Below are 117805 nucleotides of genomic sequence, written 5' to 3' on the forward strand. Positions count from 1 at the left end.
GAGTGTCAGAGGCCTTTTTTTTGGGTCCCAAACTCAGCTCGAACTCCCCCCTAAAATTTTTACAATTGGCCATCGGGGGGGGGGGGGGGGTCTGATAAGTGGGCCTTATATTTTTGTCTTGAAATACTCCTTAACCACTTCAATACCGGGCACTTAAACACCTTCCTGCCCAGACCAATTTGGAGCTTTCAGCGCTGTCGCACTTTGAATGACAATTGCGCGGTCGTGCTACACTGTACCCAAATTAAATTTGTATCATTGTTTTCCCACAAATAGAGCTTTCTTTTGGTGGTATTTGATCACGTCTACGGTTTTTATTTTTTGCTAAACAAATAAAAAAATACTGAAAATTTTGAAAAAAATAATGTTTTTTTTTTGTTTCAGTTTCAAAACTTTGCAAATAAGTAAGTTTTCTCCGTCACTGATGGGCACTGATGGGGTTACACTGATGGGCAATGATAAGGCGGCACTGATGAGCACCGATGAGGTGGCACCAATGAAGTGGCACTGATGAGGTGGCATTGATGGACACCGATATGTGGCACTGATAGGCGGCACTGATGGGTGGCACTGATGGGCGACATGGATGGGCACTGATAGGTGGCACAAATTGGCACGGATTGGCATGGATGGGCATGGATAAGTGGCACAGGTGGGCATGGGTTAGGCGGCACAGGTGGGCATGGGTAGGCGGCACAGGTGGGCATGGGTAGGCGGCACAGGTGGGCATGGGTAGGCAGCACAGGTGGGCATGGGTAGGTGGCACAGGTGGGCATGGGTAGGTGGCACAGGTGGGCATGGGTAGGCGGCACAGGTGGGCATGGGTAGGCACTGATAGGCGGCACAGATGGGAACTGATAGGCGGCATTGTATTATAATATATTGCACTAATGGATGCCAATCAGTGCCAATCAATAATGCATGCCAATCAGTGATGCCCATTGTGGGCACTGATTGGCATCCATTATGGGCACTGATTGGCATCCATTGTGGCACTGACTAGAATCCCTGGTGGTCTAGGGTGGCATACCTTGTCCTTGGCATCCCTGGTGGTCTGGTGGCGTCCCTGGTGGTCCAGTGTGGGCATCCTCGGGGGGGCTGTGCTGATAATCGATCAGCACAGACGCGAGTGAGGAAAAGCCGATCACCGGCTTTTCCTATTTACACTGTGATCAGCCGTGATTGGACACGGCTGATCATGTGGTAAAGAGTCTCCGTCGGAGACTCTTTACCGAGATCGTAGTTGCCGGGTGTCAGACTGACACCCCGCAACAACGATCGCCGTGATGCGCGCCCCCGGGGGCGCGCAGCGGCTCATAATCCTGATCACGTCATATGACGTCCGGTCAGGATTATGAAACCACTTTGCCGCCATCCATTTGCTATAGGGCGGGTGGCAAGTGGTTAAAATAAATGTTATACTGATGTTGGGCAAAAATGTTTTTGTGTAATCTGCTTGCAATTTTATGTGCAAAAGTAAAATTTTTTTTTCTGGTTTGACTCCACAGTTTCCTTCAACGCCATAGGAATGGCAGACTGTGGCATCCCATTTTGCCGACCATTGGAACTTTCCCAACTGTGGAGGGGCTATAGATAGGAAGCACGTCCACATCGTGCCACCACCCCATAGTATAGTTTTAATGGTGGTGGTATCGGCACAATAGTTCCTCTATGTGGACGTGGGGAAGAATGGCCGGATGTCAGATGGAGGAGTTTTCGCCCAGAAGGAGTTTTCCCGATGTCTGCCATTGCCACCTGATGCGGACAACGTGGAAGGACTCCCGTTCATCTTTATTACTAATGAAGTGTTCGGTCTGGGCGAGCGCCTGATGAGGTTATTCCCCCCAGTGGACCCTCACCTTGGAGAAGAGGGTTTTAACTACCGGCTGGCCAGAGGCCGAAGAGTCGTTGAGAATACCTTTGGGATAATGGCCAGCCAGTTCCGCCTACTTCTGACAGCAATACATATGGCGGACTACAAAATTAACCACATCATATTATCCTGATGCATATTGCACAATTTTTTATGGAAAAATGCCCAAAATGACCTTGCCTCAGTTGGGCCCTACGGCCAGAATTCCTGCTAATCCCCTGACGGGCCTGGATACTGGCCGTCCTGGCTTGGCACCCCAAAGTGCCCATGAAGTTCGCCAGAAATATGTCAATTATTTTATGGGTAGGGGGGCCATTGCTATGCCAGATAATGTCTAAATAATTTTTTAATAAAAAAAATATATATCTGATAAAATCTTGAATTTTCTTTATTGCTTGTTTTTTTTTTAGCTGTCTCCTAAGTGCACTTGTAGTGCCAAGTGGATTTTCCTTTAGTAAATAAGCCCCATTGTCACTGTAAATCCAAAATTAATTCAAAAACTGGTATTGAGCATTGAAAGAAGAAGCCACACATACTTTTTACTCGGTGCACATTCACATGGGCGTTCTAAAATTTTTGTGTAAAATAAAACACGTTTTTTACAATATATATATATATATATATTGGTATTGGTATAAACACACACAACTCTGGAATTTACAAAGTTCAACGTAGAAACACTGACAGCATTATCAGACATTATAGTATGCCCAAGATGTGTTGATATTGCCTTCAGAAAATGGGCTGATGTCACCCATGTAAAAGCCAAATTTTGAAGATGCACACAATTCGGGGACTCAAAAAGGTTATTTCCCTCCTGATCTGTTTTGGGGGTGCAACCCCTTCCTCTCACCTACTTCAGTTGCGAGGAAGGGGTTTCACCCACAAAACGCGTACATTGATATCCCGTGATGGCAGATAGCACATGTTGACACACCTTAAAAATTTTTCGTTTTGTCCAAAAAAGGTTAAAATGGTGGCATTTTGAAGATATCTAGATTTTCCCCAACACATCAATCATGTTCTTAATTTGTTGTTCAAAAACACTGAGTTTATTTTTTTAGTTGTGCACTTGCACTTGTGAAATGTTGAGATTGCTCTTCCACTACCAGCACATCACCTAAAAATGTTAGTAAAAACATGTATTATAAATATGCAAGCATACATATATTATCTGAATCTGGGGTGTCAGACACTGACCTATTGTGGTGACAATTTTGCCCACTTCCTCCACCTCTCCTTCCTCCAGATCCTCAGGGTGTGGTGTTGTGCTGAGTTCCCCTTCTTTCTGAGGTGGGGGGTTCCTGATGTCCTCTGAGTGGTGTCCTCCGAGTCTTTGCTCCCCTATGAGAATGAAACAAAAGGTATACTTAGCACACAGATATTTGAGGCCAGAAATAGGAATATGAAACATTGTTCCAAGCTGAAGAAATTATTTTTTACCTTACCAAAGCTGGAATACTTACCTTTTTGTGACAATTTTCACACATGGAGACACCCCAAGTATCCACTGGAGCACCTGTGTGGGACACCCTAAAAAGTTTCTTCTGGTGTCCCACACTAGTGCTCCTGAGTCCAGATGTGTAAACAGCTGCTGAGTGTCCTCTCCTTATATTACACTGAATCAAGCTTGCATTTCATTCTAGTTACAAACACATCTACACAACAATGTACAAAACTTATTTTTAAACAAATAGGCATGACCAAATGTATTAAACCTGTATCTGCCCAAAACATCGTATTTAATGAGCGAACAATGTTTACTACGACCGATTACTGTGCCCACTAACCTGAAACTTGCCATTTTAAAATGTCCTACAGTAAATAAAAGCACATGGAGCAACATGCAAGTAATAATAATAATAAGAAGAACACAGGAGAAATAATTACTTTTTTAAAGCACTACCTTGAGCCTTCTGTATTGATTCTGCTCCCTCAGTTTCAGGTCTGGCCAGCGTTTCCTCAATTACTCCTTGGATCGTCGTACCCCAATATTTCTGTGCAGACTCTTCACAACTTTAGTCATGATCTTGGCCTTTCTCACATTAGGGTTGGTGTACGGTCCATTCTTGCCATCACAGTCGGCCCTCCTTAACCACTTCCCACCCGGCCAATGCATATATACGGCCGGGTGGGAGCTGTCTACTCCTGATAGGACGTTCAGGAACGTCATTCAGGAGTAGCGGGATCGCACGCGCGATCCCGATGTGCTCGTGTCACCCGGACACGGCACATCTTAGATCGGCAGGAGGGCTCTGTGATTGGCCCTCCTGATCACATGACAGCCGTGTCCAATCACGGCCGTCATGTGATGTAAACAAACAGCCGGTTGCTAGGCAATCGGCTCTCCTCTCCTCACACGGAAGTCACCGCTGAGGAGAGGAGAGCAGAACGCTGCAGCCGGCTGATGATCAGTGAGTATGGGCTGCTTTTTACAGCTTTTTACTCACTGATCATCAGTGTAGTGTAAACACACAACACACCACACAGTACAAACACAGTCCCCACATATGTCCCCAAAACACACATGTCCCCAAAACATACATGTCCCCAAATAATAAAAACACATGTCCCTAATAATAAAAACATGTCCCCCACATATGTCCCACTAAAATCACATGTCCCAATGATTATCTGCACACATATGTACGTGATCACCTGCACACATATGTACATGATCATTTGCGTACATATGTCCGTGATCACACAAACCAATTATTATACACTTAACGGAATTTTTTTTACCAAAAACATGTAGCAGAATACATTTTGGCTTAAATTTATGACAAAATTTGATTTTATTGGATTTCTTTTCAAATAGAAAAAAGAAAATATTGTTTTTTTTCCAAATTTCCGCTTTTTTTGCGCTTATATCGCAAAAAAAAAAAACGGAGTCGTGAATAAATAACACCAAAATAAAGCTCTATTTGTGCGAACAAAATGATAACAATTTCATTTGGGTACAGTGTAGCATGACCGCGCAATTGTCACTGAAAGCGCGAGAGCGATGAAAGCTGAAAATTGGGCTGGGAAGGAAGGGGGTGAAAGTGCCCTGTATTGTAGTGGTTAAGATGTCCACCGTCTTCACCATCTCTACAAAGGACATATTTGAGGCCTTAAATCTTCTCCTCTGGGATCGTGATGTTTCTGGGTCTGGGCTTTCCTCCTCGTTGCTGGAATTAACGCGCACCTGAGAAGGGACGGGGAATAGAATAGAAAGAACGTCATGGGCGGGTGGCAGAGTTTCACGCATGTGCAGTGTATATCAAACTAACACACATGTGTCATACGTACGATCTGTGTGCGGAGGAAGGAGGAACGGAAGTGGCGAGCGTCCTAAACTAAGGTAAAATTTTAACTTGGGCCATGAGTGACCTATACTGCTTTAAGATTGAGGCCTAAATTGGGATAAAATTGTGAGAGTTTAGGCTGACATTAGTGTTTTTTGTCTTGTGTATTGTCTTACAGCAAATATAAATCACTTTAAGGACCCAGAATTCATGGCCAGTTTCATATACAGGCACAGAGAGATGAGGAATTTGTGGGAGGTGAAACAGAGCTTATATTATAATAAACAAGCTAGGATGTCAACACTGGAGAAACTTCTGGAATTTGTGAAGACTTCGGTCCCCGATGCAACCATCATGCCCTTGGAAAAGAAAATTGGGATATTGAGAAACATGTATAAGAACGAGCATAATGAGATCCAGAAATCACTTTCTACCCTTCCCAACAGCCTTCCCTCAACCCTTCCCTCAACCCCAGCAGAGGCTGACGAGGAACAACCTGAGCCTTCCATCCTGCAAGAAGTGGATGCGCCCAGCTGGAGCCAGGTATATTATTTTTAGACGTATTTATTGTCCTAATATTAATGATGTTAACTAGGTGTTATAATTGATAACAAATTAATGATTTAAAAAAAAGTGATTTACATATCAATAGACAGTAGAGGCCAAAAATGTTTGGGACAAGATTGAAAAATGCTGGGGCACAGAATGATAGTCCTTTCTATTTATTAACATTCAATTTACAAGTCATGAGCTGAAAATTGTGTGTTGATGAACTTAAAACTAAAACTGTGTCCCTTTTTTATACACAGGATGAGCTCAGCCAGGAGGAGGGTCTGGAAAGTGGCAGGCAGGAGGAGGCCGTGCCCACTGTCAGCCAGAAGGTGGCCATGCCCAGTGTCAGCCAGGAGGTGGCCGTGCCCAGTGTCAGCCAGGAGGTGGGTGGGCCCAGTGTCAGCCAGGAGGTGAGTGGGCCCAGTGTCAGCCAGGAAGTGGGCGGGCCCAGTGTCAGCCAGGAGGTGGGCGGGCCCAGTGTCAGCCAGGAGGTGAGTGGGCCCAGTGTCAGCCAGGAGGTGGGCGGGCCCAGTGTCAGCCAGGAGGTGGGTGGGCCCAGTGTCAGCCAGGAGGTGGGTGGGCCCAGTCGCCTCACCCAATCACAGATGCCTCCCCTCTGCCTTACAACCAAAAGGCCCAGAAAGGGGACAATGATGGAGGAGGCAGCACTGGGCCTCATTAGGGAAGCAATGTGATGTCCTCAGAAGCCCCCTGACGCTGAAGAGGCCTATGGCTGCTATCTAGCCACTAGATTGCAGAAATTGGAGGAGGGCCAATGCCTCCTCTGTGAGGGAATTTTTGCTCAGGCCCTTCAGAAAGGGTTGAGGGGCAAGCTGACTGAGAACAGCCATGTATGTGAGCTCGCCCATCCTCCTCCTCATGCCACAAATCCACCACCAGAGGCACAGCCTCCAAGTAAGGCTGCAGGGAAGGGTGCAGGGAAGCGTGAAGGGAAGGCTGCAGTGAAAAGAAGATAGTGATGGCCTGGGTTCAGTCTAGTCTGACAGAAGATGCAGGCTGGTGTAGTACCACAGCCAGGGGACATATATGTCATCTGCTGCTGGTCCTGATCTCTCGGAGTCCTGGACCAGATTGGGCTCCAAATTATATGGACTCCTCAAGCTAACAATTTTCTTTTCCACAGACTTGACGTCTGCCCTGGGGGCCAAAAGGCTTCGCAAAATCCAAAAGTTTCTCCAGCGTTGCCTTCCTCTTTATTTTGTTACCCAGAATAAATGGAGATTTTATTTTCTGAAAATACTTGCCTATGTGTTTTTCTACAAAAAAGGACAGTTTGTTTGTGAGTAGGCAGGTACATTTCTAAAAGACAATGTCAAATTAACAAGGGACACCAACCTCCTTGAGGTTAAAAAATACAAGATAATAATGCTATTGTGATAACTTGACACACAAAAAAAAATTATATATGGAGATCACTAGAAAATAATTTTTCAATATCAAAAAAAAGAGATCTTGATGAAATAATAAAAAAAAAACAAACAGAAAAAAAAGATGACTACAAAAAAAAATTATAAACATTATTATGGAGATCTGGCTTTCAAAAAATAAAAGATTATTCATGAGATGAGGAGAAAAAAATCAAGAAATAAGTTTGTAGGTAGGAGTCTGGCAGTAGGGGGTCTTTCCCCTTTTTGGATATTAATTTGATATATGCCTGTGTCCCGGTAGGCAGATAGGGCCCTCCGTTCCACATGCCTGCATACACATGTTTAAGTCGGGAGTCGGGAATAAAGTCAATGGTCAATTTGTAAAATTCGGCCGTGTATCCGTCTGGCCCTGGGGCTTTAGCGGAGGGCATAGTTGTGATTGTTCGCCGAATATCTTCCACCGTAATAGGGGCGTTTAGTTTTCTGAAGTTTGGGTAAATGTATTCTGGAAAGCAAAGCCTCAGCCGCAGTTTGGTCTGTGGGGTCTGCTGTGTATAGGTCTGTATAGTATTTGGTGAGCAGACTGCTGATTTTGTCAGTTGATGTGGTCAAGGATCCATCCGTATCTCTCATGGTAGAGATATGAGTGGGTCCTCTCGGGGCTCCACACCTTTTCTTTTTTTAATTGGGGTGCGGGGTTCTCCTTAATATCCATACAAGATCGAAAGGGTCTGGTAATGGGCTGGGGGGCACCCATTCTGTTTGTCTCACTGATTTTCATCCATATTGCTGGGACCAGACTAGGGATGAGCCGAACACCCCCCGGTTCGGTTCGCACCAGAACTTGCGAACGACCCCCGCGTTCGTTACGAACGTTCGAACCCCATTGAAGTCTATGGGACTCGAACGTTCGAAATGGAAAGTGCTAATTTTAACGGCTAATATGCAAGATAGTGTCCTAAAAAGGGTTTGGGGACCTGGCTCCTGCCTCAGGGGACATGGATCACTGCAAAAAAAAGTTTTAAAAACTGCCGTTTTGGCGGGAGCACTGATTTTAATGACGATTAAAGTGAAAAAAAAAGTGAAATATTCCTTTAAATATGGTGCCTGGGGGGTGTCTGTAGTATGCCTGTGAAGTGCCACGTGTTTCCCGTGTTTAGAACAGTCCCTGCACAAAATGACATTAAACGGAAATAACACCATTTAAAACTGCTTGCGGTTTTAATGTTATATCTGGTTCCTGCAATATGGTTGAAAATCATTGAGAAAAATGGCATGGGTAGCCCTCCCTGCCCATTACCAGCCTATTTGGGTCTTGTACGCATATTAAGGGGAACCCCGTACCCATATTAAAAAAAGGAAATACGTGTGGCCCCCAGGCCCTATATACTCAGAACAGCAGTATACAGGAGGTGCAAACAAGACAGGGACTGTGTAGGTTTGTTGTGTTAAGTTGAATCTGTTTGTCATTTTCAACCGGTACATTTTTAAAGTGTAGCTCCAGTCAAAAAAAACTATTTTTAAGCTTTTTGGAAAACATAGGGAAGGGTTATCACCCCTGTATAATTTGTTTTGCCGTCCATCTTTTTTCATCTCACTTGCTGTTGTCTCCTTCCGTTTGCAATTAGGAGATGTTTGTAAATTGGATGTTTGAAAGTAGGGGCCTGCCCTATATTATAGCGGTATGTACTGGGTACAGAGCACGCAGACGCACGCACTATCTCCTAACACTACTGACTGCAAGCTCTATTATTAACCACTTGACCACTGGGCACTTAAACACCCTTAATAACCAGATCAATTTTCAGCTTTCGGTGCCCTCACATTTTGAATGACAATTACTCAGTCATGCAACACTGAACCTATAGGAAATGTTTGTCCTTTTTTTCACACAAATAGAGCTTTCTTTTGGTGGTATTTAATCACTGCTGGGTTTTTTATTTTTTGTGCTATAAAAGAAAAAAGACCGAAAATTCTGTGAAAAAATGAATTTTTCTTCGTTTCTGTTATAAAATTTAGCAGATTAGTAATTTTTTCTTCATAAATTTTGGCCAAAATTCATACTACTACATATCTTTGGTAAAAATAAGTACAAATTGGTGGATATTATTTGGTCTTTGTGAAAGTTATAGAGTCCACAAGCTATGGCGCCAATATCTAAAAATTGATCACACCTGAAGTACTGACGGCCTATTTCCTTTTTTTTTTTTTCCACAAAATTGTCATATTATCAGGTTATTTCACACACACAGCATATGCAGACCACAAATTACACCCCAAAACACATTCTGCTATTACTCCCGAGTACGGCGATACCACATGTGTGAGACTTTTACACAGCGTGGCCACATACAGAGGCCCAACATGCAGGGAGCGCCATCAGGCGTTCTGGAGCACCCAGGACAATTCTGACATTTCTCTCCTACATGTAAAAATCATCATTTATTTGCTAGAAAATTACAGAGAACCCCAAAACATTATATATATTTTATTGCTCTCACTCTAACGTTCTCGGCGATACCTCACATGTGTGGTTTGAACACCGTTTTCATATGTGGGCGGGGCTTACGCATGCGTTCGCTTCTGCATGCGAGCACATGGGGACATGGGCGCTTTAAATTATTTTATTTTTTTTTATTGTTCATTTTACTTTATTTATTTTAGTTTGACATTTTTTTCCCCAAAAATATATTTTTGATCACTTTTATTCCTATTACAAGGAATGTAAACATCCCTTGTAATAGGAATATGGGGTGACAGGTCCTCTTTACAGTGAAATCTGGGGGTCAATATGACCCCACATCTCACCTCTAGGCTGGGAAGCCTGAAATAAAAAAAAAAAAAAGATTCTGGCTTTGATCGTACTGGTGAGTTGGTAGAAGCATCGGAGGGCGGTGAGGGGTGGGGGGCGTCTATGGCTGGGTATTTCAGGGTATCACCGAGTATGGCTGGGTATCTCCGAGTATGGCTGGGTATGGCAATTTATGGCAGGGTATTGCAGAGTATTGGCGGGGTATTGGCGGGGTACTACAGAGTAATAGCAGGGTACTGCAGAGTATTTGGGAGTACTACAGAGTAATGGCAGGGTACTGCAGAGTAAAGGCAGGGTACTGCAGAGTAATGGGGGGTACTGCAGAGTAATGGCGGGTACTGCAGAGTAATGGGGGTACTGCAGAGTAATGGGGGTACTGCAGAGTAATGGCAGGGTACTGCAGAGTAATGGCAGGGTACTGCACTGCAGAGTAATGGCAGGGTACTGCACTGCAGAGTAATGGCAGGGTACTGCACTGCAGAGTAATGGCGGGGTACTGCAGAGTAATGGCGGGGTACTGCAGAGTAATGGCAGGGTACTGCAGAGTATGCACTGGTATTGCAGAGTATTGGCAGGGAATTGAGGGGTTAAATTCGGTGAGCAGCGATGTGGGCACTGCAGATGCAGCCCACATCGCTGCTGACACCGATCTCTTTCCCCTCCGCTGTACCGATCGGTACAGAGAGGGGAGGGAGGAACCGGCGTCATAACATGACGCCGGTTTGTTTACAAGTGATCACTCCGTCATTTGACGGAGCGATCACGTGGTAAACGGCCGCGACGAGATGGTCCTGTGGACCCGGCGGTCACGGATGCTCTCGAGTGCGCGCCCCAGGGGGCGCGCGAGAGCAGAATTCTGGGAGGCCGTTAATTAACGGCCTCTCAGAGTTAAACAACCGCCCTGAAGCCGTTAATCGGCAATGGGCAGTTGTTAAGTGGTTAAAGCTAGATCACTAGCTATATAGGTGAGGTGAATATAGTGTTTTATACTGCGGTCAGGGCACGCAGACAATAACCACTACACAGCAGCAAGATAGAAAATCAGCCAAAAACGATCGGTGTGTACTGTGTTGAAGGTACACAGAACACCCACTGCTTCAGATGCCAACACACTACACGAGGTCGCCTCAAAGGCGGCCTTATATAGTGTGGGGCGTGCACTACACAGCCTGAGCTATGATTGGCCACAGGCAGGATGCCTGTGGCCAATCATGGCTCTCCTCGCTGCTGGCGCTGCGATTGGCCAAGCATGCGGGGTCACAGTGCATGCTTGGCCAATCATGAGCCAGCAATGCACTGCGCCACCGCAGTGCATTGTGGTCCGCGCGCGCCACTCGAATTTTGACGCGAACGGCCCAAACGTTCGGAATTCGCCAAACGGCCGAACAGCCAACACGAAGCTCATCCCTAGACCAGACATTACATTAAAGCCGCACTTTTAAATGACTTTTATTCCTTTAGAAATGTCATTTTGTGCAGGGACTGTTCTAAATGCGGGAAACACGTGCCACTTCACAGGCATACTATAGACACCCCCCAGGCACGGTATTTAAATGAATATATGCTCCCGAAAAAACTTTAGTTTTAAAACTTTTTTTTTGCATTGATACATTGACCCGGGTCCCCAAACACTTTTTATGACAACAATGACTTGTATATTAGCCTTTAAAATTCACACTTTTGATTTCTCACGTTCGAGTCCCATAGACTTTAACGGGGTTCGAGAGTTTTCACAAACTTTCGGTCCGTTCCCATGTCCTGGATGTGAACCAAACTGGGGGGTGTTCAGCTCATCCCTAGTACTGACCAACTATCTCTAGTATGGTCAAACAAGCGTGTGGGGAGACCCCTGGAGATGTCCGTTTGCTGGCGGTTCCTGAAGTGGTTATGCCTCATACAGGTGGATATATAAGAGAAAAACTCTTTGTGTAATACCGTTTGAGAAGGATTTATTTAAAACAATAATATTACACTCACATGTATGCAGGGCCAGCTCTACCATGGGACCTGGTGGGACCATTGGTCCTGGGCAGCAGGTCCTGAGGGGCAGTACATTGACGCCCAAGAAGACAGTGGTCCCGCCTGCCCCGCTCCTCGCCGCCCTGCTCCTCTCTGCTCCACCCACCCCACGCCTCTCCACTCCGCTCCGACCACCCCGCCCCGCTCCTCTCTGCCCCGCTCCTCTACTCCGCTCCGACCACCCGGCTCCTCTCCGCTGCCCCACTTCTCTCTACCCCGCTCCTCTACTCTCCACTCCGCTCCACCACGCTCTTCTCCGCCCTGCTCCACCCTGCCCTGCTCCACCTGCGCTGATCCTCTCCACCCCACTCCTCTCTGCCCGCCCCGCCCCTCTCCACTCTGGCCCATCCCACTCCTCTCCGCCCCTGGCCTGCTACTCTACTCTCCACCCACCCCGCTCCTCTCCGCCCCGCTCCTATCCTCTCCACTCTGCTCGGCCTGCCCTGCTCCTCTCTGCTCCGCTTCTCTCTGCTCTATCCACCTGCTCCTCTCCACTCTCCTCCGCCTGCCCCGATCCTCTACCTCTGCTCCACCCACTCCTCTCCTCTCCGCTCCTCTCTGCCCTGCTCCTCTCTGCCCCGCTCCTCTCCGCTCCACCTGCCCTGCTCCTATCCTCTCCATTCTGCTCAGCCTGCACTGCTCCTCTCAGCCCCGCACCTCTGCACTCCACCCGCTCGCTCCTCTCCTCTCCACTCTGCTCCCCAAGCCCCGCTCCTCTCTGCCTCACTCCTCTACCTCCACGCCACCTGCTCCCCTCCTCTCCGCTCCACTCGCCCTGCTCCTCTGTGCCCTGCTCCTCTACTCTTTGCTTCGCCCACCCCGTGACTCTCTGCTCCTCTCTGTCCCGCTTCTCTCCTCACAAATCCACACCTCTCTGTCCCGCTCCTCTCCTCTCCATTCCACCTGCTCCGCTCCTCTCCGCCCCACTCCTCTACTCTACGCTCTGCCTGCCCCGCACTGCTCTTCTCCGCCCACTCCACTCCGCTCGTCTCCGCCCCGCTTCTCTCCACTCCCCTCCACCCACCCCGCTTCTCTCCTCTCTGCCCGGCTCTTCTACTCTCTGCTCCGCCTGCCCTGCTCCTCGCCGCTCCACTCTGTCCCGCTCCGCTCCTCTCCACTCCTCTCTGCCCGCACCTCTCCTCTCCACTCCTCTCTGCCCCGCTCCACTCTTCCCTACTCCACTCTGCTCCACTCCTCTCCTTATCTGCACAGCTAGCCGCCTGTTCATCCTCCCTGCAGCCCCCTCATTGCTGCTGCTGACAAGGGAAAGTCAGTTGACAGGCTGATGGCCAAAAGCGTGAAGGGGAGGCGCTTTCTGCTGAGCAGAGACTCCATGATAAAAGAGGGATCGCTATAGGCGCAGCTGACACTGAGAGAAAGAAAGTGGCAACACCACTAATCCCATCTCCACCACCCCTGCCTGTGTCCAACCCCTCTACCACCCTTGCCTGTGTCTAACCCCCTCCCTACCTCCGCTGCCTGTGTCTAACCCCTCTACCTCCCCTGCCTGTGTCTAACCCCCCCTACCTCCCCTGCCTGTGTCTAACCTCCCTACCACCCCTGCCTGTGTCTAATGCCCCTACTGCCCCTGCCTGTGTCCAATACCCCTACTGCCCCTGCCTGTGTCCAACCCCCCTACCACCCCTGCCTGTGTTTAACCCCCCTACCACCCCTGCCTGGGTCTAACCTCCCTACCACCCCTGCCTATGTCTAAGCCCCCTACCACCCCTGCCTGTGTCTAACCTCCCTACCGCCCCTGCCTGTGTCCAACCTCCCTACCACCCCTGCCTGTGTCCAACCTCCCTACCACCCCTGCCTTTGTCTAACCCCCTCCCTACACAGTCCTGGTGTATGCTGAAAGGACAATCAGCAGCAGCCCCCAAGAACTCTGATGCCAGGTCCATATCTCCGCTGGGGTGACCGAAGTCTGCTACCTTGGATCCAGGTGGAGGTTTGGTTGTCCCAGACTGCAGAAAGCGTCCCACTGCTTGTCACCAATGTGACGGAGCCTATCCCCCACACTCCGCTTGAGTGCTTCCATCAGTATACCGCTTCCTAAGTCCTGGAACACGAGTCCAATGGATTTAGCTATGGGGACCCCAAGAACCAGACAACACCAGTCTTGGAGTACATCAGAAATAGCCTTTTATTTGAAATCTCACACAAATATATACAGCAGGATGACTAAAAGCTAACCTAATTAGCATGAGCTAATTATCTAATCAATGACCCAGACTAGTTGACTGAGAGACTTTTCAGGGTAAGACTTTACGTCTCCTAGCTCACTGACTGACTATTCAATACACATTACCATATTACCATAAACATCAACACAGGGTTAATTAGCACAAACAATGTGTGGAATACTCTTACAAGCCAGACTAGACTCATTTACACAACAGACAGGTGGCTGGAGTTGATGACATTAGCATCTAACAGTTTGTGTCCTAACAGTGTGATTCAGTCACTATTACTAATATGGCAAATGCATATCCAGAGTCTGTGTGTCTTGGGGGGGGGCATGGACCTGAATCCAAGTAACACCTCAGGGGTCCCCAGGCATACAGCTCACAAAGAGCACCGTTCCCCCAAATGCCAGGGCCCATAATCGGTGGGCAAGTGGCTGGCATTCAGTCCCCTCCAAAAGCCTGTGTCCCGGGTGAGTCTGTCACAGTCTAGTATGGATTATGGGGGTGACGCTTTATTTTTATTCTTGCTGTAAAATGTGTGACAGGAAAAAGTGACTTTTGATGCAGATTATAATTTCTTTAACCACTTCAGCCCCGGAAGATTTGGCTGCTCAATGACCGGGCCATTTTTTTTCTGATTCGGCACTGCGTCGCTTTAACTGACAATTGCGCGGTCGTGCGACATGGCTCATAAACGAAACTGACGTCCTTTTTTCCCCACAAATAGAGCATTCTCTTGGTGTTATTTGATCACCTCTGTGGTTTTTTTTTGCACTAAAAACAAAAAATAGAGCGACAATTTTGAAATAAACACAATATTTTGTACTTTTTTTTTTAAAAAAAGCTATTTTTTCCCTCAGTTTAGGCTGATACATATTTTTCTACATATTTTTGGTAATAAAAATCGCAATAAGTGTATATTAATTGGTTTGCGTAGTTGAAATATTTAGTTATAGTTGAAAGATTTATGGCATTTTTATTATCATTTTTTTTTTTTACCAGTAATGGCGGCGATCAGTGACTGTTACATCGAGACTGCGACATTGCAGCGGAACAGATCGGATACTTTTGGCACATTTTTGGGACCACTGACATTTATACAGTGATCAGTGCTATAAAAAGGCACTGATTATTGTGTAAATGTCACTGGCAGTGAAGGGTTTAAACACTAGGGGGCGATCAAGGGGTTTAAACGATTTACCTAGGGAGGTGATTCTAACTGTAGGGGGGAGGTGACTGCCCGAGTGAGGAGAGCGATCTGTTGTTCATACTTAGTACGAACAACAGATCCCTCTCCTCACCCCTGACAGCACGGAGATCTGTCTGTTTACAATGACGGATCTCCGTTCTGTCTCTGGGTGGAGCGAACATCGCGAACGACTGGGCACGCGCTTCGGTTTTGGCATCACGCCCCCTAGTGGTCAAAAGGAGAAGCGACGTAAGGTAATGTTTTTTCGCCCAGGGGAGCCTGCGGCGGCTGGTCGGGAAGGGGTTAAAAAAAGAAAGGAGCACACAGAACCCCTCCAAAGGCCCTCAAAATATTTCTTTGCTGTTGGAGTTGGCATCTCGATAGGCAGGCCGCCTGAAATGACCCCTTCTATGATAGACGTCACACTGGTCCAATGCCAGGGCGTGTGATGTCTGATAGGATGCTTCTGGATCCTATCAACTTTATTCCTATCTATCACCTTATTATTATTATTATTATTGCTGGCAGTTCTCCGTTCGCTATACACCCAGGTTCTGCGCAGGTATCAGTGTATACCAAAGGTGACAAAACACTGATTGATTACACACGTAATCGATTTATTGGTCCTGGTCCAGCATATTTATAATATACATTCAAGATGTAGCCCACCAATGGGATATTACCATGGGAGATCCCCGCTCGGTGTAATCTGGTGGCTTTCTTCTCTCTTAAACCCCCTGCACTGGTAAGGCTCCACTGATGGGCACTGGTAAGGTTTCATTGATGGGCACTGGTGAGGCTGCATTATTGGGGACTGATCAGGCTGCATTATTTGGCACTGGTGAGGCTGCACTGATAGGCACGGGTAAGGTAGCATTTATGGGCACTGCTGAGGCTGCATTAATGGGCACTTGTAAGGCTGCTTTGATAGGTACTGGTGAGGCTGCATTGACTGGGATTGATCAGACTGCACTAATGTGCATTGGTGAGGCTGCATTGCTGGGCACTGGTGAGGCTGTAGTGATGGGCACTGATTAGGCTGCATTGATAGGCACTGGTGAGGCTGAATTGATGGGCATTGGCGAGTTTGCATTGATGGACACTGGAGAGGCTGCATTGATAAGCACTGTTGAGGCTGAGCTGATGGGCACTGCTGAGGCTGCATTGGTGGGCACTGATGAGGCTGCATTGATGGGTACTGATGAGGATGTATTGATGGACACTGATGAGGCTGCATTGATAGGCACTGATAGGGCTGTGCTGATGAGCACTGGTGAGATTGGATAAATGGGCACTGGTGAGACCGCATTAATGGGCACTGGTGATGCTGCATTGATGGGCACTGGTGAGGCTGCATTGATGGGCACTGGTAAGGCTGCATTGATAGGCACTGGTGAGGCTGAATTGATGGGCACTGATCAGACTGCACTATTGTTCATTGGTGAGGCTGCATTGATGGGCACTGGTGAGGCTGTTCTGGTGGGCACTGATTAGGCTGCATTTATAGGCACTGTTGAGGCTGAGCTGATGGGCACTGGTGAGGCTGCATTGGTGGGCACTGATGATGCTGCACTGATGGGCACTGATGGGGCTGTGCTGATGGGCACTAGTGAGGCTACATTCATGGACACTGGTGAGGCTGCATAGATGGGCACTGGTGAGGCTGTCCTGATGGACACCGGTGAGGCTGCATTGATAGACATTGGTGAGGCTGTGCTGATGGGCACTGGTGAAGCTGCACTGATGGGCACTGGTAAGGCTGCATTGGTGGGCACTGATGTGGCTGCATTGATGGACTGAGGTGAGGCTGCATTGATGGGCACTGATCAGACTGCACTAATGTTCATTGGTGAGGCTGCATTGATGGGCACTGGTGAGGCTGTTCTGGTGGGCACTGACTAGGCTGCATTTATAGGCACTGGGGAGGTTGAATTGATGGGTGCTGGTGAGTCTGCATTAATGGGTACTGGTGAGGCTGCATTGATGAGCACTATTGAGGCTGAGCTGATGGGCACTGGTGAGGCTGCATTGATGGGTGCTGGTGAGTTTGCATTGATGGTTGCTGGTTAGTCTGCATTGATGGGCACTGGTGATTCTGCATTGATAAGCACTGTTGAGGCTGAGCTGATGGGCACTGGTGAGGCTGCATTGGTGGGCACTGATGAGGCTGCCTGATGGGCACTGATGAGGCTGTATAGATGAACACTGGTGAGGTTGCATTGATAGGTACTGATGGGGCTGTGCTGATGGGCACTGGTGAGGCTGCATTGATGGACACTGATGAGGCTGCATTGATGGGCACTGGTAAGGCTGCATTGATGGGCACTGGTGAGGCTGTGCTGATGGGCACTGGTGAGGCTGCATTGATAGACACTGGTGAGGCTGTGCTGATGGGCAATGGTGAGGCTGCACTGATGGGCACTTGTAAGGTTGCATTGATAGGTACTGGTGAGGCTGCATTGATGGGTACTGATCAGACTGCACTAATGTGCATTGGTGAGGCTGCATTGGTGGGCACTGATGAGGCTGCATTGATGGACACTGGTGAGGCTGCATTGATGGGCACTGGTAAGGCTGCATTGATGGGCACTGGTAAGGCTGCATTGTTAGGCACTGGCGAGGCTGCATTGATGGGCACTGATCAGATTGCACTAATGTTCATTGGTGAGGCTGCATTGATGGGCACTGGTGAGGCTGTTCTGGTGGGCACTGATTAGGCTGCATTTATAAGCACTGGGGAGGCTGCACTAATGGGTGCTGGTGAGTCTGAATTGATGGGTACTGGTGAGGCTACATTGATGAGCACTGTTGAGGCTGAGCTGGTGGGCACTGTTGAGGCTTCATTGATGGGTGCTGGTGAGTCTGCATTGATGGGCACTTTTGAGGCTGCATTGATAAGCACTGGTGAGGCTGAGCTGATGGGCACTGGTGAGGCTGCTTTGGAGGGCACTGATGAGGCTGCACTGATGGGCACTGATGAGGCTGTATTGATGGACACTGGTGAGTTTGCATTGATAGGCACTGATGGGGCTGTGCTGATGGACACTGATGAGGCTGCTTTGATGGACACTGATGAGGCTGCATTGATGGGCACTGGTGAGGCTGCATTGATGGGCACTGGTGAGGCTGTCCTGATGGGTACTGGTGAGGCTGCATTGATAGACACTGGTGAGGCTGTGCTGATGGGCACTGGTGAGGCTACACTGATGGGCACTGGTGAGGCTGCATTGGTGGGCACTGATGAGGCTGCATTGATGGGTACTGATGAGGCTGCTTTGATGGGCACTGGTAAGGCTGCATTGATGGGCACTGATGAGGCTGAATTGATAGGCACTGATCAGACTGCACTAATGTTCATTGGTGAGGCTGCATTGATGCACACTGGTGAGGCTGTTCTGGTGGGCACTGATTAGGCTGCATTTATAGGCACTGGGGAGGCTGCACTGATGGGTGCTGGTGAGTCTGCATTGATGGGTACTGGTGAGGCTGAATTGATGAGCACTGTTGAGGCTGAGCTGATGGGCACTGGTGAGGTTGCATTGATAGACACTGGTGAGGCTGCATTGATGGGCACTTGTAAGGTTGCATTGATAGGTACTGGTAAAGGTGCATTGATGGGTACTGATCAGACTGCACTAATGTGCATTGGTGAGGCTGCATTGGTGGGCACTGATGAGGCTGCATTGATGGGTACTGATGAGGCTGCATTAATGGACACTGGTGAGGTGCATTGATGGGTACTGATCAGACTGCACTAATGTGCATTGGTAAGGCTGCATTGATGGGCACTGGTAAGGCTGCATTGATAAGCATTGGTAAGGCTGCATTGTTAGGCACTGGCGAGGCTGCATTGATGGGCGCTGATCAGACTGCACTAATGTTCATTGGTGAGGCTGCATTGATGGTCACTGGTGAGGCTGTTCTGGTGGGCACTGATTAGGCTGCATTTATAAGCACTGGGGAGGCTGCACTGATGGGTGCTGGTGAGTCTGCATTGATGGGTACTGGTGAGGCTACATTGATGAGCACTGTTGAGGCTGAGCTGGTGGGCACTGGTGAGGCTGCATTGATGGGTGCTGGTGAGTCTGCATTGATGGGCACTGGTGAGGCTGCATTGATGGATACTGGTGAGGCTGAATTGATGAGCACTGTTGAGGCTGAGCTGATGGGCACTGGTAAGGCTGCATTGATGGGTGCTGGTGAGTCTGCATTGATGGGCACTGGTGAGGCTGCATTGATAAGCACTGTTGAGGCTGAGCTGATGGACACTGGTGAGGCTGATTTGATGGGCACTGATGAGGCTGCATTGATGGACACTGGTGAGGTTGCATTGATAGGCACTGATGGGGCTGTGCTGATGGGCACTGGTGAGGCTGCATTGATGGACACTGATGAAGTTGCATTGATGGGCATTGGTAAGGATGCATTGATGGGCACTGGTGAGGCTGTCCTGATGGGCACTGGTGAGGCTGCATTGATAGATACTGGTGAGGCTGCGCTGATGGGCACTGGTGAGGCTGCACTGATGGGCACTGGTGAGGCTGCATTGATGGGCACTTGTAAGGTTGCACTGATAGGTACTTTTGAAGCTGCATTGCTGGGCACTGGTGAGGCTGTGCTGATGGGCACTGATTAGGCTGCATTGATAGGCACTGGTGAGGCTGCATTGATGGGCGCTGGCAAGTCTGCATTGATGGACACCGGTGAGGCTGCGTTGATGAGCATTGGTGAGGCTGAGCTGTTGGGCATTGGTGAGGCTGCATCGGTGGGCACTGATGAGGCTGCATTGATGGGCATTGGTGAAGCTGCATTGATGGGCACTTGTAAGGTTGCATTGATAGGTACTGGTGAGGCTGCATTGATGGGTACTGATCAGACTGCACTAACGTGCATTGCTGGGTACTGGTGAGGCTGAGCTGTTGGGCACTGGTGAGGCTGCATCGGTGGGCACTGATGAGGCTGCATTGATGGGCATTAGTGAGGCTGCATTGATGGGCACTTGTAAGGTTGCATTGATAGGTACTGGTGAGGCTGCATTGATGGGTACTGATCAGACTGCACTAACGTGCATTGCTGGGTACTGGTGAGGCTGAGCTGATGGGCACTGGTGAGGGTGCATTGGTGGGCACTGATGAGGCTGCACTGATGAGGCTGTATTGATGGACACTGGTGAGGTTGCATTGATAGGCACTGATGAGGCTGCATTAATGGGCACTGGTGAGGCTGCATTGATGGGCACTGGTGAGGCTGCATTGATGGGCACTGGTGAGGTTGTGTTGATGGGCACTGGTGAGGCTGTGCTGATGTGCACTAGTGAGGCTGAATTGATGGACACTGATGAGGCTGTGCTGATGGGTGCCGGTGAGACTGCATTGATGGGTACTGGTGAGGTTGCATTGATAGGTACTGATGGGGCTGTGCTGATGGGCACTGGTGAGTATAATACACTCTTCAGATGTGCTTTAAAATGAACAAGAAAATAATAATGTAATACTGTTGGGCTGGTATGAAATTGTTTCCAGGGCTGTTTTTTATTCCCAGTCCGGCCCTGCTGGAGGCATTGATTCTCCGCTAAATATGAGCTTTACAGGGAGTGTCCTGATGTTCTTAGTGCTGCAGTGCCTCTAACTGCAAGGATCAGGGCGGCTGACAAGGCAGTACAGTCAACCCTCCTGTATTGGGCCCGGCCGCATCAGTTCAAAAGAGGGACCCAGTCACCTGCTAATCAGGAGGGCCGGTTGCACTGTTTTAGTGTAGTCCGATCCTCTTCTGTCTCCTCTTGCAGTGCTGGCAGCTTCTTCTCCTCTTTCTCCCTCTGGCTACACTGCAGGGGCAGTGATTCTATGACATGAGCCCCTTCCATCTGTTTTATGCCCCCCCCCTGTGTGCCCCTTTCCCTTGCAGCACTGCCAGCTTCCCTTCTCTCCTCTTCTGCCGGGAACTGCTGCAGGGACCCAGTTTGTTTCGGGATTGAAGCGGTGGTAAGGGTGTCAGTAAATATGTAAATTTACTGGCCTCTTCCTTTCCTGACTGAACACAGAGAGCGATCGGTAGCAATCGCGCATGTGTCCATTCCTCGCTGAAGCACAGTAAACTGTGTTTACTATGCTTCAGTTTGTGAATGAGCAGGAAGCCTCAGCGCTTCTGCAGGCTGCAGCGAAAGGGACTGATAAATCGATGTCCTCAGTCACTTTTGGCTGGAGAGACCCGGTCAGGTAGGCTGTGTGGGGCCCCATGATTTCTAACAGCAGCCCTGACAAGGAAACAAGAAGGACACGCCAACTTAGTCCTCAGGATAGTCCTAAGGATCGCACTTACTTGCCCTGTATTTTTTTGCAATAGATCAATTCCCTATATTGTCATCTCCATCTAGTGGCCAAAATGCAGTATAGCATTCTGAAAGTACCATAATGGAAAAATATACCGCATTTTGGCAACTAGATGGAGATGATGATGTAAGAATTGATCTAGCTAGGACATACTGTATGATGTAGTACAGAAAGGGACATTATCTAATATTCTAAGGCAAAGTGCTAAGAACCTATTAGAATTCCTACTGAACAGTACAACGTAACCTTTATTCATCATAAAACCCACCAGAAGAGACAAAGTTCCATGAACTCCATGGAACTGGGTCTACTGCTAATGCCAGGAGAGTGTTTTGGAGGTCTATAGAATGACCAGTGCCAGGAGAGTGCCCTGCAAGTCTATAAAATGGCCAGTGCCAGGAGAGTGACCTGGAGGTCTATAGAATGGCCAGTGCCAGGAGAGTGATCAGGAAGTCTATAAAATGGCCAGTGCCAGGAAAGTGACCTGGAGGTCTATACAATGCTAGGAGACTTACCTGGGGGTCTTTAGAATGCCCAATGCCAGGAGAGTGACCTGAAGGTCTATAGAATGAGCAGTGCCAGTAGCGTGACCTGGAGGTTTATAGAATGGGCAATGCCAGGAGAGTGAACTGGAGGTCTATAAAATTACCAATGCCAGGAGAGTGACCTGGAGGTCCATAGAATGGCCAGTGCCAGGAGAGTGCCCTGCAAGTCTATAAAATGGCCAGTGCCAGGAGAGTGACCTGCAAGTCTATAAAATGGCCAGTGCCAGGAGAGTGACCTGGAGGTCTATACGATGCTAGGAGACTTACCTGGAGGTCTTTAGAATGCCCAATGCCAGTAGAGTGACCTGAAGGTCTATAGAATGAGCAGTGCCAGTAGAGTGACCTGGAGGTTTATAGAATGGGCAATGCCAGGAGAGTGACCTGGAGGTCTATAAAATGACCAATGTCAGGAAAGTGACCAGGAGGTCTATAAAATGACCAATGAAAGGAGAGTGACCTGGAAGTCTATTGAATGTCCAATGCCAGGAGAGGGACCGTGAGATCTATAGAATGGCCAATGCCAGGGAGTGACCTGGAGGTCTATAAAATGGGCAGTGCCAGTAGAGTGACCTGGAGGTTTATAGAATAGGCAATGCCAGGAGAGTGACCTGGAAGTCTATCGAATGGCCAATGCCAGGGAGTGACCTGGAGGTTTATAGACCTCCTGGTCACTCTTCCGGCATTGGCAGTACACCAGTGTCCATGGAACTTTGCCTTCTTCGATGGGTTTTATGAGGCACACATTTCATGTTGTTCTGTTCAGTAGAAATCTTTGTGTAACACAAGTCTGAGATAATCTTAGCACTTCGGCATAATATTAGGTAATGTTCCTTCCTGTACCACTTCCTATTTTTTACCAGACTGCACGCTCCTCTCCCAGACCAGTAGTGTCGGTGCAGACTGAGCCGGGTTCCTCCATCCATTCGCTCCTAGACGGATCTACTGGAGTACAAATATGAACTTCTATCTCTTGGTCCTTGTTGTGGGTGTGATGGGTAAGTCTCCAATATTATGAGTTCAAGGGAACCTGATAGCACAGAATTCTGGGAGATTCCTTCCATTCCTGACTTGTTTCTGAAGCTGCATCATCCTACGGCCGTCATTCCATCTCCACTGTGTGAGGAGCTGCTGACCTGGAACAAGTATGACCATCCCAGCTGTGGAGACACAAACCCGTCCTCATTGTGGGTCACTCAGTAGTGAAGAATAAAGACAGCTCTGGGATGTGTACCCTCAAAAACAAGTCAGCCGTGTAAATTCTTTACTATAGTAGATGTAACCATAACTGAGGGTCAGTTTTCTGTGCTCTGTAGATTGTAAACTCTTCTCATATAAATTTTTAGAAAAGAAAGCAAAGGGGGAGGTGACTAACCTCGACGGGACTTTTAACGGTATCGAACATAGCATATAATGACAAAGGGTCAAATAGCAATCACTCAAAAAGAGTTTTTAAAGAAAAAGATTTTTTCAAAAGATTTATTATACAAAAAATTAAAAATAACACATTTTTAACTAAAACAGCACTATAAATACATATATATATCCATACAATACATTGAGATCAGGAAGAATCGTTTGTGAACTCAGTCAATGTAGTAGGATGCTCGACAGGTTTCACTCATAGACGAGTATATATTAATGTTGTTTGTAGCAATCAGATTCAATTATGTGCTTTTTTTCTTTAAAGTTTATTGCAAATAAGGGCACTTGTATTATTTAATCACTTTCTTGTATGTGTTTATCCATGCAGTATTATACTTGTCAATGATATTCAAAGCTCCTGAAGAAACTCGTCTATGAGTGAAACATGTCGAGCATCTTACGACATTGACTGAGTTCACAAACGATTCTTCCTGATCTCAATGTATTGTATGGATATATATATATGTATTTATAGTGCTGTTTTAGTAAAAAAAAAAAATATTTTTTATTTTTTGTATAATAAATCTTTTGAAAAAATATTTTTCTTTAAAAACTCTTTTTGAGTGATTGCTATTTGACCCTTTGTCATTATATGCTATGTTCGATACCGTTAAAAGTCCCGTCGAGGTTAGTCACCTCCCCCTTTGCTTTCTTTTCTAAAAATTAATATTTGGGATGTGGTATCATTTTGTTTGGTTGGCTTCACTTCATTTTGTAATGTTCTCATATAAAATCATTTTCACTTTTATTATTAATACTTTATTCCATCCCGGTGATGCTGATCTTCTGCAGCCTCTTTGCAGCCACATCTTGTCTCCATGTACTCCAGTGATGGCTGCCCAGCATTTCTCAGGGTGGGTTCCTGATGGTGAAAATAGAGCCGTGCCTGTGAATGTTCATATGGATGATTGTTAACTGAATTCTTGTACCTTCACCCCTCAGATCTCCCCAATTCCTGCACCTTCACCCCTCAGATCACCCCAATTCCTGCACCTTCACCCCTCAGATCACCCCAATTCCTGCACCTTCACCCCTCAGATCACCCCAATTCCTGCACCTTCACCCCTCAGATAATCCCAATTCCTGCACCTTCACCCCTCAGATCACCCCAATTCCTAAACTTTCACCCCTCAGGTCACCCCAATTCCTATACCTCCACCCCTTAGATCTCCCCAATTCCTGCACCTTCACCCCTCAGATCACCCCAATTCCTGCACCTCCACCCCTCAGATCACCCCAATTCCTGCACCTTCATCCCTCAGATCACCCCAATTCCTACACCTTCACCCCTCAGATCATCCCAATTCCTACACCTTCACCCCTCAGATCACCCCAATTCCTACACCTTCACCCCTCAGATCACCCCAATTCCTACACCTTCACCCCTCAGATCACCCCAATTCCTACACCTCCACCCCTCAGATCACCCCAATTCCTGCACCTTCATCCCTCAGATCACCCCAATTCCTACACCTCCACCCCTCAGATCACCCCAATTCCTGCACCTCCACCCCTCAGATCACCCCAATTCCTACACCTTCACCCCTCAGATAATCCCAATTCCTGCACCTTCACCCCTCAGATCACCCCAATTCCTGCACCTTCACCCCTCAGATCACCCCAATTCCTGCACCTTCACCCCTCAGATCACCCCAATTCCTACACCTTTACCCCTCAGATCACCCCAATTCCTGCACCTTCACCCCTCAGATCACCCCAATTCCTGCACCTTCACCCCTCAGATCACCCCAATTCCTACACCTTTACCCCTCAGATCACCCCAATTCCTGCACCTTTACCCCTCAGATCACCCCAATTCCTGCACCTTCACCCCTCAGATCACCCCAATTCCTGCAACTCCACCCCTCAGATCATCCCAATTCCTGCACCTTCACCCCTCAGATAATCCCAATTCCTGCACCTTCACCCCTCAGATCACCCCAATTCCTGCACCTTCACCCCTCAGATCACCCCAATTCCTGCACCTTCACCCCTCAGATCACCCCAATTCCTGCACCTTCACCCCTCAGATCACCCCAATTCCTACACCTTTACCCCTCAGATCACCCCAATTCCTGCACCTTCACCCCTCAGATCACCCCAATTCCTGCACCTTCACCCCTCAGATCACCCCAATTCCTGCATCTTCACCCCTCAGATCTCCCCAATTCCTGCACCTTCACCCCTCAGATAATCCCAATTCCTGCACCTTCACCCCTCAGATCACCCCAATTCCTGCACCTTCACCCCTCAGATCACCCCAATTCCTGCACCTTCACCCCTCAGATCACCCCAATTCCTACACCTTTACCCCTCAGATCACCCCAATTCCTGCACCTTCACCCCCCTCAGATCATCCCAATTCCTGCACCTTCACCCCCCTCAGATCATCCCAATTCCTGCACCTTCACCCCTCAGATAATCCCAATTCCTGCACCTTCACCCCTCAGATAATCCCAATTCCTGCACCTTCACCCCTCAGATCACCCCAATTCCTACACCTTTACCCCTCAGATCACCCCAATTCCTGCACCTTCACCCCTCAGATCACCCCAATTCCTGCACCTTCACCCCTCAGGTCACCCCAATTCCTGCACCTCCACCCCTCAGATCATCCCAATTCCTGCACCTTCACCCCTCAGATAATCCCAATTCCTGCACCTTCACCCCTCAGATCACCCCAATTCCTGCACCTTCACCCCTCAGATCACCCCAATTCCTGCACCTTCACCCCTCAGATAATCCCAATTCCTGCACCTTCACCCCTCAGATCACCCCAATTCCTGCACCTTCACCCCTCAGATCACCCCAATTCCTGCACCTTCACCCCTCAGATCACCCCAATTCCTACACCTTTACCCCTCAGATCACCCCAATTCCTGCACCTTCACCCCTCAGATCACCCCAATTCCTGCACCTTCACCCCTCAGGTCACCCCAATTCCTGCACCTCCACCCCTCAGATCATCCCAATTCCTGCACCTCCACCCCTCAGATCATCCCAATTCCTGCACCTCCACCCCTCAGATCACCCCAATTCCTGCACCTTTACCCCTCAGATCACCCCAATTCCTGTACCTCCACCCCTCAGATCACCCTAATTCCTGCACCTCCACCCCTCAGATCATCCCAATTCTTGCACCTTCACCCCTCAGATCACCCCAATTCCTGCACCTTCACCCCTCAGATCACCCCAATTCCTGCACCTCCACCCCTCAGATCATCCCAATCCCTGCACCTTCACCCCTCAGATCACCCCAATTCCTGCACCTTCACCCCTCAGATCATCCCAATTCCTGCACCTCCACCCCTCAGATCATCCCAATTCCTGCACCTCCACCCCTCAGATCACCCCAATTCCTGCACCTTTACCCCTCAGATCACCCCAATTCCTGTACCTCCACCCCTCAGATCACCCTAATTCCTGCACCTCCACCCCTCAGATCATCCCAATTCTTGCACCTTCACCCCTCAGATCACCCCAATTCCTGCACCTTCACCCCTCAGATCACCCCAATTCCTGCACCTCCACCCCTCAGATCATCCCAATCCCTGCACCTTCACCCCTCAGATCACCCCAATTCCTGCACCTTCACCCCTCAGATCACCCCAATTCCTGCACCTCCACCCCTCAGATCATCCCAATCCCTGCACCTTCACCCCTCAGATCACCCCAATTCCTGCACCCCCACCCCTCAGGTCACCCCAATTCCTACACCTTCACCCCTCATATCACCCCAATTCCTACACCTTCACCCCTCAGGTCACCCTAATTGCTGCACCTTCACCCCTCAGATCACCCCAATTCCTGCACCTTCACCCCTCAGATCATCCCAATTCCTGCACCTCCACCCCTCAGGTCACCCCAATTCCTACACCTTCACCCCTCAGGTCACCCCAATTCCTACACCTTCACCCCTCAGGTCACCCTAATTGCTGCACCCCCACCCCTCAGATCACCCCAATTCCTGCACCTCCACCCCTCAGATCACCCCAATTCCTGCACCTCCACCCCTCAGATCACCCCAATTCCTACACCTCCACCCCTCAGATCACCCCAATTCCTGCACCTCCACCCCTCAGATCACCCCAATTCCTGCACCTTCACCACTCAGATCTCCCCATTTCCTGCACCTTCACCCCTCAGATCACCCCAATTCCTACACCTTCACCCCTCAGATCACCCCAATTCCTGCACCTTCACCCCTCAGATCACCCCAATTCCTGCACCTTCACCCCTCAGATCACCCCAATTCCTGCACCTTCACCCCTCAGATCATCCCAATTCCTGCACCTCCACCCCTCAGATCACCCCAATTCCTGCACCTTCACACCTCAGATCATCCCTGCACCAACTCCTGAAGTCTTTTCATTTTTAAAAGCATCATTATAGTCATTATAATGCCTCGTACACACGGTCGGAATTTCCGACAACAGATGTTCGATGTGAGGTTGTTGTCGGAAAATCCGACCGTGTGTAGGCTCCACCGGACATTTGGTGTCAGAATTGCCGACAACAAATGTTTGAGAGCTGGATCTCAAATTTTCCGACAACAAAACGGAAATTCCGATCGTGTGTACACAATTCTGACGCACAAAGTTCCACGCGTGCTCGGAATCAAGCAGAAGAGCCGCAATGGCTACTGAACTTCATTTTTCTCAGCTCGTCATACGTCTTGTACGTCACCGCCTTGCTGACGTTCGGAATTTCCGACAACATTTGTTGTGACGGAGTGTATGCAAGACAAGTTTGAGCCGACATCCGTCGGAAAAAAAAAAATCCATGATTTTTTTGTCGGAATGTCTGATCGTGTGTACGCGGCATAATTTAATTATTTAATCACAGGATGTGATCAGCACACAGGTAACGCAATATGACAACCAGAGATGGGATTGGGGGCTCCATTCACTCAACAATCTTGCATGCAATATTTAGATCACGTGACTCATTTGATCGAAATATCATGTGCTATATTGAAAAAGTGAATTCACTATCAGTTTATGCAATAATTACCACAGGAATAAGAAACGTGCGGTAAATACCGCATAAACTGATGTAAAAGTCCATTCACTAACAAAATAAATAAATTATTATTAACATACATTTATTAAAGCGTTTGTTACCCTAAAAAAAACAAAAAAAAACAACAAAATATATCCTGTTCCCTTAACCGCTTCCCGATCGCCTCACGCCGATACACGTCGGCAGAAGGGTACGTACAGGCAGAATCACATACCTGTACGTTGCCCTTTAAGAGGCGGCGGGGCGCTCGCGTGAGTCGGGTCGCGGGTCCCGTGGACTCGATCGCTGCGGGGATATCCGCGATCGCCTCACAGAGAGGAAGAATGGGGAGATGCTAAAGTAAACAAGCATCTCCTTGTTCTGCCTAGCAACAGTGACACTGATCTCTGCTCCCTGTGACTGGAGCAGAGATCAGTGATGTGCCACACACAGCCACGCCCCCCCCCACAGTTAGCAACACGCCCCTAGGACACAGCTAACCCCTACACTGCCACCTAGTGGTTAACTCCTTCACTGCCAGTGTCATTTACACAGGAATCAGTGCATTTAAATAGCACTGATTGCTGTATAAATGACAATGGTCCCAAAAATGTGTCAAAAATGTCCGATGTGTCCGCCATAATGTCGCAGTCATTATAAAAATTGCTGATCACCACCATTTAAAAAAAAAAAAAATTATATATATTATATTATATTATTATATATTAATACAAATTCCATAAAACGATCCCCTATTTTGTAGAGGCTATAACTTTTGCTCAAACCAAGCTCTATTTGTGGGAAAAAAAGGACGTCAGTTTTGTTTAGGAGCCACGTCGCACGTCCGCGCAAATGTCAGTTAAAGTGACGCAGTGCCGAATTGCAAAAAGTGCTCTGGTCAGGAAGGGGATAAATTCTTCCGGGGCTGAAGTGGTTAAAGCATGACTAACATCACAGTGCTTGTGCCCCCCCCCCCCCCCGTATCACCTGTAATACCCGGCTCTCCCCCTGTTAAATCAGTTTATGTGCCTCCGTCGCCCCCCCGTCACTTTTCCTTTCACATTTGGCTGTTAGTGAATGTAATGAATATGAATTTATCCTGATAGGCTGTCACGGAAAGTGAGCCAGGCCTGGTCCCTAAATTTCAAGGGAATCCGTTCAGAATTTATTAAACGTAAACCCTCCCTCATAATGTGACCTGGGCAATCCCTTAAGGCCAGTGGTGCATGAAAGACAGTACCCACAATCTTCTCACCCAGGAGTCTCCTAGGAGGGGACCTGATATCCTTCACTGTCACATGCCACCGTTTAAGAATTTTCAGGCATGGGGCAGCCATGGTAAGCCAGGAGCTTACCATGCTTGATCCTTAGGCTTTTCACTGGCCCACCACTCTCCCAACAGCCCAGAAAAGGTCTAAACCAGATCTGGAAAATACCTACCCATCCAGGCGGTCTCCGTGCTAGCATGTTACCAAAATTGTGTTTCAAAAACATCAGAAAGAAGAACACAACCGGGTTGACCATCCCTAGGCCACCCTTCTGCCTAGATAGACTGCATCTGACGCTTTTACATTGCACTTGGTGATGTACGGCTTGGATGCAGCTGTCCATCCATGGAAACCCATTCCACGAAGCTCTCTACATACTGTTGTTGTGCTAATCTGAGGGCCCAACAAAGTTTGGAGGTCTGTAGCTATTGACTTTGCAAGTCGACAGTTGGTGACTTCTGCGCACTTCAGCATACGCTGAACCCGCTAAATTGTTGTTCCCAATGGCTTCCATTTTGTTATAATACAACTAACACTTGACTGTGGAATATTTATTACTGTAGCAAGGAAATTTCACGGGTAGACTTATTGCACAGGTGGCCACCTATCACGGTACCACGCTTGAATTTACTAAGATCTTGAGAATGACCCATTCTTTCACAGATGTTTGTAGAAGCCATCTGCATGCCTAGATGATTGGTTTTATACACCTGTGGCCATGGAGGTGATTGGAACACCTGAATCTAATGATTTGCAGGGCTCTCCCAAAACTTTTGGCAATATAGTGTATGTACATCACAAATATCCACTTATCTTCTTTTTGGGGGTTCATAGTTACATAGTAGGTGAGGTTGAAAAAAAACACAAGTCCAACCTGTGTGTGTGATTATATGTCAGTATTACATTGTATATCCCTGTATGTTGCGTTCGTTCAGGTGCTTATCTAATAGTTTCTTGAAACTATTGATGCCCCCCCGCTGAGACCACCGCCTGTGGAAGGGAATTCCACATCTTTTCCGCTCTAATGCCCTGTACACACGACCGGTTTTTCCTTAAATTCTAAAGGGTTTTTCTGATGAAGTTCCGATGGAATTTCCGCTCAAGCTGTCTTGCATACACACAGGCACACCAAAGTCCGACTGTCGAGAACGCTGCGACGTACAACACGTACGACGGGACTAGAAAACAGAGGTTCATTATCCAGTAGCCAATAGCTTCTGTCTCGTACTTGCTTCAGAGCATGTGTCACGTACCTAGTGGTGAGCCCGGAATGCAGAAGGAGACCTCTCTTGCGTCCCCGACTCATGGCCCCTGATGGTGGTGACAGGAGGCACGGGAGTCAAAGGTAGCACGAGTGCCTGGCAGGATCAACAGCCGGAGGATGGATGAGGCTGACTTCAGGAACTGTAGCTGGACAAGCAGGCCCCAGTGGCAGCGGACAGGAACCAGTAGACAGCAGGAGACCAACAGGAACAGGTAGATCGCTCAGGGGCAGGCACACAGAAGAGTCAGGCAAGCCGGGTCAAACCAGACAGTCACTACAGGAACAGATGCAACAGGCAGAGGCAGGAACGTGGAACAGGCCGGGTCGGTAACGGATGAGCACGGATGGACCAGAGGATGAGACAGGTGCAGAGTCGTAGACAAGCTGGAGGTCAGAGGCAGGCAGAAGGCAGGGAAGGTCACAGGTCAGGCCGGGTCAATACAGGAACAGATCAGATTCAGGCAATAGTCTCAGGAACGCTGTAGATCAAGCCGCAAGATCTGAAGGGAGAACTGGGTTTAAATAGCCTGCCTGGTGCCGGTAACTGCGCGCGCATGCGAATGCATGAACCCCCACGGACACGCCCAGGCACCAGCAGGCGCACACAGACAGGTGACAGATCACTGTCCCCAGCCAGCCTTTCCTGACAGCATGCGTCGTTTTTGATCCGTCGGAACAGCATACAGACGAGCGGTTTTCCCGATAGGAATTTGTTCCGTCTGAAAAATATAGAACATGTTCTCTTTCTAGGTCCGTCAGATGGGGCATACACACAATCGGAATACACGATGAAAAGCTCCCATCTGGGGGCGTGGCCGGCAGCCGAGGTGAATGGTAGCTTGAGGAGAGAGCTCCATCTGAATCCAGAGCAATCCAGCAACTAGCAGCAACACGGCTGTGTGAGGAGATATCCCCTGCCTAATATCTTAGCTACCATCCGCCATTGAGATGTACAAGAGAAAGCAGGAGAGAGGCCCAAAAAAGCTGACTGATTTCTACCCTGTGGAATCTCGTGGGCCCCAAGATGGCACCGAGGTCTACAACGTGCGGCGAGGCCGCGGAGGTGGATTATCATCCAGCATGAATGGCCAGTATCAAGCATCATCCCCAGGATACAGCAGCAGGCCCTCCCTGGGAGCATCCCCTGTACAAAGGAGATCGGAGGGGCACAAATATCCAGGTGAGATGGGGGGACATGGCACCTCACAGGGCAGCACCAGGGAGTTCATCGAACAAATGCAGGATTTCCCCACCTTGGATCAGCCGTTTACTGATACCTTAACCACTTCAATACCGGGGGGCACTTAAACACCTTCCTGCCCAGACCAATTGTGAGCTTTCAGCGCTGTCGCACTTTGAGTGACAATTGCGCGGTCATGCTACACTGTACACAAATGACATTTTTATCATTTTTTTCCCCACAAATAGAGCTTTCTTTTGGTGGTATTTGATCACCTCTACATTTTTTATTTTTTTTGCTAAACAAATAAAAAAATACCGAAAATTTTGAAAAAAAATGTTTTCTCCTTCACTCATGGGGCTACACTGATGGGCACTGATAAGGCGGCACTGATGGGCACTGATAAGGCGGCACTGATGGGCACCAATGAGGTGGCACCAATGAAGTGGCACTGATGAGGTGGCATTGATGGACACTGATATGTGGCACTGATGGGCACTGATAGGCGGCACTGATGGGTGGCACTGATGGGCAACACGGATGGGCACTGATAGGTGGCACAAATTGGCACTGATAGCTGGAACAGATTGGCATGGATGGGTATGGATAGGCGGTACAGATGGGCATGGATAGGCAGCACAGATGGGCATGGATGGGCACTGATAGGTGGCACGGATGGGCACTGATAGGCGGCACAGGTGGGCACTGATAGGCGGAATTGTATTACATTATACTGTACTAATGGATGCCAATCAGTGCCAAACAATAATGCATGCCAATCAGTGATGCCCATTGTGGGCACTGATTGGCATCCATTATGGGCACTGATTGGCATCCATTGACGGCACTGACTGGCATCCCTGGTGGTCTAGGGAGGATTACCTTCGGCTGGGCATCCCTGGTGGTCTGGTGGCGTCCCTGGCGGTCCAGTGTGGGCATCCTCGGGGGGGCTGCACTGATAATCGATCAGCACAGACCCCCCCTGTCAGAGGAGCAGCCGATTGGCTCTCCTCTACTCGCGTCTGACGGCTTTTCCTCTTTACACTGTGATCAGCCATGATTGGACGCGGCTGATCACGTGGTAAAGAGTCTCCGTCGGAGACTCTTTACCGAGATCGTAGTTGTGGGTGTCAGACTGACACCCCGCAACAACGATCGCCGCGATGCGCGCCCCCGGGGGTGCGCAGCGGCTCAAAATACTGATCACGTCATATGACGTCCGGTCAGGATTTTGAAACCACTTTGCCGCCGTGTATCTGCTATGGAGCGGGCGGCAAGTGTTAATGAAGGAAATGCTAGTGATTCTAAGGGGCTCCTTACACAGGGACTTGATGGAGTGCACAACTCAACTGAAAGCTGAAGTAACTTCCATAGGGGACAGAGTCTCTCATGCAGAGGACAAGATAGGGTAGGGTGACCAGACATCCCCGGTTTCCAGGGACAGTCCCCGGATTGAGGACACTATCCCCAGACCAAGTTTGTCCTCGGTTTTGTCCCCCGGATTGGATTTGAACAGGGGTAGGGGCAACTTCAGAGACAGTCAGTGCAGAATAAAAAAAAAAAAAATTCTGAATTACACCCCCCTCCCCCACTCTGCAGCTCCTACTAGCTTAGGGGAATGTATTTATTCCATTATCTGTGCCCCTTTCTGATGATGATGCGCTGTTCGGAATGGAGGGAATATTTCTTCAGTTTCAGGTGAATGTCCATTCAGCTCCGCTCACACGTTCTTCTGCTTTGACTCAAGTCCCGGCCAGCCGCCTGCCTGCTTATCTCCTTGTCTTCCCTGGCGCAGTGATCTTCCTCTGCTCCCCACCCAGTAGTATCCGGGCCCGGAGAGTGAGACCTGAGAGGCTGGGAGGTGGGCGGAGGCGACAGGCAGAGAGAGGCTGTGAGGCCGGTGGCGATGGGCCGAGAGAGGCAGCTGAGCTCAGCTGATGATGTCCAGCAGCAGGAATAGAGGGGAAGAAGATCCAATGGTGGGGCTGTCAGTGCCTTCAAGGCTTCAACACAGTTGTGCTTTGGGGGTGTCTGTGAATAGACTACATTTCACTGTGTCTGTCTCTCTGGCATAATGGATGGTATCAGAACTCACAGGCAGCAGTGGGGGGGGGGGGGGGGCACTTACTGGTCAGAAGTTAACAAAATCAGCACCCAGCAGCCATGTTATGTGACACACTGTGACAGAGCCAGCCAGAGCCATGATAGAGCGCCTCCTGCCTGTGAGTTATCATAATGCTGGCAGAGCCAGCCAGAGCCATGATAGAGCGCCCCCTGCCTGTGAGTTATCATAATGCTGATGATCTTAACCAGTTGCCGATTGCCTGATAGCAGATTTACTGCTACAGGGGGGTCACGCTGTGAAGAATCATATATATACATGATCCTGCCTTTCTGAGTCCACCGGTACCCATGATCATTATGTACAGAGGCAGAATGGTGGTCTGCCTATGTAAACAAGTGATCCCCCACAGTGAGAAAACACTTGTTAGGCACACATTTAGCCCTTTGATTGCCCTAGATGTTATCCCCTTCCCAGCCAGTGTCATTAGTACAGTGACAGGGCATATTTTTAGCACCGATCACTGTATTAGCGTCACTGGTTCCCACAAAGAGTCAAAAGTGTCACTTAGTGTCCAATTTGTGCGCCGCAATATCACAGTCCCGCTATGAGTTGATGATTTCCGCCACTACTAGTGGAAAAAAAATAATATGTCCCCAGATTTAATTTTATAAATCTGGTCACTTTAACCACTTCAATACCGGGCACTTAAACACCTTCCTGCCCAGACCAATTTTGAGCTTTCAGCGCTGTCGCATTTTGAATGACAATTGCGCGGTCATGCTACACTGTACCCAAATGAAATTTTTATCATTTTTTTCCCACAAATAGAGTTTTCTTTTGGTGGTATTTGATCACCTCTACGGTTTTTATTTTTTGCGCTACAAATAAAAAAGTACCGAATTTTTTAAAAAAAAATGTTTTTTTTTGTTTCAGTTTCAAAACTTTGTAAATAAGTATGTTTTCTCCTTCACTGATGGGCACTGATGGGGCTACACTGATGGGCACTGATAAGGCGGCACTGATGGGCACCAATGATGTGGCACCAATGATGTGGCACCAATGAAGTGGCACTGATGAGGTGGCATTGATGGATACTGATATGTGGCACTGATAGGTGGCACTGATGGGCACTGATAGGCGGCACTGATGGGTGGCACTGATGGGCGACACGGATGGGCACTGATAGGTGGCACAAATTGGCACTGATAGCTGGCATGGATTGGCAGGGATGGGCGGCACAGATGGGCATGGATAGGCGGCACAGATGGGCATGGATAGGCGGCACAGATGGGCACGGATGGGCACTGATAGGCAGCAAGGATGGGCACTGATAGGCGGCACAGGTGGGCACTGATAGGCGGCTTTGTATTATGTTATACTGTACTAATGGATGCCAATCAGTGCCAAGCAATAATGCATGCCAATCAGTGATGCCCATTGTGGGCACTGATTGGCATCCATTATGGGCACTGATTGGCATCCATTGTGGCACTGACTGGCATCCCTGGTGGTCTAGGGAGGATTACCTTTTGCTGGGCATCCCTGGTGGTCTGGTGGCGTCCCTGGTGGTCCAGTGTGGGCATCCTCGGGGGGGCTGTGCTGATAATCGATCAGCACAGACCCCCCCCTGTCAGAGGAGCAGCCGATCGGCTCTCCTCTACTCGCGTCTGACAGACGCGAGTGAGGAAAAGCCAATCACCGGCTCTTCCTATTTACACTGTGATCAGCCGTGATTGGACACGGCTGATCACGTGGTAAAGAGTCTTAGTCGGAGACTCTTTACCGAGATCGTAGTTGTCGGGTGTCAGACTGACACCCCGCAACAACGATCGCCACGATGCGTGCCCCCGGGGGCGCGCAGCGGCTCATAATCCTGATCACGTCATATGATGTCCAATCAGGATTATGCAACCACTTTGCCACCGTCAATTGCTTATAGGGCGGGCGGCAAGTGGTTAAGATAGGAGCGTTTGCTGCTGCTCATAATGAGCTTGTTGATGCACATAATGAGGCAGAGGTTGAGTTAAAGGCATTGAAAAGCAAAATTGCAGATTTGGAAGATCGTTCCAGAAGGAACAATGTGAAATTGAGAGGGGTGTCTGAATCTGTTATGCCTGCGGACCTTAGGAAGTATATCCAACAATTTCCGTCTACACTGCTACCTGAAACACCAGAGAGGGATGTGATTGCAGATCGTGCTCACCGTTTGCCTAAACCTAAACACTTACCAGATAAGGTGCCTAGAGATGTTATAGCACGTATACATTTTTTCCATGTAAAGGAGGATCTAATGAGATATACCAGGAAAAATTCCCCATTGCCTGAACCCTATGCTGACATTTCAGTATATTCGGATATATATCGCAGCATACCATGCAAGCCTGCAGGAACCTGGCTACATTGACAAAACTACTTCAAAACCACAAAATTCTTTACACATGGGAATTTCCGACAAAAATTGTTGTCACAAGAGATAACAAAACCTACGCCATCACTAACCTGGAAAATGGATTGAAGCTGGCCAGACAATGGCAGCTTCTCCCGGATGAAGAGGAAGTCCCAACTCCATCTGCCTCTAATAAAATCACCCCAGAGTGGCAAAAAGTTTGATCAGGATGGTAAAGAATGACTAACCTATCTGCAATTACAACTTCTCATACTATCTATCAGCACAACCTGGATTGGGTACTGGACCTCAGGGAGCATAGACCTGTGCAGAAGCGGAAGTTTTACTTTTCGCATGACATGTTGAGTTTTATTTGTTCTTTATGTTACCTTGTTCTTTTTCCATTAAATTTATTTATTTTACATGTTACCACTAACTTATGATTCATACTCGCTTTGGAAAATGTCTGTGACTGCAACCCGAAGGGTTATTTACAGCCCATAGTGGATGCCCATTGTGACTTCTCAGAGATGATGGGCAGACCAAGGCGCTGCCGCTCTCTTCCGTCCTCTTCTGAGATGACACGGAGAGGAAGTCTGTGCCCCGTCACCACCCTGGTACAGAGAGGTCTCCACTTTAACGGGGAAAGTTGCGACATCGATGTAAGTACTGTACAAACAGATGGAAGCAGTAGGACAGTCAATGGGTTCTTACAGAATGATTTTCAGAATTCTGTGGCAACTCCCACCAATAATCTGCTTCAAAGTCTAAATTCTCCAATAAATCTGGAATCTGGTGGGGTGGCAGAATCTCTGCTTGATAAAGACTGGACATTAAAATGGTTGTAAACCCTTACAAACCACTTTGACCTACAGGTAAGCCTAGATTAAGGCTTACCTGAAGGTCCAAGAAATATATTTACCTGAAGACAGCCATCACTGTCTAGGGCGCATGCGCCGTAGACAGCAGCGCGCAGGTGCACTGGGTAAGCCGCAGATCGCGGCGATATGCCACGAGTGTCGACTCCCGCGCGCATGTGCGGGAGTGACGTCATCGCTGCTCCGGCGAATCGCACCGCCGGAGCAGCGAGACCCACGGAGACCCACCAAGAAGATGGACTCTCGGAACTACAGGGGACAGCGGTGACTTCGCTGGCTCCTGTGTCAGGTAAGTGACACATAATGGACTACTATGCGATGCATAGTAGTCCATTATGCTTTACCTTTGCAGGGAATCAAAGAGGAAGTAAACCCATCAGGGTTTACTTCCTCTTTAAACACGAGCGCCGGTGCGTGTGGCCAGGAAGTGAGAACGTTTGGTGGGGCGCTCATAGACTACATGAAGGAGGAGGAGCTTCCAATTTCCAGCAATCCACTTCCTATCCTTTGCTGCCACCTTCAGGTAAAAATAACATATTACATTGCAGTTTAAGCTATATTGATGTCTAGCAACATTCCTACAGATTCACCATGATCATTAAATTGATCTCTCTTATTGTGAACTGCCGTAATAGTCCGTTTAAATGGAAGATAATGTGGCAGGAAGCAAGGAAGCTTAAAGGGGACATCCTATGTGTTCAAGAGACACATTTCTCCCGTGACAAACCACCCAAGTGTTCTGACTTTTCCTTCCCTTATATTTTCCATGTGTGTGCCTCATCTAAAAAAAACATGGAACTATGATTGCTGTGAACAAATCAGTTCCATTTAACCAACATGAAGTTATTACAGACCCAAAAGGAAGGTATATCATCTTAGTATGTGAACTGAATAACTTGTTGTACTACACCATAGTGAACTTATATGCACCCAATACAGGCCAAGCTTCTTTTTTGAAATCCCTCTACCAAAGGATAACAAAAACACAGCCAAGGCTCTTTGCTTATGTGTGGAGAGTTTAATTGTGTTATGGATAAAAATATGGACTGTTCTTCCTCCCAGAGTTTCCATAGACATGAGATGAAACCTTTTCTTATAGAAACCAACCTATATGACTCGTGGAGATGCACCAAGGCATCAGAACATGACTACACATTTTTCTCAGCCCCTAATAATTCTTACTCAAGGATTGACCTAATCCTATCTGACCTCACCCTACTACAAAGGACCCTGGAAGTAAAGATACATTCTATAACTTGGTCAGACCATGCTCCAGTGACTATTCCAATCAGGGCTGGTGCAAGGATTTTTGACACCCTAGGCAAAACCTCATTTTGCCGCCCCCCTGGCTCCACCCATGACTCCACCCCTTTTCCCCTGCCCATGTATACCCCACATTTTTAATGAAGCGCTCATCGATGCAGCCTCACCAGCGCCCATCAATGCAGCCTACCAATGCCCATCAATGCAGCCTACCAGCGCCCATCATTGCAGCCTACCAATGCCCATCAATGCAGCCCACCAACGCCCATCAATGCAGCCTACCAGCGCCCATCATTGCAGCCTACCAACGCCCATCAATGCAGCCTACCAACGCCCATCAATGCAGCCTACCAGCGCCCATCAATGCAGCCTACCAACGCCCATCAATGCAGCCTACCAATGCTCTTCAATGCAGCCTACCAGTGCTCATCAATGAATGTTTACTCACTTCCATTCATTCGGGAGTCGGGCTGCACCTCTGACACTATGTTCGAAGGTGGCTGAGACTTAGTTTCTTGCTGCAGAGAGAAGAGAGTGGGGACACCAATGGCCTGGCGGCTGCCTAGTTTGCCTAGTGGTAGCACCGGCCCTGATTACAATAAACAAACAAAACTCGTGCAACCCCACCTATCTCTGGAGGAACAATGTATCACTGCTTTCTAACACACACCACAAAAAGAAAATATCTAAAATTCTGGATGAATATTTTAAACTTAATGATAATGGTGAAACTAATGTTATGTATCTATGGTGTGCCCATAAGGCATACAGCAGGGGCTTGTTAAAACAGGCATCAGCTAGAGAAAAGACCAAAAATCTTGATACTATTTTGTCTAACTTAAATACTCTAGAGTCACAAAATAAACAGAACCCTTCCCCTATTGTTCAAAAGGCACTCTTATGCCGCGTACACACGATCAGACTATACGGCGGACTTAGTCTGGCGGACAAAAGGCCATAAAGTCCGATGGACTGTCTGAACGAGCGGACCTGCCCACACACGGGACTTTTCCGGTGGACTAGGTCGCCGCCCAACGCGTCCCTGGCATTACGGCCGGAGAGAGTGTCGTGTCAACATCGGAAGGAAGAAGAAGAGAAGAAGGTGGCCGCGGCGACATCGGCGAACCAGAAGACCAGGCCAACGCTAGTTAAAGAGCTGGAAGAAGATAGCGGAGGCCCGGCAGAAGAAGCGAAGAGCGGGACAAGACCCCCGAAGGCGGAAGAAGAACCCCGAAGTTGGAAAAGAAGACCCTGGATGGTGGCGATGACAAAGAAGAAAGACGGGCTCCTCCGCTAGCAAAAGAGTGGCAAAAGAGCAGAAGATAGTGGAGGAGCCCGGCGAGAAGACCCCCGAAGACGCAAGAAGACCCCTGGAGCTGACTAATAAACTACTTTAAAAACCTGTGTTCTGTGTTTTTTATTTACACTTTTTTCCCCCAGGTGAATGGGTAGGGATACATCGTACCCCATACTCATTCACATAGAGTGGGGGACCGGGATTTGGGGGCCCCCTTATTAAAGGAGACTCCCGGATTCCGATAAGACCCCGTCTGCAGAACCTGAAAACCAATGGCCAGGGAAGAGGCCCTTGTCTTTATCAACATGGGGACAAGGTGCTTTGGGGTGGGGGTCATGTTGAGGGCACGCAGCCTGGTGCGGTTCAGGAGGGGGGCGCTCGTCCCCACCCCCTTTCCTGATCGGCCAGGCTGCGTGCTTGGATAAGGGTCTGGTATGGACTTTGGGGGGGCGCCCACACCGTTTTTCCAGTGTAGGGGTTCCCCTCCCTTTAAATCCATAGCAGGCGACGGGGCTCGCAAGGTGTCAATCTCGCCGATGGAGGCGGCGACATTGACTTCCTTTGCTAGTCCCGTCTACCTGGAGTCACGTTCAAAATGAACAGACTTTACTCTGTATGTGGGCAAGTCCATTCATTTCAAAAGTCCAGCGGATTAGCACATAGACGGGCGGATTGTCCGCCGGAGCCCACACACGGGCGAATTGACCAAAACCCGCTGGATAGTCCGATCGTGTGTATGCGGCATAAGTCTAACAAACTATGGGTCCAGGTTGAGAAATACATGGTGGACAATAGACACTTGCCCGCCCTGTTATTGTCAAGTCTGACTCATATGAAATGAAATTATAAATCCTTCCTCTCAAATGACGCCACATTACTAGCATGGAACAGTCTACACGCCGTAGTCCCACAAGACACTACGGATAAATGCACAGATTTCCAACTGCACATATATGAACACGTTATACCCAATTTAAATATATATGTGGATCAAGGAAGGGATACAGACCTATAGAGAGATCATTTCTAAAACCCCTAGTCCCACTTCATTCTCTTATATCCAACTTACTCACTTTCACAAAAATAACTCGGGCATACGATATAGAGTCCGCAGGGAAACCTGGTCTCGCTTGAAGTCTGACCTCGACAGGGCACTAAAGGGCTGTTGTGGTTTTACAACAAGCTACTATATAACAAAGGATTCCATAAAACATCCACGTATGCAAAATTGGGAAAAGGAGATGGGAACCCTCTTTACGCAAAAAGAATGGCAATCAGCCATTCATTCTCATTATTGCTTTTCTCACTGCGTGAATCACTGGGAACTGATGTTAAAATTACTTCATAGGTCGGTGATGGCGTGCCTTGGCACCCCTGATGTTTTGGAACTACATTTCCCATAATGCTCATGCACTCTGCAGTGTACTGGAGCATCATGGGAAATGTAGTTCCAAAACATCTGGGGTGCCAAGGTTCACCGTCACTGTCATAGGACCTACCTAACACCAGTGAGGCTAACGCAGATTTACGCGGACACCTCTCCCGACTGTTGGAGGGGGTGTGGGAGAAGAGGAGGCATCCTACATATAGTTTGGTACTATAAGGAATTGAGAAGCTTTTGGACTGAAGTGTACTTCCTAATAAACAAGCTTACAGGACTTAACATTTCACCTACACCACAGTTGGCTATTCTTAATTTAGGGGTGAACTCGCTTCTGACCAAACATAGACCTCTAATTACACATATCCTAATAGCAGCAAAACTAACTATAACTTCTAAATGGAAGTCCACAACAGCACCTATCCTACCTGAAGCCATATCGGGGGTTCAGACACAATACACATATGAAAACTTCGTTCCTCGTTCCCCATTGACAACGTCATTTGTGACGAAACGCGTCTGGGAAGGCATGCAGTGACGCCACCACGTTATACGAGGGGAGGACGGGCTTCTGAATGCCGGCCGGCTTTTTTGAGATTAATCTTTTATGCTGTTTTAATGGATGTTTTACGTAAGTGCAATCGTTTATAGCTTAATAAATTACCTGAGTGGTTTTACACTATGGAGGCATCCTTTTCTTTCTTGAGCCATTGTTAGTGATATATCCGATTGCTGACCGTGGAAGTTATTTGTGCGGTGCTGCCATACACTGGAGATAGCTGATCTGTTAGGGTCAGACGCATGGAAAATGACACGGATGATTTACTATTAAGGCTGCAATTTGATTTGTATCTGGTAAGCGCATCTAATTCTCGGTGACGGGCACTGGTTTGCAGTTTCGCGTGGATTCACCGCGGTGTCCTTATAAGAACATATATAGTGGACTCTATTTCTCAGCTTTGGCTTTCCTCAAGCTGTTTTTCTATTATTTAGACCCCCTTCACACTGGGGCGTTTTTCAGGCATTTTTCAAGCGCTTTAGCGTTAAAAAAAGCGCCTGTAAAGCGCTTGAAAGAAGCCTCATCTGCAGTCCCAATGTGAAAGCCCAAGTGCTTTAAGAGCCCTTTCACAATGTCAGCGCCCGAAAAACGCTCGTAAAGTGCCGCTTAAACTAGCAGCGCTTTACCAGCGTTTTTCGAGCGTTATTGGGGGCGCTTTTAACAACTGCTAATGGCCAAATAAAGGGTTAAAAGCGCCCACAAAACGCTGCTGCCAATAGCGTTTTTCAGGCGTTTTACAGGCGCTTCCCATTGATTTCAATGGGAAGGGGCGCTTTAGGTGCCGTGTATTCACCGCTCCAAAAGCGCTGCAAAGAAGCCGCTTGTAGGACTTTTTTTGACGCCTCCTGCCAGCGCAGCGCCTCGGTGTGAAAGCACTCGGGGCTTTTACATTGGGATTGCAGTTGCAGCTTCTTTCAGACGCTTTTTTTTAACGCTAAAGCGCATGAAAAACGCCCCAGTGTGAAAGGGATCTCGGTGTGAAAGCACTCGGGGCTTTTACATTGGGATTGAAGTTGCGGCTTCTTTCAGGTGCTTTTTTTAACGCTAAAGCGCATGAAAAACGCCTGAAAAATGCCCCAGTGTGAAAGGGGTCTTATTATTTTTTATTGCCTTTTTTGCTTAATTAATTTGTGTGATACCAATGTTATTTATTTATTATGTACCATACACTTATTCATTTATTTGCGTGTATATTAAGTACTCAGGTATTTCACATTAATTTGGTTAGTTAAATAGGGGTAGTGGCGCAGCTTTCCAAATCTTTCCATCTTTACATATGAAAACTTCTTTGCCACTAGAAATCAAAAATACCCTCAAATTGAATTCCTGCTGGGAGACATTGGGTTGCACTATATCCTACTGATTAATTGCCTATTTGCAATTATGAGTGGTACATGTGATTTTTTTTTTTTCTTTTTTTATTATGTTATTTAAGTTGTTATGGTTACACTTTTTTCTTTTTCCTTTTTTCTCTTGAGAGAGTTATAGCTAAGTATATTCTTGGAAATAAGGGAACAACACAACAAGTAAAGTATTATGAAGATTAATCAGTTGGTGGCGTATATGGCATTGCAAAATGATGCGACTCTGTGGTCTGTGGCACCGTTTGATTCCATTGGGGTGGTGCCTGGAGCACGGAGTCCTTAGGGCCGGTTCACTCAGCGAGGCGCGGCGAGGCGTCTCCGACTTGCCTCGCCGCGACCTGCGGGGATCTCAGCGGCGACTTGCAGAGGACTTCTGTATAGAAGTCAATGCAAGTCGCCCCCGAAGTCGCCCAGAAGTAGTACAGGAACCTTTTTTCTGAGTCGGAGCGACTCGAGTCGCTCCTCTCAGAACGGTTCCATTGTACTGAACGGGGGCGACTTGCGGGAGCGAGGCGAGGCGAGCCGTGTCGCCTCGCATCGCCTCGCTGTGTGAACCGGCCCTTACTGTACCTGTAGCATAAATTCAAAACCAACGTAACCAATTAATTTTACACAAAGGAAGAACTCCTTTTCTTCAAACTTACTTGATGTACCATTGATATCCCCATGGAGGGGTCTTGTGTATTTGACAACAATATGTAACTCTCTGCATTATTGTTACTATTTTTATGTACCTGTTAAAATTTCAATAAAAACTAATTGAAAAGAAAAGCTCCCATCTGACTTTTTCTGATGGAAATTCCGCTCGTGTGTACGCGGCATTACAGTAAAGAACCTTCTACGTAGTTTAAGGTTAAACCTCTTTTCTTCTAGTTTAATTCCTTATACTTATGTAGCATTAACCCCCAAAGGAGATGCTGGTTGATTTCGGGCTCTCCTTGTTGCACGTCTAGGGGATGTCCCGTGGTAGATGGCCCAGTAACTTGAGACTGACAATAGATCCACTTGAATGGATTTTATTTGTAAAGCTCAGACAATTGAACAGTCTTTCAACTTGGGATCAGAGGGTTGGGAAGGAAGTTCAGGTACTCTTAGCCCTTGTACACACGGTCGGAGATTCCGTCGGAATGTGTCCTATCGGACCGTGTCGTCGGATAATCTGACTGTGTGTGGTATGCATCGGATTGATTCCGTCGGAATATCCGTCGGACCCAATTTTCCAACATGTTGGAAATATTTCCCAACCAACTGGGCCGGTCGGACCTAATACGATCATGTGTAGAGAATTCCGATCGGACAAAGTGCCACGCATGCTCAGATCAAATTCCTACATCAAAGCTATTGGCTACTAGCCTGAACGTAGTCCCATCGTAACGAAATTACGTCATCACGTTCTGAAAGATCGGATTTTTCGCCAACTTTGTCCGACCGTGTGTATGCAACAGTTTCGGACAAAATCCGTCGCACAAAATCCGACGGGCAAAATCCGACGGATTTGGTTGTGGAAATCTCCGACCATGTGTACAGGGGCTTAGCCCTTGTACACACGGTCGGAGATTCCGACAACCAAATCCGTTGGATTTTGTCTGACGGATTTTGTCCGAAACTGTTGCATACACACGGTCGGACAAAGTTGTCGGAAAATCCGACGTGATTACGTTATTTCGTTATGACGGGACTACGATCACGCTAGTAGCCAATAGCTTTGGTGTAGGAATTTGATCTGAGCATGCGTGGTAAGCTGACTCGGAATTCTCTACACATGATCGGAGTATGTCCTATCGGAGCATTTTGTCAGAAAATTTTACCAACAAGTTGGAAAACTTGGTCCGTCGGATACTCCGTCCGATGGAGACCACACGCAGTCGGATTATCCGACAAAATGGTCCGATCGGACACATTTCGTCGGAATCTCCGACCGTGTGTACAAGGGCTTAGTGTCAAAGTAAAAAAAAAAACATTGAAGAACTTGCTTACTTTGACTGCATCCAGGTTGGATGATCACTCAGGTTGGACAGTTCCTCTCACAAGGCCTAGCAGCCAACTTGTTTCTCACTCAGGAACAAAGTCTCTGCCACAGATGTTGTAGAACATACAAGATAAGGCCCCTTTCACACATGCGGACAGTATGTCTGTATTTCATCCATCCGTTTGCGTATGAAATACGGACATACATGCATCCCTATGGGATAGCGGGTGTCTGCAGGTGAACATCCGCAGACACCCGCTATTGTCCGCCTCCGCAATTGTCCGATTCTGCAGACGGAGGAAAATCCTATTTTTCTATCCGTCTGCAGCGCGGATCGGATGAACACGGACAGACGGTCCGTGCTCATCCGATCCCCATAGAGGAGAGCGGAGAGCTGACAGGGCGGTCCCTGCACAGTGTGCGGAGACCGCCCTGTCCGCCGCCGGCTCAGCGGGGACAACTGAGCGATCCTCACTGAGCGAGCGGATCATCACGGGGCGGATCATTACTGATCCGCCCCGTGTGAAAGGGGCCTTAGTCTCTGCCACAGACGTTGTTGCAGAACACGTAGGAAAACTAAGCTGTAGAACACTTGTAGGATACCTGGATCTTTCAGCCTGCTTGGCGATATCCACAAGACCGGATTCTCTCGGGTACTTCAGCCCTTCCAGGCTCTTGCTAAGAAAACCAACCCGTACGTGGTCTTCTTCTGAAGAGTCCTCCCCTGGAATGCTTGAAGTACACTGGGTCTCTCCCAAACTGGAGACAGCACCCAACCACCTCAGAATCCTTGTTTAGTTTCCCAGCCCAGAGACATTAAAGTCGGGTGGATCCGCACCCCAGGCCATAGCCTTCCTGGGGGCTGGTCAGGAGGACCAGGACCATGAAGTCAGCACATCATTCTGGACCGGAACCCAAATCACGTGACCTCCGCATCTTAAATACACTCTCCCAGAAAGCACAGCGAGAGCGCCCATCCCACTGTGCGGGCTCTGAGACAGAGTAACTTAAGCACCCAACCAGACCATAGTTCCACGCCTGCCAGAAGAGACAGCGCCCCCTGTGGCCAGGCTGAACATCTCACAGTCTAGTTAGACTGATGCTGAGGCCCAATTTAGAAAAAATAAACCCAAACCAAACTGCAGTTTAGGCAACTTTAACTTTAGAAAAAACGTATAGCGCATGCTCTTCAGGAGCCACTGCTACACTTACTTACTTTACTACAGTAAAAAGTACTTTCCTCTGACCTCCTTTTTATTTTCCCCAATCAGTGGTAAGTGGTGACCACACTCCAGAAACGCCAGGAACCGCACTGTGTTATATCATATACCTAATCTTCCTTTCCAGGGCTATCCAATGGAGAATCCATAAAGTGTCGCATGGGGAAAAAGAATGTCCCTGTCACATGCAGTGATGATCACCACAGCCTTAGGAAAGGCGATGAGAAGGAGATTCATCTACAGTGTGATAAAAGAGAAATAATCTGCCCAATAATCCCAGGAATAGACAATGTGAGCATTGATATGAAAAAATCCCAGAAAATCAAATGCCAGACAAAGGCGAGACAAGGAAAATGTGGCAAGAAATGTAAAACGCACTGTTTTCCGATAGAAAGCACCCTCTACATATCAGCCCTCCCAGGTAAGTTTCTTTAAAGCTGATGTTAATTCTGCTTATATTGACGACCTGTAAAGAATCCTCTATGGACTGTTTCGGGTACTGTCACTTTGAGGATGTGTGCAATTTTGAGGCTTGACATATTTGGAATTTTATTTACTAAATGCAACTTCATTTTTATATTTTGCAACAGAAAATGGGTATTATATTGTGTTTGCACGGAAAATTCGTTACAAAAAAATATTCATTTGATTAAAAGTATTACCACCATTTTATTTAACAGGGTCTCTGCTTTCAGAAAATATGTAATCAACTAGAAACCCATAAGTGCAGCGCTAAATAATGTATAAAATGATTATATACATCTAATCACAAAAGGTATGCAAAAAAACACCAAACCAAAAGAGCGCAAATTGAAACGTTCATGATAAATACAGTCCACAAACAGCCATCAAGGAAGTGTCCATATGGAACCCAAAATACCCAAGGGTGCTTGAAATGAGAATGTAAATCCACAAATGCGGATTGGCCACCGGCGTGACAACCCCACCACCATGGATAGTAATATTGCGCTTACCAGAAAGTGTGGACCCAATGACCTTACGGCAATCAGTCACACAAGCAGGGATGGTTACACATCAACCATGGACAGCCCTATAAGGATGCCAGGTTTGATGAAATGCGTCAGGGTCCAGCTTCTACCAAGGTCATTCCATACTACAAGCGCTGTTTATTTCACTTTTTTGTACATTTAACCACCTCCCGACCAGCGCACGACGATGTACGTCGACAGAATGGCACGGGCAGGCATATTGGCGTACATGTACGTCCAATATTCGTTGCCACCATGCCATCGGGAGCGCGCCGCCGGCGGCGCGCTCCCGCGCTGGTCGGGACCCCCGTGAGTCCGGTCGCGGGACCCGCGGACTCGATCGCCGTGGGCATCCCCGCGATCGTCTCACGGAGCGGCCGAATGGAGGAAATGCTGTATAAACAACATTTTTCCATTCTGCCTAGCAACTAGTGACGCTGATCTCTGCTCCATGTGATTGGAGCAGAGATCAGTGTACACTAAATGAAAGCCCAACCCCCCCCACAGTTAGTAACACACCCCTAGGAACACTTAACCCCTACACTGCCGCCCACTGGTTAACCCTTTCACTGCCAGTGTCATTTACACAGGAATCACTGCATTTATATAGCAGTGATTACTGTATAAATGACAATGGTCCCAAAAATGTGTCAAAAATGTCCGATGGGTCCCCCACAATGTCGCAGTCACAATAAAAATCGCAGATCGCCGCCATTACTAGTAAAAAAAAAAATAATAAAAAATTATTAATAAAAATGCTATAAAACTATCCCTATTTTGTAAACGCTATAACTTTTGCGCAAACCAATTAATAATCGCTTATTGCGATTTTTTTTACCAAAAATATGTAGAAGAATACGTATCGGCCTAAACTGAGGGAAAAAAATGTTTTTTATATATTTTTGGGGGATATTTATTATTACAAAAAGTAAAAAATAATGCGTTTTTTTCAAAATTATCGCTCTATTTTTGTTTATAGCGCAAAAAATAAAAACCGCAGGGGTGATCAAATACCACCAAAAGAAAGCTCTATTTGTGGGAAAAAAAGGACGTCAATTTTGTTTGGGAGCCACGTCGCACGACCACGCAATTGTCAGTTAAAGCGACGCAGTGCCGAATCGCAAAAAGTGGTCTGGTCTTTGACCAGCAAATTGGTCCGGTCTGAAAGTGGTTAAATAAAATGTGTCTAAATTTGAGAACCCGCTAGCCAACATTTGTTGGGCGGAAAGTCCGAAAACAAATGTTCAACGGAGTGTACGCACGGTCGCACTTTTTCGCCAACAAGCTCACATCGAACATTCGTTGTTAGAAAAATCCAGTCGTGTGTACGGGGCAATAGTGCAATACCATTAAAGCCCCGTACACACTATCAGATTATCTGCTGAGTTTTTCCTTCAGATTTACCAAAACCATGTAGTAGAAGGGCCGGCCTGATTGCATACAAATTGAAACTCCTAAGATTTGACCTCATATTATATGGTTTTGGTAAATCTGAAGGAAAAAGTCAGCAGATAATCTGATAGTGTGTATGGGGCTTTAATGGTATTGCACTATTGCCCCGTACACACGATTGGATTTTTCCAAACAACAAATGTTCGATGTGAGCTTGTTGGCGGAAAAGTCCGACCGTGTGTACGCTCCATTGAACATTTGTTTTCGGACTTTCCGCCCAACAAATGTTGGCTTGCGGGTTCTCAAATTTTCTGCCAACCAGAGGCGTACTAAGTAGGGGGCGGGGGGTGCGGGCCGCCCCGGGTACTACACACTGGGGGGGTGTCAGGCCGGCACCCCCCTCCGCGATTATAGCGGTGGCAGCGCTGCGGGATAGCACAGTGACAGGCGCACGCAGGGAGAGGAGAGCTTGCCAAGCTTATCTATCCAGTTGTGATGCAAGGGGGAGGGGGTGTGCGGGGGGTGCAGGGTGACAGCGGTGCTCCTTCCATCCCCTCCTCTCACGGCCGCGGGCTGTCTGTCTGTGCGATCACGGATGTCACACAGGCAGGTACAGCCGAGCAGCCGCCTCCCCCTCCTCTCTGTTTATGTGTAAACAGGGGGAGGGGATCTACTGACTCAGATCCCCACCCAGTGCTGAGCATGTGCCGCCGCGCTGATCTGAGGTACTGAAGGGGGGGGCTGCACTGAACGGGGGGGGGGGCTGCACTGAACGTGGGGGGGCTGCACTGAACGTGGGGGGGCTGCACTGAACGGGGGGGCTGCACTGAAGGGGGGGGCTGCACTGAACGGGGGGGGGGGGGCTGCACTGAACGGGGGGGGCTGCACTGAACGGGGGCTACACTGAAGGGGGGGCTACACTGAATGGGGGGGCTGCACTGAACGGGGGGAGCTGCACTGAACGGGGGGAGCTGCACTGAACGGGGGGGGCTGCACTGAATGGGGGCTACACTGAAGAGGGGGGCTGCACTGAATGGGGGCTACACTGAAGAGGGGGGCTACACTGAATGGGGGGTCTGCACTGAAGGGGGGGTCTGTGTAACATGCAGGGGGTCCAGAGCTGCAGGGTGCTGTGTAATGTAAAGGGGTCCAGAGGATCAGGGTGTTGTGTAATGTAAAGGGGCCAAGAGGCGCAGGGGGCTGTGTAATGTAAAGGGGTCAAGAGATGCAGGGTCTTGTGTAATGTAAAGGGGTCCAGAGGGGCAGGGTGTTGTGTAATGTAAAGGGGTCCAGAGGTACAGGGTCTTGTGTAATGTAAAGGGGTCCAGAGGGGCAGGGTCTTGTGTAATGTAAAGGGGTCCAGAGGGACAGGGTGTTGTGTAATGTAAAGGGGTCCAGAGGTGCAGGGTGCTGTGTAATGTAAAGGGGTCCAGAGCTACAGGATGATGTGTAATGTAAAGGGGTCCAGAGCTGCAGGGTGTTGTGTAATGTAAAGGGGTCCAGAGATGCAGGGTGCTGTGTAATGTAAAGGGGTCCAGAGGTTCAGGGTGCTATGTAATGTAAAGAGGTCCAGGAGGGCAGGGTGCTATGTAATGTAAAGGGGTCCCAACGTGCAGGGTGCTGTGTAATGTAAAGGGGTCCAGAGGTTCAGGGTGCTATGTAATGTAAAGGGGTCCAGAAGGGCAGGGTGCTATGTAATCTAAAGGGTCCCAGAGCTGCAGGGTGTTGTGTAATGTAAAGGGGCCCAGAGGTGCAGGGTGCTGTGTAATGTAAAGGGATCCAGAGGTGCAGTTGTGGAGAGAGGGTACGCAGTAGTGACAAAGAGAAATTGAAGGATGCAGGTGGCACAGTGGGGCATTTTTTAAATTTTAATGGGGGGGGGGGTGCCAGATATAGGATCCGCCCCGGGTGCCAAATGCTCCAGGTACGCCCCTGCTGCCAACAAATGTTTGTTGTCGGACTTTCCGATCGTGTGAACACGAGTCCGCTGGCCAAAAGTCCATGCATGCTCGGAATCAAGTACGAGCCGGAGAAATAACTAGCGTTTTTAACCACTTCAATACCGGGGGGGGCACTTAAACCCCCTTCCTGCCCAGACCAATTTTGAGCTTTCAGCGCTGTCGCACTTTGAATGACAATTGCGTGGTCATGCTACACTGTACCCAACTGACATTTTTATCATTTTTTTCCCCACAAATAGAGCTTTCTTTTGGTGGTATTTGATCATGTCTACGGTTTTTATTTTTTGCTAAACAAATAAAAAAATACCGAAAATTTAGAAAAAAAAATGTTTTTTTTTGTTTCAGTTTCAAAACTTTGTAAATAAGTAAGTTTTCTCCTTCACTGATGGGGTTACACTGATGGGCACTGATAAGGCGGCACTGATGGGCACCAATGAGGTGGCACCAATGAAGTGGCACTCATATGTGGCACTGATAGGCGGCACTGACGGGTGGAACTGATGGGCGACACGGATGGGCACTGATAGGTGGCACAAATTGGCACTGATAGCTGGCACGGATTGGCATGGGTGGGCAGCATGGATAGGCGGTACAGATGGGCATGGATAGGCGGCACAGATGGGCATGGATAGGCAGCACAGATGGGCACTGATAGGCGGCACAGATGGGCACTGATAGGCGGCACGGATGGGCACTGATAGGCGGCACAGGTGGGCACTGATAGGCGGCACAGGTGGGCACTGATAGGCGGCATTGTATTACATTATACTGTACTAATGGATGCCAATCAGTGCCAAACAATAATGCATGCCAATCAGTGATGCCCATTGTGGACACTGGCATCCATTATGGGCACTGTTTGCCATCCATTGTGGGCACTGACTGGCATCCCTGGTGGTCTAGGGAGGATTACCTTGTAATGGGTATTCCTGGTGGTCTGGTGGCGTCCCTGGTGGTCCAGTGTGGGCATCGTCGGGGGGGCTACGCTGATAATCGATCAGCACAGACCCCCCCTGACAGACGCGAGTGAGGAAAAGCCGATCACCGGATTTTCCTATTTACACTGTGATCAGCCGTGATTGGACACGGCTGATCACGTGGTAAAGCGTCTCCATCAGAGACTCTTTACAGAGATCTTTACAGAGATCGTAGTTGCCGGGTGTCAGACTGACGCCCCGCAACAACGATCGCCGCGATGCGTGCCCCCAGCCGCTCAAAATCCTGATCACGTCATATGACGTCCGGTCAGGATTTTGAAACCACTTTGCCGCCGTCTATCTGCTATAGGGCGGGCAGCAAGTGGTTAATGGAGACATCACGTACGTCTTGTACGCCACTACGTTCGTAATTGTGGGCCCACATTTGTGTGTATGCAAGACAGGTTGGAGCCAACATCCTTCGAACAAAAATCCAAGGTTTTCATTGTCGGAAAGTCCGGTCGTGTGTCCGGGGCATATGTGCGACTACTTGGCTTGTTTCCACATATGTGTTTGAACTGGGAGACATGGTCCATCTAAGGAGAAGTCCATTCCTACTGGAACCTAGGGAATTTGTGGGATCCATACCATCCATACTGGAGACACCTGAGCAATTGGGTGTCCATATTTGTTGTGTAATCATCCCTGCTTGTGTGACTGATTGCTGTAAGGTCATTGGGTCGACACTTTCTGGTAAGAGCAATATTACTATCCATGGTGGTGGGGTTGTCACACCGGTGGCCAATCCGCATTTGTGGGTTTCCAATCTCATTTCAAGCACTCTTGGGGATTTCGGTTCCATATGGACACTTCCTTGATGGCTCTTTGTGGACTGTATTCATTATGAGCGTTTCTATTTGCACTCATTTGGTTTGATGTTTGTACATACCTTTTGTTATATATGTTCATGTATATAATCACTTTATACATTATTTAGCACTGCACTTATGGGTTTCTTCTAGCTTATGTCAACTGTGGTGCATCTTACCAAAAGTGAAAGGTGAGGCTGCTTACCTCTCTGTGTTGTCCGACAGATGAACCCGGATCACAAGGCTGGAAAAACAAACTTACCAATATTACGGAAGGTATGTATATTTTAAAATGTGCATTTTAAAACAGCAAATAGTAGTACCAGAACCCGTGTCTGTATTTGCTTCCTGTGATCTATGGTACAACAAAACTTATCCCCTGTACACACGTTCGGACATTCTGCCAACCAAATCCGTCGGATTTTGTCCGTCGGATTTTGTCCGTCGGATCTTGTCGGAAACTGTTGCATACACACGGTCGGACTAAGTTGGCGAAAAATCCGATCATTCAGAACGTGATGACGTAATTTCGTTACGATGGGACTACATTCAGGCTAGTAGCCAATAGCTTTGATGTAGGAATGTGATCTGAGCATGCGTGGCACTTGGTCCGATCGGAATTCTCTACACATGATCGGAGTATGTCCGATCAAACCAGTTGGTCGGAAAATATTTCCAACATGTTGTATTATCCGACGACACGGTCCGATAGGACACATTCCGACGGATTCTCCGACCGTGCGTACAAGGGCTTAGACCAAAAAATTGCGCCTGAAAAATGGCTCCCCCCGCATTCGCAAGGTGAAAGCCCGAGTGCTTTCACACTAAGCCGATGCGCTGGCAGGACATAAAAAAAAAACTCCTACAAGCAGCATCTTTGTATACACCGCTCCTCCACCGCTCCTGCCCATTGAACTGAATGGGCAGCGCCTCCGAACTGTGGCGGCACTTTGCGGGTGGTTTTAACCCCTTTTCGGCCACTAGCGGGGGTTAAAGAGGAAGTAAACCCCGCCAAAAAAAAATTCACATTTTCAAATGTTTGGATATTTATTAACATCAGCAATCATAATATCTATAAATAATCCAAAAACGAGCGTTATAAATACCTTTTTTAGAAGTTTTATATTACACTATCTTCCGGGTATCGCCCGCGCCATTGTTAGTGCTGATTTTAGAAGCTTTTTGCGGACGTCATTTCCGCCCTTAGTTGGTGTCCCTCATGAAACCTCGCACATGCGCCGTAGCGTCATAACCAAGCCTCGATCTCGATTGCCGTTACTACGGCAACAGCATTTCATCACATGAAATGCCAGTCAAGGCTGTAATATATGTAGTGAACAGCATAGCTGTTTCCTTATATATATTTAAACGCATGACCAATTTATTACTCGAACATAGGCATTATAGATTTATTAAACTTAACCACTTGCCGACCGGCGCACGACGATGTACGTCCTATTTTTTGAAGAGGGATATCTCGGTAACGGCAGCAGCTGCTGCCACAACCGAGATATCCATCTCTTCAGGCGGCGGTCGGCTGTACGATAACGGTGGTCTCCGCGGCGCATTCGCCGCGAGATCACCGCTATCGGCGGCGGGAGAGGTGCCACCCCCCCTCCCGATCGGGTCCTTCCGTCTGCTGGGCATAGAGACAAGTGAGACTAAGATGGCCCCCCACTCGTCTCTATACCATAGGAGGGCGGAAGCGACGTCAAAACGTCACTTCCGTCACTTCCGCCCATACCTCTTAAAGGTATATTTATTTTTTTAAATGTCAGATTTTTTTTTTTTTTTTTGCATTTTAGCCCAAATATGAGATCTGAGGACCTTTTGACCCCCCAGATCTCATATTTAAGAGGACCTGTCATGCTTTTTTCTATTACAAGGGATGTTTACATTCCTTGTAATAGGAATAAAAGTGATCCATTTTATTTTTATTTTTTAAAAAGTGTAAAAATAAATAAAATAAATAAGAAAAAAAAATAAAAAATTTTTAAAAACACCCCGTTACGACGAGCTTGCGCACAGAAGCGAGCGCATACGTGAGTAGCGCCCGCATATGAAAACGGTGGTCAAACCACACATGTGAGGTATCGCCGCGATCGGTAGAGCGAGAGCAATAATTCTAGCTCTAGACCTCCTCTGTAACGCAAAAAATGCAACCTGTAGAATTTTTTAAATGTCGTTTATGGAGATTTTTGAGGCTAAAAGTTTGACGCCATTCCACGAGCGGGCGCAATTTTGAAGCGTGACATGTTGGGTATCAATTTACTCGGCATACCATTATCTTTCACAGTATAAAAAAAAATTGGGCTAATTTTACTGTTGTCTTATTTTTTTTATTCAAAAAAGTGCATTTTTTCCAAAAAAAGTGCGCTTCTAAGACCGCTGCGCAAATACGGTGTGAAAAAAAGTATTTCAATGACCGCCATTTTATTCTCTAGGGTGTTAGAAAAAAAACAATATAAAATGTTTGGGGGTTCTAAGTAATTTTCTAGCAAAAAAAAAAACTGTTTTAAACACGGAAACACCAAGTCCGAAAAAGAGGCCTGGTCCTTAAGTGGTTAATATAGATGTAATAACCTGGAAAAACTATATTTAAAAAAACATTAAAGAAGAAAATTTGGTTTTCTATTTTCTCTGCTCTGATTCACTCCCCTGCGTGACGTCTTGTTCAGTCACAAGGGGGAGTATCAGAAAGAGCAGAATGATATCTACATCGCGAGACTTCTCCTCGTCAGAGGAGAATCTCACGTACATTGCAATGCAGGCAAGCCGAAAAAAACACACGCGGCATAGGATACATGCCACGTTTGAAAGTCCATACTGCGCAATCGCGCATGACGTCATGGACCATAAAAAGGCGATTTTTATCAAAACTAAACAAGTAAGTGCACTTTCTCAGGCAGCAATCAGCTGCCTGTGTTAAGTAGTAGCTGACAAGCTAAACATGCATCTGAGGGTTTACAACCACTTTAAAAGCAACCCGCTAGCGGCCAAAAACCTCGACAAAAATTACAGTAAAGCTCGGCTAAAAATAGCGGCGATTTACCGCCGACGTCTCGGTGTGAAAGCACCCTTAAAAGAGAAATAAAAGAGAAATAAAGAAAAGAGGGCACACCAGCCTTGTGCATTATTCTTTGATGTGTTTTTATATATATATATATATATATATATATATAAAAATAACGAAATAAAAACTATTCACAAGCATGTGAAAGAAAACTTTTGACTGCTAGGATACCCCTATCCTGGAGGGCAGCACGGCCTGAGACACTATCCCTCACGAACGATAGACCACCCGATTAACACACTTGTGCACAAGTATATTTGTTTGCTGTACAACAGAACTTACTTGGGGAGGTCCACACTGTGAGGCTTCATTCTAATACTGGGAGCTTGCAGAGAAGAGGGGAGACTAAGTAAGCCATTAGGGGGGTGACCAACATTCCATACCTACCTATTTATAACAATAACCCCTGGAAGAGCTGCTGGATTTGGCTGGACATCCCATCTTTTCAACTGGTGATATGTCCTTTATTTAAAACCTAAATGCTGAACGACCTACTGAGGGTGACTGTCATACTTTTACCCTGTCAATCTTCTTGTGGAATTTTTTAGCTCAGTTGAGTTTGGGGGGACAGGATACCCAAAATGTGCAGCAGACAGTTCCCTCCACTGAATAGTATCTTGTAGTATCTTTAATCTCTACCATAGGCTAATACATATTGAGCATGACATATGGAAAGCTACCTTTTTGTATCTTCAGCCCCTTTCATAGTAGTGGACCTTTAAGCCAAGACCAAAAATATGTAATAGTGGACCTTTGAGCTAAGACAAGGATTTAGTAGAAATGGATCTTTGAACTGAAACACGCATTTAGTAGAAGTGGACATTTGAGCTAAGACCAGCACATGGTGATAGTGAACCTTTCAGCCAAGACCAGCAACTGGTAGAAGTGGACCTATGAGTTGGGATTAGCATTTACAACATAGTAAAAGTGGGCAGTTGAGCAACGACAAGCAATTGATAGTAGTGGATCTTTCAGCCAAGACTAGAAATTGATAGTAGTGGACCTTTCAGCCAAGACCAGAAATTGATAGTAGTGGAGCTTTCAGCCAAGACTAGCAATTGATAGTAGTGGACCTTTCAGCCAAGACTAGCAATTGATAGTAGTGGATCTTTCAGCCAAGACCAGAAATTGATAGTAGTGGAGCTTTCAGCCAAGACTAGCAATTGGTAGTAGTGGACCTTTCAGCCAAGACTAGCAATTGATAGTAGTGGACCTTTCAGCCAAGACTAGCAATTGATAGTAGTGGACCTTTCAGCCAAGACTCGCAATTGGTAGTAGTGGACCTTTCAGCCAAGACCAGCAATTGGTAGTAGTGGACCTTTCAGCCAAGACTAGCAATTGATAGTAGTGGACCTTTCAGCCAAGACTAGCAATTGATAGTAGTGGACCTTTCAGCCAAGACTAGCAATTGATAGTAGTGGACCTTTCAGCCAAGACTAGCAATTGATAGTAGTGGACCCTTCAGCCAAGACTAGCAATTGATAGTAGTGGACCTTTCAGCCAAGACTAGCAATTGATAGTAGTGGACCTTTCAGGCAAGACTAGCAATTGGTAGTAGTGGACCTTTCAGCCAAGACTAGCAATTGGTAGTAGTGGACCTTTCAGCCAAGACTAGCAATTGATAGTAGTGGACCTTTCAGCCAAGACTAGCAATTGATAGTAGTGGACCTTTCAGCCAAGACTAGCAATTGATAGTAGTGGACCTTTCAGCCAAGACTAGCAATTGGTAGTAGTGGACCTTTCAGCCAAGACTAGCAATTGGTAGTAGTGGACCTTTCAGCCAAGACTAGCAATTGATAGTAGTGGACCTTTCAGCCAAGACTAGCAATTGGTAGTAGTGGACCTTTCAGCCAAGACTAGCAATTGGTAGTAGTGGACCTTTCAGCCAAGACTAGCAATTGATAGTAGTGGACCTTTCAGCCAAGACTAGAATTTGATAGTAGTGGACCCTTCAGCCAAGACTAGAAATTGATAGTAGTGGACGTTTCAGCCAAGACTAGCAATTGATAGTAGTGGACCTTTCAGCCAAGACTAGCAATTGGTAGTAGTGGACCTTTTAGCCAAGACCAAAAATTGATAGTAGTGGACCTTTCAACCAAGACCAGAAATTGATAGTAGTGGAGCTTTAAGCCAAGACCAGAAATTGGTAGTAATGAACCTTTGAGCCAAGACCAGCTGTTGGTAGCAGTGAATCTTTGAGCTCAGGCCAGCTATTGGTAGCAGTGGAGCATTGAGCCAAGACCAGCACATGGTAGTAGTGAACCTTTCAACCAAGAACAGAAACTGGTAAAAGTGGACCTTTGAGGCGAGATCAGCATTTACAACATAGTAGAAGTAGACCTTTGAGCTAAATCTAGCAATTGGTAGTATTGGATCTTTGTGCTGATAACAGTAACTAGTAGCAGTAGACCTTTGAGCGAACATAGTAATTGGTAGTAGTAGTCAGTGGCGGCCGGTGGTAATTTTCTTTGGGGTGGGGGGGGGGGGGGGGGGGGCGACAAACATTATCACCCCCTCTGGTCAGTCAGTCCATCAGCGGGTGGGACTGGTGTACTTACCCCATCTATGCGGCACTTCTCCCGGGCTCTCGGCAGTGGCGGCTTTCCCATTCTCCTGCTCTCCACCGGAGACGGCTCTAGCTTCCGTTTCCTCCCTCCTTCTCTGAGGACAATCTGGAGTCTTTTCTTTTTGACCAATCAGAAAACAGGTCTCACACCTGCTTCTGGTTGGCCGGATTGAGGATCAGTGTTACAACAGTGAATATTCATTCATTGTTGTAACACCTGAATGGGCTCATGGCACAATGCTCTGTGCCACAAGCACCCTATACTTATTCACATAGGGTGGGGGAATCCCGGATTCCGATAAGCCCCTGCCCGCAGACCCCAACAACCAACGGCCAGGGTTGTTGGGAAGAGGCCCTTGTCCTCATCAACATGGGGACAAGGTGCTTTGGGGTGGGAGGGCCGCGCGGCCAAATAAAACACAACACACAAGGGTTAAAAATAATTTATTGCACAGCTCCGGGGGTCTTCTTCCACCTTGGGGGGGTCTTCTCGCCGGACTATCTTCTGCTCTTTTACTAGCGGAGGAGACCGACTTTCTTCTTCGTTGCTGCTGCCTGTGGGTCTTCTTCCGACTTGGGGGGTCTTGTCCCCCTCTTCGGTTCTTCTTGCCGGGCCTCCGCGCCTTCTTCTAGCTCTTTTACCGGCGGTGGCCTGGCCTTCTGTTGCCGCTGTCTTCGCTGCCTTCTGTTCTGTGCTACCTGGAGCCGCATTCAAAATGAACAGACTTTCCTCCGTGTGTGGGCAAGTCCGTTAATTTCAAAAGTAAAGCGGAAAAGTCCTGTGTGTGGGCAGTCCGCTCGTTCGGAAATTTGGCAGACTTTCCGGCAGTTTGTCCGCCAGACTAAGTCCGCCGGATAGTCTGATCGTGTGTACGTGGCATTAGTGACACTCTTTTGGGGACCAGTGGAAACCAATACAGAGATCAGTGTTAAAAAAAAATGCACTGGCATGGAAGGGGTTAACATCAGGGGTAATCAAAGGGTGTGCCTAGGGGGTGCTTTTCTAACTGTGTGGGGGTGAAATGCTGTGACTGGAGGAACACAGAGATCCGTCCGTGTTTGTGCTTAGCAGAAACACAAGATTTCCTCCATCACAAGACTGCCGTTCTGCCTCTCCTGTAGAATGATCGCCGCTGTCAGTGGGCCCACTGATTTCCTCCCTTCATGCCCAGGGTATGTTTTGCTATTCAGCACCTCGCTACTTTAGCTGGCGATTGCGCAGTCCTGCCATGCTGTACCCAAATTATATTTATATAATTTTTTTCCCCCACACAGATAGAGCTTTCTTTTGGTGGTATTTGATCACCACTGGATTTTTTATTTTATTTTACTTAATAAATTTAAAAAAAATACCAAATTTTTTGAAAAAAGAAAAACAAAAAAACAAATAATATTTTCTACTTTCCATGATAAGACATATGCAATAAAATAAAAAATCATTCATCAAAATTGAGGCCAAAATGTATGTCACAAGTGCTGGCAGTGGAGAAAGGGATATCACCGCTGCAGGCAGGTCAGAGTGGTGTGGTGGTGGAGTGGTGGAGTCGTGGTGGTGGAGGAGTGGTGGTGGAGGAGCGGTGGTGGAGGAGCGGTGGAGTGGTGGTGGTGGAGGAGTGGTGGTGGAGGAGCGGTAGAGTGGTGGTAGTGGAGGAGTGGTGGTGGAGGAGTGGTGGTGGTGGAGTGGTGGTGGTGGAGGGGTGGTGGTGGAGGAGCGGTGGAGTGGTGGTGGTGGAGGAGGAGCGGAGGAGTGGTGGTGGAGGAGCGGTGGAGTAGTGGTGGTGGAGGAGTGGTGGTGGAGAAGGAGTGGTGGTGGAGGAGCGGTGGAGTGGTGGTGGTGGAGGAGTGGTGGTGGAGGAGCGGTGGAGTGGTGGTGGAGGAGCGGGGGAGTGGTGGTGGAGGAGCTGAGGAGTGGTGGTGGAGGAGTGGTGGTGGTGGTGGAGGAGGAGCAGAGGAGTGATGGTGGAGGAGTGGTGGTGGAGGAGCGGTGGAGTGGTGGTGGAGGAGGAGTGGTGGTGGAGGAGCGGAGGAGTGGTGGTGGTGGAGGAGTGGTGGTGGAGGAGCGGTGGAGGAGTGGTGGTGGAAGAGTGGTGGAGGAGGTGCGGAGGAGTGGTGGTGGAGGAGTGATGGTGGAGGAGTGATGGTGGAGGAGCGGAGGAGTGGTGGTGGTGGAGGAGCGGAGGAGTGGAGGTGGTGGAGGAGCGGTGGAGTGGTGGTGGTGGAGGAGTGGTGGTGGAGGAGCGGTGGAATGGTGGTGGTGGTGGTGCAGGAGTGGTGGAGGAGGAGTGGAGGAGTGGTGGTGGAGAAGCGGTGGAGTGGTGGTGGTGGAGGATCGGTGGAGTGGTGGTGGAGGAGTGGTGGTGGAGGAGCGGTGGAGTGGTGGTGGTGGAGGAGTGGTGGTGGAGGAGTGGTGGTGGAGGAGCGGAGGAGTGGTGGTGGAGGAGGGGTCTTCTTTCGTCTTGGGGGGTCTTCTCGCCGGACTCCTCCCGTATCTTATGCTCTTTTGCTAGCTCTTTTACTAGCGAAGGAGCTCGGCTATCTTCTTCGCCGCCGCCCTCTTCTTCCGACTTCGGGGGTCTTGTCCTCCTCTTCGGGGGTCTTGTCCCCCACTTCGGTTCTTCTTGCCGGGCCTCCGCGCCTTCTTCTAGCTCTTTTACAAGCGGTGGCCCGGTCTTCTGTCGCCGCTGTCTTCTGGCCTTCTGTTCTCTTCTTGAGCTGTTGCCTCGTCGATGTCTCTGGTCACAATGACAGGCACGCGGCGCGCGGCGACATATATAGGGACATCACCGGATGATGTCCCCGCCCATTATGATGTCACAGTCCCAGAGGATGCTTCTCCAAAGCACCCCCCCATGTTGAGGGCACATGGCCTGGTACGGCTCGGGGGGGGCGCTTGCTCATCCCCACCCCCTTTCCTGGCCAGCCGGGTAGCGTGCTCGGATAAGGGTCTGATATGGACCTAGAGGGGGACCCCCACAGCGTTTTTTCGGCGTAGGGATTCCCCCTTTAAGTCCATACCAGGTGACGGAGCCAGCGACGCTTCCTTCGCTGGTCCCGGCTACCTGGAGCCACGCTCAAAATGAGCGGACTTTTCTCCGGGAGGGAAAAGTACGTTCATTTCAAAAGTATGGCGGACTGGCACACATGCGGCCGTATTGTACGCGCCGCGTACACACGAGCGGATTTTCTTGGATGATTTTTCAGACGGAATTTCCGATCAAGCTTGGCTTGCACACACACGGCCACACAAGTTTTTGCAACCAAAAAATTTAGAACCTGCTCTCAATCTTTTCTGCCAGCAAAAACCCAATGGAGCATACACACGGTCGCATTTTCAGACGAAAGGCTCTCATCGGTCTTTTTCTGGCCGAATTTCCAATCGTGTGTACAGGAGCGGAAAGATGAGTAAGGCCGCGTACACACGCGCGGACTGTTGGCCCAACCTTGTCCGCTGAACAGTGTTTGGGCGGACAGTCCGCTCGTGTGTACGCGGCCTAAGTCGCAATGCTGGATGAATTCCCGGGGGGGGGGGGGGGGGGTTACTCTATCTGAGACAAGTCAACAACAGGAGTCTGAAGAGGAGTCAGAGGAGGATGGTGCCGGGGCGAATGAGGAGGAGCAAGAAGAGCATGCTTTAAACCTTTCTGGGACCCCTGTTGTTGTGCGTGGATGGGGAGAGGAGAATGAAGAGGACGACATTATCCTGGATGATGAGTAGGAGCCAGGCCACCACACCGCTTCCACTTTAGTGCAAATGGGGGCCTTCATGCTCCAGTGTTTTAATAGGGACCCCCGTATAAAAAGCATAAGGGTCAAGGACCAGGACTGGGTGGCAACTTAGACCCCCGGTACAAACACAAAATGGCGGAAATGTTACCGCCGTCACAGAGGGCTGTCAGAATGCAGCACTTCCAGGCCTTGCTTCGAGAAATGCTGCATTCTGCTTTTGCGTGCGCTGGCAGAGGAGCAATTCCCACTCCCAGAGAAGGAGTTGCGGGTACCAATCCAACAGTGCCTGCAAGAAGAGGCCGGTTTGAAGATGCGTTGGTGACTTCAGATATGAGGTCATTCTTTCAGCCGACCCATCGACAGGTGTCATCCGGATGCAGCATCAGGGAACGCCTAGACCGTCAGGTGTCCGACTACATCGGGTTAACGGCCGATGTGGACGCTCTGAGGAATGATGAACCCCTGGACTTCTGGGTGGGCAGGCTTGACCTCTGGCCAGAGCTTGCACAATTTACAATGGAACTGTTGGCTTGCCCCTCATCCAGTGTCCTGTGCGAAAGGACGTTCAGCGCAGCAGAGGGGATCGTGACCGATAAGCGTACTCGCCTAGCTCACGACAGTGTTGACTACCTCACATTTCTAAAAATGAATGAGGCATGGATCTCGGAGGAATTCAACACATGTGACCATTAGACCATGTATATGCATAACTCTATAAACGATTTATTTAATCGAGCACACGGACCTTTTTTCTACCTTTGGCTCACTTCCTTGTACAGAAAAAGCACACCGTACTACATGCCCGTACCTTCCTGTTTGAAGAGGTTGAGCGATGTCATATTTTTTGGGTCCCTCAGCGAGTTGCTGGTATCAGTGCTGCTGTCAGTGCTCTCTATCTCGGTGCTGGTGTCAGTGCTCTCTATCTTGGTGCTGGTGTGTAGTCAGTGCTCTCTATCTCGGTGCTGGTGTCAGTGCTCTCTATTACGGTGCTGGTGTCAGTGCTCTCAATCTCTGTGCTGTTGTCAGTGCTCTATATCACGGTGCTGGTGTCAGTGCTCTCTATCTCTGTGCTGGTGTTAGTGCTCTATATCACGGTGCTGGTGTCAGTGCTCTCTGTCTCGGTGCTGGTGTCAGTGCTCTCTATCTCGGTGCTGGTGTCAGTGCTCTATATCACGGTGCTGGTGTCAGTGCTCTCTATCTCGGTGCTGGTGTCAGTGCTCTCTATTACGGTGCTGGTGTCAGTGCTCTCTATCTCTGTGCTGGTGTCAGTGCTCAGTCTATCACGGTGCTGGTGTCAGTGTTCTATCTCAGTGCTGGTGTCAGTGAGGGCGATAGCAGCGGAGAAGCCAATCAGCAGGCAGTGCCAGCACCATGGCTGAGGATCAGCACTGGACTGGCACCTTCGGACCACCGCAGTGGAGCCCTGCATTGGTGGGGGTAAGGGCCAGGCAGAGGGAGGGGGCTCAAGCACAGGTTGGCACACTGGGACACTGGCACAGGACTGCGCTGCCCTGACTGTGGCACTGATCATCTCCTGCACCCCCTTCATAGCCTGGCCTGACCTTGCCTCTCCTCCATGGCCTTCATGCGCTCCTGAATTGTCAAAATTTCACAGATAAAAAAGAATGCTTGTCGTTGTCGATCCCAGATTCACTTCATACATGTGTTATGTCATTGGCTATGTGGTGGGACTATGTGTGCACAGCTAGTAATTATTTTGTGGCTGAAAATATGACTTGTAGGTTTTTAAGGTGCGCCTGCCATTAAAGTCAATGGGGTCCGCCGCAAACTTTGCAGTTGGCGAAATTTTGGCCGCGTTCGCGGTTCGCTTTCGCGAAACGTCCCATCGGAAGTTCGTCCATCACTAAAAATGAACCCCCGATCAATCTTCTCTCTGTTGGAGGGACTGTGGGGAGGTGGGTACCCATGCACATATATGGTGGCAGTGTCCTCTAATTCAATCGTATTGGAGGGAAGTAGTGGATTGGATAAAGAAAATTGGTGGATATGTAACGGAACTGGATCCCTGGCAATGCCTGTTTCATGTAACAGGGATACAGAGGAAGAAATATAGAAAAGCTATCACACCATTCTCGCTGAATGCAGCAAAGAAATTAATCCCGAAACAATGGAAGTCTAAAGATACCCCAACAATAAAAGATTGGTTTAGGGAGATAGATAAAATTAGATGTATGGAAGAAGTAATACACTTGCAAAATAATTCAGAACTAAAATATGTTAATACTTGGAAGTGTTGGTTGGAATTTAGACAAACTCAGGATTATTTGAACTACATCGGGAGTAACTAGATGTCTTGCGGTTTTCCATCTCTGGTTCCAACCGGTTTTGTTTTTTAGGTTTCTGGCACATCACTAAGGAGAAATATAAAGTTTTCTTGATCATACATAACGGGACACAGGAGCTTCATTACATAGTGGGTTATATAGGCATCTCTGGTGATTGGACACTGGTTAACCCCCAATTAAGGAGAATTCCTCCCCTTTATAACCCCTCCCATATGGGAGGCACCTCAGTTTTTTTGCCAGTGTCTAAGGTGGTTGGTTTTCTATGCTTTATCCTCTGGAGGAAAGTTTCACCAAGAAATGGGGGGTCCCATCCGTCGATGTGGCTGTTTCTTGTGTGAATAGAAACCTGACCCGTCCTTTGGATAATGCTCAGGTATTTAAGGATCCAACTGATAAGAAGCTGGAAACATTATTGAAAGCCTCCTTTTCCATGACTGGCGCTGTAGTGCAACCTACAGTCGCAGCCGTGGGGTTGTGTCAGTTCCTCAAGGAACAGGTTATGCAGATGCTTGGCCTCCTTCCCAGTGAGGAAGTGGAGAATTATGCAGAAATACCTCAAATTCTGTGTTTTATGATTGATGCGATTTTGGATTCTGTCCAACAAGCATCTCGTTTGTCTCTCCTGTTGGTACACATGCGAAGGGCCCTATGGCTAAAAAATTGGGCAGCTGAGCTATCATGCAAGAAGCATTTGATTGGGTTCCCGTTTAAGGGGGAATGTTTATTTGGAGAAGAATTGGACAAATTTGTCCAAAAAATTTCAGGGGGTAAATCTACTCTCCTTCCAAGCAAAAAGAGCAAATGTCCATCATTTAGGCGTTCTCTTTCTCCCGGAGCATCAAGCTCTAAGCAGTGGCGATGGCCTTCCCAACCTCCCTCTACAGGAAAGGCTCAAGGCCGGGCCCAGGGGCAGAAAAAGACTTGGGGGCAAAAGCCTGCCAAGCAGAGCCCAAAAGCTTCCTTGTGAAGGGGCGCCCCCACTCGGCCGAGTGGGGGGAAGGGTCCTGCAGTTTGTGGAAGAGATCCAGGACAAGTGGGTGGTCTCCTCGGTATCTCTGGGCTACAAGCTAGAGTTTCAGGAGATTCCACCTTCTCTCTTCCTAAGATCAAGGATCCCCAGGGATCCAGTAAAGCAAAGACCGCTATTTCTGGCCTTAGATCACTTACTATCCCAGGGGGTGATAGTGGAATTGGACCCAAAAGAACAGGGTTCAGGCTTTTACTCGAATCTCTTCACCATTCCAAAGCCAAATGGAGGTGTCAGACCTATCCTGGATCTGAAGGATCTGAACTGGTTTTTACGCATCCGGTCCTTCCGAATGCAGTCAATATGCTCTGTGGTCTCCTCCCTGCAAGGGGGAGAGTTTATGGCATCAATAGACATCAAGGATGCATATCTTCATGTGGCAATATTTCCCGTACACCAAAAGTATCTAAGCTAAGGTTTGCGGTAGATCGGCGCCATTTTCCAATCCTTGGATCTTCCTATGCGTCTATCCCCAGGGACACGCAAGAGTCTCGTTTGGTGGTTACAAACCGAGAATCTGCTGAAAGGCAAAACTTTTCTTCCTCTTCCATGGAAGATTATAACTACAGATGCCAGCCTGACAGGCTGGGGAGCAGTGTTGGAGGAGACGTGCTCGCAGGGGAAATGGTCTGCGATCGAGAAGCTATTGTCCATAAATGTCTTGGAGATCCGGGCAGTTTATATGGCTCTCATAAACTGGTCTTACAGACTACGGTTCAGTCCGACAATGCCACAGCAGTGGCCTATATCAATCACCAGGGTGGCACCAGGAGTTTGGTTGCACAAAGAGAGGTGAATCGCATACTTGTCTGGGCAGAAAAGCATGTTCCATGTCTTTATGCAGTCTTCAATCCAGGAGTGGAAAATTGGCAGGTGGATTTTCTGAGCCGCCAGCAGTTGTGCCCAGGAGAATGGGCTCTGCACCCCGACGTGTTTCAGAACATATGTCACAGGTGGGGTACTCCAGGCGTAGATCTGTTTGCATCCAGATTAAACAGAAAACTGGACAAATTTGTGTCAAGGACAAGAGATACACTTGCTCAGGGGTCAGATGCTCTGACAGTTCCCTGGGATCAGTACAATCTGATCTATGCCTTCCCACCGTACCCGCTTCTGTCGCGGTTCCTGGGAAGAGTCAAGAGGAAAACAAAGTCGGTTCTTTTGGTGGCCCCGGCTTGGCCCAGGCGACCGTGGTACGCAGAGATCATGAAGTTGGCAGTAGGCAGGCCATGGATCCTCCCTCTCCAGCCAGATCTGCTCTCGCAGGGTCCAATTTACCATCCTGCTTTACACAGTCTGAGTTTGACGGTTTGGCTGCTGAGACCCACATTCTGAGAGACCGTGGGCTTTCGGGGCCGGTCCTTTCTACTCTGGTCAATGCCAGAAAGCCGGCCTCCAGGCTTATTTACTACAAAATCTGGAGGGCATATGTTTCCTGGTGTGAACCCAGGGGATGGCATCCTAGAAAGTATGTCACTAGCAGGATCTTGGCTTTCCTCCAGTCAGGCCTAGAAATTAATTTGTCCGTAAGCACTATCAAGGTGCAGATTTCGGCCTTGTCAATGTTTTTCCAGAAGCCACTTGCATCACATTCCCTGGTGCGGGCTTTCATCCAGGGGACTATGCGGATAAGACCGCCAGTCAAACCTCCGGTATGCCCATGGGATCTGAATTTGGTTCTCTCGGCTTTGCAGGGGCAACCATTTGAACCTTTGCATCTGGCTTCATTAGTTCTTTTGACTAAAAAATTGGTTTTCTTGATAGCCATTTCCTCGACTAGAAGAGTGTCAGAACTAGCAGCTCTCTCCAGCAAAGAGCCATATCTAATTGTTCATAAGGACCGGGTAGTAATGCGTCCTAATAGGTCCTTTCTGCCTAAGGTGGTTTCAGGGTTCCATTTGAATCAGGATGTAATCCTACCATCCTTTTTTCCGGACCCACAGTCCGCAGAAGAAGAATCTTTGCACACTTTGGATGTGGTAAGGGCAATCAGTATCTATCTCCAGGCAACTGCTCAGATAAGAAAAACTGATTGCTTATTTATTTTGCCGGAAGGCCCTAGGAAGGGACAGGCAGCGTCAAAATCCACTGTCTCAAGGGGAAGATCCCTCCTTTTCAAGTGAAAGCGCACTCTACTAGGGCTGTAAGTGCTTCTTGGGCAGTGCATCACCAGGCCTCCCTGGCTCAGATCTGTAAGGCTGCGACTTGGTCATCAGTCCACACATTCACCAGATTCTATCAGGTGGATGTCAGAGGGCAAGAGGATATCGCCTTTGGGCGCAGTGTACTGCAGGCTGCAGTTTAGATCCTCCGGTCCATGGCGGTCTATAATTATGATCTGTGTCTCCCTCCCCTCAATCTGAGCATTGCTTTGGGACATCCCACTATGTAATGAAGCTCCTGGGTCCCGTGATGTATGATCAAGAAAATAGGATTTTTATATACAGCTTACCTGTAAAATCCTTTTCTTGAAAGTACATCACGGGACACAGGGCTCACGCCCCTCTTGGGTTTTACGTGGTTTCTTATTGCTTTGCTACAAAACTGAGGTGCCTCCCATATGGGAGGGGTTGTATAGGGGAGGAATTCTCCTTAATTGGGGTCAACCAGTGTCCAATCACCAGAGGTGCCTATATAACCCACTATGTAATGAGCTCCTGTGTCCCGTGATGTACTCTCAAGAAAAGGATTTTACAGGTAAGCTGTATATAAAAATCCTATTTTTTTAGGCACATTATGAAGGAGAAACACATAGTCGGTGGTGAGTTGCGACTCCCACCTCTTCATAACTATAAGGGTGTTTTTCCCTTGTTTGTGTTTTGCTGTGTTTTTTTTATTTTTTTATATCACTTGTATAAATAAGAATCACTTTTTAATAAAATAGAAGGGTTTTTTTTTCTCTCCACATAGTAACACAGGAAGGATGTGGGTAGTGCCCCCCCCTTTTTCCTCCACCCCCCCCCCCCTTTTTTTCTCCTTTTCTTTTTGTTTTTTCTTCTTTCCCTTCCTTTTTTTTTCTTTTTCTTTCTTTCTTCCCACTTGCATAAAAAATAATCACTTAGGGATTTATCAAAATAGAAACAGGGGATTTTCTACCACATAGTACCACGGTGGGGGGGGGGGGGGGGGTGGATTGTGCCCCCCCCACCTTTTCTCCCCCTTTCATAATTTTTTTTATTTTATTTATTTTTTCCTCCTCTTTCTTTCTGAAGAGGAAGTCACTATATCACATACAAAGTGAAAGACACACTATATGGGCTTACGCAAATTTGATGATGGGGAAACAACTGGGGGGGGGACTGGGGGCAATTCAATTATTTAAGAGAGGGAAAGGGGGGGGAGGGGAGAGGAAGAGGGAAGAGAGAGGGGAAAAAGAAGAATAAGTAAAATATTGTTAAAATAAGTGAGTAGGTGTAATGAATTATACTAGGAAGTGGAGGAGAGATGGTGGATAATTTCGGAATTCTTTGAAAAGCATATTGAGACTGATTCATGTGTTGTGCTGACTGTGGTCTTTTTGTGTTCTTTTTATTTTTTTGTTTCTTTTGTTGTTTATTTGTTATTTATATATATGCATAAGTACTGTATATGGATGTCTATATATAAGAATTTGTAATAATGTGGAATGTTTTTTTATATATGTGAGAAAAAATGTATTAATAAAAATAATTGAAAACAAATAGAAGATGGAATTCACCCAGGCCGATTAGTTGTTCTCATAGGGAACCAGATGATGAGCTGGGTGTATACAACATCCGAAGAAATGTGACCTCCAAAGTAAGATAAGATTAGTTACTCTTACCGGAACCAGTGGACCTGGATATCAGCGACACCAGGTCAGTCAGGCATGGATATCCAGATCAGCAGATCCACCGGAACAATCCAAGGGGTCCAAGGAGGTCCAGAGATCTCTCAAAGGGGTCTCAATGGTAACGACAGCCACTAAGCCATTAGTGACCATATGGAAAGGCCAAACAAACTCACATCCTGGGAGGTATGCAAAGAAAAGCAAGGGGCTTCCAAAGGTGGGTCTTTTATTCATAAATCCAGCATACAGAGTAAAATGTGATCACAAGTAAAAGCAATATGGGGAGCAGTGAAACCAAAGACTGACGCGTTTCGTCCTACTAGAACATCTACTGGGGCATCAGATGGTATACACCCAGCTCGTCATCTGTTTCCCTATAAGAACAACTATTCGGCCTGGGTGAATTACACCTTCTGCTTGGACCGACCTACTCGGAACTTATTTTTTGTTCTTTTATCTACACATATGGGACTCAGGATGTTATAGATTTGAGTTTTGTACAGTTTTTTTTATTATCACTGTTTTTTCACTATTGGCGCTACATTTTCACACACCTCTACTTTACAAATCTTTGTCACATTCTTATGTAGCAGCTCCACATATTGTTTTTTTTCTCATCGGTTAGCGCAATAATTATCTACACTTTTTGCAAATAAAAACACCTTTTGAGAAGTATTTTATTGAAAAAAAAATCAAAAAACGGATCCTTGCTAACCCCCCCCCCCCACACACACACACAGACACACATCTTTGGCATTTGAAGACCAATTCACTCTATACACCCCCTCTCACGCAAATTACGTCAGGATATTTCCCAGTGTAATTCATTCCTGTCCAAAAGCCTTTGTCTTTCAGACGCCTAGGCCCCCCCCCCCCCCCCCGGGACTCCGGCTCAGTTTAGGGTGCCTTCCCCCTCCATTTTCTATCGCCCTTATTAGCTATAGGTGTGGTTATCTTAAGTATTCACCCCTGTTCATAGGCTGTTTCAATAATCGCTAACTTATGCCGCGTACACACGAGCGAATTGTCCGGCGTACTTAGTCCGCCGAATCGCATTTCAGCGGATAATTCGATCTTGTGTGGGCTTCAGCGGACTTTTCCAGCGTAAAGTCCGGCGGACTTAGAAAGTAGTTTTGCACTCCAATCTTTCCGTCGGACTTGGGTTTCAGCGGACAATATGTTTGTGAGTATGCTAGTCCGGCGGACTAAGAATGACGCATGCTCAGTAGCAAGTACGAAAAAAGGAAGCTATTGGCTACTGGCTATTGAACTTCCTTTTTCTAGTCCCGTCGTACGTGCTGTACGTCATCGCGCTAGCAAACGCCGGACTTTCCGTGTGTCCGTGTGTGGCCAAGTCCGTTCGGTAGAAAGTCCGCCGGACTATCCGCCCGGATTGTTTGCCGGACTAAGTACGCCGGACAATTCGCTCGTGTGTACGCGGCATAACTTGGCAAGACTCTTTTGGAATAGCATTCCATCCCTGTGTAATCTGCATGTTATTGGCTTTGGCCCTCTGGGTAATTTCTCCTCCTTTCACATGTACCTGTATTAGTTCATTAAAATTCTTTGTGGGGGGGAAAAAAAAATCCATCATTCTCATGTCACCCGTGACAATCGTGATAAACAAGGTCCACCAACCTGTCAAGAGAAAAAAAAAAAACACCAACTGGTGGATGCATCTCATCTCATCACTACACTCACCATGTATGTCAGCTCTCGTCCTCTCCACTAAACTGTAAAGAAAGGGGTGGGGGGTATACCTGGTGATCTCAATCAACAAATACGGCCGTTCCCAAAAAATGGCCATGTGACTATAGCCGATCGATGATGTCAATATTAAATCCTGCCCCTACACCCACATGGCCATATTTGGTCAGTGATGTCAGCGCCATCCCTGCCCCCTCTTTTGTTTACATGGCTGGCAATTCCCGGGCCAGAAAATGATTGAGGACTGTTGATGTCCCTGACTGCTAAGGACATGGCTGGTGCCGGCACCTGCTGCTTCCTTAACAACCACTGACAGAAGGAAAAAATGAAGCTATCATATATATATATATATATATATATATATATATATATATATATATATATATATATACAGTGGCTATGCAAAAAAAAACAAAAAAACCCTACGCTATACAATGTTCATCTCCTGCCCAATCAGATAAAAGCCCGAATCAGCAAAGGGCTATCTCAGATAGATAATCTGTCCTATTCTATGATTTGTGGTTTTAAGGGAAAGGAGAGATGGCCTACAAAATGTTAGTTGTTGATCTGGTAGAGTGACTTTAAGGGCCGGTTCACACAGGGGGCGACGCGAGGCGACGCGACTTGCCTCGCCGCGACCTGCCGCGACCTCAGCGGCGACTTGCAAATGACTTCTGTATAGAAGTCAATGCAAGTCGCCCCGAGGTCGCCCAAAAGTAGTACAGGAACCTTTTTTCTGAGTCGGAGCGACTCGAGTCGCTCCTCTTAGAACGGTTCCATTGTACAGAACGGGGGCGACTTGTCAGGTCACGGCACGGCAAGTCGTGTCGCCTCGTGTCGCCCCCTGTGTGAACCGGCCCTAAGGGGAACTAAAAAGTAATGTGTGGTGGAGCTTTGTTCTAATATTTTAAGGTAACGGAACCAGCGATTCTTTCTACAATGAGGGTGATGATGAAGAAGATTATAAAGATGATGAAGATGAAAACAATGAGGATGATACTCCTACTACTTCTGCTGGTGATGCTGTTGGAGGCCACGGGGACGTTTCTTCTACTACTTCTGCTGGTGATGCTGTTGGAGGCCACGGGGACGTTTCTTCTACTACTTCTGCTGGTGATGCTGTTGGAGGCCACGGGGACGTTTCTTCTACTACTTCTGCTGGTGATGCTGTTGGAGGCCACGGGGACGTTTCTTCTACTACTTCTGCTGGTGATGCTGTTGGAGGCCACGAGGACGTTGCTCCTACTACTGATGCTGATGGAAACAATAAGGAATTTAGGTGAGAAGTGGTTGCAATCCAACATTCCCGTAGGGCAGTTAGACCAATGAAGCTGAAAATGGAGTTAGAGGATGCAGGGCAAATGTATTAAAATATTTAATTGTACCACACATTTACAGTGCCCTCCATACTGAGCCTCTGTTGCCACAGCTGGCTATGCTCTGTTGGTGGTGGGGGTTGGTTATCCTCCAATGCTCATAGTTACATAGTTAGTAAGGTTGAATAAAGACACCAGTCCATCCAGTTCAACCTGAGTGTCTACAATTGTCCCTATCCCTGTACATTACACACTCACATCAGTCCCTACCCTCAAGGAGCCACAATCCAAGGTCCCCATTCATATACTAGGGTCAATTTTGGACAGAAATCAATTAACCTACCTGCATGTCTTTGGAGTGTGGGAGGAAACCGCAGTACCCGGAGGAAACCCACGCAGGCACAGGGAGAACATGCAAACTCCAGGCAGGTAGTGTCGTGGTTGGGATTTGAACCAGCGACCCTTCTTATTGCTAGGCAAGAGTGCTAACCACTACACCACTGTGCCGCCCTACTACTCATGCATGATCTTGCATCAAGACACAGGTTTGTAAGCCCAATTCCTTTTAATAAAGATATGCTTTTAGTGGAATTATGCTATGTAGTCCTTATCTCCCTTCATAAATACTGAGCAGATAAGGGGTCCTACATTAATAATGAGTAGAAAAGGGGTACTAACACTAATACTGAGAAGATAGGGCATCTTTCATAAATGAGTGGATAAGGGGTCCGTCATACATAAATAATTAGTAGAAAAGGGGTAATAGCCCTTGTACACACGGGTTGGACATTCCAACAACAAAATCCATCTGATTTTGTCCGAAACTTGTGTTGCATACACGCGGTCGGACAAAGTTGTCGGAAAATCCGATAGTTCGTAACGTGATGACGTTATTTAGTTACGACGGGACTACGTTCAGGCTAGTAGCCAATAGCTCTGGTCTAGGAATTTGATCTGAGCATGCGTGTCACTTTGTCCGATCGGAAATTCTCTACAAACGGATCATGTTGTCGGAAAAATTTTATATCCAGCTCTCAAACTTTGTCGGTCGGACGTTTTCCGGCGGAAAAAGTCAGATGGAGCCCACACGCGGTCGGATTATCCGACAACACGGTCCGATCGGACATTTTCCGTCGAAATGTCCAACCGTTTTGTACAAGGGCTTACACTAACGCCCCGTACACACGATCGGACTTTCAGACAACAAAACCGTGAACTTTTGTTCGAAGGTTGTTGGCTCCATCTTGTCTTGCATACACACGGTCACACAAATGTTGGCCAACAATTACGAACGTAGTGACGTACAAGATGTGCTCTGTGGTTTTTCAGATCTTTTGCGCCACCCTTTGGGCTCCTTCTGCTAATTTTCATGTTAGTAGAAGTTTGGTGAGTGTTGATTCGCGCTTTTCTTTTTGCATTTTTCATTTAGCGCTATTATTATTATTATTATTATTATTATTGATATCACGTAAAAAAAAAAAAACCTTTAAAAATTTGTTTGCAATAACTCCATCAGTATCACCAGCAAAGCTACTTGATTATTATCCCATTAAAGCGGGAGTCCGCCGGGAGCTCCGCCGTTTTTTTTTTTTAAAAGCCAGCAGCTACAAATACTGCAGCTGCTGACTTTTAAAATAGTGACACTTACCCGCCCAGCGCGCCCGCGATGTCGGCACCCGAAGCCGATCTCTCGATTGTCTCTCGGGTGCTGCCGCCACCATCTTGGGTATGGTAATCAGGAAGTGGAGCCTTTCGGGCTTCATTTCCCGGTTCCCTACTGCGCATGTGCGAGTCGCGCTGCGCAATAAGGATGGTCCCCGCTGTCTCTGGGATCCGTGTGTTTCCCAGCAGGCACCGGGGGACTTTCGGAAAGGGGCGTCGATTCTGCGGAAAGGGGCGTAGATTCTGCAGAATCTACACCGGAAGTGGGTGCAGATACCTGTACTGTACAGGTACCTGCACCCCCCTCCCCCTTGAAAGGTGCCAATTGTGGCGCCGGAGGGGGGGAGGATTCCAATGAGCGGAAGCTCCACTTTAGGGTGGACCTCCGCTTTAAAGAAGAAGAGAATTGTGCGCTGCCTTTGGAGTCTTCCTAATTTTCCACGTCACGAATGTCAATTCTCCATTACGAGCGCTAGCTTACAAGACCGACCGCTTCTGCTTCTGAGCATGCGCAGACTTTTGTGCGACGGACTTGTGTACACAGGATCGGAAAGTCCGACAGCAGCTAGCCAACATTTGTTGGCGGAAAGTCCGGCAGCAAATGTTCGTTGGAGCGCACACACGGTCGGACTTTCATGCCAACAAGCTCGCATCCAACATTTCCCGTCTGAAAGTCCGACCGTGTGTACGTGGCATAATACTGAGAAGATAGGGCATCTTTTATAAATGAGTGGATAACGGGTCCTACATAAATAATGAGCAGGTAAGTGGTCCTAATATTAGAGGCAGATATTTTTTTTTTATGGTGGCCTCAAATAAATATCTTCCGATTTATGGAATGGGGAAGCAATGACCACCAATAATCACTGAGCAGTTTTGGCTATCTGCTGTTGTTCAATAGGAATACCAGACTGCAACAATGCATCAAAATCATTTGTATTGAACTATAATAAAAAACGTAACAGATTACTGGGGGATGCTTTGCAGTAAATAGAGGTGCTGTTGAACCTTCCTTATCAGATATGAGGTGTTGAGGCTCTAGGTCGGGTCCTCAGATAAATAAACTTTATGTACTCACTCTTCCAAAAAAAATAAATCAAAATATGTGATCAGATGTGTTTAGCCTCGTACACACGATAGGACTTTGTACAAACTTTCCCGTGGATTTCTGTAAAAAGGGCGTTGGCCGAGAACTTGTATTGCATACACAGGACTTTTTCCGCCAACTTTCACCAAATCCCGCGTTTTTTTTCTGCTCTCTTTACCGCCACCTTTGGTCAACTTCTGTATTGTTGTCTGATCTTTTGCATTGGTTCTGAGCACGCGTGTTTGTACTTTGTACAAAAGTCCGATGGTTTCCTGTACACACGATCAGACTTTTGCTCCATCGAACTTTTGTTGCCGGAAAGTTTGTCCGTTCGCACAGCCAACAAAAGTCAGATGAAAACCAAAAAAGTTTGTCCGATGGAGCGTACACACGGTCGGATGTTGCTCCAAAACAGCTAATTTGCATGTTTGTTGTCAAAAAGTCTGATCGTGTGTATGGGCCTTAACTCATCTACTTCCCTATTTGCTTTAAAAAAACACACAATGGTTTTTATCCTAATTATCCTAATTATCCTAAGTGCCCGTTCACACTACCGCGACTTGTCAGGCGACCTAGTCGCCTGACAAGTCGCGCTCCGTTCTGTACTATAGAACCGTTCTAATAAGAGCGACTCAAGTCGCTCCGACTTAGAAAAAGGTTCCTGTACTATTTTTGGGGCGACTTCAGGCGACTTGCATTGACTTCTATACAGTAGTCGTTTTACAAGTCGCTGCTGAAGTTGTGTGCAGGTCGCGTCTGTGAGTCGCGCTGCAAGTCGCGTCGCCCCCTGTGTGAAAGGGCACTAATTCCCTCTGCTGGAAGATAAACATTAGACATGTGCGCCGTCATTAAATTTGTTTCGTTCCACTTCGTATTGGAATTAATTCGTATTTTCGTCATTTGTGTCTGAAATTTCTTAATGAAATACTAATTTTCGTTTTCGGTTCGTTTTCGTAACAATTACGAATGTTCGTTATGATGAATTTATCAATTATTTTATTTATTTCAAGAAACAACCAAGTTGACAGAAGTATATATATATATTAACAGAGGCCCTAGAGAATAAAATGGTGTGTGTTGCAATTTTTTTACGTCACACGGTATTTTTCAAATGCATTTTTTGGGGGAAAAGAGATACTTTCATGAATTAAAGAAAATCAAAACATTAAAGTTTATTTATTTATTGTACTAAGGCCGGGTTCACACCGCTGCGATGCGGGAACGCCGCGAATCCGCGGCGTTTTCCCGCATTGCATTACTCCCGCCGGCAGTTCACACTGCCCTATGCGGACGGCTGGGAGTGTCAATGTTATGTTAATGACACCCCCAGATCCGTCCGCATATCGCAGTGCGATCTGCCGACTCGCACAGGAATCGGATCGCATGGTGTGAACCCCCATGCGATCCGATTCTGTTGCGGACCAAAAAAAGGGTCCCGTGCGAGTTTGCTGCGGAGATCGGATGTGATTTGCGGTGCGAATCACATCCGGATCTCCCCCCGCAGCAGTGTGAACCCAGCCTTATATAGCACTGTCAATTTAATGGGCTATTAATATTTATTTATTTATTTTAAACAGGCAATCTACTTTCAGAACAATACGCATCCTCCTCCCATGCCTGGCTTTGCTGCTCATTCTGGTGGTCTGCGCTTTTCTTCTTTGGTTGGCGAATCGTAAACATCAACGTAAGGAAAAAAAAATATTCTAATCTCTAATCAGTCATATTTTCTTATAGGGAGTGAGGGATCCCACATCTATGTGTTCCAGCTAAAGCAATGACCAATTCATTACAGATGAGAGATGATTTCTGATTGGTTAATCAGGTCATTGAGTGATTAATCAGTGTAGCGCTAAGTATTAAGTGGCAAATACATGTGAGTATGATTAAACATACAATATGATTAAACTCAAACAATATGGTGCACAGAAACCAGTTAGTGCAAAAAAACAAACAGAAAATTGGACACGCGTGTCTTACGACAGTGGGTCATAAAAGCTTGGGATCCCAATCTGAAGCTGTGTGTAGATGAGGACTTTGGAAGGATCCAAAATATTAAAAAGTGATCACATGAAGATGTGATAAAAACGCGTTTCAACAACTATAGGTCTTCAACAGGCCCTGTTGAAGACCTATAGTTGTCGAAACGCGTCGGGAGCTTCTCTGTACCCCACATTGCTTTTTATCGATTGTTTTGGATATCCTTTTATTTTTATCTTCATGTGATCACTTTTTAATATTTTGCATGTCATTTGCGACATATAGCAATAAATTTATCGGTCTTTGTTCGACCTGCACCATTTGGAGCCCCCTTTGTGTTCTTTTTTTTCCATGTACCACAAAACAATTTTTTTCTCACCATTTTGAGCTTTGGAGAAAAGGAGAGAGTGAGTTCTGGACACGTTTGCGATACAAGTGCCAGCTTCCTTGGAGTCCCAAGACGGAGAGGCGAGGACTCTTCCATCAGGATCCTTCCGTCATCTACACACAGCTTCAGACTGTGATCCCAAGCTTTTATGACCCACTGTCGTAAGACACGCGTGCCCAACTTCACTGGTAAGAGTCCCCATCTTATCATCTGTAGAACGGTGTAGATGTGTCTTCAGACAACTGGTCTTAGCCCTTGTACACACGGTCGGAGAATCCGTCGGAATGTGTCTTATCGGACCGTGTCGTCGGATAATCCGACTGTGTGTGGTATGCATCGGACTGATTCCGTCGGAATATCCGTCGGACCCAATTTTCCAACATGTTGGAAATATTTCCCGACCAACTGGGCCGATCGGACATACTCCGATCATGTGTAGAGAATTTTGATCGGACCAAGTGCCACGCATGCTCAGATCACATTCCTACATCAAAGCTATTGGCTACTAGCCTGAACGTAGTCCCATCGTAACGAAATTACGTCATCACGTTCTGAAAGGTCGGATTTTTCGCCAACTTTGTCCGACCGTGTGTATGCAACAGTTTCGGACAAAATCCGACAGGCAGAATCTGACGGATTTGGTTGTGGAAATCTCCGACCGTGTGTACAGGGGCTTAAGCTTCTCGCATTCCAATTCAGGTTGAATCTGTGTTCTGATAATATCTCACTGGATTATTCACTGTTCTGGACTTTCACAGTTGCAGGACTCATTGGATTGAGTTCCATAATTTTTTGTTTAATTTTCTGTTTGGTTTTTGCATCAACTGGTTTCTGTGCACCATATTGTTTGGGTTTCATCATATTGTATGTTTACCCTATCATGACTGCACCTATTTTTGGCATTTGGTGTTTACAAGTTAAAATCCATATTTTTTGCTAGAAAATTACTTGGAACCCCCAAACATTATATATATATTTTTTAGCAGAGACTCTAGAGAATAAAACGGCGATTGTTGGAATATTTTATGTCACACGGTATTTGCGCAGTGGTGTTTTAAACACAACTTTTTGGGAAAAGGGACACTTTCATGAATTTAAAAAAACAACGAAACAGTAAAATTAGCCCAATTTTTTTTTCCATAATGTGAAAGATAATGTTACGCCGATTAAATAGATACCAAACATGTCACACTTTATAATTGAACGCACTCATGGATTGACGACAAAGTACGGTACCTAAAAATCTCAATAGTTGACGCTTTAATTTTTTTTTACAGTTACCAGGTAAGCGTTACAAAGGAGGTCTAGGGCTAGAATTATTGCTCTCGCTCTGACGATCGCGGCGATACCTCACATGTGTGATTTGAACACCGTTTACATATGCGGGCGTGACTTCCGTATGCGTTTTCTTTGCTTCGCGAGCTCGCGGGGACGGTGGGCGCTTTTAAAAAATGTTTTTATTTATTTATTTAATTTATTTTAAAATTATTAAATTGTTTATTAAAAAAAAAATACATTTTGATCACTTTTATTGCTGTCACAAGGAATGTAAACATCCCTTGTGACAGTAATAGGTGGTGACAGGTACTCTTTATGGAGGGATCGGGGGTCTAAAAGACCCCCCACCCCTCCTTTACACTTCAAAGTATTCAGATCACTGAAAACAGCGATTCTGAATACCGTATATATTTTTATTAAAACCGGCGCCATTGGCAGCCGAGTAAACGGGAAGTGACGTCATGACGTCACTTCCGTGTTTACTATTAGGAGACTGGAATGAAGCCGATTACGGTGTCATTCCAGTCCCTCCCTAGCCGCTGGAAGCGGCAGATGTGAGATCGGTGCTTCCGATTGAACGGGAGCCCCGGTAAGAGTGGCGGGAGGCGGCGGGAGGTCCCCTCCCGCTCCTCCGGCATAACCGCCGAGCGGCTTTTAGCCGCATCGGTTGTTATAGCTGGATAGCCGATCGCCCGCTCTGCAAAACGGTACCGGGATGATGCCTGCAGGTGTGGGCACCATCCCGGTATAACCCCCGGAAGCCGAGTACGCACATCTGCGTACGCTCAGCGGGAAAGGGTTAATCATACTCACATGTATTTGTCAATTAATACTTAGCGCTACACTAATTAATCACTCATCTGTTGGGCTTTGTATGCTTGAGTGTTAGCTGCTCACTTGTTACAATTTATCTTCATTAGCACAGTGTTTTCCCTCACGATTAATCTGGTCATTGTACATCATTCATGAACCCTTACATCAGGGCCCTGCTAAATATTTCCTTCAAATCCCATCTGCTCTGCCATGTTTCTGTAATCAGTATTTATTATATATGTAGATTGGTGCAGCCATATTTCTTTATTACATAGGAATGTTGGACTTCCTACTTAGTAGAGCAGAACTTTGTTAATAAACATCCAATGAAACCCTCAGCTCTCTATGCAGCTAGTTTAAGCAGAAGTTATTTAACAAAAAAACTGACCACCAATTTGCTTGTAAAAAAAAAAGTTGAGCTCTACTTTAACAACCCACCGCCCTGCGTATAATAAAATGACAATGGGTGGGATCCCCTCTTGTTCTGGGGTGATGTCATACGATGTCACCCCAGTCTAGCCGTGCAGCTCGGCGATCTCCGTCGTGCCGTGTTCCTAGGATGTAAACAGCCGATGACGCGGCTCTTTACCCATGTGATCAGCTGTGTCCAATCATAGCCGGTCACATGTAAATACGGAAGTGCCGTTTATCTGCTCTCCTCGACTCACAGTGACAGAGTGTAAGGCGAAGGAGAGCCGATCAGTGGCATCTCCTCACAGGGGGTGGAGAAGGAATTCCCCCTTAGGGACTTTAATGGCCCAATTAGTAGTACACAAAAGATAGATAAAAAGAAGTATACAAAGTTTATTGGAAAATACAATAATGTTTTCAATACATGTTTCTATTCTTTCGAGTCCTGATTAGAATTGGCCCGCCTATGTTACGCCCCTTGTTACCATAAATGTACAATTGTAATATTAATGTGATACCTACGTAATCATGTGTATAAAAACCTTCAATTGCGTCATAATAAAGCAGAACAGTTATGTGGAATGATGCTAAGTGTATATTTTCTCTCTGTTCCCTACTGCAGTAATTCATTTTTAACCACTAATATGTGGATAATATGTGAATAGGAGTTGCCTATCTATAAAACTTCCGGGTCAGATGCATATACATGGAAAAACATAGAAAAATGCAGCTCTAGAAGAGTCTAAGACCGCTATACATTTCAAGTCACCACAGCAGGACATCCGGACCACACCCGACGCTTTTCAGAAACCTCTTTCTTCAGGGTTGTATAGAACAGTTTTACCTCTATATTTAAAAGCAAACAACAAATGATAATAGATAACATGCACAGGAAAACATATGTATAGACATGTAAACAGAATATACAATCATTAGTTGTTCAAGGAGAGAACATCAGACTAAGCCCCTGTACACACGGTCGGAGATTCCGACAACCAAATCCGTTGGATTTTGTCCGACGGATCTTGTCCGAAACTGTTGCATACACACGGTCGGACAAAGTTGTCGGAAAATCCGATCTTTCAGAACGTGATGACGTAATTTCATTACGATGGGACTACGTTCAGGCTAGTAGCCAATAGCTTTGATGCAGGAATTTGATCTGAGCATGTGTGGCACTTTGTCCGATCGGAATTCTCTACACATGATCGGAGTATGTCCGATCGGACCAGTTTGTCGGAAAATATTTCCAGCAAGTTGGAAAATTTGGTCTGACGGATATTCCGAAGGAAACAGTCCGATGCATACCACACACAGTCAGATTATCCGAATAAACGGTCCAATAGGACACATTCCGACGGAATCTCTGACCGTGTGTAAAAGGGCTAAAGGTGTATAAGAAAAAAGCACACTTATGTATGTAGCGGCCACATCCCGTTGCAAGGTGGCCTTGACTTATTGGGCTTACCGGTTACCTTCTCCTGGCCTGCTCTTCCACGTCTAGGGGTTCCCAGGCTTGATACCCAACGACTTGAACACTGACACAGATGAAGTCCTTTAACAAAGGTTTTATTTTGCAGTAGTAACATCCAATAACACAGTCTCTTGTGGGAACAGAGGGCACGGGTGAAGAACTTGGGCACCTTGAAATGCTGGCCTAGCAAAGTCTCTACTTCCACCCAGAGAGTAGCCACTCGCAGCTGGGTACTTCAAGGCTGAACAGATCTCTAGCCAGAGATCATGGCAGTCAACACGTTGACTTAAAACTTGAAACAATCCTACGAACGTGGACAAGTTGTAACTAAGGGTGAACAGGAACCTTTTCCCTCAGTATCTGGAACGTTTCCCATCTCCTCAATGGTACTGGAAAAGCGTGAATTTGTCAATGCACTACCCAACTCAGGAAACAGGCACTTCCCATAATGCCACTTGCCGGCCCTCTTCTGGTTACTTCCACGAGCTGTGGTGCCCCTCCAAGCTGAGAGCACACCCGGACACCTTGAGTCCCCCCTCAGTTACTGTGCCTCGGACCAGCCGGCTCCGAGACTCGGGAACAGATGGATCCCTACCCCAGACCAGACGGGTCTACCAGGGGCCTCTAACAGGAACATGTTGTGGGATGTCAAACACCCCGTGACCGGGACTCCTCACGGGGCTACCCCGGTCCTGGAACCAGAACAGACCACACGGGTCTCACGAACACCTCTCCCTGAACATGTGACCCACACCACTTAAGTACCCCTTCCCAGACTCCTCAGCGGGCCCCGGCACTCCCACTGATTGGTTCCGAGAAGGCTGATACCTAAACATCCAACCAGGCCTGGTTCTGGCCTGTCATGTGCACCTCACCGTTCACATGACCAGGCAGAACTTCCAAACACAGCCTGGCCAGACTGATGTTAAGGCCAACCTATGTAATTAACCCTCAGAACCCCACTACTGTTCTGAGGCAAAAAACTAAATTTACATGTGTGTGACATTCTGTCCAAAATGTCATCCGCTAAACTTACATGTTGCCAAAATAAATACAGGTACATATCACAGATACAGAGTGATTTTTTAAAAGCCAGATAGTCATGCCCCAACCAGGATCCAGGCAGTGCAGCTAGAAGGCCTCCAAAGATGGAAACATAGCAGTGAGCAGCCAGCGAGACCAGCAATGATAAAATCATACCCACCAAGGGTGTAAAGTACCCTTGGTGGTAAAGTACTTGTGAGGACTGCTTTATAAAACTAAAGGGGTCGTCATGGTCTATTTGGACAGAGAAAGAAAAAAAGGGGGAGGTGTATAGCAAGATATATCAAAGATTTTTTTTTCTTTCAAAATGTTTTATTTTATTTGTACAATACAACATCCGTTAGCGATATATCATAACCCAAATGCATTATAAAACCATAGAAAACAGAATAAATATTGCGCTAACCAAAAAAAGAAGAAAATAAGTGTATAAACCAGCAGCTACATACGAACATAACCAACTTCATATAAAACACAAACAATACAATGTAGCGCTAACAAGTGCTGTGGAAAAACACGTGACAAAAAATAATAAAAAAAAGGGAGAAAGTCAATGAATAAACTCCAAGTGTTCAGTCAATGCAAAAAGTCCTTAGAGTCCTCATAGGACAAACATATGGTATTTCACATAATCTAGAAGCTAGAAGGTGATCTTGAAGACATCTTAAAGCACTGGATTCTAGGTGAAAGATGAACAAGATGGGTACTTTTACCAGAACCATAAGATCATTCGTGCGTGTAAATATAAATGGATCTCCACAGGTCTGCCAGCCGTTGGGTTTACTGTGAGTCTTCTGGTCATAGGAGGAAGGATCCGTATCGTCCCTAAGATTCCTTTTTCCCAAGGGTCCCGATGGAATGGACGGACAAGCTCAACTCCGACAAAAAAACAGGAAGGATGGATAACTCCAGACTGGGACTAAGATGGTCCAGGGCAGGTGCTGGGACCTTCCTTGCTGTAAGCACTTTCAGGACTTCTAGGTCAGATGAGAAGTGGGAGACACTCTTTATGATGCCTTTAGATGCTTTATCATATTAGGGAGAAGAAAGAGCCAATCAATAAGGATGAGCTTCGAGTTTGAGTGGAACTCATGTTCGACTTGAACATTGCCTGCAACAATTTGGGCTGTTCGCGGCAAATTCGAAAAGCCGGGAACACCCTGTACAAGTCTATGGGAGAAATCTAAAGTGCTAATTTTAAAGGCTAATATGCAAGTTATTGTCCTAAAAAGTGTTTGGGGACCCGGGTCCTGCCCCAGGGGACATGGATCAATGCAAAAATTTTTTTGAAAACTGACATTTTTTCGGGAACAGTGATTTTAATAACGATTAAAGTGAAACAATAAAAGTGTAATATTCCTATGTACCGTAATTTCTTACCTGGCGGGTGTCTATAGTATGCCTGTGAAGGGGCGCATGTTTCCTGTGCTTAGAACTGTCCCTGCACAAAGTGTCCTTTCGCAAGGAAAAAAAGTCATATATAATCACTCGCGGCTATAATGAATTTTTGGCTCCCCATAATACAGATAACAGTCATTGATAAAAAAAAAAAAGTGTGGAGTTCCCCCAAATTCAATTACCAGGCCCTTCAGGTCTTGTATGGATATTAAGGGGAACTTCGTGTAATTTTTTTTAAAAAAAATGACGGGGGGTTCCCCCCAAATATCCATACCAGACCCTTCAGGTCTGGTATGGATTTTAAGAGGAACTCCATGCCAAATAAAAAAAAAAATGGTGTGGAGTTCCCCCTAAAAATCCATACCAGACCCTTTATCCGAGCACGCAACCTGGCAGGCCGCAGGATGAGAGAGCGCCCCCCCTCCTGAACAGTACCAGGCCACATGCCCTCAACATTGGGAGGATGCTTTGGGGGTCTGTGACCCCTCAAAGCACCATGTCCCCTGGCCGGTGGTTGTGGGGGTCTGCGGGCGGGGGGCTTATCAGAATCTGAAAGCTCCCTTTAACAAGGGGACCCCCAGATCCCGCCCCCCCATTTGAAATGGTAAGGGGGTACAAAAGTACCCCTACATTTTACAAAGAAAGTGTAAAAAAATTTAAAAAACACACACACACACACACACCATTGGGAAAAGTCCTTTATTAAAAATAAAAAAAATTAAAAAATGATTCCTGCGGTGGTAATCCACTCTTGCTATCCAGCGGTGGATGATTATCTCTCTGGGGTCCAGCGATGGGTGATCTCTCCCTCCAGTGCAGTGCATCCATCCTCTGTCTCCACCGGAGACACTGAGGGAATCCCGGCAGCCTGACACTTCTAAGCTGAGGAGGGCGGGGCCACCTGTCACCTGACCCCATCCCTCTCTGATGCAAGGGGAAAGCCAGGCTTCCCCAGTGACGTGCGGGTGACCACCCGCAGGTTTCCATTACATCAGAGGGGGGCGGGGTCACCCGTACGTCACTGGGGAAGCCAGGCTTTCCCCCCCCTTTTTTTTTTTTTATCAATGCATTTCAATGACTGTTCTCTGTATTACGGGGAGCCAACAATTCATAATAGCTGCGAGTGATTTTAAATGACTTTTTTTCCTGCAAAAATGACACTTTGTGCAGGGACAGTTCTAAGCACGGGACTATACACAACCCCCAGGTACGAAATTTAAAGGAATATTACACTTTTATTGTTTCACTTTAATCATTATTAAAATCACTGCTCCCGAAAAAACAGGCGTTTTTAAAACTTCTTTTTGCATTGATCCATGTCCCCTGGGGCAGGACCCGGGTCCCCAAACACTTTTTAGGACAGTAACTTGCATATTAGCCTTTAAAATTAGCACTTTAGATTTTGAACATTCGAGTCCCATAGACTTTAATAGGGTGCTAAAGTTCACATGAAGTTTAGGTCTGTTGGCAGGTTCTGGTGCGAACTGAACAGGGAGGTGTTCGGCTCATCCCTACCAATCCACAGGAGAAGATTTGAGGGCCCAGAGCGGGCAGATAATATTTATGGTTGTACCCCTGGTATGAGGGAGTTACCCATATGTCCAGGTTTCCCAAGTTGCTTCAAACTGAGCTGTGGTGTTTAGGAGGATGCCAGTCAGTTTCTCTTGAGACATAATCCAAGAAATTTTACGTTTAGCAGCTGCAAGGGAGACCCTGGGTTTCTAGGCTTTGGCTATAGTAAGCTTGGCGCCCAGTAAAATGAAGTGGATTAATTTGCAGTTGTATTTAGAAGTCTTGGGTAGATTTGCATTGAGAAGGGCATTGGCAGGGGTTCTTGGTATTTGGAGATCTGTCACTTTTTGGATCAGGGAAAAAAATCCTGCTCCAGAACGACCTTATTCTGGGGCACTCCCACCAGATGTGGGCCATAGATCCTGTAAGTTGGGCATCCTCGGAAACACCGAGGGTCTGTCGTTGGATACATTTTGTACCATCTGGTCATTACCAAAGAATTTTTATTTATTTTATCATAACATATACATGCAATAGATATATATATGTGTGTGTGTGTGTGTGTCTATATATATATATATATATATATACACATGTCCAGGGACCATAGTATATAATATATACCATCCATGGATATGCAGGATAGAGTATTGCTGGAATTATTATCAATAGCAGGCAGTTTACTTTTGGGGGTAATGTTGTGGCTGGCCTTGTATGTTATGGTTAGCATTTTGAATTTTACACGGTGGGGGAGGGGAATCCAGTGAAGGGATTGGCAGAGAGGGGCGGCAGTCACGGATCGATTAGTGAGGTGTATTAGTCTAGCAGCAGCATTCATAATAGGCTGAAGGGGGGAGGAGCCTGTGTAAGGGTCGGCCATTAAGGAGAGAATTGCCATAGTCAAGGCGGGAAATAATCAAGGAGTGAACGAGTTGCTTTGTGGTGTCATTAGTCAGGAAGGTGGAATTCCGGAGATGTTGCGGAGGTGAAGGTGGCAGGATTTAGCCAGTGATTGGATATGGGGGCTGAAGGAGAGGTCAGAGTCAAGGATTACACCCAGGACCCTGGCATGTGTGGAGGGACCAATGGTTGTGGTGTTGATATCAATGGTGAAGTCACAGTCGGGGGGATCGTGAAAGAGAAAATATTACAAGCTCAGTTTTAGAAAGAGATTGAGTTTGGGGAAGTGGTGTGACATCCATACTGATATGTCATTCAGTAAGTTTGAGATCCGTGAGGAGATCGAGGGGGTGAGTCTATCTTGCAATGCATCTGCCTCAATTTTTCTTTCCTCAAAAGATTTTTATTGATATTTTCAATCATAACATAGTCAAATAGACAGGTTAACTTACAAACTTACATAAAACACTTCTGTCAAGAAGTGGATTTGTGTAGTTTGCTGAGTATCTTTATCAACACATGGGCTAGTATAACAATTTCATGTAGGTTGTGTTACCATCCTTTGGTTATTCGGTTTTTCGAGAGTGAAGGTAGAGGAGTTGAATACCCACTCGAGCAGCCTGGTCGGTGCTATACTGTACTCGGTTAGGCACAACTCCCTCCTTCCTATATAGAATACATCTTAAAAGTGCGATTCAATACATCCCACGTGATTCAGACAAGAAAGAAACAATGAACCATTGAAATACATCCATATAATGTCTATCTATCAAAGTTTAGAGCTACAGGCCTTGACAATACCTGGGGATCTAGTCCAGTCTTTCCATGGTTGCCACATTCTGAGGCGCTGTACCTTGTCTTTGTGTCTTAATGCCAGTGTTGATTCATGGGTGAAGTGTACGTGGGTTGTTCGCACCACTTCACTCAGCGTAGGAGGGTCTGGAGTCCTCCATTTTCTAGTGATATTGAGTCTTGCTGATAGTAATACATGTGCTACGATATTTCTGATCGGGTTCGGGTATTGCTCTATGTCTAAGAATAAAAGTGCTAGTGAAGGTCTCAGAGGGATTATCATTTGAGTGATGTCAGAGAGTAAATGGAAGATTGATTTCCAATAATGTGTTCATTTGGGGCATTTCCAGAATATGTGGAGCATATCCCCACTCTGTCCACACTTCCTCCAACATGTATCATCTAGTTTTGTGTCATATTTGGATAATCTATCAGGAGTTAGATACCATCGTTGTGTCATTTTAATTGCTAGTTCCCAAAGGGTGGAGCAACAGGTAGCTTTGTATGTGCATTTACAGGCTTTTTCCCACCTATCCGCTGTATAGGTGCATCCCTAGGTCTGATTCCCATCTAAGTAGTGGGGTTGATTTGGTAAAGATATATTTTTTTGTTGTAATAGGTTATAGAATAGCGATATCCCCTTTTGACATGGTGTAGGAGTTCTAAAATAGATCCAGGAATTTTACAGGACCATGTTGGAAGCGAGGCGTTGTAATGTTGAGTGCATATGTAGAGGAATAGATCTGAGTTTGGCAAATGGTACTCTTTTTGTAATGTGGGAAATGGTTTATTTTCAGGTCTGTTATGTATGTGATGCCTGGTGCTTTACATTTTGTACAAGACATTGATTGCATAAGGTTCTGTAGTGCTTCCAGAGGAATTGGGACAGTGGAGTTTAGAGGGTGCTTTGAACTATTTTTCACAAGTCTGTCCCAGGTTTTTAGTGTTTCTATAATTGTTGGGGAGACTTGGGAAGGGATTTTAGCTCCCGGTGTAATAGAGAATAGCCACGAGAATAAACTACCACCAGGAATAGTAGACGTTTCTATTTTCCCCCATAATGTGGAGGGGGGGAGATAGAAATGATTCTTTTGATTGAGTGAGGGTCAAAGACATGTAATAGTCCTGAAAGTCTACGTATCCGGTGCCTTCTGCTTGGCGTTGTTTAATTCGGTTCCCGACCAGCGCACACCGATGTACGTTGGCAGAATGGCACGGGCAGGCATATTGGCGTACAGGTATGTCCAATCTTTAATGCTGCCCTGCCATCGCGAGCGCGCCGCAGCCGTCTCACGGGGCAGCTGAACGAGGAAATGCCGTTGTAAACAGCATTTCCCCGTTCTGCCTAGCAACTAGTGATGCTGATCTCTGCTCTATGTGATTGGAGGAGAAATCAGTGTTCACTAAATGAAAGCCCAGCCCCCCCACAGTTAGTAACACACCCCTAGGAACACTTAACCCCTACACTGCCACCCACTGGTTAACCCCTTCACTGCCAGTGTCATTTACACAGGAATCACTGCATTTATATACCACTGATTGCTGTATAAATGACAATGGTCCCAAAAATGGCCGATGTGTCTGCCATAATGTCGCAGTCACAATAAAAATCGCTGATAAGCTCTATTTGTGAGAAAAAAAAGGACGCCAATTTTGTTTGGGAGCCACGTCGCACGACCGCGCAATTGTCAGTTAAAGCGACGCAGTGCCAAATCGCAAAAAGTGGTCTGGTCTTTGACCAGCAAAATGGTCCGGGGGCTGAAGTGGTTAATATGAACGCACCTAGCTTTATTCCATTGCCATATGTATTTAGATAAAATAGTTTGTAGTGTTTTCAAGTAGCTAGTTGGTATTGGGATCGGGAGGGTTCTGAGCAAATAAAGGATTTGGGGAAGGTGAAGCATTTTGAAGGCTGCCAAGCACCCCATCCATGAGAGTTCAGAAAATGCCAACCTGATAAGATCTTCCTGTAGTTTAGTGTGGAAAGGTAAGTAGTTCTGTTGAAACAGTGATTTAGTTGAGTTAGTTGTATTCCCAAGTAGGTTATACTATTATCCGCCCAGGTGTAAGGAAATTGTAGTTTAAGACGGTCGCTGGAGGTATTGTTCACACCTAAGTTTAAGATATAAGATTTAATCTAGTTTATTTTGTAGTAAAAAATATCACTAAACCAGGCTAGCATCTTCTAAACTTCCGGTAAGGAGTTAAAAGGATCGGTGACCATGTAGATAACGTCATCTGCAAAGAGACTGATTGTCAGGATGCGCATATCGGCAGAGAGATTTGCCTTCCTACAAGAACTTTAAGGTGCAGAAATACACGCATTCCTGTTGCCCGTAGGAATCTGGCTTTGGCGCATAGAGGTACGCATGCGCGAACTGGCACTCAAACAGAAGCCATCGTGCATCTCTGTGTACGTTGACAATTGCACGCACTTGTGACTGACCATCCCTTGTTCTTCTCCAGGACGAGAGAGCGCCCCCCCCCCTCCTGAACCGTACCAGGCCACATGCCCTCAACCTTGGGAGGATGCTTTGGGGGTCTGTGACCCCTCAAAGCACCTTATCCCCATGTTGATGTGGACAAGGGCCTCATCCCCACAATCCTGAACGGTGGTTGTTGGGGTCTGCGGGTGGGGGGATTATCAGAATCTGGAAGCCCCCTTTAACAAGGGGACCCCCAGATCCCGTCCCCCCTGTTTGAAATGGTAAGGGGGTACAAAAGTACCCCTACCATTTCACAAAGAAAGTGTAAAAAATTGTTAAATAAGACAAACACACTTTTGAAAAATTCCTTTATTAAAAATTAAAAAAATAAAAAAAAGATTCCAGCGGTGCTAATCCACTCTTGCTATCCAGTGACGGGTCTCCGGGGTCCAGCGATGGATGATCATATCCAGCGACAGGGGATCTCTCAGTCCAGCGCTGTCCATACATCCATCTTCTGTCTCCACTGCGGAGACACTGCGGGGATCCCAGGGCTGACGTTTCTTATATTAGGAGGGCGGGGCCATGCATCACCTGACCCTGCCCCCTCTGACGCTGGTGAGGTAAGCTATGGGGTTCCCCAGTGACGTATCGGTGACCCCGTCCCCCTCTGATGTAATGCAGGTTTCCATTACATCAGAGGGGGCGGGTTCACCCATACATCATTAGGGAATCCCTATCTCCCCTCACCAGCGTCAGAGGGGGCGGGGTCAGGTGACGGGTGGCCCCGCCCTCCTAATATAAGAAACGTCAGCGCTGGGATTCCTGCAGTGTCTCCGCAGTGGAGACAGAAGACGGATGTATGGACAGCGCTGGACTGAGAGATCCCCTATCGCTGGATATGATCATCCATCGCTGGACCCCGGAGATCCGTCGCTGGATAGCAAGAGTGGATTACCACCGCTGGAATCTTTTTTTTATTTTTTTTATTTTTAATAAAGGAATTTTTCAAAAGTGTGTTTGTCTTATTTAACCATTTTTACACTTTCTTTGTGAAATGGTAGGGGCACTTTTGTACCCCCTTACCATTTCAAACAGGGGGGGGCGGGATCTGGGGGTTGTTAATCCTTGTTAAAGGGGGCTTCCAGATTCTGATAAGCCCCCTGCCCGCAGACCCCCACAACCACTGCTCAGGGTTGTGGGGATGAGGCCCTTGTCCACATCAACATGGGGACAAGGTGCTTTGAGGGGTCGCAGACCCCCAAAGCATCCTCCCAATGTTGAGGGCATGTGGCCTGGTACGGTTCAGGAGGGGGGCGCTCTCTCGTCCCCCCCCCTCTTTTCCTGCGGCCTGCCATGTTGCGTGCTCGGATAAAGGGTCTGGTATGGATTTTTAGGGGGACCCCCACGTCAAATTTTTTTTTAAATTTGATGCGGGGTTCCCATTAATATCTATACCAGACCTGAAGGGTCTGGTATGGATATTTAGGGGGACCCCCACGTCAAATTATTATTTTTTTTTTTTGACACGGGGTTCCCCTTAATATCCATACCAGACCTGAAGGGCCTGGTAATTGAATTTAGGGGAACCCCCACGCTTTTTTTTTAAATCAATGAATGAATGAATTGTCGGCTAATACAGAGAACACTCATTGAGTGTTCTCTGTATTACGGAGACCCGACAATTTAGCCGCAAGTGATTTTAAAAGACTTTTTTTCCTGCACAAAGGATACTTTGTGCAAGGACAGTTCTAAGCACCAGAAACATGCGCCCCTTCACAGGCATACTATAGACACCCCCCAGCTATGAAATTTAAAGGATATTACACTTTTATTGTTTCACAATCATTATTAAAATCACTGCTCCTGAAAAAACTGCCGTTTTTAAAACTTTTTTTTGCATTGATACATGTCCCCTGGGGCAGGACCCGGGCCCCCAAACACTTTTTAGGACAATAACTTGCATATAAGCCTTTAAAATTTGCAGTTTACATTTCTCCCATAGACTTGTATAGGGTGTTCCGGCTTTTTCGAATTTTCCGCAAACGCCCCAAATTGTTCACTGTTCGCTGAACAGACGACTCGAACTCGAAGCTCATCCCTACTCGCTCCTTCCTTCTTTATAGCCCTCTAACATTCAAGTAACTTCAAGTAATTTTCCGTTTCTCTGAACTGCAACCATTGCTGCCACCTATTATAATATCTCTCCTCTATTTCCTATGACTTATATATTATCTCCTCAATGTTTCTTATTCTTTCTACTCTTTCTACCCACTTTTCATTGATGGTGAGTCCTGAATTTTCCATCTTCGCTGTATTAGCGCCTTCGCAGAATTCAATAAACAGGGGACAAGGGAGTTCCCATATTGCCTCTCCCCCTCCTCTGAGTCGTGGAACAGGCAAACTCATGGGCTCTTCCTGATCTTTACTCTCCTGTTACTTTAAAACTAGCTTCAATTATTTTTTTCCCAGAAGGTCTGTATGTTAGGACAATCCCACCACAAGTGTGAGAAAGTTCCCAATACCGGGCAGCCTCTCCAACATGTCGAGGGGTTCTCTCCACTTATTTTATTCCCTTTTTGTGGAGTTATATACCACCTTGCTAACAGTTTGTAGGACATTTCTCTTGTTTGTGTATCCTTGGCCAGCCACCGAATAAGTTCGCCTTATAATCTTGTTCCTATGTTCATCATTACATAGGGGCCCTATCTCTCTTTCCCACTTTTCTAAATACGAAGGGTATTCATACTCTGTCTCGCGTATCAAAATTTTATATATTTTTGATATCCTTTTTTCAAGACTTTGAGAGGTCTCCAATAACTTCTCCAGATGTCTAAGTTGCTCCTTTCCCCTGAGTGGCTATGGTAAGGACTGGGTAAAATGGTGTAATTGTGCATATCTCCATTTGTCAAGTGCTTTATGTCCCCATTTCCTTATGATTTCCTCATATGTGCATAATCTATTACCTTCCATAACATCCTGCAATCTAAAGCCCCGTACACACGAGAGGACTTATGTCCGACAGACTTCCAAAGGAGTTCCGCCGGAGTTCCGACGGAGTTCTGACAGACTTTTCGGCCGAACGGACTTGGCCACACACGATCACACTAAACTCCGACGGATTCGAACGTGATGACGTATGACTGGACTCGAATAAGGAAGTTCATAGCCAGTAGCCAATAGCTGCCCTAGCGTCGGTTTTAGTCCGTCGGAGTAGCATACACACGAGCGGAGTTTTCGAAGGGGACCGGGTCCGGCGGAGTTCCTTCGGGAAAATTTGAAGCATGCTTCATTTCTAAAGTCCGTCAGACTTTGGCGAATCAAAAGTCCGTTGCAGCCCACACACGATCGGATAGTCTGACGGACTCGGTCCTTCGGACTTTGGATGTTGAAAAGTCCGCTCGTGTGTACGGGGCATTATATTATCCTTTTTTGGCCACCTACTAAAATATACGTACTCCTCTTTCCCTGGTCTAAAAATTTTTGTGTCGAGTAACGGGGTTAATGGTGAGTTGTACTCCCAATTATATCTCTTATTTATTGTATCCCAAACCCAAAGTGAATTTTTTGTCAATATACTTGTGTTGGCTCCTAATTCTCTGACTTGTGCCGGTATCCATATTAATTCCCCTATTTTCCTCTTACTTAAATTAAATTCTAGTTCTACCCAGTCCTTACCCTTTCTGTTGTGAGTCCAGTCAATTATTCTAGATACAACAACAGCCTCGTAGTATTTTTTTAAAATAAGGTGCTGTCAGGCCCCCTCTATCCTTTCCCCTGGCTATTATATTAAATGCGATCCGTGCACATTTGCTTCCCCAATTAAATCGTATAATCATAGTTTTTAATTTTTTCAAATACATTTGTGGGAGAGGGATTGGGACCATTTGACATGTGTATGTAAATATTGGTAATACAAACATCTTAACCCCCCCCCCCCCCCCGGCGGTATTCCCGAGTCTGGCTCTGGGTGGAAGTTTTATACCAAAAGTGGTAACCCCGAGCCAGACTCGGGACCGCATCGCTGGATCCAGGAGGACGTTTACTTACCTTCTCCCTTGGATCCAGCGATGTCCCCGCGCTGTACGAGCGGCTCGTCCTCCGCTCGATTCATCACGGAGCCGATCTCCGTTCCCTGCGAACGTTGTGACGCACGGGGACGGAGATCGGCGCCAAATTCAAAAAGTGAAACACACAGTATACATACAGTATAATGTAATCTTACAGATTACATTGCTGGATGTAATTATTTCACATCCCCTTTGTCCCTAGTGGTCTGCCCAGTGTCCTGCATGCAGTTTTATATTATAAAAACTGTTCTTTATGCCTGGAAACTGGAGATTGTCCATAGCAACCAAAACTGTCCCTTTACATCAAAAATGATTTTAGACCAGCTAGAAAACAGCGATAATATATCGGAATCACTCGCAGAATTGAGGGATAGCGATTTGTGGGGAGATCCGTCATTAAATACTGAAAAGTAATGACAGCGACAATTCTGCAACTGAGAAAATTTCAGTGTTTTTGATTTGATTACATTATTGAATATTTTTTTATTATTGTTATATTATTATTTGGTATAATTATTTATAGTTATTTATTATATTATAATTTATGATTTAATTTTTCAAACTTTATCATACCCGGGATGTCTGCTAGACTCTGGTTTGGACAGATTTAAGTGAGTTATTCCTAAAGAATTACAGGACTACAATATAAAACGCCAAATTTTCATGCAAAATAATTGTACCGCTTTTAGCACCTAAAATCCGAAATAATCGTACCGCCAGGGAGGTTAACTGCTTTTATTTTTCCAATCCATGAGAGGGCTTTGTATTGGATCTTACTTAGTTGGTTTTTAATTTTATTCAGGAGGGGAATGTAATTGGCCTCAAATAATTCCCCCACCTTTGCCGTCAATTTTATTCCCAGATATCCAAGTTCTCTCTTACACCACCTGAAGGGTAATTTGGTTTGAATTGCACTCTGGTCTTCTTCATGTAAGTTTAAATTTAATATCTCCGATTTGGTCATGTTCACTTTAAAATTGGAAAATTTTCCAAATTTTAAGAGTTCCTTCAAGATCGAGATTCTAGGGTTGGAGATATAAACCAACAGATCATCCGCAAAAGCGGCAGTCTTGTACTCCCTCCCTTCAAACCGTATTCCTTGGATGTCTTGGTTCTTCCTTATAGCTGCCATAAGAGGTTCTAGTGTCATTATAAACAGAAAGTGGGGAAAGTGGGCAACCCTGTCTTGTCCCGTTAAAAAGATCAAGGGGGCAAGACAGGGTCCCATTGATTCTTATTCTAGCTTTGGGACGGAAGTACAGGGCTTCGATCCAACCCCTCATCCTCTCTCCTATCCCCCGATGTTTCAAAGTCTCAAAAAGGAACCCTCAACTGACCCTGTCGAATGCCTTTTCAGCGTCTATTGACATGAGTACAGTGGGGGTACCCTGCCTAATAGCTTCCTGTATCAACATTATGGTCTTCAATGCATTGTCTCTCCCCTCTCTCCCTTGAATAAACACCACCTGATCATTCTGTATCCATTCTGGCAGATAGGGCTTCAGTCGTTCTGCGATAATTTTTGCAAACAATTTAATATCCAAATTCAATAATGAAATTGGTCTATAGCTTTCAACTGCCATAGGATCCTTTGCTTCTTTCAGGATCAAAGCTATATGCGCCAGAAGTGTCTATTCTCTAAATTTTTCTCCTTTCCCTACTGCGTTAAAATAATCGCACAGTTTAGGCACTAACTGTTTCCGAAACTTCTTATAATATAGGATAGGGAACCCTTCGGGCCTGGGCATCCTCCTGAAGCTGTATTTTTGATTGCTCTCTCGACTTCCTCTCTTGATATAGGGGCTTCTAATGCTTCCATTTCTTCTTGCGTGGCCCTGGGTAAATCTAGCATCCTCAGGTAATCCCTTATTTCATCTCGAAGGTCGATCTCCCCACTATTTATTTGTCCTATATTATATAGGGCATTATAGTATGAGTGAAATGTATTTGCTATGTTCTCTGATGTAATTTGTACCTTGCCTTCCTTATCCCTCACTTTTGAAATGAAAGTTCTACTCTTTCTCTCCTTTACCCTTCTGGCCATCCATTTACCTGATTTATTTCCCCACTGATATCTCTCCTTACTGAGAATATAGTAGGCGGCTTTCCTCTCCTGTTCCAGGCAGTCCTCTAATTCCCTCCTTTTTATTATCAAATCCTTTCTTTCCGGTACCCCTTTTGGTCTCGTACTCTGCTCTAATTTCCGAATTTCCTCATATAATTGAGTTTTCCTTTTCTCCCTTGCTTTCTTTTTTCCTGCTCCAATCCCTATTAATACTCCTCTTATTACTACTCTATGTGATTCCCATAGTATTGGGCTGGAGATTCCCGGGGTTTCGTTCAATCGAAAGAATTGTTCCAACTCCCGCTCAATCGTGTTTACTGACTCCTTGTCCTGTATTAATGACTCATTAAGCCTCCAGTTTAACCCCGGTCCAGAGGCTTCCTTTATCTCCAGCTGAATTTTTACTGGTGCATGATCTGACACCGTTATTGTTTTTATTTCAGCCTTTTTGAGTACTGATAACAGCTGATGTTCCAGAAAAACATAATCTATCCTGGAGAAGGAGCCATGGACCGGGGAGAAACATGTTTAATCTCGTTCCCTTTGGAGGGATACCCTCCAAGCATCCTGTAATTGCCAGGTTGCTAGGACTTTTAGGAATGCTCTCTGTTTCTGCTTGGAGATTCGGTTCCCCTCTCCTGTAGTATCTACTTTGGGATCAATACTACAATGAAATTATGCCCAAAATGAAAGGGGTGAATCAGGCAGGTTTGCGAGGGGGTTTCTGGGATTATTCCCCATGTATGGAGAAGTTTCATCCCTCCTTCCAAGGTGGATATTGTATGATGGGTTCCATTGTAGGTGGCCAGGATGGTAACTGGGTGGCACCATGGGCGTCCACAGGTAGGGGCAATGGGGGTCAAGTGCCGCCCCCTGGAATCAGGGATCAGATCTTAAATTCAACACAGTTCCATCGCTATCGGGGTGTGGGAAGCCCACACCCATGTGCAACCCGCCAGTGGGGTGACACCATCAAGGTTCTGTCAAGCCCCCCATCAGTGAAATGTGACTTCGGCTCTTTTCCCTGCTCAGTCCAGCAGAGAACTTGGCGGCACTGTGACAGGAGAAAGGCAAGCTTCCGGCTATCAGGTTTCCCCTGTTAACCCCCCTCCCCCTTTCTCCTGTCAGGGAGAAGAGACAAGGGCTCTAACCAGGTTCCTCACCCAGCTTCCTGCCCGCTCCGTTCCTTCCCTATTGGCCATAACTTAAGGCCAATGAAAGGAGACTAGGAGAGGAGAGCATCATGGGACATGTAGTCCCAAAGATTGGCGGCCCCATTTTTCACAGGGAGGAGGCTACAGCTCGATCAAGAGAGAGATTGAGAGACTGCAGCCTGGAAAAAAAGCTGGGGGAGAGACTGCTACAGGAAAAAGAATGAGGCGTGTGCTGGGCACAAGCCAGAGAGAGAGAGAGCCATGTTGCTCAGCGCCACCAGAGAGAGCCATGCTGCTCAGTGCCACCAGAGAGAGCCATGCTGCTCAGCGTCACCAGAGAGAGCCATGCTGTCCAATGCCACCAGAGAGAGAAAGACTGAGCCACTGCCAGGGTACAGACATGCTACACTACTGACCAGAGTCACCCCCAGGGAACCCAGAGTGAGCGATCTTCCAGCCGGAGGAATAACTGCTGGGTCTGGGAAGAGGGCCTGTTGGCCATTATCCATTACTTATCCTAGGGGACTGCACTACGTCTGCAGTCTCTGACCATGATAATGTGATAATGACTGTAAGGAAAGGAAGAGTCACCCTTTAAGTTTATACACTCCTTATTACATTTAGAATATACTTGCAAAGACAGATATATATGAGAAAGGTTGTTGAAACCGCTTCACATGCAATGCTTTGCAAGTTTCTTCTGAGGTGCAAATTTGCGAAAAACAGGACGCGCTTGCGGTCGCAGCTGACATTTAGGTTTTACATACTTAGAACATTTAGGGCATAGTAGGAACATTGGCCTGCGGTTTTATGTTCAAAATATGATAAAAGCTTAAGGTTATAAAACATATTTTTAGAGGTCTTCCGTAGATTTATCTTTGGGCAGAAATCCCCTAAACCCCTAAAAATGTTGCTTATTGACTAACATAGATGTGAATGTATATGATTGGTTGTCCAAGGGGCCTTCCCCCTTGTGCTTTGTGTGATCTGTAAAGTGTATATATACAATACTCAGGAAATAAAGAATTGTACTCTTGATAAGCCATACATCGTGCATGGTGTCTTGTCTACCCAACCGGCCAGAGCGTTTTTCCAATGACCATTAGAGTCCAGCTCAAGCAGAACTAGAGGGGCGCACCTTATTGAAATCCTAATGGGTAGGCCAGCACAGAAAGCCCCTAAAATAGGTGCAGAGTCTAACCTACTGTATATTCCTTACAATGACATTGTCGAAAAGGGGTGGCGCATTGGTGACCTTAAAATTTGGTTAGGGTCACCAATGCACCATTTGGATTTTATGGTTAGTTAGGACTTTTGTAACCATTTTTAGCTGCCTTCTCATGGGTAAGGTATATTGTGACAGATCTGCATATAGTTGGATGTCTGAGTACGGCGCTGGGAGGGTGGATATTTCCTTTGCTTTCGATAGGATTTGTTCCTTCGCCTGATAGAAGTGGACCCTTAAGAGAACATCTCTGGGGACAGCTTCTTCCAGGTGGTGAGGTTTGGGTATTCTATGAATATGGTCTCTGGTGAGTTCAATTGGGGAGAGTTCTGGCAACATATTAGAGAACATGTAGCTAGCGTAATCAAGCACTTCTTTAGGCGGAATGGACTCGGGATGCCACCTATTTTAATGTTATTGCGACAAGAGCGGTCCTCGAGGTCCGCCAGCTTTGCTTTGATCCACAGAGAGTCATCTTTTTGCTCTGTATATGCATCTACTATGTCATTCACTGTGTCTGTGCACTCCTCCATTTTGTTTTTCCATATATTGCATTCTATTATCCATATGCTTCATCTCTAGGGAGAACCTATTAATCAGGAAGGATAGGTTTGTCATGAGGGAGGATTGGAGGGACAGGAGTATATCCTTCATAGTGGTATCTAGCACCGGTTGCCCTGATGTTGGGAATGCAGCTATGGAGGATTGTAGTAGGAAGATTGCATTATCATTATGCAGGCCTGTACTCACTTTGTCTGCGGCCTGGTGAGATGAATCCATCCGCATCCTTGATTTGGCTGGGCTTTGGGAGACCGGGGTTGCTGGTTATGATTCGTGGGAGTTGAGGATGCTGATCCACTCTGCATTTCATCCGGATGATCCTCGGAGAGGTCGGTAGAGGCCGCGGAGTGTCTCGTCACGGCTCCGGCGGCGCCATCTTGGTTCCTTCCCTGTGCCCGGCCGGGCTGGAAGAAGAAGGCCGTGGGCCTTTTTGGGCCTCTATCCTGGCTCCGTTTGCGGGATATCTGGGTGGCGGATCCCATGGGAGTGCGGTGGGTGTCCAGGGGACTTGGTGGAGCCGTTACCTTGCCTGCACATCGCTGATTGTCCAGCCGGCTGTGCAGAGCTTAGGGCTTAGGCTTCCATCCTCGCACAAGCCACGCCCCTGCATCTGCCTTAATTTTGAAGGAACCATCATTGGTGCAGTTTCTGCAGATGTGTAGGTACTGCCCATATGGGATTGAATTTACTAGGGGTCTTCTTTTTCTGTCCAAATAGACCGTGAGGACCCACTTAGCCCTTGTACACATGGTCGGACATTCCGACAACAAAATCCGTCGGATTTTGTCCGAAACTTGTGTTGCATACACACGTTTGGACAAAGTTGTTGGAAAATCCGATCGTACGTAACGTGATGACGTTATTTTGTTACGACGGGACTACGTTCAGGCTAGTAGCAAATAGCTTTGATCTAGGAATTTGATCTGAGCATGCGTGGCACTTCGTCCGAATGGAATTCTCTACACACAATCGGACAAAGTCCGATCGGATCATGTTGTCGGAAAGTTTTATAGCCCAGCTCTAAAACTTTGTCCGTCGGATATTCCGACGGAAACAGTCCGGTGGAGCCCACACACAGTCGTATTATCCGACAACGCGGTCCGATCGGACATTTTCCGACCGTGTGTACAAGGGCTAAGGGTTATAAAGCAGTCCTAACAAGCACTTTATCGCCCTTGGTGGGTGTGCTTTTATCATTGCTGGTCTCGCTGGCTGCTCACCGCTGTGTTTCCATCTTTGGAGGCCTTCTGGCTGCACCGCTTAGATCCTGGTTGGGGCATGACTATCTGGCTTTTACAAAATCACTCTGTGGCTGTGACATGCACCTTTATCTATTTTGGCAACATGTGAGTTTTTTTCTTATACACCCTTATTTTGATGTTTTCTCCTTGAACAGCTAATGATTGTATATTCTGTATACATGTCTATACATATGTTTGCCTGTGCATGTTATCAATTATCATTTATTGTTTGTTTTTAAATATAGAAGTAAAACTGTTCTATACAACCCTGAAGAAAGTGGTTTCTGAAACGCGTCGGGTGTGGTCCGTATGTCCTGCTGTGGTGACTTGATCACGGTAGCTCTTAGACCCTTCTAGAGCTGCATTTTTATATGTTTTACCATGCTAATATGTCTATAGCCATTTATTGGTCAATGTTATCTATTTTCCAATAAACTTTGTATACTTATTTTTATATATCTTTTGTGTAGTACTAATTGGGCCATGAAAGTCCTGTAAGGGGGCATTCCTTCTTGCCTTTCTAGACCTGTTGGGATGTAGGCCCAGTCTTTTGGTCAACCATACCGCCCTCTTCTTTTTGTTTCTCCTCATAGGAAAGACCTGTCCCGACAATCAGGGCACTGATCATCAGTGCAGTCGCAGCAGTGCACATCAGTAACACAAATCAGTGCTGCCTTTCAGTGCCCATCATTGCTGTCTATCCGTGCCAACTATCATTGCTCATAAGTGCCACCTATCAGTGCCCATCAGTGCAGCCTATCATTGCTCAAATGTGCCACCTATCAGTGCGCATCAGTGCGACATATTAGTGCCTCCTCATCAGTGGCCATTAGAGAAAGAGAAAAATTACTTATTTACAACATTTTCTGACAGAAATGAAGAAACTTTTTTTTTTTTTCAGACTTTTTTAGATTTTTAGCAAAAATAAAAAAAAAACAGCAGTGATTAAATACCACCAAAAGAAAGCTGTATTTGTGGGGAATAAAATGATAAAAATGTCATATGTGCACAGTGTTGCATGACTGCGCAATTGTCATTCAAAAGGCCCGTACACACGATCGGACTTTTTGACAACAAACATGCAAATTAGCTGTTTTAAGGCAACATCCGACCGTGTGTACGCTCCATCGGACAAACTTTTTTCGGTTTTCATCTGACTTTTGTTGGGCTGTGCGAACGGACAAACTTTTTGACAACATAAGTCCGATGGAGCAAAGTCCGATCGCGTGTACAGAAAACCATCGGACTTTTGTACAAAGTACAAACACGCATGCTCAGAGCCAATGCAAAAGATCAGACAACAATACATAAGGTGACCAAAGGGTGGCGCCGGAGTAATTGAACGTCCTCTTTTGAAGTGTCGTCAGTACGTTGAAACGTCACTACGTTCGTGTTTGTTGCCTAAAAAGTCCGATCGTGTGTATGCAATACAAACGTACGGCCAACGCCCCTTTGTACAAAAGTCCACGGGAAAGTTTGTACAAAAGTCTGATCGTGTGTGTATGAGGCTAAAGCGTGAGAGCGCTGAAAGCTGAAATTTGGCCTGGGCAGGAAGGGGGTAAAAGTATCCGGTATTGAAGCAGTTAAAGGGGCGTTCCGGACTATTTTTTTTTTTTTTAAGTCAGCAGCTACACTGTAGCTGCTAACTTTTAATAAGGACACTTACCTATCCAGCGAGCCCACGATGTTGCCCACCCCCCCACCCCGAGGCCGATCCGTCCATCCTAACTAAGGGAAACAAGCAGTGGAGACTTGCGGCTTCAACGCCCCTTTCCTACTGCGAATGCGCGAGCCGTGCGGCACTTTGTGAATGGCCCCGTTGTTTCCTGGGTCCCTGTTTCCTGGGACACACACATGTCCCAGAAGACAACGGGGCTGCTCGCCAAGGAAGAAGAATTAAAAAAACAGCGCTGCGGAATAGGAAGAGGCAGATTAGGAAGACTGCCTAGCAACAGGGGTCTCTGGTGTGTAAACATTTTTTTTTTTTCAAATGTTTTTTTTTTTTTATATTTTCTTAAGAATATTAATGTATTTTTTTTTGGGTGGTCCTCCACTTTAAGATAATAATGACGATTTGTTTGGGTTCCAACACTGTGCACATGACTCAGTAATTTAGCATTTACTTTGTTTTCCCATTAGTCTCAATAACAGCCACATTCTCTTTTTTTTCCCCAGGGGGCGCTAGAGATCAGGTAAGCATCATGTTTGGTTTATTGGGTGCAGGAAATGCTATGATTGGCTGATCTTACATGGGGATAATTCTGGACTCTCCGAATGTCTCACACACAGTCTGTAGCTTGTATCACGTAATGTAGATTTGGATTTCAGTTTCTGCTCCTTGCAGGGAGTCAGGGAGCTCAGAAAATACTCCCTGCTAGCATACAATCTGACTCTATAGCGCCCTCTCTGGAGACCTTCTGTATTCTGAAATGCTCCCACCACCATGAGCAATGTCCAGTTCCAGTGGCGGCTGCTCCATACGGGAGACATGGGCGCCGCCTCCCTAATCTATGCACCCGGCCCCTAATCTACATGCAGGGCGCCGGACACATTGATTTCAATAGGTTTTTTTTTTCTTTTTTGAAGCACATGGTTAGAGCCTGAGGCTATAATTGGCTTCAAAAAATGGTAGGCTTGGAGTGCAGAGCACTGCTCCCCGTGCCCACCCAGTTGTGTGACAATAGCGAATTAATATTCGCTGTTGTCTTCCCAATTGTCCTCCCGGGCCAATCAGGAAGCGGGTTCTGAGACCCGATTGGCCAGGGAGGAGTCTTAGGACTCCCTGGCCAGTCATTACTGAAGACACACTTCCTGTTCAGCCACCGGGAGGAGAGGCAATGGGCCGGTGTCACGGAAACCTGCAGCAGGTGGAGGGGCAGCTTCCAGGTGCCCTACCCCGGATCACCAGCACCACCTCCTGAGGTAAGGACATGGGTTAGCATTTGACCCGTCCGTTCAGGGGAGGGGCTAGTGTGAGCGAAGGTGATTCTAAAGCAATTTTCTTTTTAATATCACACATGTCATAATTTACCTGCTTTGTGCACAGAGCAGCCCCGATCCACTTCTTCTTGGCTTCTCCCCCCCCCCCTGCCGAGTGCCCCCAATAGCAAGCCTCTTGTTATAGGGGCACTCAAGCAGGCTCGTTCCAGAGCCACACTCTGTGTGTCTACTCACCCATGGAGCATGGCTAGGCCCCGTCCCACTCTCTCTTCGTTGATGATTAACAGACGCAGGAGCCAATGGCTTCATTTGTTGTGTGAGCAAATTAGGAAAGGGAGAGCTGCTGCTCTTATACACATCGCCGGATTGAGATGGGGCTCAAGTAAGTATAAGAGGGGGGCTGAAGCGGAGGGAGCCGCACTCCAAATGTTTTTTAGCTTAATACATACACTATATTACCAAGAGTATTGGGACACCTGCCTTTACACACACACAAACTTTAATGACATCCGAGTCTTAAGCCGCGTACACACGGGCGGACTGTCTGGCCAACTTAGTCCGTCGAAACACATTTCAGCGGACAGTCCGCTCGTGTGTGGGCTTCAGCTGACTTTTTCAGCGTGCAGTCTGGCGGACTAAGTACTTCGGAATTTCCGTAATATTGTCCGTCGTACTTTGGTTTCAGCGGACAATCCGCTCGTGAGTAGGCTAGTTCGACGGACTAAGTATGGCGCATGCTGAGAAAGGATTTACATGGCGAAAGGTTGCATTGCTGTGTATTGGACTTCCTATTTCTAGTCCCATCATACGTGCTGTACATGTCATCGCGCAAACTTTCGACGGACTGTTTTGCATCCGTGTGTGGTCAAGTCCGTTCATTCGAAAGTAGGACGGACTGTCCGTCGGATTGTCTGACAGACTAAGTTGGCCAGACAGTCCGCCCGTGTGTACGCGGCTTTAGTCCGTAGTCCGTAGACTGGCCTTCACAAAGTCCTGACCTCAACCCGATAGAACACCTTTGGAGTGAATTAGAGCGGAGACTGCGAGCCAGGCCTTCTGGAAGAATGATCAAACCTTCCCATAGACACACTCCTAAACCTTGTGGATGGTCCTTCCCAGAAGAGGTAAAGCTGTTATAGCTGCAAAGGGTGGGCCAACTCCATATTGAACTCTACGGACTAAGACTGGGATGCCATTAAAGTTCATGTGTGTGTGTAAAGGCAGGCGTCCCAATACTTTTGGTAATATAGTGTAGAATGCATTAAGGTAAAAGACCTTGAGACTTTAGAACCACTTGATGCACATTTATCTCCCCCTGCCCAAGCCTACCACTGAGCCCAACTCCATTTTCACCAGTTTACATCTGTGTTGATTTTCTGTAACCACAGTGCTTATAGCTCCATATATTGGCCACTGCTGTCCCAGGGCACTAGATTATACTGTTAATTTTCTCACCAGTGACCACATGTTTGCCAGACACCCCCAATCACTGTCCATTTCCCAAAGTCTGTCTTCCAAAGACATTAAACACCTATCCAAGTTTTCTGCAGTCTTTCCACCCAATACTCATAGTCTACTCTAATTCTTTTCCCACAGTTCCTCACAGCATCTTCTCCCAATTCCCACAGCCTCACATCCTAGTTCCAGCAGTCTACCCTCTTCCAGTTCCTGCAGTTTCTCCTCTGTTCTTGCAGTCACCCATCAGGGTTCCTGCAGTCTCTCTTCCCCCAGTTTATGAACTCTTTCCCAAAGTTCCTGCAGTCTCTTTTCCCAAGCTCCTTCAGCATCTCAGCTCAATTCCATCAATCACTACTACTTCCTGCAGTATCTCCTCCCAGTTCCTGGAGTCTCTTCCCAGTTCCTTGAGTCTCTTCTTGCAGTTCCCCTTTATAAGAGAACCATTAAAATACATCCAGCGTGCACTCGCGCGCACGCGTGCGTGCTCACGGGTGACTGCAGATGCCCATAGGCACCAATGTGCATGCGTGGCGGACTGCATGCATGTACAGGAGCGTGTACCTAGTGCCAATTGGTGCCAGATGGCCTATTTAAAGGGTGCTCTGACCCCTGATCAATGCTGACTGGTTTTCAGCTGTTCCCTGATACCCTGAATCCTGCTGTTATCCTGCTTGATACCCGTTACTGAACTTGGCTTTCCTTGACCCCGCTTCTGGACTCTGTTATAGTCCTGATTACTGGTTCCTGATTCCGGCTTCTCATTTGACCTTGCTTCTGCCTAATGCCTTGGTACCTTGCTGCCTGCCTGCTACGAACCCGGCTATCCTAGTGACCTCGCTTCTGTTTCCTGCTTGGCTCAACACTGCCATCCGAGTGTCTGTGACTATGGTCCTGCGACCAGCTGTGACTTCCTGCTGCAAGCCTGCCAGAAACTCTACATCGCCTGATGTTCCAGTTCCGCAGTCCAAGCGAGGTGCCTCTTTAAGCTCAACTGACCCATGGTGCATGGTTGCCCTTCCTAATCTGATGGTTCTCCTGCCTTCCCAAGGTTGCATCCTCTGCTACAAGTTTATGGGTCTGCACCTGTAGGCACTCGTCTTCCTCCTGTCCCTCTGGTCTCTCAGTTCCACTCTCAGCGGTTCCTGGGCTGGAGATGCAAGTGAGGCCAACCTCGTCATTTCAGTCTCCCTTCGGGTATGTGACACCCTTCTAGTTCCCAGTCTTTCTTCCCAGTTCCTAGAGTCTCACTCCACAGTTTCCACACTCACTCTCCCCAGTTCCTACAGTATTTTCACTGAGTCCCTGCAATCTCCCCCCCCCCCCCCCCCCCCCCAGTTCTCATAGTTTCTCCTCCAAGTTCCACATTCTCTTCCCCCCATTCCCCCTATTACTGCAGTCTCCCCTCTTAGTTCCTAATGTCTTTCCTCCTGGTACATATATTCTCTCCCTCCAGTTCCTGCAATCTTTCTTCCCAGTAGAGTTGGGCCAAACACCGCCCGCCCCACCCCCCCCCCCCCCAGTTTGGTTTGTGCCAGAACTTTCAAACATAGCAAAAGTTCAGAGCCTAACAACGATCCCCATTAAAGTCTATGGGACACAAAATGGAAAATTCACAAGTGCCCATTTTGAATGCTTATATGCAAGTTATTGGGCTACAAAAGGGTATGGGGTCCGGGTACTGCCCTTGGGGACATGTATCAATGCAAAAAAAGTTTTAAAAAAAGATTATTTAAATGAGCAGGGATTTATTGATTCTTAAAGTGAAACATTAAAAATGAATATTTATTTTAAAAATATTGCCTGGGGGGTCCCCTTAGTCTGCCTGAAATGTGGCACATCTGTACCATGTACAGAACCTGCTACAGCAAAAATGACATTTTCTCCGCAAGCTTTCTTTATTTTGTAAACAACAGCTTGTGGAGCCAGACTGTATGATGAGGCCACAATGTTGTGCACTGGGAACAAGATTAGAGATTTTTTGGGGTAAATTCTGGTGCCTCTTCCACAGACTTTGGATAGAAGTAACACGTGAGGAAAAATTGGGCTTTAGGTGTTGATGGTACCTGCACACCGTAACCCTACAGAGGTACTCTTGATGAAAGCAAGAATTGGCCTTGCTGTAAAAAATTGCAATGATATGCACCTGTCAAACAGGTACGGAAAAAATGGTCATTGGGTGTTAATTCTGCCCAAGAAAACGTCTTCAAGATAAAATCAAAATCCACAATGCTAGGCAGCTTAGACAGTCTTTCAGAGACTCCACATCCCAAAAACACTTAATCGGCAACATCAACATCAGGGGCTTGATAGCTGCTGCTAATCCAGGAATGATTCATTTTGATAAATGTCAGCCGGTCAACGGATTTCGTGGACAGACGCACATTTTTATCTGTCACAAAACCTCCAGCAGCACTGAATGCTCACTCGCAAAGCACGCTGGATGCAGGGCAGCCCAGCAGCTCAATTGCATACTGGGCAAGTTCTGGCCAGTGGTCTCTTCTCATGACCCAGTGGATCATCAACTGGAAAGTTCTCCATCTCTGTTTTTGCCCCTAGATAGTCTCCCACCATATGATGCAGATGCTTCTGATGGGATGTGGAAGTTGACAGGCTGAGTGCCGAGGACTGCAGTTCCTGCAGTTTCTTCTTCCTAGTCCTGCAGTCTCTCCTCCCAGTTCCTGCAGTTTCTTCCCCCAGTTCCTGCAGTTTCTACTTCCTGTTCCTGCAGCCTTTCCCCAAAATTTCTTCCCCCAGTTGCTCCAGTCTCCTTCCCCTATTGGCACAGTTTCTCTCAGGTGAGTCCGACTTACCAGTGTGTCTGGGCTGGCTTAGCCCTTCCTCCTCTGGGCTGGCCGCTCAGCTGTCGGCTAATTGCCAGCTCTCTTCTCTTTCCACAGTTACCAGCTGTTCCCGATGATGCTCGTCTAACCTGCCTATTTAAAGCCTTCCAGCTCACTCTTTCCTTTGCCTTCATGTTTGTCACATCACAAGGAACCATCTCCTGCTGTTTGTTTCAAGCCTGGCTTGCTGACATCCCTCCTGGCTTCTATCCTGCTTGCAGTTGCTCTCCTTGGATCCCTGACTTCTGGACTGGCTGATTACCCGATCTGGTTTATGAACTTTGGACTGGCTGACTACCCGATCTGGCTACTGGACTATGGCTATGCTTGACTACGCTTTTTCCTATTTACCTTTTTATTTTTATTAATAAACAAGTGTGATTTGATTGTACTTCTGTCTCTGTCTGTTTCATGGTTCCTGACACAGTGCCTGTGGTCTCTCTTATCAGTTCATACTTGTTATTCAAAGGCTGCCCATACATTATTAATTTTTTTTAATGCAACAAAAATGACCGGATTCCCCCATCAACGCATTGGATGTGGATGGGGAATCCTTCCCTCTAAGTCATTGTATTTTGCCAGTAAGGGGTCTTCCCCGCTGTCAGAATGCTCTGGTCATTGCTGCTGGTTATAGCCAGTGGTGCTGATAAATTGGGACAAACCCAACAAGCTGGTTGTACAAAAGTCGATCGAATTTCAATTCACGTATGGCTGCCTTAGGATCAGCCCAATCTGTGATCTCAGATCTGGTGGGTCAGTTTGCTTATTTGTGCTTTTTATTGCTGTCCTGCAATTCACAGCAGGTGCCGCTTGAGGAGAAGATGGGATCCATCAGTGACAATGATCTGAGAAACAATGTTGATGTATACAACAGACCTTCCCACGTCTACCAGGAGATACCGACCACTCAAGAGGTGAGATCCAACTCCTGATCACATAGCCATGGAATGAATAGAGAGTCACATGCAGGGATATACAGGATGTACCTCTGATATATGACTGCTGTATGAGGACAGATGGAAAGGTCCAGTCCCTACCAGCAATGTCCTTCCTTCAAAAATGACATGTTCTCGGGGGGCGCATGCGCGGCGCTGAGCGAGATGGCAGCCTAGTGTGAGAGCTCCGCACGGACCGGGATTTTATCAGCGCCCTGGGGGCTATACATCACCCTTTTTGCCTCGATTTTGCTACCCCCCAGGTCCCCTCAGCACGGTGCATGTCTGCCCGAAAGAAGAAAGCCCGTAAATCGAGCCAACATACTCTAACCCACTATCTCCTCCGGACAAGGGACAGCGGCGTGATGTCTCAAGATGGCGCCGGCCAGGGCGGCCTCTCCGCCTCTCCGTCTTCCACGCCTCGGGCCTCCCCGGACCCCTTCCCTCCGCTGACCGGAGCCGGTGAGTCTAACTCCCTCTCTAAGGCCTATCTGGATGCCAGCCTTGAGGCCATGTACGATAGAATGGCGGCTAAATTTCAGTCGGAGCTACACAAGACATCCCACGTGCTATCGCAGGAGATTGCAGCTTTGGGCTCCAGAACTGAGAAACTGGAAAGTAAGCACGACGAACTAGCTTTAGCCCACAATGAATTGAGCAGGGAACACGACAATCTCTCCTCTGCCTTCACTACGATTCAAATGCAACTCGAGGACTTAGACAATAGAAACAGACGTAATAACCTTCGTCTGAGAGGAATCCCGGAAACAGAAGTGGACTTAATTCCGACGGTTATCCGCCTGTTTAAATCGCTTCTACCCGAACACGAAGCTGTCGCTTTTAAATGCGATCGTATCCACCGAGCCCTTCGTCCGAAACCTCCAGCCGACAAACCTCCAAGGGATATCATTCTATGCCTCAAGGACTTCCTAGTAAAGGAGGAGATTCTACGTGCAGCAAGGAATCAACCGCGCATTCTTTTGGATGATGTCCAAATCCAAATCTTCCCAGATGTCTCTCCCGCCACCCTGGAAAGACGTCGTTCGTTGAGAGAGGTCACATCTGCCCTACAATCCGCGCGGATTCGTTATAGGTGGGGCTTCCCGTTCAGGCTGATCGTTCCACATAATGGCAGCACTTATTCGGTGTCTACGCCTCAAGAAGGACAAGACCTACTAGTTAAACTGGGACTTCTGGAAGCCATGGAGGTTCGTAGACCCCCGCTGACACCCAGACCAGCCCCCATCTGGCAAACACCACCATCACGGAGGGGCGGGCGGCGCATTCGTTATGGGGCTGGAGAGCTGGGCGGAAGAAGCCCCCGTTGAGACCCACTTATCTTCTACACACCCTCTTGTCTACACCATTTTGCTGGCAACGGCTGCGGACATGCCTCCCTATTTTTCCTTGTTCTCCCGGAACGGCGGCAGGTTGCTACTGTCGTTTGGTGCTGTGACATGCTTCTCCCCCCCAGCAGTTTTGTTTACACATTTTTGTTTTACCTATTTCACTTTGCAGACTCACGCTGGGACTGAGACCTCGGTGTCTCGTGGTTACCTTTGGGTTTTTTTTTTTGTTTTTCAGGTTGTGAGTCTCCCAGTGGGACTTGGGCCCCGATGCTCATTCTTTTGAAGATCATCGGTCCCCCTGCCAGCCTGACTCCCTGGTTAAACGTTCCTGTACTTGGTTTCTATGTGCTCTGGACTTGGTTTATGCTCCGGAGTACTGGTCGCCTGGGGAAACTTTTCCCCCCTGTTCTTTATGCCTTCTCTATATCTTATTTTTTCCCTCTTTTTTCTCTCCTCTTCCTCTTCTACTCCATTTGGCTTAACTCTTTTTCTACATGCTCTTTCCGCACTGTGTTATATGTATCGCTGTACTTTTTATACTTAATATGGCTTTAATATATGAATATGTATTTGGTCTCGGGTTGATGGCTGTGCCCTTATTTGACCCCCCTCAGATGGGTCCCCCCTACTCTACATTTACCGACTATTTGGGGATGGTTGGTGCTCTCCATGTGCTCGTCCCCCACTTTTTTTGATCATGGCAATTACATGTATGTCACATAATGTTAAGGGGTTTAATTCCCCCATCAAGAGACGCAAGGCGTTTGATTTCTACAAGGGAGCAAATGTTAAAGTCCTCCTCCTTCAGGAAACCCATTTTTCTCATAACTCCCACCCTAAATTTTTTCATAGGGACTTCCCGCAGGCGTTCTACTCTTTGCACCAATATAAGTCTAGGGGCGCAGCCATCTTCCTGAATTCCTCCTTTCCTATGGAGGTGAAACGTATCTACAAGGATGCCGACAGTAGATATGTTATTATCAAAGGTTTGATACACAATAGAGAACTGACTATCGCAAGTGTTTATGCCCCTAATGATGCCCCGGCTGCCTTTTTTAAATCCTTTTTTTTTAAGCTAGCTTCGTTTCACTCATCACACCTGATTGTTGGAGGGGATCTTAACCTGGTCGCTAATCCAAATTTGGACCGCTCCTCTCACACCCTCCTCTCTAGGGCCTTCCCCAAATCACTTACCCATGGTTTATTAGAATATCAACTTGTTGATACCTGGCGTGCGCATAATGTGGGGGTTCGGGAGTTTACATTCTACTCCCACCCACACAATAGCTCAGCCCGGTTGGATTATATTTTTGCCTCCCCTGTTATTCTAGCCAATTCAACTCAGAGCCGTATCTATCCCTGTGCCTGGTCGGATCACCACGCTACTGCCTTCACCACGACTTTCATTAGATTATCCCCCACATCTCATGCTTGGCGACTTAACGAGTCCCTTTTGACGGAATCTGACATAGTTTCAAACGTGACGGAGGCGATTGAGGATTACTTTTCACTTAATGACCTACCAGAGATGTCCCCTTCCACTGTTTGGGTAGCGCATAAGGCAGTTTTGAGGGGTAAGCTGATTGCGATATCGGCGACCCGTAATAAATTGTTAAACGGTAGAATTCTAACCTTGACAAGGGAGCTGGATCACTTATATAAGAACTCCTCCATCTTACACTTAGATTCCACTAGACAAGAGATTGACCGTAAACGTTTAGAATTGGACTCTCTTTTGACTAATAATACTGAAAAAGCTCTTAGATTTGCGAAAGCGAATCATATCCTATCTGAGAGTGCGGCTTCCTCAAGATTCGCACGTAAGCTGCAACATTCCCAAAGACCTACACATGTTTACAAACTGACATCCAGTGACGGTCATCTTACATCACACCCAAAGGAGGTTTTAGCGATCTTTGAAAAATTTTACGCCACCCTGTTGGCCCCGGATCCGACGGTTGTGACTTCGGAGATCGATACTTGGCTGGATGAAGTGCCTCTGCCATCCCTGTCTGAGTCACAATTGTCGAGTCTGAACGCCCCCATCACAACGGTGGAAGTTTTAAATGTAATCAAATCTCTGAAAAGAGGTTCTGCTCCAGGCCCGGATGGCTTTGCATCCGTCTACTATAAGAAATTTGCCACGGTTCTGGCCCCCAGGCTTGCCTACTTCTTTAACTGGGTAATGAAGGGTGGTAGCTTCCCGGAGGAAATGTTACTTGCCACGATGTCCATGATCCCCAAACCACACAAAAATCATACACTCCCCCAAAATTATAGACCAATCTCTGTCATGAATAATGATTTAAAAATATTTAGTAGGATCCTTGCAGATAGACTGGCCCTTCAAATACCCCGCCTTATCTCCCCATTCCAATCTGGTTTTATCCCTCACAGATTAATCACAGACAATATTAGATTAGCCACTAACATAATTCAGGATGCTAATATACGCTCTCGTAGCCTTCTGCTTCTCAGTCTGGATATCCAGAAGGCCTTCGATAGTGTCTCTTGGTCTTACCTTACTAGGGTGTTGCAGAGGTTAGGCTTCCGCGGCGGATTTTTGCACTCTTTCCACTCCTTGTACAAAGACCCCAAAACTAGGATAAAAATCCCGGGCTGCTGCTCAGCCTTCTTTGAGGTGGGTAGGGGATCTAGACAAGGGTGCCCTTTATCCCCCCTTTTGTTCGCCCTGGCTCTCGAGCCCCTAGCTATAGCCATTTTGAACAACCCAGATATCTCAGGATATTCAAAGGGATCCCTGACAAGCAAATTCTGTATGTATGCAGACGACGTCCTGATGTTCCTGACTAACCCATTGGTTTCCCTACCCAACCTGTTTGAATCCTTGTCGAGATTTGCTACTGTCTCAGGATTGTCCATCAATATATCCAAATCTGAAGCCCTTCCCATAGGTATTCCCCCACAGGAACTCTCTCACCTCAAACAAACATTTTCCTTTCGTTGGCCCTCCTCCCACCTCTCTTACTTAGGCATAGCCCTCTCTAGTGATTATAAACTCCTCTTCTCCTCTAATTACCCTCAGTTATTCACTAAAATTAGGTCTACCTTGAAATCTTGGTCTAGCCTCCATATCTCCTTTCTGGGGCGCATAACAGCTATTAAGATGGTTATACTCCCCCGTTTGTTATATGCTTTTCGCTCCCTCCCAATTAGGATCTCGAAAGCCTATATTGACCGCCTTCAATCATGCCTTAATAGATTTATTTGGCAGGATAAACCCCCCAGATTTGTGAGAGCGGTCTTATACCGTTCTGCCTCCAGAGGTGGACTGGGTGTCCCACAGATTTGGCTTTATTACTTGGCGAGTAGATTCTCCCAGCAGGCCCAATGGTCAATTAGGAATTCTAGGGTACCGTGGGTTCAATTTGAGCAGGAATCCATACGCCCCTTGGTTCTATCGAATATCATGTGGTCCCCATATATACCGCATTGCCCTTACATCCATAAAAAATTTTGTGTTCTGGATGCCATGCGCCTTTGGCATTTGTATGGTAGTAAATACGGCTTAGTTCCCCAGACTCCGGTTGGGGTTTCTTTTTTAGGTGACCCTAGATTCATATCGACTCATAATTCTAGTGACGCATTCCGTATCTGGATTGAATTTGGCCTGGTCACTTTGAAGGATTTCCTGGTGGGCGCCCGTTTTGCCTCATTTCAGGAAATACAATCCCTTCATCCCATGCCGAATTCAGAATTCTTCCACTATCTGCAGATACGCCATTTTTTTTCACAACATTATCCAGGCCCCTACTCCCGTCCCCAAGGGTTTTCCTTTGAGAATATTTGCCTCACGGCCCCTAGACAGAAGGGCCTTATCTCTGACCTCTACGTGTCCATGTCCTCAGTGACTGCGACTGTAGGGTTGCCATACCATGCCAAATGGGAAAGTGAACTTGAATTGAATCAGGACAACCTGGATTGGGACCGAGCCTGGAGGAACATGCGCCAATGCTCTAAATCTCTCTCCCTTAGAGAGACTGCTATTAAGCTACTTACCAGATGGTATTATACGCCTCAACGGTTACACCGCATGTTTCCCCAGGTCTCCCCCACCTGTTTTAGGGGTTGCCCCTGTCCGGGTTCATTTAAACACATTTTTTGGGACTGTACCCGTATTCAACCGTTCTGGGGTTTGCTTTTTGATATGATCAATAAGGTAGCTGGTTATACTATAGACATGGATGTATCTCATGCCTTACTATTTGTTGCTCCACCAGACACTCCTAAACATTTAAGATGTTTGATTCACTCGATCTGCCTGGCCATGTTATGGTCTATAGCACTTAATTGGAAAGCTCCCTCTTTGTCATTTTCCCAGATCCTCTCCCGCATAGACCTCATGATGCATGTTGAAAAAATTCACCACACTTTGTATGACTCTATCCCTTTATATGATGCTAAATGGAAACCCTGGTCTACCTTTAGACTTCTCTACTAACTGTGCTAGTCTCTCCTTCTTTTTGCTCTGCTATCCTGTCACCCTCTCTTCTTTTCTTCATACTCCTCTCTTTTGTCTTTCCTGGTCTTTCACCAATATTCTTCTCCCTTAGATCCATGTGGTTTTACTTATCTCAAAAGTTGCCTCTCAGGTTATTCATGTTGTTTTAGTCGTATCACTCTTTTACCTGCTATGTGATGTTCACTCATTGTTGAACTTATACGATATGTACTATATAATTAGCATCTTTTGTTTTGTATAACTATACATGCTTTACCACAATGTATGCTATATTTTGTTTGTTATCTTCCAATAAACACCTTTGAAAACAAAAAAAAAAAATGACATGTTCTCTTGAAGCACAGTGACTAAGTGTCCCAGATCCTGCAACAGTCCTGAGATTTTGCCCCATAGTGTCCGTGTTCCACAGGCTGTAATGCCGGATCCAGGAGGTCTCACTCTTTGCAGAATAGCAGAGGGGTGCTGAGTGATGGTACGCTCTCTGTTCCAGTACCCAGGATTATAGGTGGAATCCTCTCCTCCCCTGCAGTCCCATATAGTTCTGCCCAACAGCAGATGCAGAGGAGCAACACTGCTTCAGGTACATAACAATTGAGAACCAATGGTCATTTATTTTTTCCCCAATGACACCAACAATGTGACCTATTTTTTCCTAATGACACCAACCATGAGGCTGATTTTATTTCACTGATACCAATGAACGGATTTAGATTACTCCCACTGACACCAGTGATGGGACTTATTTTATTTCACTGACACCAATGGGACTTTATCCCATGCACACCAGCTAGTGGGCTTATTTTACTTCTACTGGAACCAACGTTGGGACTTTTTTCACTGACACCAATGATGACCCTTATTTTACTCCCATGGACACCAATGATGACCCTTATTTTTCTCCCACCGACACCAATGATGACCCTTATTTTACTCCCACTGACACCAATGATGACCCTTATTTTTCTCCCACCGACACCAATGATGACCCTTATTTTGCTCCCACCGACACCAATGATGACCCTTATTTTGCTCCCACCGACACCAATGATGACCCTTATTTTTCTCCCACGACACCTATGATGACCCTTATTTTACTCCCACTGACACCAATGATAAGATTTATTTTATTTCACTGACACCAATGGGACTTTATCTCATGGACACCAGCAATGGGGCTTATTTGACTCCTACTGGCACCAATGATGGGACTTTTTTCACTGACACCATTGATGACCCTTATTTTACTCCCACCGACACCAATAATGACCCTAATTTTACTCCTACTGACACCAATGATGGGACTTATTTTATTTCTCTGACATCAGTGGGACTTTATCTCATGGACACCGGCGATAGGGCTTATTTGACTCCTACTGGCACCAACGATGAGACTATTTTTTACTGACACCAATGATGGCCCCCTATTTTACTCCCACTGACACCAATGATGAGGCTTTTTTTTTTTTACTCCCACTGACACCAACAATGAGACTTTTTAAACTCCCACTGACACCAATGATGGGACTTTAAATGAGGCACATGAATGCGACTACAAAAATAGTAAACAACATGACATATTTATTCAGAAAGTATTCATGTCTTGTAGTATAACACCTTGTATATAGAAGGGTAAAAAACGGTTTCATATGCATACCAATGATGCACTAAAATCTATATATATATACAGGCATATTTGCAATATAAAATATTAAGAGCCAATACTGCTTCATACTATGGGATGATCATAAAAAAACAAGATTTGCATGGTAAGATCTAGAGTGGAATATCAATAAAATGTATACACTGTGTCTTGAAAATATGTATGTATCTACAATTTGACGCGTTTCGTGGATTTATTCCACTTCCTCAGGAGTGAATGCATACATACAATGTGTATTAATATTGGCTCAAGGTCAAACTATGCGATACTGAAGGCTGAGGGCTATCTAGGGGTGTCTGACCCAAGAGCTGTGGTGGTGAAGGCCCATGGGAGAACCGGGCACACACAGTGTTGTCCCAGGAGGATGGGAATCTCCATGCTGGAAGCACTGGTGGTACACAGCAAATGCATCCAGAGTGTCTTATATATATCCCCATGGGATCATGGTTCACGTGTGTTGTGTAATGGGCCCAGAAAGAGAAGCCAGCTGGCTTGGTTTACTCCCTCTGATACCAACAATGAGACTTTTTGGCTCCCACTGACACCAACCATGAGCCTTAGTTTACTCCCACTGACACCAGTGTTGGGACTTATTTTATGAACAAATTTGGCTTATTTTACTCCCACTAAGACCAATGATGGGACTAATTGTTTTCCACTGACACCAATGACGGGGGCTTATTTTATTCAATTGACACAAACAATGGGACTTATTTTAAGCCACTGACACCAACAATGTGATTAATTTTATTCCACTGACACCAATGATGGGGCTTGTTTTACTCCTACTGACACCAATGATGGGACTTATTTTACTCCTACTGACACCAATGACGGGGTTTATTTTACTCCTACTGACACCAATGATGGGGCTTGTTTTACTCCTACTGACACCAATGATGGGGTTTATTTTACTCCTACTGACGCCAATGATGGGGTTTATTTTACTCCTACTGACACCAATGATGGGGTTTATTTTACTCCTACTGACACCAATGATGAGGCTTATTTACTCCTACTGACACCAATGATGGGGTTTATTTTACTCCTACTGACACCAATGATGGGGGTTGTTTTACTCCTACTGACACCAATGACGGGGTTTATTTTACTCCTACTGACACCAATGATGGGGCTTGTTTTACTCCTACTGACACCAATGATGGGGTTTATTTTACTCCTACTGACGCCAATGATGGGGTTTATTTTACTCCTACTGACGCCAATGATGGGGCTTATTTTACTCCTACTGACACCAATGATGAGGCTTATTTACTCCTACTGACACCAATGATGGGGTTTATTTTACTCCTACTGACACCAATGATGGGGTTTATTTTACTTCTACTGACACCAATGATGAGGCTTATTTACTCCTACTGGCACCAAGGATGAGGTTTATTTTATTCCACTAGGATCAATGTTGGGACTTCTTTTATTACGATGAGACCAAAGTTGGGTCTTATTTTATCCCACAGACACCAATTAGGGTCTTATTTTATTTCACTGACAATGGGGGAAATATACTAGGTGACACTTTCTGTCTCAATCTTTCCTTTTAGGATCCGGATGAGGTCCTCAAGAATCCTCTGTACATCCCATCTGGACCCCCTTCCCAGGGTGAGCATCCGGCAGAAGGACAATACAGCCTCCTCCAACTCCCAACCCAACCCCCAACCCAACCCCCAACCCAACTCCAACCCCCAACCCAACTCCCAACCCAACTCCAACCCCCAACCCAACTCCCAACCCAACTCCAACCCCCAACCCAACTCCCAACCCAACTCCAACCCCCAACCCAACTCCCAACCCAACTCCAACCCCCAACCCAACTCCCAACCCAACTTCAACCCCCAGACCAGCAGTGATCATACAATGTGGAGAGGCCCAGGAGATATGATCATTAATTGGGACACATTAATTATCAGCTTTAGCACTGAAGCTTCCACTGAACGTACCAGAATATTATCTCCAAGTTCTGTTGCTATTTTCTTTTTTTTTTGGATTTTTTTTATTAAAAAGTTATTAAAATTCCATTAAAAATGTAAAACAACCAATGACTATTACTACTGGCCAGACCCTTCACTGGGTTTAGATGGGACCCCAGGAGACTGACCCACATCTAAAGATCTCCAGTAATGATACCACTGGGGGCAGATTCTGGTAAGATCGGAGTTTGGATGTCAAAATATCCCCCGAGAACGACTGGATGAAATGATGGTTACTGAGCTAGAATCTCTGATAGGGGTCAGAAGTCAGTAAATAAAAATAGAATCAAATTTAGTAAACTATAACAACACAA

General features: G+C 46.7%; 1 protein-coding gene across 2 annotated transcripts; it reads left to right on the forward strand.

Annotated features, from left to right (window-relative positions):
• Positions 1 to 23069: 23069 nt before the first annotated feature.
• LOC143956894 (uncharacterized) lies at positions 23070 to 117483 on the forward strand. 2 transcript variants are annotated; one of them, XM_077467062.1, is made up of 7 exons: positions 23070 to 23181; positions 46831 to 47124; positions 53057 to 53107; positions 71957 to 72323; positions 76687 to 76793; positions 102014 to 102030; positions 117066 to 117483. In XM_077467062.1, exons 1-7 carry the CDS (start codon positions 23142 to 23144, stop codon positions 117369 to 117371), a joined length of 1182 nt encoding a protein of 393 aa, XP_077323188.1. In that variant the 5' UTR covers positions 23070 to 23141; the 3' UTR covers positions 117372 to 117483. The 2 variants fall into 2 exon arrangements, with proteins under 2 accessions (XP_077323188.1, XP_077323189.1); XM_077467063.1 differs by lacking the exon at positions 53057 to 53107.
• The last annotated feature ends 322 nt before the right edge of the window (positions 117484 to 117805 follow it).

The sequence above is a fragment of the Lithobates pipiens genome, unplaced genomic scaffold (assembly GCF_037356315.1).
Source record: "Lithobates pipiens isolate NorthernLeopardFrog02 unplaced genomic scaffold, aLitPip1_a1.2 Scaffold_44, whole genome shotgun sequence".
NCBI lineage: Eukaryota > Metazoa > Chordata > Amphibia > Anura > Ranidae > Lithobates > Lithobates pipiens.

Excerpts from the sequence above, each read along its gene's own strand:
- LOC143956894 (XM_077467062.1), top strand. The coding sequence starts at position 23,142 with ATGAACTTCTATCTCTTGGTCCTTGTTGTGGGTGTGATGG. Across the intron at positions 23,182-46,830 it reads CCTTGTTGTGGGTGTGATGG|GGCTATCCAATGGAGAATCC; the intron begins GTAAGTCTCCAA and ends CTTCCTTTCCAG. Across the intron at positions 47,125-53,056 it reads CTACATATCAGCCCTCCCAG|ATGAACCCGGATCACAAGGC; the intron begins GTAAGTTTCTTT and ends GTTGTCCGACAG.